Source organism: Notechis scutatus, chromosome 1 (genome assembly GCF_049901735.1).
Source record: "Notechis scutatus isolate UNSWTSFEM ecotype Mainland chromosome 1, rNotScu1.2, whole genome shotgun sequence".
Lineage (NCBI taxonomy): Eukaryota > Metazoa > Chordata > Lepidosauria > Squamata > Elapidae > Notechis > Notechis scutatus.
This window is the reverse complement of record NC_142009.1, coordinates 101,891,502-102,035,680: the sequence shown is the minus strand read 5'-3', so window position 1 is coordinate 102,035,680 and position 144,179 is coordinate 101,891,502.

Here is a 144,179-nt window from a genome sequence, read left to right as displayed (position 1 = left end):
CCATATCTCTAAAAATTCTTGATGGAAAAAAAATAAGATGGCCATCTATTTCTGGACTGTAGATTTATGTGAAAGATCTGATTGCTCAAGTTTCCAAATATCTCCATGGAATGACAGAAAAGATTTAAAACATACCTTATTTTAAAAAGACAACCTGAATCATAAAAGCAACTTCTGGTGAAGGAACCTGAGTGAATAATAGGATAGGAAAAATAATTGAGACACTGTAGTTAATTATTGATAATGTCCTATTAAGATGAAATGGGCTCAGGGGATTCTGGAATCAAATAGCATACACAACACCAAGTAGTTTATGGTCCATCCAGACAGCCAGTTTGAAGTAAGTCTTCCATGAGTCCATAAGGCAATTAAAAGTATGCAAGCGTATATCTGTTAATAATGCTACTGCTAGTTTGAACTTTTCCATGCAAGGATATTTACAGCATAATGAAGCAAGTTATGACAAGCCCCACCCTACAAAGATGTCACCACTCAGGTTCCTTCTTTACATTGCATGTGTGTGTGTGTGTGTGTGTGTGATGTGTTAGTGTGTGTGATGTATAGATAGATAGATAGATAGATTAGATATAGAAGATATAGATTTAGGTATAGATAGAAAGATAGAAAGAAAGAAAGATAGATAAATATAGATAGATAGATAGATAGATAGATAGATAGATAGATAGATAGATAGATAGGTATAGATAGATATTGCTATAATATTGCTTATATACATATAAGCAAAAGTAAAAATTAAAGCAAATCTAAACAAAGTAAGAAGGAAAAAAAGAAAAAGGAAAAATAAATGAGAAATTTAAGGTACGAAAAGAAATGAAAAGAAAAAGAATATAAAGAAGTGGGCTCCAATCTTCTTTAAATACAACTCTAGATTTATCTCTTTTTCTAAAGTTACACTGTGATTCTATTCTTTCTTCAATGCATTTTGTCTAATCATCAAAACCACGGATCACAAGTTCATTTGTTTTTCCTGAGGGGAAGAGTAAAAAAGTCATATTCTTCCTTAATGTACAACTGTTACCCACTATGACAGGGCAGTGGAGCAGATGGGACATGCCATGCCATGCCAATACCTGCTCCCTTAACCAATAGCAAATGGACAGAGTCCACCCTCTGTCATCCCATCAGCTGAATTGCTGCCGAACCACAATGTTGTGCAAATAACAATGCCTCTTGGGAGAAAAGACAAAATATTTACTTTGATTTGGAAAAAAAGAAGCAAGTTCATTCAGCCCTGGGGAGGTAGATAAAAGGAAGTCTACATCAAGCAGAGTTTATCTGAAATGGATAGCTTTAAAATAAAACTGAAAATAGTGTGATGGGCCAGAGTACCCTTAGAATACATTTTTATTCTATTTTAGTGACAAGTATCCTATTAAGATCCTATAGAACTGATATGATTCTGTCTACAGGTAGTCCATAACTTATGATCTCAATGCAGCCATAAGTCACAGTCATAAGTCATGATGGTCATAAAATGATTGACCCAAGTTTACACCCTTTTTTATGGTGGTCATTAAGCAAATCTGCAGTCATTAGATAAATATTTTGCTGTGGATATGCTTTCATGCCGAATTTTCACCAAACCATCATAAAATGTGACTGGGGGATGTTGCAAATGGCCGTAAGTGCGATCTGTTGCCAAGCATCTAAAATTCGGTCACATGACTGCAGGAGTGGTGACCATCAGAACTTCATATTTGGAGCCTAAGAAGCCCCAGGTAGGTCTGTCATAACTTTGAAACATTGCTAAGTGACTGGTCGTAAGTCAAGGACTACTTTCATGTTCATCAAAAGCTGAGATGGAAGGAAAGGTGTAATTGTCTCCTCATTTCCACCACCTGAGAGATACAACCATGAAGGATGCCCTTCCTCAATATTAGTCCAGAGATTTCTACAGATTTCCAGGACAAATTCCAATCAGATAGAAAGGAAGGTGTTATTTTTCATCTTCTTCTGCTGAATGTGTTCCAGGAGTGTAGCTCAGCACTGAGCCTTCTAGTGTGATCCTTATGAACTAAAATTCTATCTTTGGTAAAGATGGAAGGATTTGTTCTCTGTTCAGTTAGACTTCAGTCCTGTGTTCTTGGAATGCTAAAACCAAGACTACTTGACAGAAAGCTTTGGAAAATTATACATAAGAACCAGTGGTGGGATTCAAATTTTTTACTACCGGTTCTGTGGGCATGGAAGGGGAAGGATACTGTAAAATCTCCAGTCAGAGGTGGTATTTGCCAGTTCTCTGAACTACTCAAAATTTCCGCTAGCAGTTCTCCAGAACTGGTCAGAACCTGCTGAATACCACCTCTGATAAGAACAATATAACAAAAAGGAAAATATGAAATTATTAAGGCGTTAGCAATTGCACATATATTAGTATCTGCCATCTGAGGAAATCCTTTCAACTGATGAGAATTTTCCTCCTTTTTTTGTAACCACATACAGATTGTTCTTAATAAAAAAAAACATATTTTCCATTTCCACCCTTATAAAGGGCTTGACTAAAAATTCCTTTGTCTGCTCTTCTCACTAAAGCTGGGCAATGGATGTGACTATTTCTTTCTTTTTCTCCTTTCCCTTGTCACAACAATTTTGGCCACCTGTCAGACAACCCAAATTAAAAACAGATCCTGATTAAACAGCTCTCCGTGGTACAGTTCAGGCGGCTTCATTAGCACATCAGTTTAGGATTGCTGAGTGAGCTGGGTTGAAGTTCTTATGTTTTCTGGAAAGTTGATCTGGAGGCAAAAGATGTGGGGTCCACAGTTTTGCACAGTTGCAAACTTTTGATTGCATGAATTATGCATGAGGGCTGGCCCACTCCTGATACTCAGTGGGGACAGATCCAAACAAGCACTGAATAGCTCCCTCCCCACACACATGCTTCATTTCCTTTGAAAAGTGAGGTGGGGAAGGTGTGGGAAGGCAGCAGCTCATAATAATATGAATTTTTCCCAATCCCCCGGCTCAGATTATTATTTTTTTAAGGGAGTTTTCACTCGCTCCTTTCTAAGCTTGCCCTGATATTCAGGGAGCTGTGAGAAGAGAAAAAGGAGTTTCAGAGCTTCGGCTCCCCGATTGTTGCAAACATCAATGGCTCTTCTGTACCGTGAACACAGCAGGCATTTTTGAAAGCTCTCAATGTCACTTTGCTGATCCTTGTCTTCTCCAGTTGTCAGTGTGCTCTGTCACATGATATAACACTTTAATAAAGTGTTCAGGGGTTTTGCATCCCACCCACCTTTCCTCCTCTTTTCTTCCTTTTCATACCACAGCTTATGTACAGTGTGCATGTGAGCATATTCAAATGAGAAAAGAAGAACCACCAGTAACCAGAATATAATTTATTGAAAGGTAACCTTTTTAAAAAAACTGGTGCCTTTATTATACCACCCTGCTTATTATTCTGCGTGGATCTCACTGAACTAAAAGAAATAGCTTGGCTCCTTATACTGGTAGTAACTGCTGATATAGAGTTCTGAAATAAGCCTCTTCAGATGACTGTTCGAAAGATACTGGGTATTATAACACATAGAGATGCAAATCTATTTCAGAGCTGAGATATCTAATGTGCACGTCTTCTTTAACTTTTTCAGTCTTGCTTTAATGTCAGAGGAAGACCATCAAGCCTCCTTTGATGTCGGTACTTTAGTGCTTTTTATGTTCCAGAAAGATTGCACTACTGAATCTAGGATTTTTCATTTATTTGGTATAAGTGATTAAACTGAGAAACCTCTGTTAACATCAAGAGAAGCAATAATTCCTACTTATGTATCACATCAGCCTTTTCCAAACTCCAACCTTTGAGAAGTTTTGGACTGCTATTCAGATAGTAGATACTAACTGATAATCAGAGTTGGAAGGGATCTTGTAGGTCATCTAGTCCAACCCCCTGCCCAAGCGAGAGACCCAACACCATTTCTGACAAATGGCAGTCCAATCTCTTCTTGAAAGTCTCAAGTGATAACGCTCCCACAACTTCCGAGGGCAAGGTGTTCCATTGGTTGATTGTTCTCACTGTCAGAAAGTTTCTCCTTATTTCCAGGTTGAATCTCTCCTTGTTCAGTTTCCATCCTTTATTCCTTGTCTGCTTTAGAAAATAGCTCGACCCCTTCCTCTCTGTGGCAGACTGCTATCATGTCTCCCCTGGTCCTTCTCTTCACTAGACTAGCCATGCCCAGTTCCTGCGGTTTCTATCTTCCTTGAATATTTGCAGGAGGGCATTAATTGGAATTATTACAGAATGATAAATTAGTCTCCAATAACACGGTTTAGCAATTAAACCAGTCAGCCTTTTTTTTTTTTTTTTTTTTGAGAGCAGATGTGAATCACTTCAGCAGAAATGGCTGATATTTACTACTTCTACTGTCTTACCTCTTACATCCTTTGGGTAAATACATTTCCAAATAAAACATAGGACTGCTTTCTACTATTTGTTTTCTAAAAATTCTAACTATATGCCAAGTTCAGGAACTTGTTTGGAACATAATACAGCATACCAGGAAAGATGATGGTTGAGACTGAGGCTATGCTTTGTGACATGCTAGCTTTCCCATTTTTTTTTAATTAAAAGTATATCTGACAATAAAATCAAATGAGGCATGGAGTTTTGAGCAAGTCCAAGTGTGGCCACAACATTTAGGGAATAAGCCCATTAGTAAGACATTTGAAAACACCAGAATTATATTTAGACTGACTTGCCTCTTAGTTCACCTATACTTAAATAATTGGAGCCTGTAATCCTGTGCATATTTATTCAAAACTAAACCCACTGGAACTTACTATCAGATAAATATACATAGATTGCAGCCTAAACTACATTATATTGAATGCATCATTTGTTCAGTAAACATACACAGTATAAACAAGATGTAAATTTAAATTATTTAAATTATTAGCAGTACTAACATTATTTATTTAGCTTTTCAGGTATATTAATTTAATTTTTGCAATTGGTTTAACTGTGGGTAATTAATGGATTATAGCAATAGCAATAATACTTATATACCACTTCATAATGCTTTATTTACTCTCTAAGCAGTTTACAAAGTCACATATTTCTTTCAACAATCTGGGTCCTCATTTTACCAACCTTGGAAGGATACAAGGCCAAGTCAACCTTGAGCCAGTCAGGATCAAACTCCTAGCTGTGAGCAGAGTTAGCCTGCAATACTGCACTTTGACCACTTTTCATGGTATTGTGGTTAAAAAAATGATGTTCAGCTTATCTGTGGATGGTCTTATCCATGTATATATATGGGATATATTTTACAAAAGTATTATTGCATATACTTGTGTATAAACTCCTCTGTGGATAGGCTGAACTTAATTTTTAGATGCATTATGTCACCTAAACTTCTTAGGGGGTTTATTGTTGTTGTTGTTGTTGTTGATCCATAAAATGTGAACATTTGGTATACCTGAGCTGGAAGACTCCCCACAACCATTAAATGGCAGCAAAGAATCTGTGGGTTTGCATTCTAGGTGCAGCATGGCTATCAAACAATAAACTGTTGGAGGAATTCCCTAGTGCCAGAAGGCACAACTCCTGAAGACAAAGAAGATGAATGACTTGAAAAGGAACAAACTGTGTTTTGTCAAGAGTGACTGCCTGTTTTATGGGAACTCTGATCCTTTAAAGCAATTCTCATGCCATTTCCAGCATATAGGTCTACATAGAATAAGTTCAGTCACAGCAAATCAATTCCTCTATTATTGCATTTTAGCCATAGTCATATTTCTCCTAGAAATCTTGCCAGAATTTCAGTGGGTGGGAACATTGATTTCCCTTCGGTTCCTTCCTCTCACCCATCCCATGGGCCCCCTGAATTCTACATTAACACACATCAGAGGGAGTCATTTGTGCCAACCAGGTCTCTGTTGATATCTCTCTTTCATCCCTCATAAAAGAAGTCAGTGACCTGAATTTCGCTCACAGCAGTAAGAAAAGGCCATCACTCATGACAAGTACAAGAGGAAATGGGCGGAAAAGGAGCCTTTTTGAGAGGTGAAACGCAACTACTCCCCTTCTGGGTGATCTTTTTCATAAGTCTGGAAGAACAGGACCTCTATAATTTAGACTAGTATATTTTTTCCATGGCCAGCACACCTCGATGCTAGAAACATCAAACACTGGGATTTAGAGAACAACCAACACTTCATAGATGTTGGAAATTACTGGACTATCCCTTTGCTGTGGGGCAGCAAATAAATATTGACACAAATAATTGGTTGTGTTTGACTGAGTTCCTTGCCCAGTCTGAGATAGCAGGTTGTAGTGCCTTAGAGACCTTGAGATTTATGGTTATCACCAGTTTAGAGTTTTGTTGTTGTTTGTTTTGTTCTCTTTTTTTAGGGCAAGCCCGCATTCTTTTTCTAGGTTTTTGGTGCCCTGTAAGAACATAAAAACAACAAATGGTATCTAGAAGAAAACTACAAACTCAAAGCTAGTGCACAGGTCAATTCCATTACACCTGTATAACCACCGGGAGGGGTGGGTAAGGTACCTGGTGGAAAAGGCAGTAATAGGAAACAAGCAAAGTGACCTCATTGTTGTTAGACAGAAGGGTAATTAGGCTTTAAAGAATGAAAGTGTCATTTTCATTAAAGGACTGTAGGACATTCAGGACAAGCAGCTGCTAACAGCTACTAACCTAGCACTAAGTGTTCCAGAATAGATGTTTATTCTCTTCCTAAAAGGTAGGGATAGCCATCTTTTGAGGCTGGGGTCTTTTCTATGGATGTTAAGATCCACAGTGGGTAGAAATAAATGCAAGATTTGTATGCCAAAGTCATAGATAAGAACAGAGGCAGGGTATTTTTTCTCCCTTGATTGGCACCCTATCTCTTTTTTAAAAAATACATTCAGCATTCTTTAGGGCTTATCTTACAGTAGTTGTTGTCTATTTCCTTTCACAAAATGGCAGGAAACTGCACAGCCAATTTTCAGCAATCACAATCTGAGAATGCTGCAGAGCCTTTGGCACTTGGGGATAAAGAATCACTCAATTCATCAGAAGGGCTGGAAGAAATGTTATTGTAGATGCAAACTCCTACTAGACTGAATGTATTCTGATGACCTCAGACCTTTTCCAGTCAAGTCCAACTCAGGTCTAGAGCTTGCTCCCACCTTTACTATGTTCACATCATGTGGTGCCACTAGTTCCAGAGCTAAAATGTGGCGATTCGTGAAGCAAAGTGTAAATACTTCTCCACACTAATTGCATCTGCAGATAATCGCCCAATGACCCTCTTTAAGGTAAGCCATCTCCTCCTAGGGAAGGAGATTGAGATCCACCTGAAGGGGTGCACTGAGGAATTTGCAGATTTTCTGGAAGACAAAATTGCTCAACTTCATTCCCAGTTAGATGCCGGCGTGGTTGCTGATCCAGTGGAAGCTCCTGAGGCAGGTTCTTGTCCTGTTATCTGGGACTGGTTTGACCCTGTTGCTCCTGAGGAAGTGGACAGGATCCTAGAGAGTATGCATGTGAGCACCTGTATTTTAGACCCATGTCCCTCCTGGCTTGTGAAAGCTTCCCAGGAGGTGACAGGCAGGTGGACACTGGCGGTGATTAATGCTTCTCTACAGGAGGGGATAATGCCCCAGCCCTTTAAGGAGGCTTTGGTCTGCCCTCTTCTTAAGAAGCCATCACTGGACTCCACTTGTTGGATAATTACTGACCTGTCTCCAATCTTCCCTTTTTGGGGAAGTTTGTTGAGAAGGTGGTTGCACAGCAGCTCCAGAGGTTTCTGGATGAAACAGATTATCTTGACCCCTACCAGTCAGGATTCAGGACTGGATTTGGGACAGAAACAGCATTGATCACACTTTTGGATGATCTCTGGAGGGATTGGGATGGGGGTAGTGCATCCATCCTTGCTCTACTTGACCTCTCAGCGGCTTTTGATACCATTGACCATGGGATTCTCCTGGGGCAGCTTTAGGGGATGGGAATGGGAGGGCTTGTGCTGTCTGGGTTCACTTCCTTCCTCTGCAGCCACTCTCAGTCAGTGTTGATAGGAAGGGAGAGATCCAGCCCTTGCCCACTGCTTTACAGGGTTCTGCAGGGCTCAGTACTCTCTCTGCTCCTGTTCAACATTTATATGAAGCCGCTGGGTGAGATCATCCATCACCATGGACTGAGGTATCACCAATATGCTGATGATAGTCAGCTGTATGTCTCGGCCCGTGGTGAGTTAAGTGATGCTATGTCCTCCCTCTCACAGTGCCTGGAGGATGTTAGGGGCTGGATGGGTAGCAATGGGTTGAAATGAAGCCTTGCAAGATCAAGTGGCTCTGGGTTTGGGGTTCATTGGTTCAGGAAGAATTACCACCTTTAGTCTTGGATGGGGTGGCACTACCCTAAACAGACCCTGTGTATAATCTAGAGGTTTCCCTGGACTCATGACTCCTGTTTGAAGAGCAGGTGGTGGTCATGGCCAGGAGGGCCTTTGTGCAACTGTGGATTGTGCACCAGTTACTCCCTTTCCTGGATCAGCGGTCCCTACTCACAGTCACTCATGCCCTGGTCACTTCCCGTCTTGATTATTGCAATGCACTCTACATGGGGCTGCCCTTGAAGAGCATCTGGAAGCTCCAGTTGGTGCAAAATGCAGTGGCCCACATGGTTTTGTGCAGACCCCGGAGTGCATATGTGTCACCTCTCCTGCAGGAGTTGCATTGGTTGCCAATTTGCTTCTGGGTGCAATTCAAGATGCTGCTTGTCACCTTTAAAGCCCTTCATGGCTTGGGTTTGGGTTATTTGAGGAAACATCTCTTGCCAGTGACATCTACCTGACCCATTAGAGTGAGGAGGCAGGGAATGTTATGGGTCCCACCCCTGAGGGAGATACACCTGGTGGGACCCAGAAGAAGGGCCTTCTCCATGGTGGCTCCGTCTCTCTGGAACATCGTTCCCCCAGAGATTAGAATGGTCCCCTCACTAATACTGGCGGGGGGGGGGGGGGGGGGGGGGGGGGGGGGGGGGGGGGGGGGGGGGGGAAGGGGGGGGTGTTTTGTGGGGGGGGAGGAGGAGTTTTTTTTTTTTTTTTTTTCAATCTACTCAGGAATGAGCTCGACAGAAAGAGATTCCAACTCGATCAGTTAAACAAAGATCTCCTAATTCTACACCTGGAATTGAGCAACAAAATCCACCCTCTACTTTGGGACAAGATAAAACAACTTACAACTTGGAGAGCTGAAACTGAAACCACTTACAAAAATGACAAACTCCTGAAGAAACTAAAGAAATTAGAACATGACAAGAAAGCCCCCAACAACTCACAACAACACCTGAAACAGTATATAACGTTTCCAACAGAGAACTCACCAAAACAGAAACAGATGTCCTAACCAAATGATTCAATTATGCTATAACACCCCCAAAAATCCCCACAGAATCCATCATATGTGGAGTGGAATCCAGCTTAACTAAATTAAATACAGATGAAGCTGATAGAATAAGACACCAAGTCACTAACATCTTATGCACAAGCAAACCACCCAAAAGCAACTTGCACAAAGGGGAACTAAAAGCCCTGCAAGCTTTAAGGAACAACAGCAGCATAATCATACTTCCAGCAGATAAAGGTAATGCCACAGTAGTAATGGATAGAAAAGAATATGAAACAAAATTGACAGACCTACTCCAAGACTCCACATACAAACCCATAAACACAGACCCAACCACATATCTGGAAAAAATAACCAAGAAGAAAATTATAACCAGCCACATGAGCAAAGAGATCCAACAGATGATCATCCCAAGAGAAAAACCTTCCAGATGCCCCAAATTATATGGCCTCCCAAAAATACACAAAGAAGGCACACCTCTCAGTCCCATAGTCAGCTCCAGAGGAGCACCACTACAAAATTTAGCCAAATACCTAGCAAAGCAGCTACAGCCCCATGCTGAAACAGCAGCTTCACATGTACAAAACTCATACCACCTCTTGGAAATGATCAAAGATCTACACATGGAACAAGAAGATCTGCTTGTAAGTTTCGACGTGGTTTCACTATTCACTCAAGTCCCGATAAAAGAAACTCTCGAAATCATCAAAAATAAATACCAACCACCCAAACACCTCATGGAACTAACACAACACTGCTTAACCAACACATATTTCATATACAAAGGACAAAGATACAAGCAAATTGAAGGAGCCCCTATGGGATCACCACTGTCATTGCAAACCTGTTCATGGAAGAATTCGAATCCAGAGCCCTAGTCAATGCCACCCACAAACCCAAACTATGGTTAAGATACATCGATGACACATTTGTTATTTGGCCCCATGGAAAAGAAAACCTAAACAATTTCCTAACACACCTAAACAGCACACACCCCCAAATCAAATTCACCATGGAAACAGAAACAAACAAACAACTACCATTCCTAGATGTACTAATCTACAAAAAACACTAGGACACACCATATACCAGAAGAAAACGCACACCAACCACTACCTCAATGCCCAATCCCATCACCACCCAGCACAGATAAACTCCGTGGCCAAAACACTAATTGCCAGAACCAAACGCCTGGCAGACAAGACACACATAAAGACTGAACTATGCACCCTGATTAAAGTACTGACAGCCAACGGCTTCCACAAAAGCAAAATCACCGGCTTGATCCACAAAAATACACTGAGACATAATGGAGAGCTAAAATGAACAGACCTATGGAACAGCTGTCCTGCCCTACATAAGAGGTACTACAGAAAAAATCAGTAAGATACAACACAGGCATCACATCAAGACTGCCTTCAAAACAGCCAGAAAAATAGCAGCCATCCTAAGAAACCCCAAAGATAAAATTGACCTGGAAAACCAAGGCATATATGAAGTCCCCTGTGCATCATGTCCTGCCACATATATTGGACAGACCAAGAGAAGAATAAGTACCCGCCTAGATGAACACAAAAATGCAGTAAAAAAGCTGGAACACACTTCCTCACTAGTCTAACACATGAAAGCCACAGGTCATAGCATCGACTTCAATGGCATCAAAACCCTAGCCACTATAGAAAACCCCAGCTACAGAATTATCAGAGAAGCCATAGAGATTGAAAAAAGACCTGAAAGCATGAATAGAAGAGATGACTCCACCAGACTGTCAATTATCTGGAAGCCTGCACTCTCAAACAAAAAAATCTCCACATCACAAGCCAGGCAAACACCTGGGCACAAACAGACTCCCCCTGATACCTCCAGCTCAAACACACCCCAACCAGGCACCCAGATGAAACCTAGCTTCCTCATAAATGATAGCCATCTGTTTACCCGAAGCCAAGCTGCACTAAAAGCCTCCAATACAGGAAACACAATGTTGCCAGCCAATCAAGACAAAAAAAGCTACAAAACAGACAGAAGATATTAGAAACACCAATCAAGCAGAACACAGCAAACTCCAAGACCAATAAACACAGACCAAGACTCCCAACCAATCATGACGAAGAAAAAACCATTCGGGCACAGCAGTAGGCTAGCACCAAATTTAAAACAGAAATGGCTGTGAAAGTCTGACTCACAGACGAAGACTATACAGAAGCCTGATGATGGCAGATGAGATTCTGCCAAAACGTTGCTACAACTTTAAAAGCACAACTATAATGACGTGGGAAAATACCCAAACAAAGCTGAATACCATACATGTAAGTACCTGCAAAAACTTAAGAATATATATATATATATATATATATATATATATATATATATATATATATATATATATATATATATATATATGTGTGTGTGTGTGTGTGTGTGTGTGTGTGTGTGTGTGTGTGTGTGTGTGTGTAAAACTAAGCATGCCTATGAGCTAAATGCAAGATCATTGCAAGTGTCAATATTGACATTTCCAGGGGCATAATTAAATTAGCTATTATAGCTGATTTAATCATTTCTATTATAATTCTTTTATTTTGACACCAAGTTATGGGGTTTTATGTAAAATGTCATCATGGCATACAGCCTTCGTACATATAAAATACATTATTAAACAGTTGCAGCACAATTGGTGAAGAGATTTGATTATAACCATTTATGTTTATTGAGAAAGGAGATGTAGCAGCAGGACAGGAAAACTTTGAACCATTCAGTGGAATTAGAAATAAGCAGCTTTGGTAATATTGACATTTTTATGGCTGCTATTCTTCCTAATAATGACAGTTGCATTTTCGTCCATAATTCCAAATCTTTTTTTGTTTGTTGTAATAGCTTATTATAATTATTCTCCTTTATCGGCTTACAGTGTGCTGTCAGCCATATTCCCAAATATTTAATTTTTCTTGTTGTTTGGAGTCCGAGCACCCTTTCTAATTTTGTTATTTGTAGATCTGTTAAGTTTTTTACAAAAAGTTTCATTTTCTGTCTATTAATTTTCAATCCTGCCACCAGTCCATATCTTTCTAGTTCCTTAATTAATATTTGTCCTTTTTCTATCGGATCTTCCATAATAAAAGCCATATCGTCTGCAAAAGCTTGCAGTTTATATTCTTCATTTTTAATTTTCAATCCTTTTATTTCAGGATTTTGTCTTACTCTTTCTAATAGTATTTCGAATGATAATATGAAGAGCAGAGGGGACAACGGACAGCCTTGTCGGACTCCTTTTTCTATATTTATAGTTTGGGTATTCTCTCCTTTTATTATGATATTTGCTTTTTGTACTGAATAAATTGCTGTTATAATATTCTCAAATTTGGTGCCAAAATTCATATCATAAATTTGCTGAATCATAAATTGCCAATTAAGATTGTCGAAAGCCTTTTGAGCATCCAAAAAAACAAGAGCTACCTGTTTCCCCGGATGGGCTTCATAATATTCCAAACTATCCATTACTATTCTTAAATTGTTCCTAATTTGTCTATTTGGGAGAAATCCATTTTGGTCTGGATGTATGTAATCGTTCAGAATTTTCTTTAATCGAGTAGCAATAATAGTAGTAAATATTTTATAATCTACATTCAACAAAGAATGGCGCAGTGGTTAGAGTGCAGTACTGCAAGCTACTTCTGCAGCCAGCTGCCTGCAATTTGGCAGTTCAAGTCCCACCAGGCTCAAGGTTAACCTTCCGAGGTGGGTAAAATGAGGACCCAGATTGTTGGGAGCAATATGCTGACTCTGTAAACCTCTTATGTATAGTGCTGTAAAGCACTATAAAGCAATATATAAGTCTAAGTGCTATTGCTATAATGTTGATCCTGAAACCCAAATCTAAGCATTCAGTAAGTATATTCACCATTTTTAAAATTGCTTTGATTGTTTTTTGCCTCTTTGATTTCTTAATAACCTCATCATAGACCTTTCACTTTGGTTGTTTTCTTATATATGTTTCATTACCCAAACTAGATAATATCACCAAGCTTAGAGATCACAAAGGACCCCTCATTTCATCCCTGACCTACAAATATTCTCCTTTATTGGTACCATCATAAAAGGTAAAGGTTCCCCTCACACATATGTGCTCATAGTTTCTGGCTCGGGGTGGTGGTGTACTCATCTCTATTAGAAAGCCAAAGAGCCAGTGCTGTCCAAAGACATCTCTGTGGTCATGTGGCCAGCATGACTAAATGCCAAAGGCACACCAAATGCTGTTACCTTCCCACCAAAGTGATCCCTATTTTTCTACTTGCATTTTTACATGGTTTCAAACTGCTAGGTTGGCAGAAACTGGGACAAGTAATGGGAGCTCACCTGCCGAACTGTCAACCTTTCTCACTGACAAGCTCAGCATCTTAGCCACTGAGCCACTGTGTCCCTTGTACCATAATAGACCACTGAAATTGTTTAGCTTTCAAGCATAGATACTGATCATTAAAAACAATGTCTAGGACTCTAAAATGCATGCCATCCACATGGAGGGAGGAAAAGCTCATTATATTTCCTACAATATCTATACATCCCACTACAAATCCCACAAAATTTGGTAAGCATGCCAAGTATTGTATGCATAACCAGAGTTCTATAAACCTGAATAAATCCTGACTCATTCAGAATTAGGAAGACAATCTCCTTCTCCTTTTCTTTTTGTTTAAATTCAGCATAAGCACATTTATCAATGGAATTATTGCCACAGCCTTGGTCACTTTTTGGGAGGAAAAGGCAACTGTCAAAATAATGAAAAGCTCACTGGAAGTATAGAACAGAATACTTTATAGATGTGCATATGTCTTCCTTCCTTCCTTCCTTCCTTCCTTCCTTCCTTCCTTCCTTCCTCTCTCTGTCTCTCTCTCTGTCTCTCTCTCTCTCTCTCTCTCTCTTTCTCACACCCACACACCAGTGCCAACCCAGTGCTCCTTCTCATATGGTCTTTGAATAAATGGAAAGATTTATATAAGCTCCTCTAAAAAGGTACATCCCTATCTGCTGAAAGGACGGTAACAGAATTAGTGTCAGCAAGTAAGATCCAATGCAGTTTTAATGTATAAACTAAGCTCTAGGCTGCAACAAAGGTTTCTGTTCATATTTAAATTTAGTCTATATAGTTATAATCTAATATTTAGTCTATATAGTTTAGTCTATATAGTTATAATCCATTATTTTGAGTCTGGAGCCTGTTTGTCTTCAGAAAATTAACATTTCCTTTTCTAGCAACAATATTCATGACAGAGATTTTTCAGCTAATTAGAAAGTAGTAATTTGATTTTAGCTTTTTTTTCTTGCAGATCTTTCTGTTACTGTTTATTATAAGAATACTGGCACTCCTATGCAATAAAATACTTATAATTTAACAGCTAAATAAAACTGCTTAAAGTATATTAATAAGAAAACACGATTAAGAAGTGCCTTAATTTTCCCAAGAAGAATTTTGGTATTCTTGTTTCTTTAGTTTAATATAAATCATGTTTAATACAAGGAGAGTATAGTGGAGAATGTAGCAATTGCATTTAAAAAAAAGTTTAAATATATGTTGGCTTTTTGTTTTCAAAGAAAAAGCAACTTATTTTTAAAGGTGAAAGATAAAAATATATTCTGGTTTCGTGTAAACTTAAATACATTTTCCAATTAATTTTAGGCTACCATATGATAGGCTAATTTTACTAGCTACTCAGTAAATATAACAGGATCATACTGAAAATTATTCTGTTCTCTTAATACAATCTGCAATTAGCAGATAAGTGTGCCCAGTAATATTCATTAAACCTCATTCTTTTAAAAACCTCTAGCTTTGTTTAAAAGAATCTAGCAGCTTTTACAGCCACAGGAGTAATAAAAGCTTTCCAATAATTTATCAGACATAGTTAACAAGCAAAATCTCCTGATAGAAAGGATTTGCCATTGTAGTTATCAAATGGGTAATTCTCAAGCTGTCCTTGAAAAATTGTTTTTCTTTCCCTCATGGCCTAAGTTTCTTTCAATAAACCTGGAGAGAAAACTCACAAGAATACAAGTTATCCATTGCTATTCTTTTACCTATTCCTACTCTTATTCTGGATTAGGTGATTTTTTATTTTTTTTTGGTATTTGCCTTCTAATTTTAATTTCAGAACAAAGCATATATTTTACTGAGTACCTATTGGACAGGACTTGTGAAAACCCCACACTGCAATGAAGTGACATTGTTTCCCATCACTTAGCTATAAACATTTGAAAGAATGAGAAGAGAGTCACATATCAGCTTTAAGTGGGGTACAGAAATATAAAAAGGTGAAAGCTTCCATGTCAGTCATGTCCGACTCTAGGACAGAGTGATCATCTCCATTTCTTGCCCAAAGGACCCAGTGTCCTAAGATAATTTCCATAGTTATGTGACAGGCGTGGCTATATGCCAAAGGTGCACAGAATGCTGTTTCCTTCCCACCTAAATAGTACCTATAAATCTACTCTCACTTGCATGCTTTTAAACTGCTAGGTGGGCAGAAGTAATGGGAACTCCCCCCCTTGTGTGGAGTTTGGGTCTTGAGCCTGGGCTGTCAGCTTTCCAGCTGACAAACTCAGCATCTTTAATTTTATATCCATTAATATTTTTTTTAAAAAAAGCAATTTTGGTCCTATAGTCACAAAGCTCAAAACAAGGAGTCACTGCAATTACATTTTTACTTGTTAATCAACTGCTTTTATAAAATGTCAACTACTTCAAAGAACCAAAGAATAAGAGTTCTGATATTTTAATATAGTATATTTTTAAAAGTTAGCCAAAGATATAGAAAAAATGCCTAGTGAGTTGTGACCCATTGCCACATCTGTGTCTTGAAACTCAAGAGTGGATGTCTTTCTGGGGCTTGGACATCACATGCCTATCCAGTGGTGTCTTCTGTGTGGGTTACAAAGGGGTAGCACATCTGGAACACCAGGTCATTCTGGGAAACAACCACACCAAAAGCAGGAGCAACAACAACAACAAAAAGCAAGTCACCCTCCTTGACTAGATGACCTTGCTTGATGTCCTCCATGCTATTTGCCCTTCATAGATGACCAGCCAATTCCATTTATCATGATAATTAGGCAGCATCCTGCCAGTTCAATCAGACTCAATTACTTTAGGCCTCATTAGTGACTGACATTCTATAGCAAGTGTATCTTATGAGTGAGCAAGGTCAGATCAAGAAAGTAAAACATGCAGGCAGCCAGTACATTTACAAATCATGCTATGCTCAGGCTAATGGCTGTTTTGTTTTAGGTATGATGAACTGTCAATGTTTTTGAGTTTCTTTTCCCCTGATAATTTATTTCACTCTAACCCCCCCATGTGCAGAGAAAAATATATCTGTTGCATTCTCTTGGTAAATATGAAATAAAAGCAGTAGAGATATATTATCAATCAGAACAACATCTGACTATTTCTCTAAATATGACATTCTTTTTGAACTGATTCGCGCAGACGCAGGAGCCCATCCTAAGAATTGGACATCTTCCAAAACATACTGTAGGTGTACAATCAAAAATTGAGACAATGAGTATTCACTGCTTAATAATGATCATTCTTCATTCCGGGAAGTAAAGTTATATTTTCTTAGGTTATTCATTTAAATAGAAACACTCTCAAGTTCCAAATGGTAATAAGTTAATGGTTTCTTATTTGGAGGTCTACAGTTGATGATGAGTAATAATGAATTAGATGAAGAATTTACAAACATGCATACATTATGATTATTATTCCCTTTAATAGCAAATTCAAGTCCCGAAGACTGACAAAACTGGGCCACTAAAAATAGTGTTTGAGATTTATATGCAAGATTTTCACCTTTAATATATAAAACTGAAATCTTTCATCTATGCCCATATTTCATCACTCTGTCAACAGAATCAATTTCCCCATGTCTTCTGCTGGGTTTTTTGCATAATGTACTAAATAAAGTTTTGTACCAGACGTTAAATGAGATCTTAAATGATGACTTTAGTGCAGTTCCAAGCCAACAGTAGATTAAAAAAGCATATGCACTACTGTTGAGTTGATATAATTTTCTCCACTTCTGCTGGGGAAAAGAATTGGAGCATATCCAGTACTGACACGAAGTTGATTTGCACCTTTTAGATGTTGGCTGCTCATGCTAGATCCCAAATTTGTTGGCAGCTGATTTGGCAGTGTAGCAAAAATATCTGTGGAACTGTCTGTCATATGCCATAGGTATGTGAAAGAGAAAGAAGTAAGAGGGGCCAATAGGCACATTCAGAGAAGGACTATGAAGAGTCTGTAACCCAAGCCCTATGAAGAAGGATCTGGGTATTTTTAACCAGATCCTATTTTTGTGTACAAAAGATGAGTAAAGAGAGATACAATAACAGTTATCAGAGATTTTGACATTGTCAATCTACAAGATAGATAAGGTAAGAAATAGACAGCACAAGAAACATTAGAATTCAACTGATACAGGTATTATAATTTGTAATCATTCTCGCAAGCTTCATCATGTTTCTCCTTCTCTCCTGTTATTCCAAAGAGATGCAAGGGTGCTATTTTTCTAGGCAAGGAGCTACATGTTTCAAATAAATAAATAAATAAATAAATAAATAAATAAATAAATAAATAAATAAATAAATAAATAATACACTATTATATAGAAAACAAAATCCTTGGAAGAAGAAGGATGGTAGCATATAACTCAGAAGAACAAGATAATCTGGAGATGGTCCCTGTCAGTGAAGCTGAGCAATCGATTTTGAGCACTCCATCTAAAAGAAGACTCACAGTGTTCTGCAGAATTGATGTCACCCAGTGTCCCAATAACAAGAGGGACAGAAGGTTACACTGCCATGGAAACAATGAATCCAATGACTCCATCAAAGAGATAAAGTTGCATGTTGGTGATGGATGACTTGTTCAGAGGAACAGAGCTGGCAATCTACAAAGCAGACACAATATCAAGGTAAATATGTTGTCTCCCAGCCAGGGTGAGATAGTTTAGATGGGACAGAGGATGTCCCAACTAAACAAAATTTGCATCCTGTTCAAGTTGGAAAATCGCAATAGCACTTAGACTTATATACCTCTTTACAGCCATCTCTAAGCCCTCTCTAAGTGGTTTACAAAATCAGCATATTGCCCCCAACAATCTGGGTCTTCATTTTACTGACCTCGGAAGGATGGAAGGCTGAGTTAACCTTGAAAGAGCCTAGAAAGAATATTGAGAAATTACAAATGGCTAGTTAGGAAAACAAAATAACCAGGGCACAGGTGGCGTTTTCATTCATATTTTAGGCAAGATGGGCAACATATAAATTTAATAAACATATAAACTATTTCTGGTTGATGGTCACGGACCAAGGAAGAAACAGAGAATTCTGAAAGTGAATCATTGATTGAAGGGATGGAGTCATTATAAAATTTTGGATTCCTGTACCATGTCTTCACAGCCTAGAGGAAGGGCTTCTGGCAAGAAATGGGCTTTACCACACCAAAACTGATGTCTTTGGAAGACATCTTGCCAAAAACATTTGGAGGGCTTTAAATCGTAGTGAGTGAGAAATCTAGCTTCTGAAAATAGTGGATAATTTCAGCAGTGGTTGCAATCAAGGGCTTCTCAGAAAGACAATTGATCATATCTGCAAATTAATCTGGGACTCATGAGTTCATTGTGGGCAGATACATTCAGAACATTGTTGGAAATATACCTCTGGCACAGTATAAAGTGCTAAAATGTGTGCATTTTTATGGAAACTGCCTAAAACAATAAATTTCCCAGATTTAAAACAAAAACAAAAAGAGGAAGCCAGAAATTCATCTAAATTAGTAGTCTCATCCACCAGAAGTATATGTTTTTTGATCTTGATACCTACTTAGGTTATAAAATTTAGCTCACCAATTTAGCTTGAGTATGCAGTTTGTTCATTATTGCTTTAGGTTTACTGCAGATGAGAAGAAATAGATTTGGGTCTCTAATACTTTTCCCCTTTATATTGGAAGGGATATCCTTTTTTCACTTTTCCATTTAAAAGAAACTGTTGGCATAATTGAGCCTTCAACAGAATTACAGGCAGAAAGCAGAGCATAGTTTTGCATTATACGCAGCTGATACTTTCTTTTTTACATATAGAGCAGGGATCTCTATTCCGAATCCTATTTTGGTAATGTGTGCATCTGCTTACTCTATAAAAAGAGTAAATAGGATTTAATGCCACATGATCACAGTGACAATCTAGCAAAGTTTAAGAACTGGAAGTTAAGTAATGTTTCCCCTTGTTTCTACATATCTTAACTGGTATTTTTGAACATTCATTTGTTTTGATGAAGAAGTAAACCTAGTCTAGAATTTTTTTGAGGATCTTTCTATCTATCTATCTATCTATCTATCTATCTATCTATCTATCTATCTATCTATCTATCTATCTATCTATCTATCTATCTATCTATCTATCACATTGATATCATGCTGCATTCCCAAAAATCTTGGCAGCTTTCATAATATGAAAAGTATTGCGAGTATCCACAGTTAAAAATAAGTATCCAAGTTCAATCCACATAAAAGATTTTAAATGGACACCACTAAATTGTGACCCAATAAATCATCCACAACAATCACAAGGACAGAAAAGGCAAAAGACGATGGCACAAACAGGAACTCAACTGGAATGACCTTTGAAAGAGCTCAGATCTTAACATCCATCTAAAACTGACCAGGGAGAAAGATAATCTCATTTCCCCGGGGACACTATTCCAAAGTACCAGAGCTTTGTCCCCGAAGAGTCAAGAGTTTGTTGAAGTTAGTAAAGGAGAAGTGAGGATGCTTCACCTCTTTTTTTTAAACCATGATTTCTCCACAAGAAATGAGCCCATAGTTGCTAGAGAGCCATGAACTTACATGCTTTGCTAGAAAGAACTCCCAGGGCACAAAAGGCACACAATCCTCAATGCCACCAGTCCAAAAACCAGACCCAGCAACATGGAGGGACCTTGCCAGATGGCTGGGTAGACTGTGCACCAGCAGAATCCAAAGCATGCTTGAACCTAACATATCACAATGATACCCTAATATCTCAGGAGCAGAGTCCCTGATCAGAAGTAATGTGTTTCTCATGATCAAAGTGTCTCTTCCTCCCAGATTTGATGTCAAGGTTGCTGAAGAACTCAAACCAAGCTAGGAAGATATCAAACCAATGACTTTTGCCCAGCCAGGTTTCAGTAACAAGTGTCAAATCTTCTGCTTCACCCATACCATGGATGAAGGTGGTCTTATTACAAATAGACTTGGCAGTAACTCTCAGCATTTTGAGGCCAAATCATTCAGTAATCCAGCCACCTGCCTTCCAGGATGGAAGAAACTTCTTGGGAAACTTCTGCTTGGGAAAAATAAATTTGATTAAAATTAACATAACTCCAAGAATGGTTTAAGAGAATGGTTTGAGAGAACTTCCCTTATTGAGAGAACTTCCCTTATCATCATATTCTTTTAAATAAATTGATAGGATATCTTAGACTTTCCTTTAAGAAGAACATTTGGGATGATATTCACTAAATGAATTACAGTTACCATTTGAGGGAGATAAGATTTCATTTTTCAAACTTTGAACCATGTCACTGAGGATTTATCCTAATTTTGGTCAATGTCTGAAAATGAAGAATTTCAGAATTCCTTTCCTCCTTGGGTTCAACTTGAGAGATATCTCACCCCAATGAAACCATGGTAAATATTGAAATCCTTGTTTGTGTGGGAAGCAGGTTTGGTACCTGCACTTAGTGCTGCAAATCATGTATATAATGTTATTAAAATGCTGGCAAGATGGAAAAAATGATATTTAAAAATTTAATACGTCTAGGCAGTCGTATCTTCAAACTCATATCTCTTGTATCTCTGGGAAGTTGGAGATTGATGGAATTTCCATCACCCCATTGCTGTGCCCTGATCATGCCTTGATTTAGATGCAACTGGTAGTTCCTATTATCTCCTTGGAGTTAGGAGTCTATAGAGATAGTCTGACACCAGTGGTGGTATTCAGTTGGTTAGCACCGGTTCAACTGAACTGGTAGCAAGGATTTGGTGTGGGTCACTGATCCGGTACTAACTTCTGGCTGGCCATGCCCCCAACCTGGTTGCCTGGTCACTGCTCGCTCACTTGCCCCGCCTGCCTGAGATACCCAATGCTTGCTCACCCCATCCACCCAATGCTCGCCCACCCAGTCACTGCTTAAAGTATTTCTTTTTTTTAACCTCCTGACAATCAGCTGTTCCTACGAACAGCTGTGCCAGGATTCCCCTTGCTTCTTACTGCTCTGCCCAGGCAGCTTCCCTGAGGCCCAGGAAGGCAAAAAATGGAAGGAGGGGATGGAGCCTCCCCCCCTTCATTTTTTGCCTTCCTGGACCCCGGGAAGCTTCCTGGGAGCAAAAACACCTCCCCTAGAGGCTCCTCTGAGGCCAGGAAGGCCCAAAAATGGAGCGTTCAGGGGTGCTGCGTGCCCCTCCTATGCTCTATTTTTTTTTCTTCCTGAGCCCAGGGTAGCCTTCTGGGAGCAAAAATGCCCTCCCCCGAAGCTCCTCTAAGGCCAGGAAGGCCTCAAAATGGAGCATGGCGGGGTGCTGCATGCCCCTCCTATGCCCATTTTTTTTCTTCCTGGGCCCCAGGGGAGCCTTCTGGGAGCAAAAACACCCCTCCCCCCAAGGTTCTTCTGTGGCCAGGAAGGCCCCAAAATGGAGCATGGGGGGGTGCTGCAAAAAAAACAACCCAGCCCACCCAATCACATGGCCATGCCCATCTAGCCACACCCACCTAGCCATGCCTACAGAACCAGTAGTAAAAAAAATTGAATCTCACCACTGTCTGACACAATGTCTAATGGAGTCCATTTGCTTTAAATGAATAACCACTTCACTGGCTTTTCTAAAGACTTTAAAACGCTTTCTTAAAAGTAAGATTTTAATGAGATGGTTTCAATTCTGATGAATATATTTAATTTTAGTTTTGATTTTATGCTTTATTATAAACTGCTAAAAACTCTCTGATTTCACCAATACAGTAAGTTTAATTAATACCATATACTGTAGGCATTTTTGTTTAGAAAATGCATATAAACAATAATAGTCTATTATTGTTTGACTATTATAATTATTATAATAGTATGACTATTAAATGAGATTTTGTATGCTTGTATGTTTCTACACAATTTAGAAGCCTGAAAAATGGGCAGTTTAAACAGTGTGTTAAACAGCCTTGATACAAGAATCTCTCGGAAGAGCCAACCTTCATGGGGGGGGAAATCTTTGCACATCATTATGTTACTCTTGACTGATCTGTTATGAAACACAAAGCCCAGAAGGCAATAAGTTTGGTCTATAACAATCAGACATGAATATCAGATGAATTGGAACAACATCTTGACAGCAGCCAAACAGATTCAGGCATTAGCTAAGCCAGCTGTAGCTTAGGACCTCACAGTCTGAAGAGGCCTTTCAGAATTTAAGATTTTTTCCCCCATTGGTAAAATTGGATTATAATTTCAAGTATGAAAGCTACCATAAATTAAGTCTTCCTCTTTGGCTTACTGAACTCCCATTTAAGTGGTTAAGATATGTGTTTTTTTCTGCATGGATTCATATCTTCTGTTCAAAGAGAATTGTAATCCAACTTTACCAATGATGATGATGGCAGATGAGATTCTGCCGAAACGTAGCTACAACTTTAAAAGCACAACTATAATGACGTAATCTCATCTGCCATCATCAGGCTTCTGTATAGTGTTCGTCTGTGAGTCAGACTTTTACAGTGGTTTCAGATTTAAATTTGGGGCAGCCTATTGCTGTGCCAGAATGGTTTTTTCTTCATCCTGATTGGTTGGGAGTCTTGGTCTGTGTTTATTGGTCTCGGAGTTTGCTGTGTTCTGCTTGATTGGTGTCTCTAATATCTTCTGTCTGTTTTTTGGCTCTTTTTGTATCTTGATTGGCTGGCAGCATTGTGTTACTTTATTGGAGGCCTTTAGTGCAGCTTGGCTTCGGGTAAATGGATGGCTATCATTAGTTAGGAAGCTGGGTTTCATCTGGGTGCCTGGTTGGGGTGTGTTTGAGCTGGAGGTATCAGGGGGGATCTGTTTGTGCCCAGGTGTTTGCCTGGCTTGTGGTGTGGAGATTTTTTTGTTTGTGAGTGCAGGCTTCCAAATGATTGACAGCCTGGTGGAATCATCTCTTCTATTCATGCTTTCTGGTCTTTTTTCAATCTCTATGGCTTCTCTGATGATTCTGTGGCTAGGGTTTTCCATAGTGGCTAGGGTTTTGGTGCCATTGAAGTTGATGCTATGACCTGTGGCTTCCATGTGTTAGACTAGTGAGGAAGTGTGTTCCAGCTTTTTGACTGCATTTTTGTGTTCATCTAGGCGGGTACTTATTCTTCTATTGGTCTGTCTAATGTATGTGGCTGGGCATGATGCACAGGGGACTTCGTATATGCCTTGGTTTTCCAGGTCAATTTTATTTTTGGGGTTTCTAAGGATGGCTGCTATTTTTCTGTCTGTTTTGAAGGCAGTTTTGATGTGATGTCTGTGTAGTACCTTACTAATTTTGTCTGTAGTACCACTTATGTAGGGCAGGACAGCTGTTCCATAGGTCTGTTCATCTTCTGGGTCTCTATTATGTTTCAGTGTGTTTTTGTGGATCAAGCTGGTGATTTTGGTTTTGTGGAAGCCGTTGGCTGTCAGTACTTTAGTCAGGGTGCATAGTTCAGTCTTAATGTGTGTCTTGTCTACCAGGCGTTTGGTTCTGGTAATTAGTGTTTTAGCCACGGAGTTTATCTGTGCTGGGTGGTGGTGGGATTGGGCATTGAGGTAGCGGTTAGTGTGTGTTTTCTTCTGGTATACGGTGTATCCTAGTGTGCCATCTGTTTTTTTGTAGATTAGTACATCTAGGAATGGTAGTTGTTTGTTTGTTTCTGTTTCCATGGTGAACTTGATTTTGGGGTGTGCGCTGTTTAGGTGTGTTAGGAAATTGTTTAGGTTTTCTTGTCCATGGGGCCAAATCACGAATGTGTCATCGATGTATCTTAACCATAGTTTGGGTTTGAGGATGGCATTGGCCAGGGCTCTGGATTCGAATTCTTCCATGAACAGGTTAGCAATGACAGGTGACAGTGGTGATCCCATGAGGGGTCCTTCTATTTGTTTGTATCTTTGTCCTTTGTATATGAAATATGTGTTGGTTAAGCAGTGTTCTGTTAGTTCCATGAGGTGTTTGGCTGGTTGGTATTTATTTTTGATGATTTCAAGGGTCTCTTTTATCGGGACTTGAGTGAATAGGGAAACCACGTCAAAACTTACAAGCAGATCTTCTTGCTCCACGTGTAGATCTTTGATCATTTCCAAGAAGTGGTATGAGTTTTGTACATGTGAAGCTGCTGTTTCAGCATGGGGCTGTAGCTGCTTTGCTAGGTATTTGGCTAGGTTTTGTAGTGGTGCTCCTCTGGAGCTGACTATGGGTCTGAGAGGTATGCCTTCTTTGTGTATTTTTGGGAGGCCGTATAGTTTGGGGCATCTGGAAGATTTCTCTCTGGGTATGATCGTGTGTTGGATCTCTTTGCTTATGTGGCTGGTTATAATTTTCTTCTTGGTTAATTTTTCCAGATATGTGGTTGGGTCTGTGTTTATGGGTTTGTATGTGGAGTCTTGGAGTAGGTCTGTCAATTTTGTTTCGTAGTCTTTTCTGTCCATTACTACAGTGGCATTTCCTTTGTCTGCTGGGAGGATGATTATGCTGCTATCTCTTTTCAGGGTTTGTAGTGCTTTAATTTCATTTTTCTGTAAGTTGCTTTTGGGTGGCTTGCTTGTGCATAGGATATTGGTAACTTGGTGTCTTATTTTATCAGCTTCATCTGTATTTAATTTAGTTAGGCTGGATTCTACTGCACATATGATGGATTCTGTGGGGATTTTTGGGGTGCTATAGCATAATTGAATCCTTTGGTTAGAACATCTGTTTCTGTTTTGGTGAGTTCTCTGTTGGAAACGTTGTGCACTAAAACTTAAGAAAACAAATATATATATATATATATATATATATATATATATATATATATATATATATGTATATGTATATGTATATGTATATGTATATATATATATGTATATGGTATATATATATATACATACATACATATATATATATTTCATATATATATTTCATATATATATATTTCATATATATATATATATATATATGTTTTGTTTTCTGAGGTTCTCGCGGGTATTTGTATGTGGATCTTTGGTTATTCGGGTTTACTCTGAGAAGCACAGAGCAGAAGACACAAGCCTGAAGATGATGAAAGATACTTCCAATCTTACGCGGGAGAAAACCTGAATAACCAAAGATCCACATATGTTTAAACAATATGGTGATTGGCATTAGAAGAAGGTATTGGAATGCTGAATAATTAAACAATGAAGGATCATAAACTATTATAAATATGTGTATCAATATTAGAATTATATATACAAATGTGATGAATGTAAGGGATGTGATTAATGTTGTTATTTCTGTTTGCACCAAAATATATGATGATTATGTGCCACACTGTTTATGTATTGATGACTATAAGTAGAATAAATAAATAAAAACTTGGGGAGAAAAGGAAGACCAATCCAGCAAATAACCTGGTACAGTGCTATGTAGGCCTTTGAAGATGACAACCAGCATCTTGAATTTCACTCAGAAAGCAACTAAAAGCCAGTGCAACTTGTGCAGCAGTGGGTAAACTGTGGGGAAGCCAAAACTGTGTGGAAGCCAAAACTGTGTGGGCAGTTTATTTTGAATCAGTTTTAGCCCCATATTGCATTAATCCAAATGGAAGGTAACTAAGCATGGAAGACTGTGAGAAAAGCTTGATTGGTATTAAGGATAGAGGGTGAATTCTGCTTTTGAGAGGAAATCTTTTCTTCCAGTGAACCTTTATCCTTTGGGTGGGGAGGGGGACAAAAATAGAAACTGAAAGAATTAGCAAATTCTAAAGTCTGACCATAAGCATAATCAAAGCCAATGAGAAAGATTTTTTTATTTTTTAAAAACACATTTTTTTACAAATTATTCATTTTTTATTTATATTAATTTCAAACTGATTACCTTCCAATAATATACTCATAAAATATAATGTTTCTAATATGGTTTTATTCTAATATGGAGTATAAATAACCTGAGCTTTATGAGACAAGACTCATCCTTATTGAGTTTGGAGTCCTTGAAGTTTGGAGTGATAATTAATGCCTTTAGAAGTGTCTTTTTTCCTTACGTTATTCTATTGTGAACTTAGTTGCAATTTTGTCTCCTCCACTCAGTTGCAAATAAAGATAAACCAAAATAAAAAGAAAATGAAAGATTTGCACATTTCTTTCCAAAATCTTAGTATGTATTCACTAAGATTTTGAAAAATGTCTTTAGAGAAAGAAAATGTTTGTTTCTTTAGAGAAATACAATAGATAGAATATTCACAGCAGATGAATCTACTCAATTGTTAGCTATTCCTTTTTTTCTTTTTGTAATAAAGTATATGTATGTTTTAAATCTCTCCAATGCCAGATTGAGGTATTGTGAGATGAGGACGTGATGGCTACTAGCAAATGGTGGAAAAAAATCTTTCTATTATCTTTTAAGAGACAAGAACAAAATGCCTTATAAGAATAATATTTCAACTCCAATTTAAATATTCCCTCAACAGTCTGGATAAAATTCCTCTTTCGTCTGGATTTCTAAAGAAAATCTCCAGTGTAAAAGCTATCAGAATAAGAAATATACATAGGCTAATTGGCTTTGCACTCAAATCTTTCTCAAAAGGGGATAGAAGGACAATAAAGAAGACTCATTACAACTTGCTCCAAATCTGCAAGAAATATTTAGATGGTTTGATCCAACTGACCTTACTTGAATTGATAAGAAGGCTAAATAGCTTTTAAAAAATTAAACAGAAATGGGATGGAAATCAGGGATCTTTTTCTTTCAAACACCCATAATAAAAGAAGGGTTTTCAGCATCATTTGTAATGGAAAGGGGGAACTTGAAAATCCTGCCAAAATGATGACCAGAGGTTTAACAGCATTAACAGAGGGAGAGAATCAAGATCATGTGAAGTAGTAGTACAACTTTATAAATCCTTAGTAAGACTACACTTAGAATACTGCATCCAGATTTGGTCACCATATTATAAAAAAAGATGTAGAGTCTCTGGAAAGAGTGCAGAAAAGAGCAACAAAGATAATTAGAGGGCTGGAGACTGAATCATAGGAAGAACAGTTACAGGAAGTAGGTATGTTGGCAATCTCTATTCACTGGATGCAATACCGTTGAAGACCATTACAACATATTTTTACTTGAAGTCAAAAGAGTCATCAAACTATATGTACCAACAACAACTCCCAAAACAAAACAAAAAAGCAGATTACCCATAACAATAAGGAAACTTCAATCCAAAAAGAGATCACTCTGGCGGAAAAACAAATCTGGTCACGTTGCCAATTTCAAAACCGATACAAAAATTTATGCCACCAGATAAAGACCGAATGCACCAATTATCACATTAAACAAGAGGAAAACCTTCTAAGCACCAATTCCACCCGTGCTTTTTACAATTTTGTAAACAACAAACTAAAAGACTCAAGGTCCATCCCTCCCTTGATAGGACCTGATGGTAAAGACTGCAACGACGACACCATTAAAGCCAACATCTTTAACACATTCTTCGCTCAGTATTTGTAAACAGCAATGGATCATGCCCAGTATTTCCTAGCCGTACCACAGATAACAACAATGATCTAATACATATCGATTTCACAGAAGACAATGTTGAAAAATCACTACGCAATCTAAAACCATCTCTATCTATTGGACCGGATGGAATATGTGCCTACTTCTTAAGAAAGCTATCCACTGCCATAGCCAAACCTCTAAGCATAATCTTTGAAAAATCTTTCAGGACCAGCTCCTTGCCTAACCTATGGTCACAAGCCACAGTCATCCCCATCTTCAAAAAGGAGACCCAAGCCTAGTTGAAAATTACAGGCCAATCTCCTTATGCTGCGTCACCTGTAAAGTCATGGAATCAATTATTAACCAATCCATCATCCTCCACTTAGAGACAAACAACCTACTCTCCAATAAACAATTTGGTTTCAGAAAAAAACTATCCTGTAATCTGCAACTCTTACACTGCAAAAACATATGGACGACACAACTCGACCAGGGCAAAGCAATAGACGCAATCTACATAGACTTCTGTAAAGCCTTTGATTCAGTGGTACACGACAAACTACTCCTAAAAATAAAATCCTATGGTATCTCTGGACAACTGAATAACTGGATAGAAGCATTCCTGGCAAACAGACAACAAATGGTCAAAATTGGGAGCGTCCTATCAAATTCTGTACCTGTCAATAGTGGTGTCCCCCAAGGCAGTGTTCTAGGACCAACTCTCTTCATACTCTACATAAATGACCTCTGTGATCATATTAAGAGCAATTGCGTTCTTTAGCTGATGATGTAAAGCTGTTCAATACCACAGACAATACTGCTACCCTACAAAAAGATCTTGACTATGTATCAGAATGGTCAAACAAATGGCAACTTCAAATCTCAACAAATAAATGCTCTGTCTTACATATTGGCAAAAAAATCAGAAAATAAAATACAAGCTGAATAGTCAAGATCTTGTTGATGACCCAAGCTCTGTAAAGGACCTTGGAATACTCACCTCTAATGATCTAAGTGCTAGAGCCCACTGCAACTACATAGCCAAAAAGGCATTAAGAGTTGTTAACCTAATCCTACGTAGCTTTTCTCTGGTAATATCACACTACTAACCAGAGCATACAAAACATTTGCTAGACCAATACTCGAATACAGTTCATCAGTCTGGAACCCACATTACGTATCTGATATTAGCACAATTGAGAAAGTCCAGAAATATTTCACAAGAAGAGTTCTCCACTCCTCTACTCGTTGTAGAATACCTTATGCCACCAGACTTGAAATTCTAGAACTAGAAAACCTTGAATTACGCCGTCTTCGGTCTGACTTAAGCATGGTATATAAAATCATACATTGCAATGTCCTACCTGTCAATGAATACTTCAGCTTCAACCATAACAACACAAGAGCACACAATAGATAGAAACTCAAAGTTAACCGCACCAAACTTGATTGCAGGAAATACGACTTCAGCAATAGAGTGGTCAATGTCTGGAATACTCTACCCGACTCTGTAGTTTCTCCCCAAACCCCAAAAACTTTAACCTTAGACTGTCTACTATTGACCTCACCCCTTTCCTAAGAGGTCTGTAGGGGCGTGCATAAAGCGCACCAACGTGCCTACCGTCCCTGTCCTATTGTTTCTCTTATTCTTCTTTTATTTTTCTTATATGTACCCATTTCATGTATTCACAACTATGTATACACTTATACTTATTATCTTGTAAACAATTGGCAAATCAAATAAATAAATAAATAAATAAATAAGTAAAAATAAAAAAAATGTCTAATCTAGTGAAAAGAAGTACTAGGGATGACATGAGAGCAGTGTTTGAGGGTCTCCCACAAAGAGGGGGTCAACCTATTTTCCAAAGCATCAGAAGGCAAGGCAAGAATCAATGGATGGAAACTAATCAAGGAGAGAAATAACCTAGAACTAAGGAGAAATTTCCTGGCAGAATAATTAACCAGTGAAACGGTTTGCCTTCAGAAGTTGTGTGTGCTCCATCACTGGGGGCTTTTAAGAAGAGATTGGACAACCACTTGTCTGAAATAGTATAGTGTCTCCTGCTTGAGCTGGGGGTTGGACTAGAACAGTGGTTGCAACCGGTGGGCCGTGGCCCACTGGTGGGCCATGAAAAAATTTTGGTGGGCCGCAGAGAAATCTCACCCCCAGAGCACTCCCCCCAAAGCAATTAATCCAGGCTGTGCAGAAACACAAGGCTGCGCCACCCACATGGCCCACGGGAACCCTCCCCGCCCACTCACTCCTTACCCAAAAAACTTGCCTGCTAAATTGCTATTTTTCTTTTTTCCGACCATCAGCTGTTCTGCTCTGCTGGGAGATTTAGATTAGCTAGGAAGCAGGAAATGGTTGGATTTCTAGCTAGTATTTAGATCTTCTGCTCTGCTTTTAAGCACAGCCAAACCTCCCTTAGGACTGAAGGTTCTATTATTCAGTGCAGACTCACAGCAAGCAAATTTGAGAGACTGAGCTAGCCGATGGCAGATAGATAGATCACTGCATGATTCTGTGAGCAACTCAATCTGCTTGCCTGCTTTGCCAGATTTTGGGTAAAAGTTGCTCTTTTTTTAAATAAAAAATTCAATATTTACATACATGGTGTGTTGTGAGTTAATTTTGTGAGTTTGCTTGCAAGCAAATTTTATGTGACAGACTGAGCTAGCTGATGGCAGATAGATAGATCTCTGAATGAATCTGTGATTCTGTGAGCAACTCAATCTCCATGCCTGCTTTCCCTGATTTTGGGTAAAAGTTGCTCTTTTTTTATAAAAAATTCAATATTTATATAAATATTTATAATATTTACATACAAGCCATGCCCAGCGAGTCACATGACCACCAAGCCATGCCCACAGAACCGGTTAGTGGTCCCTGGGATTTAAAATTATGAGTTTGGTGGTCCCTGAGGTCCAAAAGGTTGGCGACCCCTGGACTAGAAGATTTCCAAGGTCCCTTCCAACTCTGTTATTCTGTTAGTTATTCTGTTATTCTGAGGTGAAAGAGCACAAATAGTATGTGAGAAAAGACTGCTAAACTGTCCTTATATCTGCAGTTTATTTCAATGTTTCTCAACAATTTGAAGATATGTGGACTTCAACTCCTAGAATTCTGGGGATTGAAAATCACACATCTTCCAGTTGGTGAGAGTGAACAACACTGGTTTATTTCACCAAAATGTCATTTTCTATCTGGGCAGCTAATTGTCAATACTATTTTAGTGAGCTTCCTGTAGAAAAAGAGCCAAAAGAAAATGCTTCAAACACACATATGATAGACAGGGATAGGTATTTTCAGTTTCCTAAACATGATGTATTAAAATGGCTATATTTTATTTACAATGTAATATTTGATTGTGATAGACCAGACCTGCATTTAAAAGCCTAGAGCTGATGCCATGCATTACCTGAGCTTTGTTATCAAGTCACAGTGGCTTCTTGGTTTAATAGTGCTAAACTACTCAGAAGAAAGATATATTTGTTATAAATTACTATTGTCAGCCTTGTGTTCAGTATTTTCCTAAATATATATAATAATTGGGGAAAAATATTCCAGAAGGGAATTTGATATCCTTGAGGTAAACAGTCCCTATTTCCCAAATCTTTACAAAATAATCAGCTCCTTTTAACATTCTTAACAAATTATTTTCTTTGATAACACCAGAAATGAACTTTTTCGGGGGGAGGGGGGAACTCTTCTAGCTATCCCTTGAAGAAAGAGAAACATAAAGGGTTGTAGGCAGGGTGAAAAACTTAAAATACTTGCACACATCTGAGATGGTCTGATTAATGGGGATATTATGTTGCTCTGTTTTAAAATTCCCCAGATTAATCTGCTTCATTTTAATTACACTGATTAGATTAAGCAGGTCTATGCTTGTCTGCTGCCTCCCACATGCATACAAACAGCAAAGAATGTATAAACAAAATTCAAACGATATTCTAAAAAATTACAATCATGCATGTTGCTCATATGGATTGTGTTCATAAAATACATAGATGAACAATTGCAAAGAGGCACAACAGAGGTTTACAACCCTAGATACATTTTCTTAGAAAGAAATAGATGGATAGATCTGAAAACATTGATAAATGAGACTTAATTTAGAAAGTAGCCAATGGTGGGAGAAGGAACAAGTCTGTTTTCTGTAAAATGAAATATTGAAACAGCTATAAGGATAATGAAACTCAAACTCACAAAACAGCAGATTAAAATAGTGGAGTCCACAAGATGATTTTTGACCACTTGATTGTTTCCAGATATGTCCTGATTACCCAATAGACAAAAGATTTTGTCTTGGTGCAAATGCTCTCAGTATACATAAAAGAAAAGATACATTCATCAAGAGTCAAGAATCATAAGGTACAACACTTAATAATAGACATAGGGTACAATAAGCAATCAAATCATACTAGGAAACAGTCAGTATAAATCGTAAGGATACAGCGACAAAGATACAGTCACAAGTGGGAGAGGATGGGTGATAAGGAGTGATGAGAAGATTAATAGTAATAGTAGTGCAGACTTTGTAAATAGTTGGACAGTGTTGAGGGAATTATTTGTTTAGCAGAGTGATGATATTCAGGAAAAAAAACTGTCCTTGTGTCTAGTTGTTCTGATGTGCAGTGCTCTATAGCGTCGCTTTGAGGGTAGGAGTTAAAACAGTTTATGTCCAGGATGTGAGGGGTCTGTAAATATTACAAAATAACTGTAAAAGTTATTTTGTGGTGATATTGCAAATCAGAAGCAGCTGCTTCATATCACTCCCTGAAAACATTTCAGGCCAGAAAGTCTATGAAGGTTCTCAGTCACCCAGGTCTTGGTTGCCCCAAAAATGCTTTTTCAAGAAGCAACTGGACTTTCTGGTTTTTCTTTGAAGACATTTTGCTTCTCATCCAAAAAGCTTTTTCAGCCCCATTCTCAATTCTTCAGGCCAGAAGAATTAGAGAAGAAAAGAAAAGCCATTCAGTCAGCACACGAAAAGACCTTTAGAAGCAACCAATGGCTGGATATTCCTGTAGCCTTTGATGGCAAAAAGAGAAGAAGTTGAGAAGAAGGAAAATTGGAGGACCTCAAATAGTGGTTTGAACAACTGGGAGTACATGAGGGGACATTGGTGGGAGTGGGGGACAGACTTTTAAAAATCTTGTCCAGCTTGTGTAAACAAAGTGGTAGCATTCTTCAAACTTACTGTGCTCTTTTCTCCTATTTTTACCTGTATAAGCCTGCAGTGGCTAGTTGCTGTATCAACAAAGTTTGAGAATCCCCATAATGCTGATATTAAAATTTAATTAAGGACTGAAATGAACATGCATGAAATAATTTGTTTTATTCAGGTGGAATAGCCCATAAACTATTTATTATTTTAGAGAATGGTTGTATGTCAGACTTGGAGAACCACTATGGTAACTTTCTTTTTACCAGATCCAGCATGATAAAGAAGTCCAGCATTCCCTCTCAATCTGGAAAGCAACAGTACTCAAATGTCAGTGGCATGGAAGCCATTAACCTAATGGCTCCTGTCTCCTTCCTTTTATTCAAGAGGATATTCTTATAAGATTGCTTAACTCAGGAGTTAAAAGGAAAAACATTTCAACAATGAAAAAAGTTACTTAGTAGAGTAGCTGCCTTTATATATGGAAATAAGTAATTTCCTCCTGGCAGAACTGATGTGGTTTCAGCCAAGCAAAAGCAACATCCACACTAATGATTTGTAGGACAGCCATGATCCAACCATTGTGCCAGACATTTCAGTGATGGTTGGGCGATGCTAGGAAGACACTTGATGTCTCTAATCCAGAAATTAACAGGTCCTGATGATGATCTTACACAATAGGACCAAATGTTGGTTCCTGTGGGCTTTCAAAGCTTGCAAGAGTTTGCACTTTGAGTGGATTAAAAGCAGAAAACAATTGCAGATTTATTGATCCCAAGCTGCAAATCCCAACCCCCTCAGGAATATGGATAGATCAGAAAATTTAAATTAGGGAAAACCTGAATAATTTATTACAGTACCAAGTTCTAATCACTCCAGAGCAATGCACCTCTGCTTTGTCTCCCACTGTGAAGAGCTTAAGGGACCATGAATTGCTATACCCATAAAAAAGTAAAGGAGGAATTTATATTGATTATTATACAAATACACGTGAACATGTTTTGAAGGATATTAATTTAAGTCAGCTTTCATGAAATATTAAGGACTAAAAAAGAGCAAAGTGTATTTTTGTGGAATTAATGAATTTCAAGTTCTCCATCTAGAGACCTGATCTTTAGAACTAATAGATTTAAACTATTTTTTTCTATTCATATCAAGTAGAAATTTGAGTTATTCATTCAAATATAGTAGTTGCCTCAGTTGTGCTTTATTTATATTTAATATCCCCAAACCTGAATGTCATTACTGAAAAAGCATAGAGCTCTTCTGCTGCTCTCCATTTTTAGTGTGTGTTTCCTTCAATTCACCATTAACTGATAGCTGACCCAATACAGCAGATGAAACTGAAGTGGTATTTAATATAATGAATTCCCAATCTTCAAGACCTTGTGATTTTTTAAAATCTGGACATTTTATTATCAGAAAGCACCTTTCTAATGATAATCTTACTAAATCTAACTAGTTTAATTTGGAGGTACCATTGTGTGTAATATTCTTGTATAAACAGATATTAAGTGATTAATAACTCTATACATTATATCTTAAATTATAACAGGTGATATTACTAAATGGTTATGGGTTGGGATGCCAATCAGATCTGGCTAAATTCCAAGATCACTTTGTAAAATTCTGAGGCTCTCGTAAGCAAACAGAGATTTTACATTTTCTGGAGCTTTGAGTACAATTCAACTGCAGAAATTCTGCATTCAAACCATAAGCACGTAGTATAAAGCACAATGACTAGAAATAGTAAAGTAATATTGCAGTCCAAACCCTGGCCTTCTATACTTGTTACGAATGAACATATCATTTTTAAAAATCCATTTAAACAACACAAGTGAGCAAAGGAAGTGATGAATGGCTAAAAGTTATTGAAATCTTCAACTTTCCCATATACAGGCCTCCTTTATTTAATTGTTTGATATTTATACCTCGCCTTTATTATTTTTACAAATAACTCAAGGCAGCAAGCATATCAAAAACACTTTCGTCCTTCTATTTTCCCCACAACAAAAACCCTGTGAGGTAGATTGGGCTGATAAAGGGTGACTGGACCAAAATCACCCAGCTGGTTTTCATCACTAAAGTGGGACTTGAACTCAAAGTCTCCTTTTTTTTTAGTCTGGTGCCTTAACCACTAGACCAAACTGACAGTCTGATGTGTGCTTTATGCAATGTTCCCAAGTATATTCATTTCTGTATACAACATCTGCAAATAAGTATATGCATGTCTGTATTACACTTTTGAGAGGAGAAGGGTTTTATGACAGATGCTTGCGAATTCTATTTTGGCAGATTACCCATTTCATATTTTTTTTAAAATGTATGATGGATTTATCTAATATCTCAACTAAAATGACTACTTTCCAATTAGAGGCAGTAGCATTCAGGGCCTCATCATTCGTGGAGTTTGCCAAAGAGAAATGTTGAGTCATACATAATTCTTTCCTGCTAACAGTTCTGTATTCTGCTAGTTATGTTTCAACTCAGCAAGTATATTTCAAGGCTTTGTCTAATCAATACACAGATGTTGTTCGTAATATAAATATACAAAGTATTCCTGATTCTTTTTCTTTCCCAACTTAAATTTCACCTATTGCTATTTGCCAGTTGTGTGGTTTGCCAGGACTTAATTGTACAAGTAATGCTGTGTCTCTACCCCTGAATTATGTATCTGTTAGTTCTTTTATAGCAACTGTGGCAATTATTGAATAATTGTTCTAATTCTATATTTCACTTGTATGTTTCACTGTGTTCTCTTTAGAGTGAATGGTTTCTTTGCATGGGATTTTTATTTTTCCCAGTGCTGTAGCTTGTGTCACACTGTGACTTATTTATATGTTTTTTTTTCCATACTGGATTTATTATTACAGAATCTGTTGATAAACAAGTGACTCTTCTTATATCCGAAGTTCTTAGAGCAACCAGGCTGGATGCAGTCTTCCTGTCTCATACATCAGGGATCTCTAACTCCTAGGCCATAAGCTGTTCAGAACTGAGCTATCCAAAGAGAGGGGCAAATCTGCACAGGCATCCCCACTTGCATGAGCAGTGGGTAAGCATGTTCCCATGTACTCCATTGGCATGAGTGGTGAGCGCACATGCCCGCTGCTTGCTCAAATGGAGTTGCATGAGAGCACGCACTTGCACACTACTCATGCGAACCATCCCCTCTCTGCCCCACCTCACTGGTCTGCGAAGCTAGAAAGGTTGGGGAACTACATATACATACATATTCATACATAGAATAGACCAATGGTACTCTCAAGGGAAAGCATAGTCTTTCCCCTTCCCTGGTGAGGGAACAATCCAGATGTTCATTAGATGATATACAGATAACCAAATCAGCAAGAGGTCCCAGCAAGATGACCCGGGGCACAGCACAGAGGTAACACAGGCAGTACAAACTGCTCCTTTATTGCTCCAAATTTCCACAAAAGCTCCCATGTTTCTGGCATGTCCCAGAACAAAGTGATGACACACACACATCAAGCAGCCTCTGGCTATGAATAGTCCAGCCCAATGCTGTGAGCACCACAGCTGCAAAGCAAGAAATTCAGCAGGGCAAGTCGAGGGGTCCAGGAATCAAAGGAGCAAGGGAAGTATCCAGATATCCAGAAATAATGCAAGGAACTCAGGAAAGTTCAAATGCTGGCACTCAACATTCCATGAATTCAGCATTTGTTCCTGACAAATGCTCCTCCCCACAGCATGTCCTTAAGTCTTAGTGCCCAGGCATGCCTTGTGAAGAGGGGCAGGGCATTCTCCTCCTGAGTAGCCAGGTCAGTCTGCACTGTTGTCTCCTTCTTTCCACTTCTGTGCTCAAGGATCAGGACACGGTCCCTGCTCATTGCCTGAGGTCTGTCTCTCATGTTCACTGCTTAGTCTCTCTTGGTCATCCTGCCCCCATTCCTCCCTGCCTACAAGCCATCCCAATCCTGAAAGGCCCTGGCCTGACTGGGCCTACTCCTCCCCATTTTCCTCCAAAGCCAACAAAGCTGACCCCCTCGATCTCTGTTGGCTCCAGTTCCAGCTCGTCTCCCCACACAGATTCAGGCTCCAATGGGGGCATGACAATTCCTGATTGTTATGTAATCAGTAATGGGGAAGAATATGTTCAAGGTACTAGCAAAGGTTGATATAAAAATTGGGCTTGGAAAAGTAAATTGCAAACCTTTTATAAAATTCTGTAAATCTTCCTCCATGCCTCGTTGTGGGAAAAGTGTTAGCAATGCTTTAATCTTTCAAGAAAAACCTCTGTTGGTGACATGAAGAAGGTGCAATAGTAATGATTTATTTTGGTGAGTTTATGCCATCAAGACAGTGTGGACTCCTAGCAATCACATATGTAGACTTACTTAATGTTGATCTGTTCCTAATCTGGTTCTTCAGTTCCTTCATTGATGCACTCATCACCTCTGTAACTGAATCTACTGCTGCATGTCCTCCTCTTTCTTTCTACTTTTCCCAGCCTTAGAGCTTTATCCAGAGCCTTTGCATAATTTATCTGAAATAGGGTCATTTGAACCAGTGAGAGCTCTCTGATTTGTTCAATGATAGACTTGCTTATTTTCTTGGCTATTCTCCAGAGGTGCTCTCTGGGCTTGCTCATTTTTTTGCAGATGTTTCATTACTTAACTAGGTAATCTCATCAGTGTTAGTACTGATGATGTTACCTAGTTAGGGTAATAAAATTGCTGCAAGAAAATGAGCATGCTCAGAAAGCACCAAGGACCCTCCATTTCAATCCTGAGCTACAAATATTCTCCTCTGTTGGTACTCTCCAGAGTTTTCCCCAATGGCAAAATGGAAAAAGATCAATACCCTTTCTAGTATTAGAAAGCTAATACTTCTTTGCTTTCAGAGAGAAGAACCTTAACAACAGCTTTAGCCTGTGTTCTGTCAAAGATTCTCTGCTAATATTTTTTTTCTATTAATAATGGGGACAAGAGTTCTATTTTGAGATGCTCTGGCAACACTAAAAGATATAAGGGCAAGGTAAGGAACCTTTTTGTTGGTAAAGAACTCTACAGCCAAAGGATCTGAACCAGCTTGACTAACCCCCAATATCATGATTTTTCTCTATGATAATGATAACATGAATACAGGTATCTGTGCCCAAAGGGTTATGATAGATTTCCAAGACACTTACTAATGTCACAATCATAAAGAAAGGGTCGGATGACAGCAGAGATGTTCAACCTTGGAACCCATGCAACCTTTCAGGTCCCACCTTCAGATATCTCCAAGTATTGCCAATGGCAGCACTCTGAAGGCAAGAGAAGAGCTAGCTATCAAAACAATCAACGTAACCATGTTCATGAATAATTGTTTTGCTTATTAAGATCTTCTTGCATTGTGATTAATATGATTAAATGAAAGTAAATCAGGTTTCTCTCCTGGCCATTCAAAAAGCAATCGGGAGCCCTGCAACCTAGATAAAGTTGCCCATCCCTGCTTTAAAAGATCCCTTTCATAACTCACTTGTAGGATTAATGACCTTTGCAATACTGGGGAAGAGAATAGAGATGGTAAAGATCAGTTAGATGCTTGACGAGTCACTTCTTTTGCATAAAAACTAGAAGAAAGTGTAGAAAGTCTGACTTTCAAATGTTCTAAGAATATCTGAGATCAATAGAGCCTATAGTCAAGCTTTCAAGGTAAGATTAATCTTTGCTTTAGAAAATCTTTTTTTTCCAAAGGTGTGCTCTTCTTTTATAATTCATTTATCTAGGTCAAAGTGTTTAAGCTTGAGCTAGTTCCTAAGCTTGTGGGACCTATATTTAGACACCTTAGTAAAAACAGGCTCTCCCCCCCCACCCCACCCGCCCACTCTTCCTGAGCTCAATATCTGTCTTACTGAAATCAATGGCAAATAGAATTGCTAAAACTAGGACATGTAAATGCCTGCAAGTGAAGTGGAGGAAATAAATGCTGCCATTGAATTGTTTTACTATATTCATAAGAAGAGTAAATTCACAGCCAGGTTGCATTAAACAAAACCACATATCTAGTGTTTCCCAGCAGTCATCTCAAAGTTCTTCCTTTTTTTTTTTTTCTTTTGAAAAGTTGAAAGAACAAAAATGAGGGAGGCTCGATATTTTTGGGCCCTCTGGTAACTCTGCTCTTCTGCTTGTTGTGCATGGGGGGAAATTAAAGCTCTCCGTAAAATGCCTGATTTAAGGCAGCCTCCAAAAGTGCTATTACAGGGAATTAGCTACAAAGTTCAAGGACTGTATTCTCTCCCTTTTTTCTTCATTAAAGAGGCAGGTGAGATGAGCAGAATCCATGGAGATATAAACGGAAAGTTACGCTCAAGTAATAGGACATTGTCCTTTCCTCCTGCAGCTCACTACATGCTTTGAAGTCTCGCTCCAGAGATTTGGGAAACCTTGACTTCTCTCGCCAATGTACTCCACATTGCTCCTTACACTCACAGCAACAGTTATATGACATTCCCCAAAGAAATGGAGCTGAACTTACAGACCTTTTGAATGTACCATTTCTGAAGATGTTCTCCTATATAGACTTAGAATAACTTTGTCACTTTAAATGTACACTAATTGGCATATATTAAAATGAAATTTTGTTGCATACAGCTCTCAAAGAGTCACCACCTCCAATATACACTACATAAACATGACAAATAAATATTATACATATAGCCACGTACCCACATGTATTATATGGCATAAATTCTATATGCAAATTTATACGTGTAGACTCAGCAGTTGATACTGTATCATAAATTTTGGGACACTGCTATATTTATCTTTGTTCTTATATGAACCTTACAGGGACATGGATACATAGGTGGGAGTGAGGAGTCAAGACAAGAGCAGAAGGCAGATGGTATGATTCAGGTTTCAACATGGTAGTAAAGGTCCTTCAGGCCCAAAGAAATTATAGAAATTGACCCTCATTCTTTCAAACCCAAGCTATGCTGAAAACTTAACTAGTTTAAAAGACGATAATACCAGAAGGTCCCCAGATCAACATTATCTGAAAAGTTTGGCATTTTAAGTTTTATTCCTAATGAGTGTGGACATTTCAGTTTTGGAAATGAGCCCTTAAAATGAATTTCATTAAACAATTGAATAAGTAAGTAGCAACATTACTATAGCCACAGGCACAGTTATCTAGCTTCAGTCTCCAATTCTGAGAAATACAGTGGCACAACCGTCAACTGCATTTTTTTAAAAAAATGAGGAGCCAGAAGAGAGCTTTAACATGAATATGGAGATGGCGTATTAACATTCACAAGAGGTTGTCAACAGAGTTGATGCAAACTCTCCTTGGCAGAAATACATAATGATACTGCAAGCTGGCAAAGAGAGAACCAGCTTGGGAAAGCTCTTTATGGCGCTATTTCATCCTTCCAAATGTTAAACAAGCTGTCTTTTACCAATTCAAAGCAACTTGAAAATGCAGCCACTTTAGACAGGCCTTGCCAAAGCTTTTGCAAAACACGAGGGACAACCTTTCATTCTACGGTTCCTCAACCCGACTCTGACAAAGATTTTAAATGGCAGGATAATCTCTAGCAAAGTTATGCTTTTTTGTTTGGAGATGTCTATTAAACAAGTGAGGCATTGTATGTGTTGTCTTTTAGTTTAACTCTCATCAAGAAAACTGGCTGATAATTTGCATAACTTTCTGTGCAGAGACATACAGAGAGGCTAGAATATAAGTAGTCCATTTAGTTAATGATGGATGTGTTCACTTTGGTTCATTTTGGGATTCAAAGAGATCCTGGTGAAAACTACATAAATACATAAAACATGTATTTCTCTTCTGTAATGTGGATACAAAACCCTACCCTCATTGTAAGTGGTTCAAAAGTATGTAAATAATCTTAAGGAGAAGAAAAATATTTTCTTCAAAATCAAAGTTTTAATAAGGAAATTTTTCCACATAACCAGATGCTCAGTTCTCCCAAGTAAATATTTGTCATATGGTTGCATTTGCCAATAAATTATGGTATAATCAATTTACATATTTACTAGGTTTTAATAACCTGTCTTTTATATTTGCTTTCAATAATATTGTGGCCTTGTGAGCTCAAGAATACAATATTATTCTCCTTTTTATGTCATTCTATATTACCAAAAACTATTTTCAACAATCCTGCTGATTGACAGACAGTATAAAGGGAAGACATTTTCCAGCATACTTCAGTGAAGTAATGTGCTTAAACACTATGATTACTAGATTAAAAGAGCAAGAGATGGAAAACGTGGATTATAGGGTGGATTGGAACACCACAAGGTTTAAGGAGAGAACTAAGCCATGGAGCAAATGTATTTTTGATTTGAATGTCTATCAAGCACATCTTTTTTGTAGTTTACTGATATTTGAAGCCTCTGCAGTTACTTGAACAACTGACTGACTTCCCTACAAAATCTCACACTTGCCCCTGCTCTCTCGCTTTCTCCGGCCCTTTCCCTCCTCTCTATTTCTTTCAGATTATCTCAAGATGAATATGATTTGTACTAAGCATGTCCATTTAGTTTTCTGGTAGTCACACAGAAGTATTACTTGCTTCTTTTTAGTCAGCTTTCTGATATAAGAAGTTGAGCTATAATAATTAGTTAGAAAGTAATTATATCCCCATTATCCTGTTGGATTGTATCCAAAATATATAACACAATTTAGTTGCAACTATTTTTGTCTCCTTGATTTCAAGTTATAAATTTACAGTAGCCATGACAGTAGGCAGAAATTCAACATTTAAAGCAAATTCTACACCCACCCACCCACACACACACCCCACACCCCACACAAACACAAATAAGCTTTCAGTGATAGTACAGTTCCCAGGATTTTCTTTTGTGGCTTTGAAAGTCTTCCTTTTAATTCTCATCCTGTGACTGCCTCAGTGGTTCCACTTTTCCCCATTCTCATATTTTACACCTTTCCCAAATTTTTAACAAAGGTTTAGGGAATTAAAATGAGTATATTTTATTTTTTAACTATTATTTTATTAGACAATGTTATCTTGCTTGTATAGATTTCAAGAATTCCTTACACAGACCACAATTTAATAGTGAGCTCAAGTTCTAGAATTATCTGACTCTGCAAATAAATGTTAACCTCAGAACACTAAAAATTAAGCAACAAAACCAGCCAAAGTACAGTTGTTCCTGTTTATCAAGTAATACAGAAAAAGCAACCAGTACAGAAAAAAATACCAAATCAAATTAAGAACATTTGCTAATTCTCAATTTTCCTTCCAGTGTTTAATAACATTAGGAACACATATCATGTACCTCTTCACTGATAATTTTGATCCTCCAATCCATCATTAAAATACTCTTAATCCACAGTTTTAATCCTTGGCAGTATATTTTTTAAACGCTACACTGAAGAATTTAGAATCAGTTTGCATTAGTTATTTACTTAGTCATCAAAGACCAGCTAATATTTTTGTTAATCCCTTTCAGCAAGTCAAATAGAAAAGTATCACTTCTTAGAGAACCTGGGAGGATCTTTTAAAAAACAAAACACAAATAACATGATAAAACTACCATTTAAAAATTCTTGGATTTCACTGCCCATTTTTGGATATTGTTTTTTAACTGAAAGTGCTGTAGTAGTTAACTTACTGGTCTGGGTTTTATGAGATTCCTTCTGAGTCATGAATAAAATTGGTATTCATTTTCTGCCTTACTTGTTGTATATTCAAATACTGAGCGAGTTGTCCATTGACTTAATAATGATGCCAGCTCATTTATTGCTATTCAACTCTTCACCTGCTTGGCAGTCAAATTCAGAGCTGATGTTTTAGTATCTAAGAGAACAGAAAGCAGAAAGGATCTGGGTAGTTATGCCATTTTTTGCACTCTTAAGGACAACCTGGTGTGAATTTGGTAGTTAAGAAAATTGATCCATTATTTCTCTGATTTCATACCTCACAGGTTCCATTCATTTCTTTTTATGCAATGAGCTCTAGTATATTGTGTAACCACAGGTTTGAGCACTGGAAGATGAAGGAATTAGCCATCATGCTTGCAACCATGGCAAAGCCTTTTAAAGGACACAAAACTAGCAAGCACCACTTTCTAATCACTTGCAGAAACTGCCTATTAACTATCTTAAAGTTATAGACCTTTAGAATGACAATTTTGAAAAGCTGCCAGGTGAGTCAAGCTTCAACTCAGAACAAAATAAAAACTAATTACAAGCTTAAGAACATAAAAAGACATTGAAATAAATAGATGTAATAAACAGCCTTGTGTTTCTGCAAGCCTGGATTAATTGCTTTGGGAGGGTGCTCCGGGGGTGAGATTTCTCTGCGGCCCACCAAAATTTTCTCAAGGCCCACCAGTGGCCGCAGCCCACTGGTTGGCAACCACTGCTATATAAGACTACAATGTTGGAAAAGATGGAAGAAGGAGAAGAAGAAGGTTGTCAGGAGGGTGGATGGCTTTGATTGCACCATTGGAAGACCTGGAGGGGAAAATGTTGGGGATAGAACATCCTGGAGAAGTTGTGTCTATGTGGTTGCGATGAGTTGACATCAATCTGATGACACATAATAAAAGAAAAAGAAAAAATTACATACTTATTCAGATAAATATAGAAACAACTGAAGCAACTTTGCCTTCATGCATTAAAAGCAGTCTGTGGTTTGATAACCATCTTTTCCCTAGTAGTACATATTAATAAAATATTAAAATGAGACCATACAAATCATGTATATAATTCTCAAATTCATTTAGGAATATGTGCAGAGTTGGATGACACATGACAATTCTGTGCAAAATACCAAAAAATATTATAGTTGTTGGCAGCTTTAAGCAAAAAAAAAACTTTGGGATGCTGGAAATATTTTTCATTTTCTTTGAGATTCAAGTGGATTTATGAAATATTTATTGTGCTGCTAAGGAAAGGATGTTTCCATTTATCATCAGGATAGCTGATAAGATATGCTGCTTCTCTGTAACCTTACTGATGAATAAGCACATCTTTCATATTAAAATAAATATTGAAAAAAATAGTTTCACATCTGAAAGAAAATATCTCTTTCAGTTTAGATGTGCTTGAGCTGTTTAAATAGAGATAAAATCAAGTAGGCATTCAGGCTTATTAACCCATGTATGTAATAATCAGTGGTTCAGTTTATATTATATGTTAAATTGTAGAAATTGGTGGGTAGTACAAGAGAGTATTGTAAGGTAATTTGGAAGGGGGGTGTTCACATGTTTGTGGAATACATACAATACTTTCCTAGATATGAGCCTCAGTGATGCAGTGGTTAGAGTGCAGTACTGCAGGCCACTTCTGCTGACTAGCAGCTGCCTGCAATTTGGCAGTTCAAATCCCACCGGGCTCAAAATTGACTCAGCCTTCTATCCTTCCATGGTGGGTAAAATGAGGACCCAGATTGTTGGGGGCAATATGCTGACTCTGTAAACAGCTTAGAGAGAGCTGTAAAGCACTATAAAGTGGTAATATAAATATAGCAATAAGATCACAATTTATTAGGCCACTCAAATATTTATTATACAGATATCTCGATTTCTCTCCATTCATTCAGGACTTCCGAGTTCCAAGTTAAGTATAGTAGTCTTTAGGCATTTAGTAATTATATTCTTAAAAACAATGTATACATGCTTCAGAAGGTGATTTAGAGAAGGATTGTACTCCTGTTTGGTTCTGGAGAGCATATCTCAGTAGCATATCTCATGAAGCCATCAACTTTTTTCCTGACTATATTGATCAGTGACTGGACCGTGATCACTCCTCCAGTCTATTCTCTCTAATCTCTAGTGTACTACAAGTAGGATCTTTGGATATCTGGGCTGGATTGAGTAGAACTCTTTTGCTTTGGTGTCTTGGATAGATTGATTCTCATTTCAAGCTCTTGTATCTCTAATTCGCTACATAGCACCCAGCTCATCACAATCTCCCATAACACACAGGTGATCCTGATCTCAATCTGTTTTGAGCTTGGAAGTTTAATCTTAATAGTTTTTTTTAATTAAATGAGTACTCTACAGCAGACTGTCCATTCCCCATCTGTTGCAAGTTTCTCCAGTTGTAAAAAATTTTTGTGTTAGCCTTAGTTCAGCAATGAAGTCCATTTCTCTGACATAGTTTGTCCACAGCTTCAGGCTGTCAGTGTGAAAATTAAAAGAAGATGAAATATAGTAGCATTCACCAGATGCACTGCTGTGATATTGCCTTGGTGCTGTTGCTACAAGTTCCCCATTAATCCCAATTCATTGTCATTTCTAGCTAGAGTTATTAATTTTTTTTTCCTCCTGAAAAATGTATAAATTCCTTTTTCTGAAGCTGCACTATTAAAGAAATAAAATAATAAATGCAGAGGATAACATTCTGGGAGCATGTTATCTCAGATTCTGATTGATAACAAACCATCGAGGGTTGTTCTTTTTCAATTCTTCAGATGTCATCAATAATGCAATCTAACAGTTGCTATTGACCATGCTGTGTACTGAGAAAAGGCAAAGGTACATAGTAGCAAAAGGAAGTTAGAAAAGGTAACAAAAAATCAGGAAGGATTTGAAGGGGAATGGATAGGATGAGTTTTGTATATTGGTTTTGCACTTGACTACTCTAAATAAAACAAAATAAAATGACAAATATATCTGGAAAGAGGACAATATGTAAATAATAAATTCTGAACTTCTTCTGGCCTTTCTCCCCTTGCTCTTAAGCATGGGAAGAACATGCTCTAGCTACCTCTTTATTTTGTCCCAACCTCTTGACATTGCCATCATTGCATGTCCAACTCATATGTAAAGTTGTCAGTTTTTTTCTTTAAGGAGGCAACAAGCTGTTGAGTGTAATCTCATATGCTTTACTGACAATTTGATTAGGGTTGTCATCAGTTAATCCCTTGAAGATGAGGGGTTGTTGAATCAACATGGGACAATAGGACAACTTAAAGAGTCCTCATCATTCCCTGGCTGCTCTTTTTTTTTCAGATCATCTCCTAGGCATAACAGAAGAATTATCTTTTATCAAAGCACCCTTTCCGCCTGTATTTGCCAGGTCACTGAGCTGATCCTTAACTCAGACACCTTCAGTCACTTGAACAACATGCAACCATTGGTGTCAGCAGGAAGGCTGCGGTGTGAAAATGGAGAGGAAAAGTGTTGCATCAGTGTACAATTCCTCCTGTGCCTGTCAGGTGCTGCTTGGCGCTGCTTAATCATTTTCCTTAAATAGTGATAAACCTGCAACAGAAGAGAATATATGTAGTTCAAGGTTGAACTATGGAGTCCTTAATGCTTTCTGAGTTTGGTTCTTTTCATCACCTAACTAAATAGCATCAGCAGTATAATGTGGATGGGGTTTGCTCCCTCTTTATATACAATGGCTTGCCCTGCTACTGTTGGTGAGAATATGGCTTTGTCTTTGGCAGTTCCTTAATTAGGTTATTGTCCTCTATTTGATTCTCCATCTGGTGTTAAGTTCTGCTTTTTTGAATGTTGGTTGCTGGAGGGGAAATGTTCTGGTCTTTTTGTTTCTTTCTTAGCTTTTTATTATTAGAGTCTCTTGAAAGGTGTGTAAATGTCATTTATCTCTATGTATCTATTGGTGGTGACTTTTCTGAATTGCAAACTTCTAGGAATTCCCCAATATTTTTTTATATTTGTGTATTAAACAAAAATAAATCAAGAAGCAATAATCAGACATCATCTAAGACAGGGTTGTCAAACTCATGGTGCCATAGTTTCAACACATGACATATTGGGACTTTTCCCCCTTTGCTAAACCGGGCATGGGTGTTGGCCAGCATGTGACGTGTCCAGCCCATGGACCAGGAGTTTGACAGCCCTGATCTAAGGATTTTAACAGCCAATATGTAGGATAGACAGAAGACATGAATGCTGATTAGCTGTCAGAAGACACAGTGAAAATTCTTTAATCCTCAATACATAGTCAGACTCAAGCAGTTTCAGCTGGGAAATTGTAAGCACCCATGACCAAGCTAAATCCAAAAATGCTAGGGAATTCCTGGAAGCTTTGTATTTTAATTGTTCTTTTTTTAATTCTAAGCTACTCGGCATTGTAACTGAGATGGGCAGTTATAGAAATTGAATAAATAAATAAATTCAGACAAATCGATCATCAGTAAAAATGAAAAATGGGGAAAACAAAATCTGGAGATCCACCAATCTCTTATGCCACGCAAAGTGAGCAATGGCAGCAACATCCATCAGCAGTATCCTGGAGTTTACCTGGTTGTTTACCTGGTTGTTCTCAGGAGAGTGCAGTTAGTCTGGCAAAATTCTTGTAAATAGATGATAGCAATAAATATACTACTCTGATCAGCTCACTGTGCTATTCATATCTCAAGAACTAAAATGGACATCTAACTTCAAACATGTCATCAAAAAAGCACAACAAAGAATGTTCTTTCTGTGCCAGCTCAGAAAGCTCAAACTGCCCAAGGAGCTGCTGATCCAGTTCTACAGAGGGATTATTAAGTCTGTCATCTGCACCTCTATAACTGTCTGGTTTGGTTCTGCAACCCAACAAGACAGACAAGGCTTCAAAGAGTAATTAGAATTGCAGAAAAAACAATTGCTACCAAAACCTGCCTTCCATTGAGGACCTGTATACTGCACAAGTCAAAAAGAGGGCTCTTCTGGGTTGAGCCCTCCTCACTGATGGACCATAGATTGTGATTGTCCGCAACTATGGTCCGTGTTCTTTTGTCGGAGAGCCCCGATCATTGCAATTAGGGGCTGAAGCTGCCTTGGAGGGGCAGTGGAGTAAGGGGAAGCTGCAAGCCAGGTTGAGGAGAGCCGCATCTCCCCTCCTGGGCTTGGTCTTTTTTCCCCCTGAAGACGACTGAAGCGGTGGTCTAAAATGGCACCCCATTTCAATTGTTTATTGTGCACAAGTAACAGATCTATCAAATCATTTCAAAGAGGCATATTCTTGTGGAACCATAACTTCCAACTATGTTGATAATAGCTCTTATAATCGAACAAGAAGGATCTAAGAATGCTATGTACATGCAACATTTTCTAATTCTCTGTTCTCTTTTTTCAAATTACCAGCAACAATTGTAACTAAATATCAACAGAACATCAAAGAGAGAGGTCTCCCTGGATCTCTTTGGCAGCTTTCTGGAAGGAACCCTATAACAATATGCATGCAGGAAAGGAAGCTCCATCAAACAGCCTCTGAAGTGAAAAAATAGTTTGATGGCAACCACATAAATATAATGCCTTCCATTATCTTTCATTCCATTTAATTTCCTTAAGAAGAAAAAGGGGAAAATTGGTAGTTTGTTATTATGAATCATGTTGGGCACATCTAAAATAATTGGCTAGTGCAATAAGAACTCTGCCCAGTAAGTCAGTTTGTTTTCACGAATCTATTTCCATCTTGTAAATGGAGTCAGTATTCCAGCAAACAATTTCATCTGCAGGAACCAAACTGGGTACTACTGAAATGGAGAGCATAGAATACTTATTTGTATTGTCTGCCAGGCACAAGTAAGCAGGAACAGAGGTAGAGTTCAAAGCACTGAACGTTTATTACATGCTACTTACAGTATAAGGACGCGGTAGCTCAGTGGCTAAGACACTGAGCTTGTCAATCAGAAAGGTTGGCAGTTCGGTGGTTTGAATCTCTAGCGCCGCATAATGGAGTGAGCTCCCGTTATTTGTCACAGTTTCTGTCAACCTAGAAGTTCGAAAGCATGTAAAAATGCAAGTAGAAAAATAGGGACCACTTTGGTGGGAAGGTAACAGCATTCCATGCACCTTCGGTGTTTAGTCATGCCAGCCACATGACCACAGAGACGGACAACGCTGGCTCTTTGGCTTTGTAATGGAGATGAGCACTACCCCCTAGAGCCAGAAACGTCTAGCACATATGTGTGAGGGGAACCTTTACCTTTATCTACAGTATACAGGAATCTGATCTACTAAATGTCAAGCCAAACTGACACCAGATAATGGTCAATGGAATTAGGTGTCTTGTGGGGATGCAGTGAATCCAAACTGATGACTCACTTATCCCTGCCCTCAGCTCAGCCTGCCTATCTCCTATATCATCTATTGAAATAAATGAGATGTCTCGTTATTATTAGAAATTATAAAATCTTGTAAATCATCATCATCATCATTCTAGCCATTTTTATCCACTGCAAAATGAAGAACTCTTCTGCATGTTTCCAACCAATACTGTCTTGAGCTTTCCTTTGCAGTGGGCCCACAATACTTACTGATGTTGTTGCTTCATCTTGTTTTAGGTTTCTTTTGTGGAATCCATTCTATAGCTATCTTAGCCCACCTGCCATCAGTTCTTCTTGCTATGCCCATTTCCATTTCATCTCTTTTACTCTTTTGATGGCATCATATATTTTCATTTGTTCTGTAATCCATGTGCCAGTCTTGTGATGATGAGCATGTATCTTTCCATGCCTCTTTACACCACTTGTAGCTTTTATATTAATTGTGAGGTTAGCGTCTATGTTTCACTGGCATATGTTAGAACAGGTAGCTTGTGAAAAAGCTCTGATAAATTCTTGCAAATATGATGGGACTACAATTCTGAGAATTCTGAACTAGCCTGGGAGCATTTCTATGATGAACACGATCAAAGGAGTTCAAGATATCTTCTTGGATTTTTAATTATACTTTTTTGGCATCCTCAAGATTCATAATTTGAAGCCTTGACTATGGGCATCTCTGGGAGTCAATATCTGCAGGATGGCAGGTGTAGCATTGCTCATCCAATGTTACCCCTTTTATAGTTGCATTGCAAAAGGTGGAGTGTTTGGGTTGCAATGCTGTGAACCTGTCATTTTGTAGATTGCTTCCCACAGTAGACCTCTTACTGTTGACTGTTTTATCATTTTTAATCTGGAAGAATCTCCAAGAAGCATAGGAGTTCTTCTGTTGAAATAGGTTGTACTTCCTTCAGAATGACAGGATATTGTTGCCAAATAGAACTGGAAGTTGCTTTAAGTTTGAATGTTGTTTGAAACCCTGATATCTGTAGAATAATTTGTAGTCATTGCTCTGGGGAGTACTTTTTAGAATTGAACTTTGCTTTAAATTTGTATTTTTATTGTCTTTTAGATTGGTGATTTTATTGTTGAGTCTTTTATTGTCCTTTAGGAAGAACAATGGTATAAAAATAAATTCAGTGAAACTAGCACTACTAGTTGCAAAAAACTTAACTGATTAAGATCTGAAATTTTGTTCATGGCACCATCTAATTAGAAAGAAAAAAATACCTAGGGCCTCAAGCATTGACTGTGGGCTTTTAGTGTTTAATGACAAAACCCACCTAATTATGGTATTTTCTTCCATTATCCATTTTTCACAAGACAAGAAACCAATTGTTACCTGAAATAAATTTTGCAATGACCTTTTAAAGAAATCTCATGAATATATCAGTGTGAAAAATTACATCACTGTCATTCCTAAGAAGTAAACTAACATGGGTAAAGTGTGATTTAAGATGAAAAAGTGTTCATAACTTTACCAGGAAACACCCCATGTGCAGAAGAAGCAGCAACTTCAGATTTTACCCAAAAGGTGGTTCTGTAGTGGAAGATAGCAATAGCAATAGTACTTAGACTTATCTACCATTTTATAGTGCTTTACAGCCCTCTTTAAGTGGTTTACAGAGTCAGTATATTGCCCACAACAATTTGTGACCTCATTTTATCCACCTCAGAAGGATGGAAGGCTGAATCAACCTTGAGTCTGGTGTGATTTGAACTGCCAAATTGCAGGCAGCTGGCAATCAGCAGAAGTTTACTGCAGTACTGCACTCTAACCACTCCACCATAATATGTCTGGTCAAAGAAGGTACCCCTTATATAGATATATGTATGGGCAAGGAAGGTATTAAATAACAATTATGCAATCATTTTATCATCACTCTATATTTAGTTGACTACAGCATTATTATATTAATATATATTATACCTTTAAGCAGGCTGAATCATACCAAAGACATACCAAAGTTTTGGTGGGCAAAGCAAAGGGTATTGTTGAGAGCAGGCAAAAGGCAAGGACATGGTGGGATCTGCAGATGAAGTGTGGAAGGAGTTAAAGGACTGGGTAGGTTGAAATCCCTTAAGAGGAGGAAGATATTACCCCCACCCTCAATTCCCTGGAGTGCTTACCTGATTTTTTTTTCAAGAGGATGCAGTTAGTATGGCAAAATTCTTGTAAATAGGTGAGTAACAATAAATATACTTCTCTGATCAGCTTGCTGTATTGTTCTGGTTCCTTGAACCTGATATTTATCATGACTTGAAGATTGAACCATCTTGAAAGTTCGGCATCACATTGCCTCAAGGACATTAAATTAAGACATTCTCAGACTACACTCCAGCAGAACTAGTACCATTTATCTGATGGTAATGATAATCTATTTCCAAGCAAGCTACATAGTCTTATCCAGAACTGCCCTGCCTCCATCCACCAGAATGCTCCTTTATCTTTCTGCCTTCTGGATGTCACGTGGTGGAGTTCAACTTTGATCGATGGAGTGTGCCTACCTTATCTGATCTGGTGATATTTTTAGGAAGAAGAGGTCCCACAAATAACCAGATAACACGCCATTTAGGGTTTTAAAGGTAATAATCACCCCAAACTTTATCCAGACAAAGAAATTTTATCTCTGATATAAATTGTATATATAATTGTTAAGATTTAATATTTTATTTGTACTCTGGCCAGATGGGCAGTTTCTAAAATTGGAGGGAGGGAGGGAGGGAGAGAGAGGGGGGAGAGGGAGAGGGAGAGGGAGAGAGAGAGAGAGAGAGAGAGTTGGTGCAGCTCATGTAATAAAGGTGCAACTTGGGTGAATTGATAGGCACACAGTACTTCATGCAATACAGTAATATAGCAACAAAAACATAGAACCATTGCAGTTTATATTCTCTTTCTTAGGGAAAGGCCCACTAAATTAAGTGAGACTTAATTTCTGAGTTAACAGATATAGTGTTGTGCTGCAAATGTTGACAGCTTAGGGTGTTGATATTTATCATTAACCAGGCTGCAAATGATATCCTAGATTAATAATAGCTTCCAATGCTGAGTTTGCAATTCACAAGTACAGACAAAAGTGCAGTGAATTGTTGGTTCTGGCACAAAAATGTGCCCAATAGAAGAACATCAATCCAGGAAGAAGAGACTTATTAAAACATTATTACTAAAAACAGTCTACTGCAGCAAAGTTTGAAATAATTCATAACTTATTACTATAATTGAAATAAAATTGTTTTTGAATGCAACATATTGATGCAACACAAAATAAACTATATGTGTCATTAAATCAAACCCAGTGTTTCTTAAAATGCTTGTTAATATGCAGAAAACAGACTCAGATCAGATCAGACTTCCCAGTTTGGTCAGATATAATGAATCATATTAGCCAAAGCTATTTTTCCCCCAAAAAATGCAAAGCCGACGAAATAGCAGGCAAGCTAAACAGAGCTAATTGTAAAATTGTCAAAACAAGTGAAGTACAGCAGAGAAGCAGCAATAAAATTAGGATACTTTAACAATTAAGCAAATTCACGTAGTACTTTTGTCCTCATTTATTATGAGGTGACAAAAAGTTTTCAAGCCCAAATGAGCACCTTTCTCTTCCCATTTCATTCCAACCACAAATGTCAATGATTAACTCTCTTTTTTCAGTCCTGATTGATGGGTAAAATCCTGCTTTAGACCCAGGTGGCAGCAACTAGTAGACTTTGGCAAATTGCAAGCATTCAGGAGACCAACAGGATAGCCAGGACTATAGGTTAAATTGGAATTTTGGAGGGTAGGAGAATCTTTTAAGAATCCTTCTGAATCCTTTAAGTCACCAGAATTTTATTTTTACCTAACCCTGATACATGTTATTTGTATTCTCTCCTCTGCAACATCTTTATGAAGTCCCAGCAACCAAATAATGAGAATTAACAGATCTTTTCCCCTATGCCTACAGTTCCCTAAGATGTGTTCTGTCTTCTAAACAGCTAAAAGCAGATCCATTGATTGCAGTACCATGGACAGCTCCAAATGAACCATATGCTCTAACAAAAATTTAGTAAAATGATTTAGTACTTTTCACTCTTAAATTTTCACTACTTTCTTGCCAAAGAAGCAGCTTAAAAGATTCTGGCTTTCAGCAAAAATCTCACATGTTTATTGAAAGTATTGGCACCATGGACTCTGTTTCTGACTTTTAGTTGCAGTTGGACCTGAAGATGATTGTTGGAAGAATTCTGACATTTGAGACTTGAAAGCCTTTAGTTCTATTGTGGTATTTGGACCTCTTACTTCTTCCATTAGTGCTGCAGATTCTAGCACAGAGGTGGAGAACTATGGTCCCTTTAAGATTTATGGACTTCAACTCCCAGAATTTCTGACTCAACCATGCTCAGAAATTCTGGGAGTTGAAGTCCACAAATCATAAAAAGGCCAGCATTCATCACCTCTGCTCTAGCAAAATCCCTGCTATTTATGAATGCTATACAATAAGGTACAAAAATGTCTGCTTTGTCTAACGTTATGGGTTTATTATATGCCATTTATGACAATATTTTAACTATCATTGGGACTAGTGACATATTTTTATCTCTGAATGAAAGACTTGTTAGCTTCCTCTATGAACATAAGGGTGACATACACATCACATGCAAATCACTTTTAGCTCAAGTGGAGGAATTTCATTTAACATGGTAAATTGTTTAATACACACTGCTAGATTTGAAGAAATCAATGAACATAAGAAATGTGTAATGTTAATGAATAGATAGTATTATTGAATTGCCAGTAGTTGCATTTCATTCAGTAACTGAGCTTTATTAACTGCCACTTTACAAGGGGACAATATTTCCTCTCCATTCATTGTGAAATAGATATTGTGTCCTTAAAACAATGTTACAAAAATAATACCAAAAGCTTGAGTTCATCCAACATGCACATTTAAAGCTGTTCCCAGTTTTTGAAGTGTCCTTATAGTAAGTCACAACAGACTTATAGCTGAAGGATCTATATTACCTTTGCAGCCTTATCTTAAGGTTCTTACCACAATATTTGAGAAGGACCAGGGGAGACATGATAGCAGTCTTCCAATATTTGAGGGGCTGCCACAGGACGAGGGGAGTAAAGCTATTTTTTAAAGCACCCGAAGGCCAGACAAGGAATAATGGATGGAAACTGAACAAGGAGAGATTTAACCTGGAAATAAGGAGAAACTTTCTGATAGTGAGAACAATCAACCAATGGAACAGTATGCTCTCGGAAGTTGTGGGAGCGCCATCACTTGAGACTTTCAAGAAAAGATTGGACTCCCATCTGTCAGAAATGGTGTAGGGTCTTCTGTTTGGGTAGGGGATTGAACTATATGACCTACAAGGTCCCTTCCAACTCTGATTATCTGTTATCTGTTATCTTTCAAGTAAAGAACACTGACTTTGGTTTTAAGCAATAGCAGGTGCTAGCTAGATGAAGTTTTTTCAGTTTTTATGTGCTTCACCTACTATCACACTGTGGCTCTTTTAAAAATAGATGAGATTTTTACACCTCTTTATAACAGGATGGTTCTGCTTTCTTTTTACTTTCCCTTATTATTGCAGTCTGTCTTCAGTTAAATTCCAAAATCTAGTAAAGTTGAAAGAACAGATGATGCTTTCATATGACTGCATCTAAATATCTCTTTGGTCTGACCCTGACCCTGATTTATCTTAGTCAAGGCAATCATCAAAAATTCCCAAATGGTCTCGTGTTCAGATTCTTGCTTCTCTTAGCATGAAATGAAGTATCTTAGTATAGCACTGTAGCAGGAATCATATATTCAACAATAGAAGTGAGATGCTTTATTTTTAGAATTATATTTTCTGCTTTTGAATTTCTTATTCCATTTCACAGTCTCAGATTCACATGGTTGTCAGAATAAAAAGACTAGATTTGAAAGTAAACACAGCCCCTGATCTTAGCTATCATCTCTATCTAGATACATAGACAGATAGACAGACGGACAGACAGACAGATAATGGACATGATAGATAGATGATAGACATGATAGACATGATGATAGATAGATAGATGGACAGACACAGACAGACAGACAGATAGATAGATACATAGATAGATACATAGATAGATACAAAATTATATATTATTCTGTGGATATTCTATAGATATTAATAGGCACATTAATTACATCCTGCCTTCAGAATCCACTGTACATACATTCCTATTTTTCATAGCTCACAAAAATCAAAGAAAATCATGGAAACTGCATTGAAAAATATTTCTAGTTTAGAGTGGAGGAAATAATGAATCTGTATTAATTTCTATGTCCCACTAGAACACAAGCACAGTAATGGATTTTGTGGAATAACTGTAGTTTAGTTTATAGTTTGAGAGAGTTTGTGATGAAACATTCTTATGAATAACAAAAGGCTGAATATTTGAAGTGGAAAACCTACAGCTTGATTGCTATAATCACTCTTTTTGAATATTAAAAACAATGCATTGGATTACATGGGTAGTCCATTTTCACTGTAGGGAATGAAGAGAATGACAGGTCTTAAGGATTTGGACTTAAATTAATACAGTTGCTTATTCAGAAAATGTGGGCAATCAGAAAGATATGAAATCTTCAGATATTAAATTGTTCAATTCACTTTACATCAAAGCAAGCCACAGGGAACTGAAAGATTAAATTTTGTTGGTGAAAACCACTTTGAGATATCTGAAGCAGTGCAATAGAATTTGAAAATGTTAATAATTAAAACAATTGTTTTCCTTTCTGTTCACAAAACAGAACTGCTGATCAAAAATAAAGCATATTGTATGAGACAGATTTATGAAGAGAGTAAAATTCATAGTCTTGTGTTTCATAAGCTTACCTTTTTTAGATATGTCATTATATAAGAAATAAAAATGCCACATTCCTTTATTATGTTATTCTTGATTCTTGCAGTGTTCTTTGTTCAGTGTTTAAGTATCATTTTGTTATTCAGGTGCAAATAAACATTTCAAAGAAACAGAAGTTTATGTTTCTCATTTAAATGAATCTGAAAATATGCACTACTATCCAAAAAAAAAAAAAAAAAAAAGAAAAGAAACTTAGTTGACAGGGTCCAATAGCTGACACTGCCCTTTTTCTCAAAATAAAAGGTAAGTTAAATTGGTTTTCTTAGTCATTTTTTTACATCCTTGTAATAGCTAATATATTGCAATTCAATTATTTTGACAATCCCTTTAAGTCAGGTTTAATTCTCTATACATTTACATATTTAGAAATATGTACTTACTACTCTATGAACTTACTACTCTAGTAATTTTTTCTCCATATATTCTGTACGTCGGCTTGTAGCATAAGTTAACTATATGGTACTTAGGAAGTATAATGAAAGAGTAAATTCATTTTTATTTGCCACAGAATAAGGCATACTTTAATTGTGTCTAAATTAATTCAACTTGGAAACTGTGGATTGAAGAAAGAGCTCCATGTCTAATTACTGTGTTCATATAGCACATTTGCTAAACATGTGATAATACAATAGAAAACAATAGAAGTATGAAGGGCTCTGCATTCAAAGCTAAAAACAAAAACCTTAGCTTTCTTTAAATGCAAATATTTTTGGAGGCTCATTTCCCTCCTTCAATATTGTTCCAATGACATTATCCTCCTGATTCTAAATCTTTTCACTATATCTTCAGCATATCTGTTTATTTGCCTTTTTTCTTTCCTATAAGATGCTTCTTGTGGAGGTATTTTGGCCATATTTTAGGTTTATATGTATTCCAAATTCTTAGGGTGTAACATCTAACAATATGATTTTGGAAATCTACACTAGCCTTAATCATATCCATAAGTAGGAATGCCAAACAGATAGTACTTGACTTACAACAGTTGTTTAGTGACCATTCTAAGTTACAATGGCACTAAAAAAGTGACTTATGATCATTTTTCACACTCATGACTGTTGCAGCATCCCCATCATCAAATGATCAAAATCCAAATGCTTGGCAACTCACATGTATGATGGTAGCAGTGTCCTGGGGTCATGTGATCCCCTTTTATGACCTTCTAATATGGAAAGTCAATTGGGAAGTCAGATTCTCTTCACAGCCATGTTACTAACTTAATAATGGCAATGATTCACTTAACAACTGGGCCAATAAAGGATGTCAAATGGGGCAAAATTCAGTTAACTGTCTCACTTAACAACATAAATTAGGCTCAATTGTGATCATAAGTTCAAGGACTACCTGTATTGTATCAATGGTTTCCATCTAAGCAATTCTCAGAAATTTTCTTTTAACTTGATAAAAGAGGGTATGGTTTTGAACTTGATGCAACTACAGTTTGAAACTGAGTTATGTGCCGCTGATGATCATCTTATTGTGAAAATGTACAAATTCTGGTTGAGACTGAAAACAGATTTGGAACAAGTTGAAGATTACATAAGATGGGCTAAAATTTTTGGATATAATATAGAAATACAGCAATGAAAAACATGTGAACAAAATGGTTGAAATTTACATTGTTACAATCTTAGGGAGAAGTTCTATAAAATGATGTATAGGTGGCATATATCACCAGAAAGATTGTGTAGGAACTTCAAACCTGTGCTTGAAAAACCAAGGTGTTTTTGCCACCTTTGGTGGACTTGTAAACAAAGTAAAAAATATTGGACTGAGATACATATGTTGATTCACAAAAGTTTGAAAGTCAATATACAATTCAAATCAGAGACGTTTCTGTTAGGGATAATGAATAAAAGTTTGGATAAATTACTACAAAATATTTTATTCTTGATATAACAACAACAAGACTTCTATATGTCCAATGTTGGAATGAGTGACTGTTAAAGCTAATAGAGCTGGCTGGGAAGGTGAAACTGATGGCTCTGGTTAGAGAAAAGATATTGGTCAAATTTAATGATTTCAGCTTATTTTGAAGTATGCTGATAAAACCATGGCCACAGAAGCCTGGTTTATGATTACAAACTTGCTCAGACAAAAAAGAATACAAATTATCACAAAACTTTATGCAAACCTTCAAGACAAGAAGATAGGTCAAAAAAGAGTATATTACTAATAAGTCAAATAAAAAAGATCTATTTAAACATACAAGAAACTGGTTAGGACAGTTGGACAACTGGATGACAACAAGTAAGGAAATTCTTTATAATATATGAATTTTCTTTACTTTAAAACATGAAGAAAAGAGATATCCACATTTCTGAACTTAAGATTTTCAGAAAGGTAACCTGAAAATGGAATCAAATAACATGCCAGGAAAAGACTAAGTAGATAGATGAAAAACAAATAAATTACCAAGTCTAGACAGTTTTATCTGAGTTTGTTCTTAAAGATTTTAGATGAAAAACTGTTCGGTGTCCTAGCACAAATTTTGAAACCATCCTTAAGGATTAAAAAGGGAAAAATTCTCCTTAAGGAAAAAAATAGAATTAAGGATGCCACATTATTACCGTGTGTTTAGCTTAATATCTGCTATAGGAAGGTTGATCTAAAGAATTGTTAGAGATAAAAGTATGAAGTATATAGAAGGAGAACAATTATTCTGCACAAATAAGTACTGTTATTCAAATGTTTTAAGCAAAGATGTCTTGTTCTCATTGGTATCTAGAGTCTGGTATACAGAATTATACAATGAATGAATGAATAAAACATCTGGGTGGCAACTCTGGAAACAAATGTTGAACAGAGCTTTGGTCTAACTCTAATTATATTCCCTAATTACATTTCTAATTCAAAAGGAATTTATACAATTCAAATTAATCTAATTGCATGAGCATTTTTGCAGTGGTGCAGATTTCTCTTTTAAATATCTGCAAATATATTTTCCTCTTCAAGGATGTACTTCTGTCTGATTTTGTCCTTGGGCAGTGAGAAAGGGGAAAATAATTTACACTTTTGTTGGAAACTTGATCAAAACTTTTCATCTCATCCATCAATTGTTTTAGATGTCTTATTTACTGTAAATTATAAATAAGTAAAATATGTTCTACTAATGAACCAGTACAAAATGGTGGTGTATAAAGTCAGGTTTATGATGAATTTTCTGCATTCATCATTTTATTTCTGAAGTTTACAAGATCATCCCAGATCACTTTTCTATATGCTCACTTGCTATTTAAAGCCTTCTGTAAGAGGTAAATGGATATCTCCAGAAAAAATGAAGAGGGATGACTACAAGGAAGAATTGTTACTGAAATGGGGCGACCACACAAATAAACACAGTATGTCATTCTACTTTACTGGTAACTTGTACAATCTCTAAATTCAGTGGATTAGGACTTAGTTCCAACAAGCAAAATAAATTAAAAAATGGCTTATTGATAAACATTTATCAACTTATCCTTTTTAGGGTTGGTTGGTCCCTTTGAAAGGTCTTTTCCATCCCCTCCCCCAAATTTCCTCCATTCTGTCATCTTTTCTTCAGGGATATATATCAAAGGTCATGCTGTCATCTTGCCATTCTGTGGCATGAGTTTATGGTTCAGCTTTATTTTAAGCTAAAAGCTATTACCATGGAGAGTCAGAGCTATTCTCATTTCAGAATCTTGGCACAATTCAAGATTATTTATAAGTAACTCCAGAGGCTCACTCATGTAGAAAAATAAGTCACTCGATGCTTTCTAAAATGCACATCGTTGCAATATATAAATAAAAACCAAGGGGAAAAAACATTATTCAAAGATTATGGAAAAATATTTGTTTTAATGAGACATCAGAATAATTTTTCTATTTGGCATTTTTGAAAAAATGTTCACAAATATCTTACATATTAAGTACATTGTTGACTTCAGACTAAAACATAAAAAGCAAATAATATTGACCATAAGCAAAATGGAGGAGAAATATATAGGAAAAACTAAGGTAAATATATAGGAAAAATGAGGTCCTTCAAAACCTCATTATTTCCTTGAGGTATTATCATTTTCCAAATCCTGAATATGATTCAGAACCTCTGAAGAATTTCCTTTTAATTGCCCTTTCTTGAGTTTCTTTGACCAGTCATGGGTGATGTGAGAACACCATATCAACAGGTATCTAAAAGAGTTGATATCTGGATCTGAATTAAACCCAAATCCTGAAGTAGCCTGGGTTAATCTTGTAGGAAGAATCATAAGACCCATCCTTTTATTTCTATGCCCCCAGAGAAGGCAAAGAAAAACCATCCACAGAAACTAAAGCAATCCCTGCCTCCCAGCCAGAATGACCTCAAGTAGCCCTCAGACTGAGGCAGGCTGCATTGACAGGAATAAGTCAGAAAACACAAAGCCACACAGAATTTACATTCCCCACCTTTCCCCAAGGCTAGCCTTGACCCTGACCACCACACAGGAAACCAAATAGGAAGAATTAGAATACAGAAAGGCACATTATTAGTCTAATCAAGTAACCCCACCAGGCATCTCAATCTCAAAGGTCCAAAAGGTTAAAAATCATTCTACTCCCCAGTCTGTCAGCTGTCTTAGAACCAATGCATAGATGAAATGATTGAATGAATGAATGAATGAATGAATGAATGAATGAATGAATGAATGAATGAATGAATGAATGAATGCTGAGACAATCAGAAATTCTGATTTGTGGCAATTTGATTTTCTCAAAGCCAATCTTGACCTTTATCTGACTGCACAAGTCAAAAAGAGGGCTGTAAAAATATATAAACATCCCTCACATCCAGGACATAAACTGTTTCAACTCCTACCCTCAAAATGATGCTATAAAACACTATAAAGCACCAGAACAACTAGACACAAGAACAGTTTTTCCCCAAACACCATCACTCTGCTAAACAAATAATTCCCTCAACACTGTCAAACTATTTACAAAGTCTGCATTACTATTAATCTTCTCATCAGTTCTTATCACCCATCCCCACCCATCCCCCCTCCTACAACTTTGTCGCTTGTAATCTTATGATTTATATTTACTGTTTCCTATGATTTGATTGTTTATTGTACCCTATGACTATTATTAAGTGTTATACCTTATGATTCTTGACTCTTGACAAATGTATCTTTTCTTTTATGTACACTGAGAACATATGCACCAAAGGCAAATTCCTTGTGTGTCCAATCACACTTGGCCAATAAAGAATTCTATCTATCTATTCTATCTATCTTTGGGAATTTAACCACTGTCATAAGATAGAACTATTAAACTGTTCTTTGGGTGGGATTACCTATGAAGTAATTTTCAAAACCTCAATTTGATTCAGAAGTATATCCTATGTGAACTTTAGCTCTGCAGATGGGCAGTTACATATGCATTAATTTCCAACAAGTAATATTTTTTCTGCAGATTGTTTAGAAAGAATTCCTCCTGGGATCAGCTTATAGCTCTAAGCAGATATATAGCAGCTCAAGGAGAACTGAACCATGACCCTTATCTCCCTCAGTCTGTAGGTTTTCAAAATTGTAAATTCTGTTAAAAGACAAAAGGCATAAACTCCCAGAGAATAGAAATTCCTTGATTGACAGCCACATCTGAGACAAGAATTTTCACTTACCAAGCACCAAAATTTTGATCTCATGACTTGTGGATATTGTGACAGTTATAAGAGCAAGACTTTTACACCTTCCACTAAAGCCCAGACTGTGTGACATTCTGGGACATTATGAGGAGTGGGGGAGATAATAGTATATGTAAAGCACAGAGAATACAGAAGAGGAAGAAGGAGGAGGAGGAGGAGGAGGAGAGGTTTGTTTGAAGGTTAGCTTTGATTCAACATCTCCCAAGACATTGTACAGTAGTTTAAAGTTGACCTTAGACAGATGCTAGTGAAATCAAGACATCACAAATTTCATCTAATTCTTGCAACGGGAAGCTTTTCAAGCTAAATAATTTCTTAAGACAAACTGGATCGAATTCTTTCAAATTTCTCCCATAGAAAGGGATTTTCCAATTATTTCTCACAATCCAGACTTGGTGATGAAACAGTACTATGAAACAAGAAAGAGGGCTGCAGATTTCTTTTCTGACCAGCATGACATTTAAGCAAACAGAAAAAGTGCAATGTTCCTATTCAAATCATGCACTTGTCATTTCTTTTCTCCAATTTTAATTAACTTTGTATTATGGTTTTCTATACATCATTTTATTCAGTTAAATGTAACAATTGCAACAATATGAGAGAGCATTGCTTTAAAAAAAACCACACACTAAAACAACGTTCATTGGAGTACAAGTCTGTGCATTTACTGATTAACTGGAAAAATGTTAGTACATAGTCCATTTTCCTGACCCTTTTAACCCCAATTTCTGCATAATTCTCTGTGCTTTTGTTAACTGAAATGTTGTAGATGATGTCCACCACCACCACCACCCCCCTTGTGATTTGTGCTTGAAGAATTCTAATTGTGACTCTGGGAAGAAGGATCTCTTTAACATTCTTTCTGTATAATGAAAAAGAAAATTACTCTTTAATCATTGCTTGATGGATTACAATCAGCATGTCTAGACAAATTGAGTTCATGGTTTTCTCTCAGGAAAATTAGCAACCAACAATTATGCAGCTTGTTTTGTTTTGTTTTGTTCTTCTCACAAAAGAAATATGTTCAAAGCTTTAAGGATGCTGAGATGGTCCAAGAAGACAAAGAGATTTCTGGAATGATGTCATTTAAAGTGAAATTTCTTTGCTCCTCCAAACATGAACACCTCACCAGCAAAATAGTACGTACAATTACTTATTAACTGTATTTGAATAAAAATGGAAGATTTGAGGGTTGGTAATCATATCATTTGCTCAAATACAAGAGATCTTTGGCAAATAAGGGCGGGGGGGGGGGGGGGGGGGGGGGGGGGGGGGGGGGGGGGGGGGGGGGGGGGGGGGGGGGGGGGGGGGGGGGGGGGGGGGGTATAAATTTTGGTTTTTTTTTTTTCCTTTCTTTTTTGGGGGGGGGGGGGGGGGGGGGGGGGGCGCGGGGGGGTTTCTTTTTTTTTTTTTTTTTTTTTTTTTTTTTTTTTTTTTTTTTTTTTTTTTTTTTTTTTTTTTTTTTTTTTTTTTTTTTTTTTTTTTTTTTTTTTTTTTTTTTAAATAAATAAAAAAATAAATCTGGAGAACATGATAAGTAGTGGATAGTAAAGTCTCCTTTCGGTCTAGCTTCACATCTACTGACTTCATGGACTTGCTTGTAGGTATGTATGACAGCAGGAAAATGATTGACTGTTGCACTTTTTTAGGATAGTGGTTTTTTAAAAAAAAAAAAATTGGCCAGACTAGTCTACAGCTGTAGTGTTTGTTGGAAGTCTCTTACCCACATGCTAACCAGATAGATTTCTGCTAAACCTTTCAATCCATATCTGGTTAGTCAGATGCTGACATATGAGTAGCAAGAGGGAGGAAGGAAGGAAGGAAGGAAGGAAGGAAGGAAGGAAGGAAGGAAGGAAGGAAGGAAGGAAGGAAGGAAGGAAGGAAGGAAGGAAGGAAGGAAGGAAGGAAGAAAGGAGGGGGAGAGGGAGGGAGGGAGGATGGATGGAAGGAAGGAAGGAAGGAAGGAAGGAAGGAAGGGAAGGAAGGAAGGAAAGGAAGGAGGAATGAAGGAAAGAAGAAACAGCTATAATGTATTCTGTTCTATACTTCCAATAAGCCTTTTATTATTTTGACAGTTGCCTTTTCCTCCCCCAAAAAATGGCCAAGGTGTTTAGAGCAGCATAACTGCACCACTGAATATATACCTTCTCTATTCTAACTTCTTGAATGGAAAAGTCTAAGCTCTTCCTTAGAGAGAAAGCAATCGGCCATATGCATGTTGTGGTATTTAACTAACATGCCTGACTCCATTTGAAGCCACTTTAGGTTAGGACAAAAGGATAGTGAGAGATAGAGAAGTCTCTGAAGGAGGTGTGCCCCTGACATCTCTTTGCCAGGTATTCAAATCATAAATAAAAGTTCTCCCCACAGCTTTATTTCAAATATAAAAAGTGATAAATAATGAAAGGCTTTTAAAATATATTTTTTTCAAAGAAGAAAGAACTTACTCTGCTGGCCTTGCCATCAGCAATGTACAATGAACTTGGAAAATAAGTGTAGAACTACAGCATAAAACCAGAAGGTAGCAAAGCTTAATTTAATTGTAAATTAAAATCTTCCCAAATCTCTTCTCTCTTTAATCTAGTACTGTATTTGGCCAGATGCAATATATAACCAATTGTTGTCTCCCAATGAGACAAGGATTCTCAACAGCAGCCTCCCAAAATTATGGAACATGTTCCTTAATAAGATAGCCTTCTTTCATTCAGAAAGGTCTTCAAAGCTATGTTTTAGGAGGAGTTTGGTATTTAGGATATTTAGGGATGTGCATTGTGGATGATGATCATGATCATCATGATGATGGTGACAATAACGGGTTACTTTCATGGGTGAGATATTTGTTTCATTTTGCTCATGTACACTTGCTTAAAATTGTCTGTAATTTTTGTTCAATAAATTAATGTTCCCATGTTTGAAGGGCTACAACATACACAAGGGACGAAAATTGTTCTTTAGACTGCATATCAAAAATCCCTCTTCCTGCCTCAGGACTGATACAGTGATTTATCTTTGCTTCAAATAATGATGCTTAATTTGATGAATTTAAAGGACACATAGAAAAAACAGGATTTCAGCAAAATGTGGGATAAGGTCAGATACTGAATAAAGGAAGAGCTTACATTAAAACGGGATGTGAGCTCTCTTTCAATTAGAGTTTTTTTTAATCAAAGTTTGAACAAGCCTCGTAAAGAATTCTGTGGACGATTCTTGAGCCGTTCTGTAAAGGGAAGGAGAGAGAGTCTGGCTTGATATTTCTATTTTTAAAATTCTAAAGTTCAGGTTCAGTTTTAACATTCTTTAAGAAAATTAAAATAAAATAAATGCTTCTCCCTTCTGAGACAGAGCATTCATAAACACTCATGTTTACTGTGACTTTTTTTTTTCTAACAGTTTCTCTGTTCTTTTTAATGACCTTAAATAAGTGATAAAATTCTTCCCAGGAAACTTGTACTTCATATTTGTTGTTCGCATGCCTCTTTTCTTTTAAAAGATGTGGATCACTTTATTTCTGTTTTTTGGCAAACTTCATTCACTTCATCTTCTTGGCATTTCATTATATTTTACGATCACAAAGTCAACTCTCCAGCAACAAAGCAAAACACGCCTTTTTGAAATAAATGTTGTCATTAACAAGCCATGCCAAGACCGGTGACAGATTTGCAGCTGTAATGAATAACATTTGCAGCAAACTTCTCCAGCCTGACAAAAAAAAAAAATCTGTGACATTTCTTCAGGCAATGGTGTTGGGAACTCAAAGATTGATTGATGCAAGTGGATAATTGAAACCTCAGTACTGTCACATGCAGCAACCTAACAACCAAACAAGTACTCTAAGATAACATTTATCACGGAATAGGTTTGCTCTGAATTTAAAAGGATATGTAGTTACATATCTCATGGAAACCTGGGAAATTTCTTTGTCAACACTGGGCTGAACATTGTGTTAAATTATTGACTGATACTGAGTCACATGTACATGATGAAAGTACATGATTAAAAGAAAGTAGTTTTGCCCTCAGCTCAAAAAAATTGCAAGGAAGTGAACCTTTGGCCTAATGTTATATAGTTTATTTTTTTAAAAAACCTTTGAAGGAGTTGGATAACCTTCAAATTACAAATATTAGAAACTGAAAGTCTCTCACTAGAAATGAGTGCTATATCTTTCATATAAGACAGGATAATAAGGGAAATATGCTTCACCTGCTATACTATTAGGTGTATGATGGATGTGATTGGAATGATTGGAATTGTTAATAGATGTGTATTTTTACCTGCTGTTGGCTAAGAATTCAAGTGTTCTGCATTGAATGTTAGACCACATGTTGCCACAAAGAACTGAAAATGAATGTACCAAAGGCCAATTAAATTGAATGAATTATTGAAAGACTGTAGATCATAACAAATTAAAGCAAGTAGATGAATTTGTGTAACCTGACAGAATATTTATTAAAAATGTGGAAATTGAGAAATTTTTAAATAGTGCAAATAACTGGAATAAAGACAATAGTGGTTCACTGTAAGGAGTGAATTTGTCAAAAATGCAATAAATGTATGTATTTATTTATGTATTTATGTATTTATATATTTATGTTATAAATGTATTTATACTCTCCAGGGTACATAGAAATGAGAATTGTCAATAGAAATATAAAAGGTGAATGACATGGGAATGGAGTACTTTAAAGTATGTGGGGCAACATTTTAAAGAATGAATGAATGCCAAATGAATGTTCATTGAATACAAAAATGAATGATTACCGTGAAAGAAATAGGATGAAGTGGTTTGGTTTCTCAGAGAGAATAAAATGAAAGTAGAATTCCAAAATATCTACATGAAGGAAGAGTGAATGAGTTGAGAGGAAGAAGTAATTAAATGACGCTGACAAGGTCTGAGGAAAAAAGATGGAAAAATCTAAAGATTAAAAGGCAATATGGGGTACAGAGATTGTGGAACCAAAGTGGGGTACAGAGATTGTGGAACCAAAGATGGTTTGCAACAGGAATCTATTATTATGGAGAAACATAGTGAATGGTTATAGATTATATGTGTCGTAATAGATTTGACTATACATTTGAAATGTGTTTGAATATTAGTAGCTTGGGTTGATGTCTCCTCAAATAATGACAAAACTTTTCCAACCAAATTGCCAAACTTCAAACCAAAAGCCTTGGCTATACGTTTTTCCCGTTATACCATACTTTGATTTCTTCAGGTTTCTATTTTTTATTTTTCAGTGCATCTTACATAACAATGATTGTCTCAAAGGGGAATAGCGTAATTGCTATTGGGTATAGGTAGATTATGGGTGCATTGGTATTATGGCAACAACTTTGGGACATAGCAGACAGAGTGGGGTAGGAACAAGTCATACTTATGGGACAGTTCTGTGAAAATGAAGACACACCCAAAGATGTTTATCCAGCTTACAGGAAATGTGTGAATTATTTATTTATGTATATGCATGCCACCTTTATTATTTTTAAAAAAATAACTCAAAGAGACAAACATATCCAATACGCTTTCCTCCTCCTCCTAGTTTCCTCACTATAACAACCCTGTGAGGTGTATTGAGCCGAGAGATGGTGTCTGGCTCAAGGTCACTAAGCTGGGCTACATAGCTAAGTTGGGACTAGAAGTCATGGTCGCCTACTTTCTAGCCTGATGACTTAAACAGTAGAGTAAACTAATTGTTGTAGAAAATGAAACAGATCTACTTCAGAATATTTAGAGACCCTCTGAAACAGAGAACTTTTAGTAAATCAATTTTATTCTTAGTATCTTAGCTTGGTGTCATCTTTGGAATCCAAGCATTCCCAAATTACATCATCAATCTTCATTTTGTCATCTCAGACTCTTTCCTGGTGGACAAAGGGTCAACAAGCATAGGTTTATTTAACTACCCTTCACATTCCTATGTCTTAAAAATAGATGAATTGAATCAGCATTGTTTTTGTAGGGATCTCATCAGTCCTCAGTCATTACTGAGTTGTGGTGGTGCAGTGGTTAGAATGCAGTACTGCAGGCTACTTCTGCTGCCTGCTGGCTGCCTGCAGTTCAGCAGTTTGAATCTTACCAGGCTCCAGGTTGAACCAGCCATCTATCATTTCAAGGTCAGTAAAATGAGAACCCAGATTGTTAGGAGCAATATGCTGACTATGTAAACCACCTAGAGAAGGCTTTAAAGCACTGTGAAGCAGTATATAAATTCAAGTGCTATTGCTATTGTTATTACAAGAATCAAGAACCTTCAATCAATACAAGAACTGGGACTGTATTTTACTACCCCATGCTTTTCCAAAGCTTCATTTAAAACTTTCCTGAAGATTTCCCTGATTCTCCTGGCAACCTGGCAACCTGAAAGGCAATTCTTAAGAGATTCAGTCTCTGACACTTTAGCAGGATGATGAGAAGCATTTTACAGAAATTTAATCCTTATGACACTGTGATATAAAGCTGTGATCAGAAGGGCAAAAATAGGCAGTAGGTGCAAGGAAGCTATGTGTGCTCTCAACATTTTAATAAAAGAAAAACTGTTATGAGGAATGTAGGGTAGAGTTTAATTTCCCACTTTCCCACTCAAAAATGTTTTATTGAAAAAAACACTTGCCAACTGTTTTTTCCTCCATGGGAAAAAAAATTTTCCCCACAAAGAAAAGGCCTGGAAAATTGAGAGGTTTAATGTCCATTTTATAGTTCACTAATGAAGCACCAAAGCTTTTGAACTTGCTTTCCATTGAAAACAAGAACATAAAGCATACATGATTTCTTCTAAAAGTTGAACGAAAGTGTGCAAAAAGTCCTTCTCAGTTCTGTGGTCCTTGGGTCTCCAAATTATGTTTGGCCCAATTTGGGGGATGGAATTAGAGAGGTCTTAAAGGGAAAAATGCTGACTGAAATTTGGGGATGCTTAAAGCACCCATTGGGCCCTTCATCATTTCTAAATCTGTCTCATGCAGGAGACTATTCCTGCTTACTTTAGAACTTCAATGAGCTTAAAGACACTCTGATGTAAAACATTATAACTGGAAATTCTGAGAGAGAATTATTGGCACCCCTGCCACCCGCACCCCCACTGCTGCCGCCACCCTCTTCATCAACATCATTATCATCTCAGTTTGAAGTGGAAAATACAAGTCATCAATGTGACTTCAGGACCAAATTACCTGCCACAAGTGGAAATTTCTTACCAATTAGGACTCCTCAACCCAATTCCTCCTGGTTTTCAATTTCAAGGGGCCTTTGCCCCTAATTTCTCCCCACCAAACACTCCTGTATTTGGATTTCCCCATCACCTTCCCCCACCGCTCCTTCTACCACCTGGCTTTGGTTTTGCTCAAAGCCCTCTCATGCCTTGCCCACCCACCCCGTACTTCACCTGCCAGATCAGCTACCTCACTTTGTTGGACCAGTTACACCAGCCCCTCCCATCACTCAGAAACCATTGAGATTCTCAGGGCCTGAACACTTTTACCAAAACAAAAACACTAGGAGACATGAAAGGCATCACAGTGATCCCTGGGCAGGCCAACAGGGTCCTCATGTGGAGACAGCCTTCAGTAGGAGGAAGAATGATCAACAGGCAAAGGTTTTATAGAGAATCTCACCACCCCAAAAAGGGCAGGCATGACTGAGACTTGGATCCTGAAAGAAGTCAACACCAAGACAGAAGTTCAGAGAAAGAGAGGGAAAGGAAAAACAGGGAGGAAGGGCATCGAGACAAAGAGAGGTTGATGCTTTCACATAGTGATAAGGACTCTGAAAGCAAATCCTCACTAGAAAGTAGAAATCCTGAAAAGAAGGATGTTCCTAGAATTGAAGAGTGCTTTCATGAAATAGAGAAAGAAAGAGAAAAGAGTAGGGAACGGCCAAAGGAGCAAGACAATGAAAAGAACTGAGAAAGGCATCACCAAGACAGAGACCAGAGTGATCGGAGTAAAAGCAAAAAGTGAAAGGAAAAAAATCAGAAAGAAGGCACAGTCTGTCTTCTAGTTCTAAACAAATAGAACACAATATGTTTTAAATATGTCCTAAAGCTGTCTGTATAATATATGATTGGGTATAATCGTGCCATCAATTCTTTCTTTTTTTTTTTTCAATGTTTAGTGTTTTGTAGGACTAAGTCTGTTCTGGTACCAGTCTGTGTACCACACATTCCTTTTCTTTTACAATCTCTTGACATAGGAGTAGAGTTTAATAGTTGGAAGATTTTACTCTGTTTGTATAGAAAAATGACTGAAAGGGGCTTCTTTTAATATGCAATAAAAGACACATTACAGAAAAAAAAGAACTTCAGCCAAATGCAGCATGCAAAAAAGAAGAAGAAGAACTTCAGCCGAATGCAGCATGCAAAGCAAAAATGTTTTCCTGTGATAAGTATATTCTTTCTTTGCTTATGAATTTTCTTTTAAGAATTCCTCCATTTTGTTACCAAGACTGTCCCTCTGGCTGACTGGCAAAGCCATCAGTAATAGAACCACCAAGGCAGTAGCAGATTTATTCCTCCGTGTGGCTTCGCAATGGAAATGGATATTCTCTCTAGAAGATATAGCACGTTTTCCAACACATCAAGCATTACTTTTTGTGTGCTTGGAATATGTGAGATAAGGTATCCTCTAGATCTTTCAATAGAGATATGATGCCTGCAAGCAACCCATAAATAACAAATCTTCTGTTAGATTGTACACATCTGCACACACACACCTGCGTACACCTGACCAGACAAAAAGTCTTGCAGAGCAAATGTGTATGAGGCTAAGATATAATTAATTAAAATAATTAAATTAGGAATAAGATGGATTGGAGTTTATAATCTTATGCTTGCTATTGTTTTTCAGTTATTTTACTTGTTTGTGATATTCATGCCAATTAGTTACTTAACAGTGGTATATAACTTCCAAGAATAAAAATCTAAATCAATAAGAGGCAGGGCTATGAATAATTTTATCCAATATTATAAATTTATACATACACATACCCGCTGACGTACTCAGACAAATAAATGAGGAGGAAAAATAATTGAAATGAATCAGAATATAGTACATTTTTCATGCCTACATCTAAAGACAATAAAAATGATAACTTTATTGTTTCACTGTTGAAGTGTTATAGTTTATTACGACAGCTGCTATACATAATCTAGGAAAAATCACCATCATTATAATTTCAATGTTTTGGAGACATCAATTTCTAAGACTTTAGAGAAAACATGATCCTCTAGATCAGGGGTGTCCAACTCATGGTCTGCAGGTCAGATACGTCATGCACTGGCCACGCCCACCCCCCAGTTGAGCGAAGGGGAAAGTCATGATATGTTACATGATGACAATGTGATGACACGAGTTTGACACCCCTGCTCTAGAGTATTATAACTGAAACATCCCTAAATAAATCTTGTACCATTTTTAAGGACATATGGGAAAAAGATACTCAGTGAACCTTGCAGCCAATTTCCTAATCCAGCAACTATTTATGGCTCTTCCATTTGCAAACATGTCACGCAAAGATGTTTTCATAGATGGATGAAGATTCTATGTCTGTCTGATGCCCATGTATATGCTCAGATCTTCATGTCAAAAATGCAAATGTTGAATATCTGTCTCTGCCTAGAAAACTGGAAGGTTGACTTAAAATATGTAAATCTGAACATCCAGGTGATTATGGAGTTGACTGAAAATTCCAGCTGAGCTCTCATGCAACAAATAATTAAAAAAACTTTCATCTAGTAAATCACTGTAATTGTAGATTTTAATCTTCCAAACTTGATAGCACGTGCAGGCCACCCTACAGAGGAATTTAAGCTTCATTAAATTAAATTCTGGATTCAAACAGCTACAAGTGGAAGTTACTATGGTTTCATACAGAACTGTTGCGGGACGCTGCTAATAATCTGAATACTGTCAGAAAACAGCCTGTTTCTTTCTCCCCACTCTTTAATTTTATGAAGGTAGTGAAAACAGTGTCTCCTGTTCAAAACAGTGTCTCCTGTTCAAAAGGAATGGGAAATGTGTGCCATTTGAATTTAAAACACTGAGACAAGCCAGCACAAAAGTACAATCCATTAACTTGGCATTATTATGATACTCTACAAATGTATCAGAACTAAAATGGGTAAGAAAGAATCAGATCCAAATAAATGTATTTGCACAAAGCTTTTGATGTTTCTACTTATTCCTTATTATATTATTATGGTTCATTGCCCAGTTGTCCAGATGTTCAGACTGGGTTTGTCATTTTTGTCTACCTATCAAGTCCTTTCCAAGGACCTAGGATAAGAAGATCTGGATGTTTGATAGTGCTACAGTATCATGGCAGGATGGAAGCTATTCCTAGTATAGCCGCCTTTTGTAATTGACTGGTGGTAAATTTGTCAATGCCAGTGGCATTCTTTTGGGATTGCTGTTGTTATTAATTAAATTTATATGCTGTCCATCTTCCCAATAAGGTGACTCTGGGCATATTTGATGGGTTATCAGCTATTCTTCCTATAAGAAAAAGATTTTTACCACTGTCATGTTTGGCTTGGATGCATAGATCCAGCCTGAATGTCTGTAGCATATTTATTAGATTCTAGTTCTAGTAAACATTTGGAAACACTAGTACCTGGTAAAGAATTATGGAAGCTGGCCTGAATTATGGATACTGTTTTCCTAGCTGTATTTCCCTAGTCCTGATCCAGCTGCACTGTATTTCCTTTCTTACAGCAATTAAACACTGTGAGTTTTAGCTAGTAAGACCTGTATTGTTTGGTCCAGCTGCCAGAAGATTCTTTCTCTGTAAAATTCTATCTCAAGAGTACTAAATTTTGGGAAATACCTTGTGTCTGGCCTTCTCCTTTCTAAACAACCATTAGTTGGCTTGTCAATGCCCCAGAAATCTTTTTCCTATAATATCCAAATTGAAGCATCTCTTTTCAGAGCACTTGGTTTAGCTGATTGGCAAGAAAATCACATTTTATCCAAGTGTGCTTTTAATAGGGGTTAATCCAATGTTTTCCTCTCTGCTTTTATGTGATTTTTTAATGGGATCTCGATTCTTTCATTGTTTGCATTTAATGATACTAACCATTTCCTATATGCTCTTTGAGTCCCTTACAAAAAGGAATTGGAAGTTTCATTGTTTCTGCTTTCTGTTTGTAAACTACCCACTTTCTGTTTTATGTGCCACCCATCTTGTCATCTCTGGACAATTTGGGTGGCACATAAAATGAATGAATGAACGAACAAAGAAGTATATTTTTAGGACAGAATGTTGGAGAAACAGTGAGGAATAGCAAATGGTGATCTGAAATATAAGCAGTTGTTAAACTGGAATCCACACTAACCCTGCAGGAAATTAGAAGGAGGAATTTGAATGTGTAACCTAAGCAGCAATTAACACAAAACAAGCCACCCCCCAAAATAATTGGCGGGTTGGGGAAAAGTACCTGTCTATTGACTGGCTGGCAGCTTTTCCTGCTAGCAGCTCTTTCCCATACTGAGTCAGCTACAGTATATTTGCTGTGATTGACTTGTCTCCTGGCTCCAATGCCCCTTCTAAATGATGGTTAATTAATCATTTTTCCATCAGGCTATAGTAGCAGATAACTTTCACCATTGTGTCCCTGACCATTGCTAACTATAGGGAACTCTATCACTATAGGCATTGAATGGTATGCCTAAGCTAGCTAATTGCTGACAAGTAAACAAACAGAATCTCTCAACAGGCCCATATTGGAAAAATACTTGAAGAGGCATCTTTGCTCCATGGTCCAAATAGAGTATTTTCAAAATTATGAATACTTTGGGATTCATTTGACTATATTCAAGTTTCATTATGTGAACAAATGTGAGCTGCAGTGGCCCTCTGAACCAAACTGTAGAGCCATTGAAATGCTGATGTGCATGGCAAGAGACAATATGGTAATTATGCAAACCTTGAATGTTTGGGCAAGGAGGGTATTTGCTATTGCAGAAAGATTCCCATAAACTAAAGTACAAAGAGTTTCATATTTAAATATGAAAGATTGCTGTCAGGGCCAAGATAACTTCTTCAAGTAGTTGCCAAATTAGGCCATTTGAAAGTTCAAGGTGAATTATTTTTTCTTTCCCTCACAATATAGATGATGCCAACTCCAAAGCTTTCTCAAGAATCCCAAATTCCCTGGGATCAGGCCTGCCATCTTCAGCTTCTTTGCTTTGCTTCGCTGGCATCCTGCCATAAGGTTGCAAGGGAGCGGGGAAACATTGGTGTAGGAAAGGTCAGGCATGGGAATAGATAGAAGAAGGGAGGGGAGACAGGCTGACAGGAACCAGAAGGGTCAAACCAGAATAAACCAGTCACCAAGGACATCTGGCCTGAGAATGGAATGCGAAATTACATCAAAAGGTGCCAAAATTCAAAGCCATTCCCAAAACATCAAACATGAATACTATTGGGCACTAATGGACTATTCATGAAGGGAGGGCCAGGAGAAAGGGAAAAGTGTAACATTTGTGGGGGAATACTCAGATCTAGCTTTAATTTTGCTGTAACCAGTTAACTTTAGTAAAACAGCCTTTAGCTTCAAAGCAATGGAGTTGAGTGTTTTTCTTTCCTAAATGCCTAAGTTGGAACAGGTCTGACACCTGGAGTTTGGGTTCAGTTTATAGAATTCAACCACACCTGAAGCTCAAGATATAACCAGTCACTTTGGCTTCAGCACCCAGTTTGAGATTACATTTCTTCAGTTGCCCAGCTGCATGCATACAAACTCAGGATTAAAAACCCTTTAGAAGCAAGCAGTGATCCAGATAATCACATCCAATGCATCTTCTGCATTAGAATCTTCTGTTGTTTATCTCATTAGGTGAGCTTGGCCAAGGTTTAATTTGTGCAATGGTGTTTCTTCCCCTAAATAACAGCTGTTAATCCCATGCCCTCCCCAGTTGGCTCTATTAATATTAAACGAAGCTCTAAAATAGAAACATGTTGTTTTCAAACCTTTCCTCAGTTAGAGCACTCTGTCATTTATCAAATTTCAATATTGACTTGGTAAGCACTTTTACCAGCTTCGCCATCATCTTTCTTCTCCACCTGCTTTCTGCTGAACTGCTGAGTTTTGCTGTATCCCAAATAGAGCATGTAAAAGCACAGCTCAAGGGGATTTTGAGAAGTGCTAATAAAGACACAGCCTTCTAGGAACTGTGAGGTCTGATCATCATGACATACTGTCAGATTTGCCACAAGTAATTTGGGGTGACAATGCAGCCACCTTAAAAATAGTTCATGTAAAAAGAAAAAAGAAAAGTGAACAGTTTTTCACAAGACTGAAAAATTAGGGCAAATAAATTAAGAGAGCAATGTGTGTAAAGCTGAGAAAGACTGTAGGCAACCTTTGCTAAATTACAACATATCCCCGGTCCCTACCACTGACAAACTTTGCTGAATACCTGCAATCTCCTTGTCATTCTTTAACAATGGTAATAAAGATATACAACTATCATTCGTTTTCCTGGCGTGTAAAACAGTATTTCTTTTTCAGTAGGTCATTTTTCCTTCCTGTCAGGAAATGTACTGTAGTATTCTGTGATTATCAAACTCTTTCATGGTATCACTGAAAGTGTCAATGCAGCATCAACATAAAGCATGTATTAGTTGATGTATTTGCCCGTTAGAACTCTTAATTCTGAATTCCATAATGCTCATTTGAGGTCAGGGCTGAATTTAGGCCAGCATACTAGGTTGGAGTAGAAGATTTCCAAGGTCCCTTCCAACTGTGTTATTCTCTTATTAAAGTAAGCCAGAAGCTTGGAGTCAGTATCCATAAGACGAATCGGTAGTGAAAACCAAAAGATCAGACAGGATTAAAGGTGAGCTGGGGTTAAGGCCCAAAGACACAGTAACATCTTGTTTTCACATTTTGCCGAATTGCAACAGGAATCTTTTATTCATGCCAGTTGTTCTGATGGCCAATTTCAGTGACAAGAATGTTCCACCAAACTGCAATTTGTGGCTTATCCCCGAAGGCAGCTGTCTGAAGCTCTTGGCCCACCGCTGAGATATTGCTCTTCTGTTCTTTACAGTAAAGGACTTTAAAGCTTAATGGTTTCTTACTGACATAGCAATCCATAGATATGGCTGGGACATAGGAGACATAAAGCCTAGAACAGGTAGTCCTTGACTTACAACAGTTCATTTAGTGGTGGTTCAAAGTTACAACAGAACTGAAGAAAAGCAACTTATGACCATTTTTCACACTTACAACCATTGCAGCCTCTCTATGATCATATGATCAACCTTCAAACTGCTTGGCAACTGACTCCTATTTATTGCAGTGTCCCAGGGTCATGTGTTTGTGACTTTTGCGACTTTCTGACTGTTGTGGTTCTCTGGCAGCCTGTGCCAGACGGCAGTGGAATCAGACAGTGGGGAAGAATGGAGACCAGTCTGGGAGTCTGGAGAGGACTCGGACAAGGGTCCTGCATCCGATGCAGAGATGGGGCCAAGACCATCTAAGAGTGGGGTGCTGACTCCAGAGCCTCCGGAGTCTGGAAGCAGCAAGGCCGAGGAACAAGGGGAGCCTGTTCCCAGTGTGTGTATGCGCAGAGCTGCTAGAAGGCAAGAGCAGCTGAGACAAAAGGGGTGACTCGGGAGTAAGGCTTGGAAGTGATTGCCCCTCCCATAAGGTATAAAGAACACTGACAAGCAAAGTCAATGGGAGAGTCAGATTCACTTCACAACCATGTGAACCATGATTCACTTAACAACTGTGGCAAGAAAAGTTGTAAAATGGGGCAAAATTCACTTCACAAATGTTCCACCTTAGCAACAGAAATTTGGAGGTCTATTGTGGTCATAAGTCTAGGACTGTTCTGACCTAAATCTGGTTCCAAGAGAGCAAACACAAGACAAACCTTTTTATGTTTCAGCTAAGAATCCTGTTTCTTCACAGATAAAAGGCTGCTTCCAACTAATTAGCTCCGACAAGAAAGAACCTTGCCAAGTTTTTGCAAGTCTGCCAAAACACAACAGATCAGAAATAGTTTACAGTACAAGAGTCTTCAAATACCAACTATAATGTCCACGAGGCTGAGTTTCAAAACGTCTTTGCCTTCTGCAAAGTACACTCTTTCACATCTGGCTTTTATCTTCTTGAAGGAGGGGCCATTACCTTGCAGCCTTTCTCCTGAGTCGCCTGTACTGTTGTAGCTTCTCTTTCTTGTGAGCAATCCTGTGCTCACGCGCACTTGGCACAGGCTCCTCAAGAACCTCTTCATCGCTGCTGCCAGCCCCCATATACAATCATCTCAACATTGCAATATTTGTAATATTCAAGCAAATAATGCTCCCCATCTGGGTCATCTGCAGATCCTGGAAAAATAATGTTTCCCTCATTCTAACCCATGTAAAAAGGACTTATATTCCTTACAAGCCACCATCCATGATATAAATTTATTTATCCAATTACATGCGAAAGAAAAACATGGCAGTTCCTAAGGGAAGGAGCCACAAAGGCATGAAGTAATCTTTCTCCTTGAAGATCTGTTAGGTTGTCTGATACGCGGAAGTCTAAAAGTAGCATGAGGCAAGGATACCAGCACAGATATTTAATATGACTGCAGCATTTTAAACAAAACACTTGGCTTTTGCCATCCTTTCAAATATTCCCTAGTTGAGGCAGAAATAAACTAAGCTGTCAAATGCTGTTGATGTAGGGAGGATTGTAGGCAACTGGAACCAGTTTTGAACTAATGCAGAGTATCTGTGTGGAAGTGCAATGCGGGTGTGCTAAGACTAATAGTCCTACTTTACCAGGGGAAGAAATGCTTTTCTAAGAATTCAAATTCATCCCCCAAACCTAGTTGTATTTCTGAAAACCTGTCAATCAGCAACCCTAAAGGCCAACCACACAGGATCGTTTTCCACGCAGAATGACAGCCTGCAAAAGATACCCAACCTAGAAGCGGTTTGATTTTAACATTTGCATGATGTCATGCACAGAAGAAAGCCCATTCTTAATTTATGCCATTGTAACATTCAGCATTTAGAAACAGTGATAACTCTGGCAAGATATTGCAGCAGATGGGATGTTATTAAAGTCACTATATCTCTTGGGTCATAATAACTCAATAGCACTGATTTTGTCTGCTGGCCTTATAATCCATGAATTAAATATGTTTGAAATACTATAGTCTTGGAAGGGGTGATATTCTGGAACATCAAGGGAGCTATTAGAATCTAATATACCAAAAGGATCAGTCAAATCCATCAGACAAAAATATAATGTACATATTAGCCATTTTTTTTCTGAACATTTTATTGAAGAGCATTATTTAACTTCTGAGTTTGACTGGCTTGGAAAGAATTTCTATACTGCATAAGAAGGCCTTAAATGTGTCTTTATTTCTTGAGAGATGATTGGAACACTGTTAATTAATAAAACATCTAAGTCCTTGATTTAATTGTGGAAAAAGTTATGAATTTAGTAAGCTCCATAAAACCAGTTAGGGAAGGTATCTAATGTTTGTGGGTAGGCCATATTGATTCATCATACTTTACAAAATGTCACTAAAAGGTGACAGTCATCAATATATGCCTTGCCTAAAGACATTATCAGTGATTGTCAGTTTGGAATCTATATTCCTTTCATGTGGTTAGAATATTGTGCTAGTTTATGATTAGATAGAATTATTCCCTGGGATAATATGATGAGGATGAAGACTGGCAAATAATTTTGGGACTTGTAGTTCAGAGCATCTGAAAAGCATCAAATTGCCTGCCTCTAAAATAGTTATGTATTATCGACAGAGAGGTCATGACCTCCCAATTTGAAAAGGAGACTAGTCAGGCTTCCAAAAGAAAACATGGGGTTAACTAGCTTCAGCTACCTTCACAATAACTTTACTGTCAGGTTAGAGGCTATCCAAGTCTGCTCCCAAAGATTTATCCTCAACAATAAGAAATTTCTACGATCTTTTTTGTCAGGCGACATAATAAACTAAGGGATAAACTCATTTCAAGCTGCCAATTATTCAGAACCTTCATTCTCTTCCTCATTCACAATGAAACTCAAGAATGACCATTTAAGGACACTGAGTCAATATAACATCCCTTCCCATTCCCCATTATGGCCCTCTATTCACTAGAAGACATGAAAAAAATGAAGCAGAACAAGGAACACCTAAAGTACATACACTGCTAATTTACCACACAGCCAACTATTTAGAAAATATATCTTCTTTTTTTTAGAACTTTGTGGTCTTTTCAGACAGGGATCATCAAAAATGTTTCATCCTTATCCATCAAGGATGATCTCTGTCTCTCAAAGATGCTTCGTGTATTAGCAAGATTCTTGAATCATCTAAAACTCTTTAGAGATGCAAACAAGAGAGGCTTTTTCTTGTCTTTTGAAAATATAGCAAAGTACAATTCAATTTGTTTTGATCCAGTTAAATGATACCTTAGTAAACATTGCTTTTCTTCATAAATTGAAAATAGACTCAAGATTTTGCAAATAGTTTATCCTATACTTTTTCTATTTATTAAAATTTAATTATGAAAACTCAAAAGTTCAGAATATTCACTACTTTTAAGGGAACCCAAATTGAAAGTCAAACAAAAAAAATCAATAATAATAGAGAAGATCATATTAGAGACACATCCAAATGTTCTTTTTACATTAACCCAGAGGCTGGAAAGTTTGTTTTGACAATATTTGACTTACATTAACTAATTTAGGTCATTATTTCATTGATTACATTTTACACTTTGCAAATTATTTTAAGTCTTCCATTTATATCAGATTATCATACGTATTTTCATCAGCTAAGAAATATTTTCAGATCCTACTGTGCGTACAAATTCATTAAACAGCATTTAATGACTGACTTGCAAGATGCATGCTAAAGCAAGCTGGATTCCACATCCTTATATTCTACTTACAACCAAAGACCTTGGTATCTGAAAAGGGATTTGAAAACCCTGCAATTACAATCAACTTTTAAAATGATATTCTCACTTAATTGCATGTCCTGATTACAGTGTAATCTCTTTCCTGATATTAAGGTTTAATAATGAGCATCATAAAAGCTACCTGGCATCATGATCTTATACTGAATTTTTAAAATTCCAGCCCAAAAGTGTACAATTTTAAAAAGCTTATCGTCTTTGAACATTTTGGATTACATGAATTCTGAAATAAGGACAGCCAGTGCCTGTGTTATTTCCCTTACCTAAATTTGGATTTAGGTTCCTTAGAAATGTGTGCACATTTTATTCACTTGCCTTATAAACTAAATCAAATGGGAGCAATCTGGATCTTGAGAACTGTGGGAATCCACAGCAATGGCTTCAAATAAGGAGGAACAACAGGGATGATCAAAGCCTTACTCCCCTCTCTTTTGCAACCCGTAAAACATGCATTGCACGCACATTAAAGAAGTAGGGTTTCATTTGTCTTGTCATGCCTGCCTTTTTGAAGCCAGAGATCTTTGTTGTGGATGCCCTTGACTGAGCATCCAGCCACAGTCCTATGTGCATGCCATAAGAATAGAGAGAACCTTACCCATAATTGGATATGCCTATAATTATTGAAGAAGTTGGTACTACACATACAATTGTGCAAATGGGTGGGTGAGTGACATTCCCTTGAGTATTCTCACCAACATAACCATCACATCCAACTTACTCTGAAGATGTTATGAAGGTTATGAAGATATTGACTTAGGTCTGTGCTTCCTATTGGCTGTACTTGCATAACCCACTTCCCCTTGCAGCATCAAACAGTGTGTTCCATTGGACCCTCTAGTAGTAAAAGAAAATGTAGTAGTACTTAGTTACTATCAAGCATCAGCAAACCTCCGATGGGTCCCTGTTCTATAAATTAAAGTAGCTCTTCCTTTTATACAATTGCAACTCAGGATCCACTCATGGGAGAGAGAGAAAGAGAAAATGAGAGACTGAAATTAAAATCTGATGGTTATTTTTTTCAATAATAAATCACATATAGTTGTAATAAAAATGTATTTTTCTTCTAAAATATTGTTTAGTCAATTCTTATTTATAGATGTCTTCACATGTCTGTAAATGATAAGATCTTTTTGTTATGATTCTAATAAAATCCGGCTGTAATTCATCTTCCCTAACCATTGTAACTTGCTTTTATAAGATTCTTCTTTAGCCTTTTGTCTGCATTACATTCAGATTACATTGTTCAGTCTGTGATTACAAAAAAGAAAAAAAAATGAAAAAAGAAAACAGTTTGTTGTTACCAGGCATTTCTGTGAATAATAACTAAATTGGATCTTGAACAATGTAAGATATTTGGGAGACAAATGCTCTAGCTAGGGTTTGCTTTGTTTCCTCTCATTCACTACTATCTCAATTTTCCAGCTACAATTTTATCATAATAGGAGATAATAAAAATAGTTTAAAAGAAACACTATGGAGAGGAGTGCTTATATTATATTAGAAAGTTGATCTTGACCAATTTTCTCCCCACCCACCTAGGAAGACATTGTCTCCTAAGGAACACAAATTTAAGGAAGAAGAAACATTGAAGATGATTTTATCTTGAAGTTGGACTTTGTAATTGCATCAAGTCTTCTCACATCATTGAATAAGATCCTTCCATTGCCTTAGTGTACTTTCCCCCTACAACTCTTGAAGGAGAATTTGTGGAAATATTCTTTCCTTCCTTCCTTCCTTCCTTCCTTCCTTCCTTCCTTCCTTCCTTCCTTCCTTCCTTCCTTCCTTTCCTCCTCCTCCTCCTCCTCCTCCTCCTCCTCCTCCTCCTCCTCCTCCTCCTCCTCCTCCTCCTCCTCCTCCTCCTCTTCCTCCTCCTCCTCCTGTCTCAAGCCATGCCTATACTCTGTTTTAGGCTGAATGAAAGTCTATAGTGGGTGGGATTATATTTCCCCTTTTTCCCAGCACCCCCAACAATTTCTGTCCTTCTTCTTTTAGCGCTATTCAAAAAGCATCAATATTTACCAAAGACCGCTTCCAGTAATTCATATCTATGGCAATGTTCAGCTTCCACTTCAGGACATGTACATATATTATTTTATATGTGTAAGGGGATAAAGCTTCACACTGATGATTGTGCAAACAAACCCCTTGCTTCTGTGGTTGCCAACATTTGCACAACTTCCTATGCAAAGTCTTTACTTCTGCACATATTACATTTTAATTGAGGTTATGACCCAGCAACACCATGGAAGTGATGTTAGTAAGGTAAGATTTATCAAGAATTCTTCTGCACCAAATATTTTGTTGTTGTTTTTAGTATATGAGTTGAGCTTTCCTCCTTTTGACTCTCTGTTTCGTGGAATACAGAAGTATGAACTTAATATGTTAAAATGTTGTTCAAGATGCACTCCCCACTTCTTCAATATAATTTAGAAATATATTGTATCTTGGAGTAAGAAGCTTTGATTTTATGTCCCGACTCAAACATAATGACATATTAAAAGCTCCTTGAAATGATTGCATTAATTAGGAATTTGAAAAGAAAACATATTGGTGAAGTATAACTAATTTGGCCTTGCTGTACAGCAAGGCTATCAAACTCGCAGCCCATGGGCCAGATGCATCACACCCATGCCCAGTTTAGCAAAGGGGGGAAAGTCACAATATATCATATGACACTGCCGTGATGACACAAGTTTGACATCCCTGCTATAAAGTATATCCATATGGAGCTGATGGATAGCACTCACTTTGATAGAACGTATTTTTGTAGGACATTCCTGCACAAAAGCTAAATAACATAATTATAGCTGTTGACATTTTATGCTTTAGGAATAAGAAGAACAAAATGAGCAGACAATTCCAAATGTGTAAAACAATACAATAAAGTTATTCCTATTTAATTGCACTTGCTAGTTTAATTTGGCTGATGCACCAAATCACAAATCAATATTCAGACATTCATTTATTTTTAAACCTATTCAAGAAAGCAATAGTAGATTCTACCATAACACTGTGATTTGTTCTGTACTGAAAAACACTGAAAACATGAGATGAACAATTCAAGTAAATTCTGTCAAACTGAAGGGAACTATTGGGAAATACATTTTGTTTTATTTCACTTATATCTATAACACGCAGGCGTTAACACGCATTAAGGTGCACCCCCCCCGCCCTTCCCGGCCCTCTGCGCCGCCGCCGCCGCCTGCTGGGTTGGGGCGCTGTGAGATTACTCGCCCTTTCTCAGGCTGTTCGTTCACCAAACCGGGCATTAACGAGGGAAGCTGTGCGGGGGGGGGGGGGGGGTGGGGGGGGGGGGGGGGGCGGGTGGGGGAGCGGCGCTGCGGCGGGCCCCCCCGTTCTTGAAGCGTTCTTCCTGCTGGTGGGGGGCGGGGCGCTGGCTGACCCAGAGAGAGGCGCGGGCTTCCTCCCTCCCTTCTTTCTTGGCCGTCCCGCCGCGCTTCCGGCCCTTCGGGTCCGCCCCCCTTTTTCGGGAAAAGTGTTGTATATCTCACTTTCCTTTAGGGCATTCAGTGCAACGTAGACAAGGCTCCTGAGGACCAAACTAATCTGCTGAGTTTAACAGTTTAGCAATATCTTTTAACTCTCTTCCATGCCTAAAAGTTTTATAGATCAAAGTTGATCAGAATGGATTAGGAACTAAATCCTCTAGGAAAACAAATCAGATTGTTACTATTTAAAATGGTTCAAATGACCCACATGTTTTGGGATTCATAATTGCAAGAACATTGTTTGACAACATATTCAGAAAGCAACAGTCCAGAGTATAAACCCATATTATTAAGTGCGAAGAACAAAGGGTTTCCAGAATGAGAAACTAGTTCAGAATATTGAAGGATAGAATATGAATTGTGGAATCGTTTGAATGGATGGTGTTGGAAGGAAATTGTGCAGTTCCTGAATCAATGGTACCCAAACTACAACTATCAACAGATCATAGGAGAAGTATTTCACTACATCTGGAACAGTCATGGGATTCAAAACATTTTACTACCAGTTCTGTGGGCGTGGCTTGGTGGGCATGGTGTGGCTTGGTGGGTGTGGCAGGGGAAGGATGCTGTAAAATATCCATTCCCTCCCCACTCCTGGGGAAGGTTACTACAAAATCCCATTCCCTCCCTACCCCACTAACCTGCTTTCCACCTCCATTCTCCTGTGCAGAGCAACAAAAGAAAACCCAGCCAATCAGCTGGGACTCAGGAGGCAGAGAATAGATGCGGGCGGGGCCACTCAGAGGTATTTGCTGGTTCTCCACACTACTCAAAATTTCTGCTACCAGTTCTCCAGAACTGGTCAGAACGTGCTGAATACCACCGCTGATCTGGAACCTGAAGTTGAGAATAGGTGCAAACCTTGTGTGCTGAAATGCACCGAGATATTTTTAATGAAACATACTGTTAGAAATGAGATGACAGGGACAGTGGGATGAGCACAGGGAATTTTTCTCTAATAAAATCCAGGTAAAAGATTAAAATGGCTGCTTTGCTGCAGTTATAGATCCATAGTTAATTCTGTTCTGAGTTATCTCACTTCACTCTTGTTGACAATAACAAAGGTTTTTCTGTGTTGCCCTAAGAGCAAGAATAGATTTCATGGCTTTATGTACAAGACAATAAATTGCAACTGAACATTGGGATAAATTTACTGACAGTAGTAAAGACATTTCAAAACTGAAACCAGTTACACTGTAGGGTAGAGTTTTCATATATCTCTTTAGAATACTCTAGTAGTAGATTTCCCACTAATAAGAGGACAAGAGCCTTTCTAACTAGGTGGCCAAATCTAAGCACAAAAAGCTAAGTTAAGCTATAAGTGGGCTAGCTAGTTTGGGTTAAGCAGGTCATGGTAACCTAGTTACAGTCTCAGTATGTTCTATGAATAGGGCCATCACCGTAAACTTTTAAAAGTTTATATATTTTGATAAAGTAAGCTATGTGAATGCACTACTAATATTTTGTTAGCCTAAGTTTAGTGCATTGTGTGAACCTCTTAAATATCCTATTCCACTCCAACATGGAAAACTCTTTGAGCTCCATCCCATGCCAAAGCATTCTAAGGTAGGGAATTTGCTATAAATCTGGATGCCAGAGGGGTTGATGGTTTGTTCAAAAGCTTCAAATGTTTCCTTTTTGGTTCTTTAATAAATACAAACCATTGATATATTTCACATATCATAGTCTAAAAACAGAAATGAGCACTTTATTTACCCTCTGAGGTATAGAGGTCACTCAGGACTCTGTATTTATCTTATCACATTAACTGATGTTGTGCCCAAAATATTGAGAAACTATCAAATGTAGCCTGCATTCTTTAGTGTAGTCATCTCTGTATTATTTTACTATGTACTGTATTTATTAAACTTAGGCATTTCACTATATAAGTGACTCTGGGTGGTTTACAGATGAAAAGTCATGAATTCGTGAAACAGTTAAAACAGTTAAAAGAAACAGTTAAAACAGAATTAAAAGCAATTAACAAACAATTAACAAACAATCCTAAAAGATTGCCAACTACCTTTCATTTCATAACCTGGAATACTATAACTAAAGTTATGATCACTGTGAAATCTGAATATCTAAAACATCTATTTCTCAACCTTGGCAATTTTAAGAGGGGTGGAGTTTAACTCCCAGAATCCCCCAGCCTCTTAAGGTTGCCATCATTGAGCAACATGATGTAGAAGTCCCGTCACAGCAATCCAACAGTAAAATCTGCTCTAATAGCAATAAACTGTAAAAAAAAAAAAAAACTCTGCCCAGTTGGATGCTCCATCTTTCTTTTAAACTGACTAAAATATTATTGGGGCTGAAAGCTATATAGCATGCTGACAATCACATTCCAACAAAGTGGATAAGCTAGGATAAAGAAGTTGGAGATAAAAACAAAGATCAATCCATTTAAAACAAATATTAGATGATGATGATGATGATGATGATAGATAGATAGATAGATAGATGGATGGATGGATGGATGGATGGATGGATGGATAATAGATAGATAGATAGATAGATAGATAGATAGATAGATAGATAGATAGATAGATAGATAGATAGATAGAAATTGAGACATAATAATTAACTTTAGTATAACTGCTTTGTTTGATCATATGGGAAGTTAGAATTCAGCATCAATTCTCAGATAGCTCTTGAAGTTGCACTAGGCTTTAAACTGCCTCAAGAATGTGCCTCTCTGGATTCAGTAATATCTAAAACTTTAATTGGTACAGAATGCTGGGTTCCAATCATATTGGACTTATCACCCCAAAAGTGAAGGAGGTTTTACTTCAGTAACACCTCAGTGTAATGGACCATATTTCCCTCCTCAACTGTCCATTAAATTAGAGATTGTATCATCCATGCAATGTAATTGTACAAATCTCAAATTACATCATTTCTCTCACTTGATATCATTTGTGTAATATCAATAAAAGGTCTGGGTTATCTTTGAATAACATTGGGGGGGGGGGGGTTTCCCTTATTTAATGTTCATTAAAATCAAAGAGAGAAGCAACCTGGAATTAAGGAGAAACTTCCTAACAGTGTGGACAATTAATCAGTGAAACAGTTTGCCTTCAGAAATCATGGGCGCTCCATCACTGGAGGTTTCTAAGAAGAGTCTAGACAGTTATGTATCTGAAATAGTATAGATTCTAGTCCAGGGGGTTGGACTAGAAGATCTTCAAGGTCCCTTCCAGCTCATTCTATTCTATTCTATTCTAAAATATATATTCCTTTATTAAATCTAATAAAAATATAATAATATTTTTGTTGTGCAGCATTCAGAATCACATGAAATGAATTGGGTAGCTATATAAATGTTATACATTTATTTATATAGATAATTTATATAGCTGCCCTTGTCAACAATTCCAGGTGGAAGACAATGGTAACAAGAAAACAAGTACATATACAAAAGGTAAAATTCACAGCAACCAAGAAAATCAATACACATAGACAGAAAATGCCTATTTACTCATGCATTCAGGGCTCCACGCTGAGCACAGAGGCAGACTTTTCATTGTTGCATAGTCACGGTTGTCTTTCAGGAACAAGTGAGTTTAAGTTTACACTGTGTGGCAGTATGTGAAATGAAGTCCCAGGAATCATAATGAATATCTATAGTATCAAGTTTTTAAATGATTAAAATTCATCAGGTTAAGTTACTCAGTTAATTAACTAATGACCTAACTATATAAGCTACTGCAGTACCAACAAACTATTTAGTTAATATAGGGACAGTGAAAAAGTCAAAGAACTCTGCTTCCAGTTTTCATTCAGTTATGAAACTTATCAAATATCAGTTAGAAAGTTAGGTCTTGATCCCATTTCAATTTAGCTGGGAAAAATCTCACTGGACTTTTGGGATTTACCTTTTAATATTCGAATATAGGATTCCCAGGCCAGGCAAGGTGATAAAAATAAGAACTGATAAAAGAGTAAATTTGTTGTTGAGGGTTGAACTGTGGGGTCCTTGGTGCTCCCAGACCTTGATTGTTTTCTTATAGGCATTTCATTATCCAAACTAGAAAACATCATCAATGTTAAAAGGGAATGGAGTTTGCTCTCATTTTATGTACTACATTTTATGTAGTGGCTTGTGTTAGGGATAACATTGTTTACCCTAACTGGTTTGGGTAAAAATAATAAATATGGTATCATGGTTTGTTGATTAAAGTGTGTGTAACTTTAACTGCAAGAATGTAATTAAGGGTGTGGTTGTAAAAGCACAATATAAGAAGCGAGGCAATTGCAGCTCTCTCTCTCTGGCTTACTCATCCCTAATTACTGGATGGATTGATGACTGCGTTCTTGCTGGAACGGGGAGAGAAAAAGGAGTGTTGATTTTTCTCAATGGAGAGAAGATAAAGATTGGACTGATTTATTGTAAGTGAACTGACATTGGCTATTCAACACGGACTTTGCAAATAGAGTATCCCCGACAAGACTTGACTGAAATTGATATATGACTAATGGACCGTTTATTTGACTATGCTATATTTCTTAAATGGAATAAACTATATTTTTGATAGCACAAGCATATCTGTATTTTTACTGCGTGTTAACTAGAAAACTTATCTCACACATTTACCTGTCTTCCTATCTGACTTCGCTGCACGTTCTGTTTAGTTTGTTTTCCTTAACACCCGTTGGGGAATCCAGGCTTAACAGCTTGCCCTTTCAGTATTGGTGGTACTGGTCTTGGTAGTTCCTTAATTGGGCTATTGCCAAGATGGCGAACCTATGGCACGCGTGCCACAGGTGGCGAACCTATGGCACGCGAGCCCTAGCCAAACTTACCTACAATACGCATATGCAAGCGCACGCCTCCCAGCTGATTTTCTGCCCGTTTGAGGCCATTTTCACCCACTCAGGCTTTAATTTTGTTTGCTTTGTCCAGTATCGGAAAACTTTTTCCAAATATAGGAAGAAAATGTGAAAAATTATTGGAAGAAAAACCAGTGTCTTCCATTCTCAGAACTCTAAGGTATATACTGACAAATGTATAACATGTATTATTGGCAAGGCACTAGACAAATGAGATATGCAGCAAAGTGTTTGCATTGAAATGAGAAATGCTCCTGTTTACAACTCCACGTGCACCCACATCTCTTTTAGTTTCATTGTTTGTTTTTTGATCCCAGCTGGCATTCACAATGCCAGCAAACATCCCTTAGTCTTAGAGATATTCAGTCCTAGAGGTGTTTAAATCCTGCAGACCTGCAGACACTTCTCACCGCATTGTTTTCAGTTTCTCATTTTCTACACAGTTTTATTAACTATACATCTGAATTCCCTCTTGCTATATATGATGATTGATTAAAAAGGGAATATTCTCCTCTAGACGAAATTGCTTTTGAAACTAAAAGTATGATGAGTTTTTTAATATCACTCCACCATGATGAGTGAGCTTCTTTTGTGTGTGTGTGTGAGAGAGAGAGTGTATGTGTGTGTGTGTGCGCGCGCGTGTGTGTGTGTGTGTATTAATAGCAAGTGGACATGAAAAATAGATATTTTAGCAAAAGTATAAGCTAGAGGAATAGGATCAGAACCTTAAAACAAACCAGATTTGATAGATGGGGCTTCTGGAATCTAAATACAGCTTTACTGGGCTTTTCAATCAGGGTTGTTTTTGCAGGCTAGAGTATTTTCACAAATAACATAGAAATCACCAAAATGAATAATGATGTTGTTTGGAAATGTCATTTGGAAATGTCTCTAGTGAACAAACTTCTGTTTAGATAGTAAAAGTAAAGAAAATAAATTTGTCTTTACATTAACCATGGGATATGAATGAGGTTTTAATTTTTTTGTCATGTTGTTAAAAGGAAAGAATACATTAAAGTGAATTTTTCATCAGTTACTGAATTTGCAAAGGGAAATAATGACCTGTGTGTCCCCTGTTTGTTCATTCCATTTGTTACCATTTAAATGATCATTTAATGATCATAGCTTAATACTGTGTGCTAGTAAAACCCATAAAGCACAGCTGTAGGAATTATATTAAAATTAATATCTGGACTACAATGTTCTTATCTTCTATGTGAAAAATTGCCCCAAATTAATCTAGTTCCACCAGCCACCATGAGACCCGTTTTAACTATATACAGTATATAGAAAACATTGGTAGACATTCACTTCCAGTACACCAATAAAAAGCATCAAAAAGTCAGGAATTCATAGACTTCTCACCTCTATTTTTCCCCAAAATAATTTGGTTGAGGAAATAGCGCTGTCTTAAATTGTTCCTAAATGTCTTTGGGATTTGATCGCCATCTTCTAGCTTGGCTTTGAGGGGGAAGGGGTGAAAATATTCGACTATTTCATTTAACAAGAGGTAACTGTCATCCATGCAATAGTCTGATATTTTTCTATGTTTAAATTCTTCACAGATCTGTGGCTATCACCTATGCAAATGAATGGAGAAATGTTCAGTTCCACATTGATTTTAATATCAATTAGTGCATTCACATATACGTTTTGTACCTCGTAACATCCAGATTGAAAGAGACTATACTGTATAGATACATACTGTGCATATATACATACATACACATACATACATACATATCTATTTTTAGTCAGATATAATTCTCCTTCACAAGCAAGATACATACTGCACGTTTCCAACATCTTCATTGTTACAACTGCTGAATGGCTATTATTTTCTGTTTTCTGAATTCTGCCTCTGAGCTTTTGAGGACTGGATGGAGATCAGCAAATCGCACAACTTAATGCATTGTGTCTCTGATAATGCCTCTGTCACCTGCTAGGAAACCAGCAAGAAAATAACTGATCAGCAAAATTCTGACATGCGTCAAAACAATGACGAGTAAAGTATTTGGGAAGACCATTTGAGAAGATAAATATTTTGATGAATGTATTGATCTTGGGCCTGCAGACTCTTGTTGAGAAGCTGCTTGAAACTGAACAAGAGGCTTGGAAAGAATCAAGAAGTAAGAAAATTGAAAAATAACATTCAAACTTTTCTTTTTCTTCAAGCGTATATGGTACACATGCACGCACAGGCATTCACAGATAAACATAAAAACAGTGGGTATACATTTATTTTATATACTATATTTATGTATTTGCATCTATATTCTGTCTAGATTTATAGTCCACTTTCAGCACAAACAATTAAAGTGTTTTGTGTGTGTGTGTGTGTATAGAAAATCTTAAAATATATAGTTTTCTGTATATTTATCAGAATAAATCACTTGCATTTGTGTATGCTTTATATGTTTATTTCAGGAGATGATTTTTATTTTATTTTAGTATTGTTTTTTGTGGCTACCCAAGACACAAATTATTATTCTGATGATTAATATAGGATTAAAGGTGGAAAACCAAACATATTTTTTTAAAAAACCAAAATCATATAACCAAGGCCAATCCATAATCTCTCAATTTTCACTTATTATGGTTGAGCTCAACCCTATCCTGATCAAACTCCCATGTGGGGGTGTAAGAACAGTTGGAGATTTTTTTTTCAAAGCCATTTTTCAAGGGGAAAAAGAAAGAAAGAAAGAAAGAAAGAGAGAGAGAGAGAGAGAGAGAGAGAGAGAGAAAGAAAGAAAGAAAGAAAGAAAGAAAGAAAGAAAGAAAGAAAGAAAGAAAGAAAGAAAGAAAGAAAGAAAGAAAGAAAGAAAGAAAGATTCAATCAAGATACAAAAAGAGCCACAAAATAGGCAGAAGATATTACAAACACCAATCAAGCAGAACACAGCAAACTCCAAAACCAATAAACACAGATCAAGACTCCCAACCAATCAGGATGAAGAAAAAACCATTCTGGCACAGCAATAGGCTGCCTCAAATTTAAATCTGAAACCACTGTAAAAGTCTGACTCATAGACTAGCACCAAATTTAAAACAGAAATGGCTGTGAAAGCCTGACACACAGACAAACACAATACAGAAGCCTGATGATGGCAGATGAGATTCTGCTGAAATGTTGCTACAACTTTAAAAGCACAACTACAATGACGTGGGAAAATACCCGAACAAAGCTGAATGCCATATTTATTTATTTATTTATTTATTTATTTATTTATTTATTTACACATTCCTAAGATATTTCCCAACAAGTTTTAAGCTAAACACCAATATATTTTCCATGTGGTATCCTCCTTATAGAATCCCTAACCCGCATCTCTAAATTTTTCGGCTTTATTATTTCTTTTAATTTTAGCCAACTTTCCCTTTTCTAAATTTCCCTGGTCTTCCTTCTTTCCTTCTAACATTTCACCCATTTTCTCTCCCCCCACCTTTCCTGTTTTCTTTTTTGAAGTTTCTTCTTGCATAGTTTCTTCTTCTTTTTTTTAATCCTGGGAGCGTTTTCTCTTTTATTTATTAACTCTGTCATCAATATCATAGTTTTAATTCCTTTAGTGTCTTTTGGCAGTGTCTCTTGTTCTCCATATCTATCTGAGCCTCTTTCTTCTTCCTTTAACTCTGCTTCACTGGAATTTCTTTGTTCTTCTGCCATTGCTATTATGTTCTTTTCCAATATTTCCAATAATTCCCTTTTTTCTTTCAACATTCCTTTTACCATTTGTAATTCCAACTTAAAGTCTTTGCTTATTTCTTCCATTTTTATAATCTGTTAAATTATTAATATTCAAAGTCTTTTATTGCAATCCTTGTCAAAAGTCTCCTTTTATCTTTTTTTTTTTTTTTTTTTTTGTTAATCCTTCTGTCTCTTTTTCACAATCAACACCCAACAGTCCCAGGGAATTGCATTTGTATATCCTCCTGGCAGAATTTCTCCCCCTTTTTCCTAAATTTCCAGGATTCTAATTATTTTATTTGTCTTTTATTTCATAACAGTTATAAGTCCAGTAAATTTCCATAAAATTTTGCAGGAAAAAAGAAATCTTTAACCATTAGATGGTGCTCTGTATCATTTTCCACTTTTCAAAGTTCTTTTCTTTTCTCTTTTAATTATATTAAACATTAATTTCCAACCATTTCCACAATTAATTTTCTTAATATTAATCAATTCCAGGCAAGTCCAGCATTTAATCCAATGCCTAATTAATCCCAATTTATATCATTCAAAGTTTAGTCTCTAATTTCATTGTAGCTTTTTATGCTCCAATTTTGTTTACCTTGTATTTTCCTTTTATTTTCTGCTCACCGCTGTGTTACTCTTATGTGAGGACACTTTCTTTCTATTTCTTGGGTTTGTTAAGAAAAGATCAAGTTCTTTTATCTGGTTACACGTCACTCACCACTTCACCACTCCAGCACAAAACTTAGGTCCCAGCAGCTTTCCATTTTCAGGGCAGCCATTTTAGACTGCCGTTTCTCCCTGTCTTCCAGGGGAGTAATACCTAGCCAGGGAGGGGAGATGCGGCTCCGCTTGACCCAACTGGTGGTTTCCCCCTCTTTTCCCACCCCTTTGAGGTGGGTCAGGATGACACCGGTCCCGTTAGGACCCTTCCGACAAGGGAAACACGGATTAGAGCCGCACACGATCGCGGTGTCTGAACCGTCGTCGATGGAAGGCCACCGAAAGTCCCATTTTCATCCACATTTTCTTAAGCACAGTAATTGATCAAGAAAAACAAATTAGAACTGAACTTAAGAAATCTCCCTCCCTGATATAACAGCTAACATGATGAAGTAAAAAATGGTGTTTCTTAGATCAGATAGAAATGCTGTTTAAACGCTGACAAGATGTTCTCCAATCTCAAAGCCATGAAACAAATAGCCAAATTTCTGTTGAATCAAAAACAGTGAAAGGAAGACAACCTAGCATGTGTGTTTTTTCTGGAAGTGCATTATCTATCCTCTGCACTAAAGCAACTAAGGGAGCAGTGTCTATGGAGATTCTCAGTCATCCGGGTCATGGTTGTCTATATGCATATACTCTTCAAATGGTGCAGGAGTATGAACGGATTTCCAGAAAAAAATGTGTACTACAGAAACCATTTGCACGTCAGTGTGAGATGCAGACAACTCAGACTCATCCACAACAGCCTGTGATCAACAGTAAAGGGACACAGGGCAGAAAACATCCTGTAGAAAGCACAGCTCCACAACACAGTCCTTTCAGCAGTTCCAAGATGGCTTCATATCCATTTGCGTTACTCAGGTGACCCTGAGGACACAGACAAACATCCAAGTGGCCTCAATGACTCTCTAAAGGAATGAAAATGACCAACTGTCTGCAAAGAATATAAATATTTCCATTCCCCACCATCTAGTCAGAGCTGAAGAAGCTTCTTGTATGAGAAGCAAAATGTTATCAAAGTAAAACAAGAAAATCCAGTTGCTTCTTGAAAAAGTACTTTTGGAATAATATACCAATGTTGTCTATGTCTGATTATGGAGTATTTGGAGAGTTTAAATGCACTGCTCAGCCTGGTATGAAGCTGACACATAAGTATATTGATGTTGTATATTTTAGAGGGAGAAAAGGGCAGAAGAAACAGTTTTATTTAACAATAAATACAATGGATTACAATTCTGAAACAAGTTAATATAGTTCTGTTGCTTTTTTGGGTGACTGTAGAGTGGAGAAGTTGACTCAATAAAATAGGACTTCTGAAGTATGCTATTGCCACAAGGCATGAGACATTGGGAGTGATGGATAAAAACGGTCTGGCTGTGCTTTTTGATGTTGGATGAAAATGTAGGAAAGGTTGAGTGAACAAGTATGTCTCCTCAAACACAACATGCATTATGCTTTTCAACTATTGATAGAGTTACATTTCCTTCTAGAGAACTTAGGATGGAATATCTCAGATTTACAGATAAATCACCAAGGGGACACCACATGGTATCTATGCCCTGACAAAATAGACGTGCTTAGCTTCCGCAAAATCATTCTTCATGGTTTCAGACTCTGTTGTAGTTCAAGAAGAGAGACTATGAACTATAATGCAAACCACCTAACCAAAAAGGGCGGTGTGTCATACTATAGCATCTTTACAATATGAGTCAGTATTGGAGTTAATGAAACTATTAAGCAAGATTTATTTAATATAAATGCATAATATAATGAAAGAAAATCATTCCAATGACAAATAAAGATAGAAAAAGGGACTGCTTGGGCTATTTGCAGGTACTTTTGTGATAAAGATATTAGCTTTGCATCTTTTCTGAACATCTTGAGTTCAGTTCCTTATTAATATACTGCTCAAAATGCAAGTGTCAACCCTGAAGCTAGCCTGACTTTTGAGACTGGGAGAGGGAAATAGAGATAGTTGGGGTGTTGTAGTCAAAACAAAATATTTTCTTGTGGGAGCCAAGGACATTCCTGCAGGTGCTCAGAAGGAGGGAACTGGAGTCACCTAGCAAATGGACAGCATCCTGATTGGATCATGTGACTGGTTGTTTTAAGAGAGTGACAACATTCACTTTTAATCAGGTGAAAACCATGGGAATATTCAGGGTTGGTTTTCCCCAGCTCATGCTCATGTCCAATAAACCTGTTCTTTGAGGAATTTGCCTGCCACAGAGTTTTGTTTGCTATGGGTGTGTTACTTGAACCCCTGACATTAAGCTTGATTCATACCATGCTGAAGTGGCTTCCTTTTGGACAGGGGTCCTTTCACATATTAATTTTGTTTTGAAAGGCTCAGTGGTTTTGTAGATGTTCATATCTTTTTGAATTATATACCAGCCATCTGGAAATTTATAGGGAAACATAGATTTTGTATGCTTTTGTGATTACAAAAAGGTGGTTTGCTATTCTGGTCATTCCCAAAACTTACTTATTTTTCTGTATTTGATCAAGTTTTTTTTGTTTTTTAAAAAAAAACCTACTAGCTAAAGTTCTCTATTACTGGGATATTTTATTGGAGGACTATTTGAAAATATGGATTGCAAACCCCAGTGCATGTTTAATTATCTCACTTTTTCTTAATGGCAAATGGATATAAACATTTTTATTTAATTATATAATTATGTAGGCAAAACCAGTTATATATATATATATATATATATATATATATATATATATATATATATATATATATATATATATATATATATATATAGGTGGGTTTTTGGGTTTTTTTTTTTTTGGGGGGGGGGGGGGTGGGGGGGGGGGGGTTTTTTTTTTTGTTGGGTTGGGTGTTGGGGGGGGGGGGTTTTTTGGGGGGGGTGGGTTTTTTTTTTGTGGGGGTTGGTGGGTTTTTTTTTTGTGTTTTGTGTTTTTTTGGTTGGGTTTTTTTTTTTTTTTTTTTTGGTGTTTTTTTTTTGTTGGGGTTTTTTGGGGGTTGTTTGTTTTTTTTTTTTGTGTTTTTGTTTTTTGTTGTGGTTTTTGTGTTTTTTTGGTTTTTTTGTTTGGGGGGGGGGGGGGGTTTTGGGTTGTTGTGGGGGGGGGGGGGGGGGTTGGGGGGGGGGGGGGGGGGGGGGGGGGGGGGGGGGGGGGGGGGGTTGGGGGGGGGGGGTGGGGGGGGTTTTTTTTTTTTTTTTTTTTGTGGTTTTTTTTTTTTTGTTGTGTATAAAACCATGAGAAAGGTAGGGGATTCCTTTTAATTTTCTATAAAGAAAAAAATATATTCTTTCCAAAGTGCAATTATACTATTATTTATTTATTTATTTATTTATTTGATTTGTCAATTGCTTACAAGATAATAGGTATAAGTATATACATAGTTATAAATACATGAAATGAATACATATAAGAAAAATAAAAGAAACAATAGAACAGGGACGGTAGGCACGTTGATGCGCTTATGCACGCCCCCTACAGACCTCTTAGGAAAGGGGTGAGGTCAATAGTAGACAGTCTAAGGTTAAAGTTTTTGGGGTTGGGGGAAGAAACTACGGAGTCAGGTAGAGTATTCCAGACATTGACCACTCTGTTGCTGAAGTCGTATTTCCTGCAATCAAGTTTGGTGCAATTAACCTTGAGTTTGTATCTATTGTGTGCTCTTGTGTTGTTATGGTTGAAGCTGAAGTATTCATTGACAGGTAGGACATTGCAATGTATGATTTTATATACCATACTTAGATCAGACCGAAGACGGCGTAATTCAAGGTTTTCTAGGTCTAGAATTTCGAGTCTGGTGGCATAAAGTATTCTACAACGAGTAGAGGAGTGGAGAACTCTTCTTGTGAAATATTTCTGGACTTTCTCAACTGTGCTAATATCAGATACGTAATGTGGGTTCCAGACTGATGAGCTGTATTCAAGTATTGGTCTAGCAAATGTTTTGCATGCTCTAGTTAGTAATGTGATATTACCAGAGAAAAGGCTACATAGGATTAGGTTAACAACTCTTAATGCCTTTTTGGCTATGTAGTTACAGTGGGCTCTAGCACTTAGATCATTAGAGATGAGTAGAGATGAGTAGAGATGAGACCTCTCTAAAGGTCCTTTAGAGAGTTTGGATCATCAACAAGATCTTGACTATTCAGCTTGTATTTTATTTTCTGATTTTTTTTTGCCAATATGTAAGACAGAGCATTTATTTGTTGAGATTTGAAGTTGCCATTTGTTTGACCATTCTGATGCATAGTCAAGATCTTTTTGAATGGTAGCAGTATTGTCTGTGGTATTGAACAGCTTTACATCATCAGCGAAGAGAACGCAGTTGCTCTTAATATGATCACAGAGGTCATTTATGTAGAGTATGAAGAGAGTTGGTCCTAGAACTCTGCCTTGGGGGGACACCACTATTGACAGGTACAGAATTTGATAGGACGCTCCCAATTTTGACCATTTGTTGTCTGTTTGACAGCAATGCTTCTATCCAGTTATGCAGTTGTCCAGAGATACTGTAAGATTTTAGTTTTAGGAGTAGTTTGTCGTGTACCATTGAATCAAAGGCTTTACAGAAGTCTATGTAGATTGCGTCTATTGCTTTGCCCTGATTGAGTTGTGTAGTCCATATGTTTTTGCAGTGTAAGAGTTGCAGATTACAGGATAGTTTTTTCCTGAAACCAAATTGTTTATTGAAGAGTAGGTTGTTTGTCTCTAAGTGGAGGATAATGGATTGGTTAATAATTGATTCCATGACTTTACAGGTGACACAGCATAAGGAGATTGGTCTGTAATTTTCAACTAGGCTGGGGTCTCCCTTTTTGAAGATGGGGATGACCGTGGCTTGTGACCATAGGTTAGGCAAGGAGCTGGTCCTGAAAGATTTTTCAAAGATTATGCTTAGAGGTTTGGCTATGGCAGTGGATAGCTTTTTTAAGAAGTAGGCACATATTCCATCTGGTCCAATAGATAGATATGGTTTTAGATTGCGTAGTGCTTTTTCAACATTGTCTTCTGTAAAATCAACATGTATTAGATCATTGTAGTTGTCTGTGGTTCGGCTAGGAAATACTGGGCATGAACCATTGCTGTTTACAAATACTGAGCCGAAGAATGTGTTAAAGATGTTGGCTTTAATGGTGTTGTCGTTGCAGTCTTTACCATTAGGTCCTATCAGGGGTGGGATGGACCTTGAGTTGTTTACAAAATTGTGGAATTGGTGCATAGAAGGTTTTCCTCTTGTTTAATGTGATAATTGGTGCATTCAGTCTTTATCTGGTGGCATAAATTTTTGTATTGGCTTTTGAAATTGGCAACGTGACCAGATTTGCTTTTCCGCCAGAGTGATCTCTTTTTGGATTGAAGTGTCCTTATTGTTATGGGTAATCTGTTGTTGTTTTTTGTTTTTTTGTTTTGTTTTGGGAGTTGTTGTTGGTACATATAGTTTGATGACTCTTTTGACTTCAAGTAAAAATATGTTGTAATGGTCTTCAACAGTATTGCATCCAGTGAATAGAGATTGCCAATCAAGGGATGAGAGATCGTTGTCTATAAGATCATAGTTGCCTTTTTTGAAGTTACAATTGGGGATTACGTCATTGTGATGATTTTTGTGTGGGCGTATGTTGAGACAAAAGTCAATCATATTGTGGTCACTGCTGGAAAAGGGTTCTTTAGTTTGTATTCCATAAATTAAATTCAAACTATTGCAGAAGATGAGATCGAGGCAGTTGTTAAGTCTACTATTGTTGGTTACTAGTTGTTCCAGTCCCAGATTTGTAACAGCATTGTAGAAGGTTGCATATATGGGCTCAGTTGTACATTCATTTAAGGTCCAGTTAATATGAGGTAGATTGAAGTCACCAAGAAAGATAAAAGCGTGTGGGCAGGATGCTGCCCATGTTAGTAGTGTATTTAGCTTGTTTACATGTTCGATGTCATAATCAGGTGCTCTGTAACACAGTAAGAATCGAAATGTGATATTTAAGGATAGTTCACAGATGATGGTCTCAGGAAGAGCAAGCTGCTGGGTAACTTGGATGTTTTATACCGTGTTTCTCATATAATAAGGCCGGGTCTTTTTTTTTTTTCATGCCTATAAAACATGCTGGGACTTCCTATTGGGGGAGGCCGTATTGTTGGAGAAACAGGGTAGATGTAAGGACTTTTTAATAGAGGATAGCAACACCACCTCCTCTACGAATTTCAAGATCTGATCGGTAAACATGATAGTCTCTTACTGTGGTAATGGAGTCAGGGAGAGATGCATTGAGCCATGTTTCACAGACAAATATGATGTCGAATTTAGCCATATTTAGTAAGAGGAGAAATTCAGGTATTTTATTCGCAAGGCTTCTTGCATTGAGTAGCTTGCATTTAAGACCAGCAGTAATTGGAATTGAGGTAGTTAGGGATGTGCATGCCTAGTCTTGGGTGATGGTGGATTGGTTGAGGTAGGGTTGTGGTTGAAGGTTAAAGCTGAGTTGCGGGTTGTGTGACTTACTTTTGATACAGTCAGCATGGTAGTCAATGTACAGGTCCTGCTCTCCATTGTCTAGACGTTTTTTGAGTTCAGTGCAGAGTACACAGGAGCAGGCACGTTGCTGTATGGTTAGGTGTTGGTTTTGGCGGTGTGAATTTATAGTGTAAATGAATTTACGTTTGCTTGATTCATTTTTGCAAATGACCCTGCAGAACTGTGGGGCCACAGAGCCGTCTCTGTTCTTGAGCTCTCGGCCAATGCGGGAACTGTCAAGTATTTCACCAGGGGAGATGGTTGATGCTTGATAATCACTGATGATGTTTCAGACAATTGTGATGTCATCATTATCACTGATGTCCTCTAGACCAAATAAGATGGCATTTGGATGTTTCCGTTCATGCTCAACAGCTTCTCTAATGAGGATTGGGATATCATTATTTGTCTGGCTTATGTTTTTTGTGGATTGGGTTGTGGATTGGGTTGTGGTTGTTGGGTAGACATGTGGTTTGTAGCTATTGGATGTTCAGATTTTTGCGTTGTGTCTTTTTTTTCAAGGTTGGATAATCTTTCTTTTAAAGCATCCAGGGATGCTACTATGGTGTCAAGGGATGTTATTCGTGTTTCAATGGTATCAACTCTTTCCAATAAATCCAGTTTGGGTCTGCATGATTTGCAGAGATATGGAAACTCATTGGATGATTCAAAACCAGTTATATATACCGTGTTTCTCATATAATAAGGCCGGGTCTTATTCTTTTTTTGAGCCCCGAAAAAATGGCTAGGCCGTCTTTTTGGGGGTGACTTAATTCCTCCCCCCTTGCATCTTTGGGCAGGCGGTGATGGCTTGGATGTTGACCTCTGCATTGGTGGGGCTTTTCGTATCGGGGTCAACGCAGGCAGCACCATATCTGGGTGTGCAACAAAAGTACTTCCTAACGGCAAGCCCCCCCACCATTCCCCCATTTTGCATGTTTTAATATAGGCCTTAATTGGGGGGGAGGGGCTTAATTTCATTTCATGCCTATAAAACATGCTGGGACTTCCTATTGGGGGAGGCTGTATTGTTGGAGAAACAGGGTATATATAAAACCATGAGAAAGGTAGGGGGATTCCTTTTAATTTTCTATAAAGAAAAAAAAATGACACATTTTTATATTAATAACCATCCTTCTTTCCAAAGTGCAATTATACTATTAGATCAAAGCAATATTCAAAAGGCAGGAGATTTGCTCAGTATTTCAAACCATCTGTTCCTCATTACTAGGGGAAAAAAAGATGATGCGTTGGATCACATCATCACCTGTTTAATTCAATTTCAGCAAACAAATATAAAAAAGGAAAGAAAAGAAGGGGAAACTAAAGGGAAAACAGAAAAGCATATACAGTACAGCACCTAGTTGTTTATTTATTTTTTCCTATATCTTTCAGAGAAGCCTGTTAATGCCCACTATTCCTCCTCCTTCTGATCTTTATGAAACTGATTAATTAATTATTGGTTTTTTATTGGCGAGGGCTGCAGTGGCCTGGGGCAATGATGGTGGGATGTCATTGAAGAGTTGGAATCAGAGGTGGTATTCAGCAGGTTCTGACCAGTTCTAGAGAACCGGTAGCGGAAATTTTGAGTAGCTTGGAGAACCTGCAAATACCACCTCTGACTGGAGATTTTGCAGTATCCTTCCCCTGCCTTGTCCACCAAGCCACGCCCACAGAACCGGTAGTAAAAAAAATTGAATCCCACTACTGCCCTGCCCCCATATATTCTCTGCCTCCCAAGTCCCAGCTGATTGGCTGGGTCTTCTTTTGTTGCCCTGTACAGGAGAATGGAGCTGGAAAGCAGGTTAGTGGGGTGGGGAGGGAATGGGATTTTGCAGGATCCTTCCCCTGGAGATGGGTGGGAATGGAGATTTTATAGTATCCTTCCCCTGCCACACTCACCAAGCCATGCCCACCAAGCCACACTGTTCTATATTAACATTCTCCAAATCCTAAATTCTGATTGGTCCGCACAGACCGCAACCTGATTGGCTGACTAAGCGACTGTGATTGGCGCGCTAAGAATCTACTGCGATTGGCCGAGATTCAAAGCGATGTCATTGGCCACCGAGCCGCGCGCTAGCTCTATATGAAGAGCCGGCGCGAAGCGCAGGTCTTGTACAGAGCTGTATATTCAATAAAGAGCTGACTGTTCACTTTGGTCTCACGTCTCAATGGGACCGATCTACCCGATCTAACACACACCATGCCCACCAAGCCACGCCCGCCATGCCCACAGAACCAGTAGTAAAAATGTTTGAATCCCACCACTGGTTGGAATGGAATTTTTGTCTTGCTTTTCCCCCCATTGGTACAAGTACAGGAGTTCATGTACCAATGTGTAGTCATGTCTCCAGGAAAATCAATTAAAATAGCAATTGAATTATCTTCAATGCAGTTTGGGATCTCTTGGATTTTCTACTCGGAGTCAGGATTCTGATCTAATGTAGGAACTTCTAAGGCAAGTTCATTTTTAACAATCTAAAATTGTCAAGGCAGCAAAGGACAAATGAATCCATTGAGTTCAACTTTCTTCCAGTCCCAACAATGAGAACAATTAACCAGTGGAACAACTTGCCTTCAGAAGTTGTAGCTGCTTCATCACTGGAAGTCTTTAAGAAGAGACTGGGCAGTCACTTGTCTGAAATGGTCTCCTTCTTGAGCAGGGGTTTGGACTAGAAGACCTCCAAAGTCCCTTCCAATTCTATTCTGATTGAATGCTAGTATTATGGCAAGGGATCTACGCCAGACCTGGAGCTGGAATAAAATACTATCTTCTCTTGGGAAGAAATTATAGGGATTGAAATGTGTCCCTTGCAATACAATGAGCTTTTTATTGAAGTATAGATGTTTCAAATACACTGATTTCTCAGCTGTCTGAGATAAAAGAAATGGTTGTTTTGCCCCCAATTTTTATTCATAAATAGAGAATGATGGGGGGGGGGAATCAAACAAAGAAGCACATTTGACTGTAGAGAGTAGAACTGCTGGTTGCTACAGCTACTGATAAGCTTATTTGCATTTGGCCATATCACAGTGGAAGTTGAGAAGGAAGACATCTGTGAAAATTTACTTTTGATGTTACTGTCGAAAAGTGGTACCAGCTTTTTACTTCAAAAGAGTTAGAAGCTAGGATAAAACTTGGTATTGCAACAGCAGAGCAAGCCTGACTAAATCAAGTTAGCTTTACTGACTATTTTTTTTCAGACTTCTGTTTAGGTTACTACTGCTACTACTGTTATTACTGCTATTATTACATATTTGGCTGGAGTAAAATATATTCCCATAGTAAAGTTCTTCCTATAAGAGGTTAACTTAATGACAATTATATTTGGACTATTTGAAAATGATGGCCTTCAACTATTGAGAATTTTAATTATGGTGAAGTCCTGGTGAATTAATCATCTAAAAAGTATCATTGCATTCAGACTGCGGGTTTCTGGATATATTTTTCTCTGTTATCTGCTCTTCTGAAGGTGATGTAGCTGGTCAATTACTTTTAAGTATTTCCAAATGATTTGTACCCAGTTATTGTTTGGTCTAAACCTTGGTTGAAAACAAAACTGGGAAGCACCTTGCCTGCAGTATTGTTTTGCCTCTCTGTGGACCATGATAGAAGGCAAACATCAGCTGAGCAAATAATCCTGTTCCAAAAGATGCTGAACAGTCAACAGCTGGGCAAATAGCCACCACCTTTCACTTTAGGCCAATAGGACTTTCCTTTCAATATCATTTTGCACTAAAATATTGGAATGCATAAAATATTCTTAATTAGTGGAGGTGACCCTTTAACGAACAATTCTTCTCTCTCTATCCTTTGGCTATCCAGAAGCATTAATTTTGGAAATTGCAGTGAGAATGCATTGTCAGTTTCTCTAAAATATTTTATAATTCAAACTTGATTTTGGTTTTCCTGACTCTGACTCTTTTTTCTCCAGCCTGGATTTACCTAACAATTTTACAGGAAGTTTTATAAAGCAAGAATGTCAAACTCACATAATCATGGCAGCATCACACAACGTATTGGGATGTTTTCCCCCTTCACTAAACTGGGCATGGGCATGGCCAGTGCATGATGCATCCAGGCTGCGGGCCGGGAATTTGACAGCCCTGGTATACAGGATCAATACAATACAAGCTTTACATTTACAGATAATCTATCCTGCTAAAGAAGATATCAAAGCCTTGTACAGAATAAAAGCAATCGTGTTCATCGTCATCATCACCATTTTATAATCAGTCAATAAATAATACAAATCAGCTGTAACCACCATTCCATACATGTCTACTGAAAAGGAAATTCCAGAGTGACTTATTCTCAGATACCTAAGAACTGGGTTGCAGCTTAAAAATGAGGATAAGCATAAAATCCTAAGTGTCTTTACCAGAATATAAACCTCACTAAGCACAAGAAATTAATGTCTAAGGAAATGTACTACTAGAAGAGCAGCTGACCACCTGTAGGATGCTGCCATCCTCTTTACAGTTGAGAAAATGAATGCTATTCAGTAGGGTGGCAAAAACGACTCCTTTTCTGATGATGGGGGGAGCAGAAGCAAGCCATTCAAAGGACAGAATGGAGAAAATACAGATTAATAGATCAGACTGAAAAGGAATCCAAGGAACTATAATAGCTTCAAAATAAGGACAACTCCACAGAGGAAGGGTAGAATACAATCAACTTTAACTTGCATAAGTTGGAAATATTGGCCCAGAGTTTGTCTGTACTATTTTCTAACGTTTGTTGTTTCAACGTGAGAAGCAATGGAACTAGTTGCTGAAAAGCAGATTTCACCCTTGAGTACCACATGGATATAAGGACACCTTCACTTGCCATCCTGTGTAGTTCTCATGTGACAAAATGTGACACCTGACATTAGCAAACACAGTTGCTAGACAGATTTGTGAGTATGCCTACTTATATAATTATTCACCCCAGATTTCTAAATAACAATAACCAGGCAAGGCAACAATACAGCACAAAATGCAGGCATGTAATCAAAATCAACAAAAGTGATATGTATATTATATGTATGTATATGCATTTTACTAATTACTATCAGTACAATGAATATTGTGACATTATACTCAATGGCATCGTAGGAACCTGGGTTTAACAGAAAATGAATTATTATAACGATCTATTCAAAATAAAGCTTCCACCATCCAACATGAGCATTTCTCCACTGATATGTATTTTTCTAAACTATTCAAACTGATCTGTAAGCTTGACATAAAAGATTTTTGTCAATTATTTTCATTGCACTTTTATATTGTGATTTCACCATATTGTGTGCACACTTGCATCACAAAATCCAGGGGAGGGGGAATCAAATATCAAAGGACAGTTTTGTTATAATCTGTGTATTGATTTGAACACATTTAAAGTCAGGAAATTCATACCTGGCTTGTAAACTAAACATATTTCTTCCCATCTCTATCACAGTATATGAAGTATAACTGGATTTCAAACTGCAGTAACAAACAATGCAGTAGACCTCAAATGAACTCTTGGAGTAAATAAGCAGTGAATATTATTTGGGAATGCCGTAAAATCACTTCCAAATGTGCACCTCCATGGGTTGGTTCAAACATGCCGTCTCTATAGACTTGTTCATAGAGGGCAATCTAATGGTGTTTGATTTTTTATTCATTTTATTACATTTAGAAGGCCACCCAAGTCTATAATGGTTCTGTGTATCATACAGCAAAAATATTAATAAACTGCAGATGGACTCCCCAAACATCTGGAAGAAAAAAGAACATCCATTCCTATCAGTAAAATTCGTATAATCAAATATTTATTCTAACACAAGACATGGGAGAAGAGCCAAGTCTTTAGGGCTCTTTTAAACACAAAGTTGGGACCAGATGCATAAGTATCAACCTTCTTAACCACTAGCATCCAATATCAGGAACTTCCACAAAGGGCTCAAATGATCAAAATGGTAGCTGTGAGTACATGACCAAAGACTTGCATTTAAAGGGGGAAAGTGCTTTAATCACATGGTTGTAGCCCCCATCTTGATTTTTGGACCCTGAATGCAAATGTTTATTCACGTTTAATGTATATCTCTATAAATACAACCTGTTTAGATCTGTCTTGCATTCAAAAGATGGGTTGTTGGGTGATCATTTATTAAGAAAGCAAATATATTGTTTCACAGGTAGATATGGATGGCCACATGGGGCTGGTCAACTTCTGCAAGATGGAAGGCATAACACCATGATAAAAGCTGCACCTCTTTTATGTGTGTCCTCACAAAGAGAAAACAATACTGCATTCTATACATTTCTCATTTTGCAGATTTCAGCAACCCCAACTTGCCCCACCATGGGATCTCCATTATACCGATGGCCTTGCTTTTAGAATTTGTTTGAAAAATGCTTCAAACCTAGTGAATGTAGCAAGGAATAAAAGAACATACAGCTTATTAGTTTCAATAATTCTAGAGTAAAAAATATGATACTTATTATGATAAACACGTTCCTTTAATTGAGCTGTCACTACTTGAAGCTTTCATGCTCAATTATTAAAGAAAAACAAATACTGTGATTAAAATTAAACAGTGACCAAAGGAAGAAACAAATTACTCAACACAGAACTGCTGGCATATGATGTCCATAACAGATAGATACCGTAACTTATGATTTAATCCATTTTCTTAAAAGAACATTGCCCACTGAATACTGAAATTATATTGCAAAGCACGCCATACCTTAGAGTGTCCTGTCTACCATCTGTCACTGTAGTGCACAGCAAGAGGGGTTTGAACACAATGTGTCACCTGTCACATCCTCATAATATCTCCAAAATCAATAAGATGCATTTCCACATAGGACTGGGGTGTCAGAAGATTAATGCATCCTGACAAGGGAACCAAAAATGTTTGAGCAGGGATTGAAATAATGCTGGACCACTAAGAAGTATATATAAAATAAAACTTATTCTAATTCCCAATTTACAGCCCTTTAAAACCTAGTCAAGAGAGAAGGTATGCACAGATACTTTTAAAAAAAATATTTTCATAACAAGACATTGATAAAGATGAAATGTTCATGACATGTTTAGGACTAAAATATTTATGGAACATCTTTTTACTCTAGAATTATTGAAACTAATAAGCTGTATGTTCTTTTATTCCTTGCTACATTCACTAGGTTTGAAGCATTTTTCAAACAAATTCTAAAAGCAAGGCCATTATGCTTGTGTGCATACACCCTGTAGCTATTTTATCCTGGGCACTAGAAAACGAAGGTGAAGGTGAAGGTGAAGGTGGAGGAGGAGGAGGAGGAGGAGGAGGAGGAGGAGGAGGAGGAGGAGGAGGAGGAGGAGAAGAAGAAGAAGAAGAAGAAGAAGAAGAAGAAGAAGAAGAAGAAGAAGAAGAAGAAGAAGAAGAAGAAGAAGAAGAAGAAGAAGAAGAAGAAGAAGAAGAAGAAGAAGAAGAAGAAGAAGAAGAAGAAGAAGAAGAAGAAGAAGAAGAAGAAGAAGAATTTTATAAGGAAATTACATGGTTTTCTAGCATTTTCTACCTGACCTTTATGTTCATTCATGAGCTATCCTCAATGCCTACTAAAAGCATTTTATTTCACAGAAATTTATCATTGCTAATTGCCTTGCTGTATTTGTTTGGACATTTGATGACTCATGCTAAAAGTTTTCTTTCTTCTTTTCTTACTTTTAATAAGGGTGTTTTTTTAATTATTAAAAGCTACGTTTTTGTTCTGATCTTCTCAAAAGGAATCGGAGCTGTTGTTCATATCTTTGATGCCAGTCATATGCCTCAAAACTACTAGGATCAAAAGGTGATGCTACAGAGTTCTCTCTCTCTCTCTCTCTCTCTCTCTCTCTCTTTCTCTCTCTGATGCTACAGAGCTTTTGTTGTTGTTGTTCTTTTGTCATCCTCAATATCACTATCATCCTTACTATCACCATCTTCAGTTTATGGGTGAGTAAATTGCTGAGATTAAGAAAGCCCCATCTTTCCTTCAAGCCACTCTGAAGGAGGAGGAGATTGACTGAGGCATGTCCTTCCTTCAGGAAAATGGGTGATAGCATAGTAGGCAAACAACTACATAACCTATAGCCAGAAACTTTACCCTGCATCTAGGCCAAGGATGAAGACCCTGTACCCTGCATCTAGGCCCTTTGGCTGGGTCCTGTCTAGCCAGTACCCACCCCCAACCATTCACTTTAGTCCTTTTTTGAACATTTCCTCCCCCACACTAAGTATGAGTCTCAGAAATCAAATTCTCAGAGCATTAAGGATTTCTCATCAGTAATCCTTCCTTTAGTCTAATGAGCTTAAGTAAAACAGAGGCTTCTAAAATGTCAACAGCTTTTCAAAGGGCATGAACTGAATAATATTTTAAAAATAATTAATTATGTGGAGACAGGTTTCTTGGGTTGAAATAAAACATTCAGAATCACAAAACAGAACAGCAGGGGGTGAGAAAGAATTTTCCCATCACATCCATATACTTAGCATGGGATCATGTTATACACATACATACATGCATACATACATACACACACACACACATACACACACACTTGCAGATAATCTTGGCAAAGGTGGACCCAGAGAGGCCTTTGAGGCCAAAGGTGAACCCTGAGAGGCCTTTGATCCTGAGAGGTCAATACAAACTAGAAGAAAAGAAAATGTTCAAAAATACCATGTAGTGCAACTTCCTGGCATAGTATCACTTTCAGAGAATGCACTTCATTTGGATGAACATATATACAATAATGTATCATATAGAGATGCATATGCAATGCAGATCCTTTTCTTCTGCCAAAAGCTTGATTATATTTAGAAGTGGAAAATCCAATTATGCAGGCTGCACTCATGCCTATCTGATCACCTCCACCTTTCTTAATTGTTAATATGAGTGTAGTCAAATGCTAATTGCCTCCAGTCAGAGTTTCCTTCTTCTTAACTAGCATTTAAGTTTTAAGGGGGAAAAATGGCTCTTCAAATTCATATCGACAGCATGTGTCCTTTGTGCTTTCCACAGCTTGTGTCCTGTTAGCAACAAATGAAGATAAATATTGAACGGCAGCGCCTGCCCTGCGTCATTCGCACACCGGAGGTCTTTTCAGTATTCTGTTCTTCGCCAGAACTAAGTAGTTGACTGGTTGTTTATTTATTTATTTCTCATCATTAAATCCCAATTTTCTAGCCTATTTCACCATTTGCCTCTAACTTCCCACATAGCAGCCGAAGGATAATGACCAGTAAATAGTAAATGTTATCTCAACAGTTTATATCAGTGGTAATTGCCCATGATTTGTGGGTGTGTGGTGACAGTAATGACAAAAGAGATGATGAAGAAGAATGCTTTTAAATTGGCACTAAAGGACACTTCTCAATGTTTTATAATATGCTGAGTGACCCAAGTAAGAGCTCCTCTTTTAAATCAGTTTTTGAATTATTCCCTTTTGACATGTTCACAATAATACAGCTAAGATTATGTACTTAAAAGGAATGGCCGCAAATACTATATCAGGGACGGTGACAGAAGTTGGAGATTTCACAAATCCCTAGATGACTTACAGACCAATCTTCAGAAACCGTTTCGACAGCGAGAGCCCTTTAAAAATGAACAACAGTCCTGCCAGCTTAAGTGCTTTAAGAATTAAAGAATGTTCCCATTTTCAGAAGAAACGTTACACAAAGTTCCCTAGTGCCTGTCAATGAGAGTTGCCATTAACTTAGAGGAGTCTCATAAGACTCATAGGATATATTTTACTGATAGTTTCCTAAAGGTCACTGCCTGTAATGGTAGATGGGAAAGACCTTGGGAGACAGGAGGAAGAACTGCAGTGAGAGCATTGATCAGATAAAAGGCAGCTTAGTCCTCAGAAGAAACGTGGATGTGGCAAATGTCTCAGAAGGGACTGTAATGGCTGTGGGAAAGAAATGTAGTTATAGATTTACATCATTCTGTTAATGTAACCCTATAATAAAGTGTAATTAGTTCATACAGACATGATTTCTGTCTGGACTACCTGGAGGATGATATGATTCAGACATGTCTGAAAGCACATTTCTCCACTGTCACCTTTACAGCCCAAGAATCCAAGAGGGTTTCTGTGCTTCTGAGGGCTAAGCTGCCTCTTAAGGCCATTCCCACAAATCATTATCTTGCCATAGGCTTTGTCAGCCCTTTGAGGTATTCCAGAAGGAAACCAAAACATAAGTACTAAGATTACCTTTATTGTACAGTAACAGATTCTTGCAAGTCTGAACGCATCCCTCCCTCTCCCCCTTCTGCCTTTACTTTCTAGATAAATATGGTAGGTCCCTTCTGAAAATGCGTACCCCGATACCCATTCTTCTTTTGGACTTCGATTTCATTGTCTAGGCTGCATCTTTTCCACCTATCTCCCAAGATTATTCTCAGATCACTACATCTTTATCCAAAATGCCATGTTGGGGTCTGGTCAAAAGGAGTGAGTGAATAATCATGACAGAGAAAGAGCCATATATAGAAAATGTAGGGTTATGAAAGGTTTCGGGGAAAATTCTGTTTCTCATCAGTATTCTGGTATCAGTTACTGAGATTTGCCTGTCTCATGTATCCTGCCCATAAAGGAGGAGAAAATGTTGTCTCTAGTGGAAAATTGGAGTACTGTACTGAACTGACTTTTCAAGGCTGCTTTTTTTTTGGTGAGGCCAGATCAGGGAAAAATCAAGCAAAAAGAATAAAGGTAAGACATAGGCCACCTTTCTTTGATCCAGAACCCTCCGATTGTTTTGAAATTACAACTCTCAGAATCCCTAACTCAACTTGTATTCAGAAGTTAATGCAGAATGTAGCTGATTGCACAGTTTTGCACAAGACTAGTCTTGTACATGTGCCATCTCTTTTGCAGGAGCTACATTTACTGTCAATATGTCTCTGGGTAGAATCCAAAGTGCTGGTTATCACCTTTAAAGGCCTATATGGATTAGGGCCAGACTATTTGAAGGATGCCTGCACCCCTTTACATCTACTTAGCCCACCTGGACAGGAAGGCAGGATGTGTTGCGGGTCCCATCTATAAGGAATATAGAGCTGGTGAGAAAAAAGGGGCCTTCTTAGCGATGGCATTTTTGATGTGGAACATCATTTACCCAGAGATACAATTGGGCCCTACCTTGTTGCTTTTCCAAAAAGCCCTGAAGACATGGGTTTATCAAAAGGCCTAAGGACTGGAAATGACGGTGCAGCTGATCAAGTGGTTGATTTAATTGTGTTATTGCTGCCATGTGTGTGTACATGTGTGGTTTTTATAGTATGTTTTTTTAATGTTGTAAATCACTTGGAATTATCTGTGCATAAATTTAATTAATAAATATTCATAATACAGTCTGGAGTTGTAATCCTAATTAATCTAGAGGACAATAGATTGGGAAATATTAAAGTGGGCACTGAAAAATATTCAAAAATACTACCAAGGCAAACAGCTCAATATCTTCCATAATGTCTGGATTTTAATTTAAAAGATTGGTATGTAAAGAATCTTTCATTAAGTACAGTGCCCCTTGGGAGTAGAAGACTTGAAAATGGCACCAATTTAGCCTTAATCTTAATGTATTTAAGTAGTTTAGAGAACTTGTCTTTCAAACTCCTCCTCCAGAAATGCTGTCTTCTATATAGCTTTTACCAGACTCAAATTGTCTTACTTTGGACACATTATGCAAAGATCCAGGTCTCTGGAGAAGGTTCTAATGCTGGAAAAGGTGGGAATAAAAGATGTCCCTTAGCAAGGTGGGCAGGCTCAGTTACAGTAGCAATAAGTGCACTGTTGAAAGAGCTGAAGGACAAATCATAATGGAGAACATCTGTCCATGTGGTCACTAGGAGTTGACAACAATTTAAAGGCATGTAGTCATCATTATCATCGTTATCGTCATCATCATCATCATCATATAGCTTTTATAGATGAAGGAGCTTTGTCCAACTTCTCCTAACCCCAACATGCTATTAAGCTGTCAATCTTATTTATGAACAGCAACAGACTAACCAGCATACTAGAACTAGAGTTAAAGCTGGAAGACTAATAAATTTGAATAAATATACATAGATAAATAACCTATTTTACAACCTTCTCCAGGTTGATCGGGTCACACCTCAAAGATCTGGTTTAGTTCTCCAGTGAAAAAAGTCAGTAGGGTGGAATATCTTAATGTTAAGAGGAAATGAAAACTCTGGTTGCTTTTAGAAACAGATAAAACAGGACTGAAGAACTTTTGGTTGCCTTTTCCTAGGCAGCTTTCTCCACCACTATCAAGCAGCAGGGAATAAAGAGAATTGTATATAATTCTTCTCTTGGATTTACCAGTAGATGTAATATCAAGAGGCTACACAGATTTAATTTTCCTTCAGTTTCACATAACACCACTAACTCTTGGAAATCCAGAAGAGCATCTTTTCTATTGTGGCGTACACCATTTTGGAATACCCTTGCCTAGAAATAAAACTTGTGCCAATTCAATTTCCATTTCAGCGCAAGGAGGAAAATTTGTTTTTTTTTAAAAAAAAAACAAACTGTTTAAGAAGTATTTGATTTATGATGCTTCTCTTGTACCTGTCATCTATATTTATACCATGCTGCTTTATTGTTTCTTACCACCTGGATAGCTACTACATGACAGGTAGAGAACTATTTCTAAATAAATAAATACATGCATGTATGCATGATTCACAACTTCAAACTCGATTTAAAGTAGCCTTCCCTTTTCCTAGCATCCTCCAGATGTGTGGACCAATGGCTGGCAAACGTCAGTAAAGTCACTCTCATGTGAAGGATGATTCTCAGTGGCTTTGAAACTGCATCCATCCAGATGTCTTCCAACAGTGTGGAAGTGATTTGACAGTGACTTCTTTCAGGGTAGCTTTTTGAATTTCCCAGATTGCTCTGCACCCAAGAATTTCCTGATGATCTCCCACTCAAGCATTCCCCAACCTTGGCCCTGCTTCATTTCCAAGCCCAGAGAAGGTATTCTTACCTGTCTTTTTCAAACATCTGTAGGGTTTGAATTCGGTTCAAATTGGATTAGGTCAGCCTTCTCAGTGGAGAGCTTTTGTGAACAGGAGTCCAAACTTTTCTGGAAAATATCAATTTGGGAACACTCAGCTATATTCTTCCTAATTCCTTTGGAATTAGCCTAAAATCAAATATTCTCAATTATTAAAATAAATTCAGATGTGTGGAACCGATAATCAAAAATTAAAGCTATGATTATAATTGGAGAAAAAAAGATTGCACTGATATTGAACCTATGTGGAGTCAGACATCAAACTTTTATTTCCCTCTGCTGTAATTGCTGGTTTTAATCCAGGAACACATGGACCCAAATATCAATTTATATAGTTCCAGTAGTTTGTTATTCTAATCTTGGCTTAAAGAGTTCTAGTCAGTATGCCATAATGTCATGTGGTATGTTTGGATTGCAGATATACTACACTCTAAGCCAGGGGTGTCGTCATGGCAGCATCACATGACATATTGGTACTTTTTTCCCCTTCGCTAAACCAGGCATGGGCATGGCCAGAGCGTGGCACATCCAGCCAGGGGGCTGGGAGTTTGATATCCCTGCTCTAAGCTCTTTCGATGCCTGCAAAGAGAATATTTGTAGACATGATCGACCACAGTATAAGCCAGTAGAGGAAATTGAAAGGTTCAGTTTACAATAGCTCTCTGCAGCTCTCTGACTGAAGGCCTTGATGTTTTTATTCAGGTCAGGCTTTACTGCAGTCTGGGAGAATAGAAGCTCTACCGAGTGGATACCAAGCATGAGAATTCTGCACAAATAATCGATTGCAGCTAAGCACAAGGGGACGGCAATAAGAATTGGAGGCTAAATTGTTTAAGCATTTTACTAACAAAGCAAACAGACTTTCCAAATTAATGCATGAGGTAGCATGTCAATAATATTATTTTCACTCTTCTCTGAACATTATAATACAGTTCACTGATTATTCAAATTATGCAAAAATGCGTAGATCTGCCGAACCTATATACATGCCTGCATACATTATGCCATATAAACCATGTGTGTTTTAGTTAAATTTTCTTATAAAACACATTTAAACATTGAGGATAATCACTTCTTTTCCCATAAATCTTGATAAACACTAAATGGAAAGGCCCAGGATCAGTAATTGAATATTAGCACTTCACAAACTTGCTTTTCTACTTGTGCAAATTCCCCACTTGCTTTCCACAACCTCTGGGTTTTTTCCTTTCTAGAGTTACTCAACTCAAGGTCTTCTCCAAGTTCTTCATTCTGCTTCTTAGGGAGATAGAGATAGAGAGATATACCCAATCCATGGGGTAGAGGATCTGAACTTAGACGCAAGAATGTCACAGCTAGTTTGAAGATATGAATTTCAGATAAATCCTCCCATTCTCTAAACATGTTGTCAATTTTCTTAATAGTCCCTTTTTAACACACAGGTTAACAATTGGATAAACAAGAGGGTGAGAGGGATAGCCCATGTCTAGACAACAAAGCCCTTTAAGTCTATTACATGTAGTGCTCAACTTAACAATCACAGTTGGGAGGCATCTTCCATCACTAAGCAATGCAGCCATTAAGTGAGTCATGCTTGGTTTGATTACCTTTTGGCTGCAGTTAGTTGTTAACCAACTTACTACAGTTGTTAAGTGAATCCAGCTTCCCCTATTGACTTATGATCTCTGGATGGCGCAACTATTGTAAATAAATGCTGGTTGCCAAATGCCTACATTTTGATCATATGACCTATGACAGTCTAAGTGGAGGACCAGTCATAAGTCACTTTTTCAATGCTGTCATAACTTTGAATAATTGTTAAATGAATTGCTGTAAGTAAATGATTATAAATATCTCTAATACTAAGCATAGCTGCTTTGTGATCTTAAATTTATTGGAGCATTCTGCTCCCTCACTGAGCATTCAGATGACAATGGTGTTCTTTTTCCCTTATATGGTAGATAAAAATAAATTTGGCTATCATTTCACTGGTATGAAAAAGATATTCAGAGCTATTCCTTGTTATATGGCTCCACTGGATAAGCCAATGTAGACAATTAGCTACCCTTTGGAAACCCATGGTGTGTATTTGTATGTGTAGCTAATCCATGATTCATAAGGTTCTGCCCTAAAATGAGCAAAATTAATTTCCTGACTTAAAATGTTAATGCCCATAGATTAAATTGGTTTAGTAAATTAATTATTAATGTATCAATAATTGTTATTAATAACAATCAACATATTAATATTTCTTACTGAAAGAATAAACCAGTTTTGAAATTTTAATCTCTTAAGAGCTCTCAATCAATTTCTACCATCAAGATGTAAAGGGAGGGGCAGGGAGAAGAGAAGAGGATATGTAGTAATATATAAATAAATTTTATCATGAAGCAAATTGTGCACCAAAGGAAGAAGCTACTTCAGTCCCAAGGTACTTAAAATGTTGCACTCAAACATCTGAAATCCACTTCAAATGCTTATTGGTGTGTAATGTTTGGGGGGAGATGTAGGTGCTGATCAGCTCTCTTTCTCATCCCTAAAGAATCATTTTTAGTACAAAACATCTGTTTTGCATTTAGCTTTCTCTCCCCATCCTACCTTCAGTGGCCTCCACTATCTCTCAAGATGAAGGTTAATATTAAACATGGTCTTAATGGTTGTCCAATCAATCATGATTTTTCTCTGAGTTAACGCCAGGCAGAGCAATACACTTTATAAGAAATCAGAGACAGAAGTGGATGAGATAATGTAAAATCACTTATGTCGGCACTCTAGAGACAGTGCCCGTTAAATATTTAATAAAGTCATTAACCTGATAGAGAGAGGAAGAGGGTAATGGATGGCCTTTGCTTATAGGGCAAGGCTCGAAAAGTGCACCATTTTCCCCAGGGCAAGTACTGCAAATGCCCCAAATCTATAAAGAGAGTCACAGATAAAAAGACTTAAAGCAGCCTTTAAAATACCCACTTTGGCTCATTTCAAAACTGCAGGAGTCTTTGGGATGACACAGTGAAGATGCTGTGTAGCATACACAGCCTTCCCAAAGCAATCCAAAGGCTCACTCAGGGTCTTCCTCCACCCAAACTTCACTGTGGCATAACACCTGTTTTCTGCCCTGTTTCCATGAAATTGTCTTTATTTTATTCTCACCCATAAATGGGATTGGCTTATGTCACCCTTTTAGCTGCATTGGTGTTAAATAACATTTGCCCCTTTAAGCCAATGGCATCTAAGGTCAGCCGCAAAGTGTGTCTAAGCTGTGAGGTTTTCTCACCCATTTCCTTAGAGTCAGGACTTGAAGAAGATGAGAGACAAGAGAAGAATCAGAAACTGGACAGGAAATTTCATGCTTGTACATAGTTTTCTACCTATTGAAAGATGGATTAAGAGAACTTCTGAAAGATCTTTAATGTTATAAGGCAACAGTACATGTGCACACAGTGAAACAATGCACATATTTGGAGAAACAACCCTAAATAAACCATTATTGGAGTGTGGGAAAACTTTCTCCAAAATAAATCTGAATCCTCTTACCCCTTCCCTATATTCAAGGATTTGTTTGTTTTCAGGTTGGCAAGAAAAAACCATTTTTAATTGTTACTGTATTGTTTATTTTTTTTTTTTCTTTATAGTGAATGACCAGTATATAACCACAGCAAAATAGAACACAACAAAATAAAGCATTACAACCAGTGGCGGATTAAGGCTCACTGGTGCCCTAAGCACTGACAAATCTTGGTGCCCTTCCCCTCCTTTGTGCATACTATACAAACAAAGCCAAGCTTATGCTACATAAAAGTATTTGTGGTGCCTCCTTTGGGTCTGGTGCTCTAAGCACGTGCTTAGTCTGCTTAATGGTTAATACACCACTGGTTCAGAGGTAGTATTCAGCAGGTTCTGACCAGTTTTGGAGAATTGGTAGCGGAAATTTTGAGTAGTTTGGAGAACTGGCAAATACCACCTCTGACTGGCCCTGCCCTCATCTATTCTCTGCCTCCTGAGTACCAGCTGATCAGCTGGGTCTTCTTTTGTTACCCTGCACAGGAGAACAGAGCTGGAAAGCAGGTTAGTGGGGTGGGGAGGGAAAGGGATTTTGCAGTAACCTTTCCCCAGGAGTGGGGTGGGAATGGAGATTTTATTTATTTATTTATTTATTTATTTGATTTGCCAATTGTTTACAAGATAATAAGTGTAAGTGTATACATAGTTGTGAATACATGAAATGGGTACATATAAGAAAAATAAAAGAAGAATAAGAGAAACAATAGGACAGGGACGGTAGGCACGTTGGTGCGCTTTATGCACGCCCCTACAGACCTCTTAGGAAAGGGGTGAGGTCAATAGTAGACAGTCTAAGGTTAAAGTTTTTGGGGTTTGGGGAAGAAACTACAGAGTCGGGTAGAGTATTCCAGACATTGACCACTCTATTGCTGAAGTCGTATTTCCAGCAATCAAGTTTGGTGCGGTTAACTTTTTTTTTTTTTTTTAAAACAAGTTTTATTAAAAGTTTCAACAACAAACAAATCATTACATATTAAATCTTTCCCTGTCTTTCTACAATATTTTCCCCAGTATTCTCATAAAACACAAACAAACACAAACAAACATAAAAAATCTTTTAGTAAAGTACCTTGGCCCCAGTTACCTCTCTTTTTGCATGGGCTAAAATAATAGCGCGTATCACTCTTCACAATTCTATCTTATTTAATCCATCTTAATTAAATCATTAAATTTGTATCTTTTGCCCATTCATTATCCCTCTATCTCTTCTTATAATAAAAAAATTTCTCCTGAAATCACTAATCAGAGTATGATGCCTTTCTATCCTCCCCCTAAGTTAGTAAAATTAACATTCAACATAACAAATACCCAATTTGGTTCTGCTTGGTACATTCTATCCACCAAAAATGTTTAAATACATTGTATCCTCCTTCCTTCGATATTTTATTACATTTTAAAAATCAATCATTATTAAAAACTTCAACATTTTAATTTCTTATTAAATCTTAAACCATTCTAATTTACTATTTCAAATATAAATGTTACAATACCATCTTCTGTACCTTAGCAGAATCTTTCTTACAGAAATTTATATTTCATCCTTTGTCTCTAAAAAAAATCCCTCTTCTCCCATCCAATTTTAAAGCTTTGAGGCCTTTCTCCGCCTTTCCCCTTTCTTTCTTCCCACCAAATCTTCCTACCCCCTTCTTCTTCTAACCTCTGCCTTGCTGGGATCCCTTCTCTGTAGTTCCCTTTTTCTCTTGTTTGTTATCATTATATTTACTTTGCATCATATTTTTCTCTTTCTCAAATGTTTTTTAGATCTTAAGTCCTTCATTTTCCTTGCTCTCTTCCTTCCTTCTTCCTTAGATAAGTTTTGGGATTCAATGAAGATGGCGTTTCGCTCTTCCTTGTTGTTCTTCTTCCCGTTTCCATCTGTTCCATTGTCTGTTGGTAATTGACCAGCGCCATTTCTAGAAATAGAAAAGCTTTTTCCATGCCATCTTTGCAGGCTGCTTTTGTTTGCTCATATTCATCCCTCAGGTCTTCAAAAGGAAAGCCATTATAAATAAATCTTTTCTTTTCTTTATTCCTCTTTCTTCTTACACCAACCAAATATTCCGAGAGAAAGGCAAAACAATCCCAAAATCCACAATCCTCAATAAATCCAAGCAAGCCAAAATTCCCCTTCCTCTTCCAGGGGTGGTATCAAACAAATAAAAAAAAAGTCCAAATCTATATTTTAAAGCCTTATTAAGATTATATTTCTGTCCTCAAGTCTTCAAGGCATCTCCTCCAACAAGATCCAAATTTATATATTTTTTTATCCTCTCCCTTCCGGCTTAATTCCGTCCGAGGGAGAGTAAACTTTCCTTTCAGCACTCAAAATAGCCGCTTTTTTTTTCTCTTGTGGAAAATCATCAAAAAACCATCTTTTCCAGGAATTAAATTAGATAAATCTCAAAGCCCTGGGTCGACCAAGAAGAACTTTCACTTTCAATAACTTTCTTCTTCCTCCTGCGCGCATACTTGCCCGGTTGTCAACTTCTTTGTGGCGCCATTGCGGACCGCCGCTGCACCCCTGGTAAAGGGTTCTGCCGCCAGGAGGGGGTCTAACACCCCCAAACCCTTCCTCCGGATCCCCTTACCTTCAGCTACCCTGCAGGGCAGCCTTGCTCCGCACCCGTCCGGCGGAGCCCCAAACGGCAGCGGCAGGGATCGCGCGTTGCGATCCCTACCGTCCTGGTGCGGTTAACTTTGAGTTTGATCTATTGTGTGCTCTTGTGTTGTTATGGTTGAAGCTGAAGTATTCATTGACAGGTAGGACATTGCAATGTATGATTTTATATACCATGCTTAAATCAGACCGAAGACGGCGTAATTCAAGGTTTTCTAGTTCTAGAATTTCAAGTCTGGTGGCATAAGGTATTCTACAACGAGTAGAGGAGTGGAGAACTCTTCTTGTGAAATATTTCTGGACTTTCTCAATTGTGCTTATATCAGATACGTAATGTGGGTTCCAGATTGATGAACTGTATTCGAGTATTGGTCTAGCAAATGTTTTGTATGCTCTGGTTAGTAGTGTGATATTATCAGAGAAAAAGCTACGTAGGATTAGGTTAACAACTCTTAATGCCTTTTTGGCTATGTAGTTGCAGTGGGCTCTAGCACTTAGATCATTAGAGGTGAGTATTCCAAGGTCCTTTACAGAGCTTGGGTCATCAACAAGATCTTGACTATTCAGCTTGTATTTTATTTTCTGATTTTTTTTGCCAATATGTAAGACAGAGCATTTATTTGTTGAGATTTGAAGTTGCCATTTGTTTGACCATTCTGATACATAGTCAAGATCTTTTTGTAGGGTAGCAGTATTGTCTGTGGTATTGAACAGCTTTACATCATCAGCGAAAAGAACGCAATTGCTCTTAATATGATCACAGAGGTCATTTATGTAGAGTATGAAGAGAGTTGGTCCTAGAACACTGCCTTGGGGGACACCACTATTGACAGGTACAGAATTTGATAGGACGCTCCCTATTTTGACCATTTGTTGTCTGTTTGCCAGGAATGCTTCTATCCAGTTATTCAGTTGTCCAGAGATACCATAGGATTTTATTTTTAGGAGTAGTTTGTCGTGTACCACTGAATCAAAGGCTTTACAGAAGTCTATGTAGATTGCGTGTCTATTGCTTTGCCCTGGTCGAGTTGTGTCGTCCATATGTTTTTGCAGTGTAAGAGTTGCAGATTACAGGATAGTTTTTTTCTGAAACCAAATTGTTTATTGGAGAGTAGGTTGTTTGTCTCTAAGTGGAGGATGATGGATTGGTTAATAATTGATTCCATGACTTTACAGGTGACGCAGCATAAGGAGATTGGTCTGTAATTTTCAACTAGGCTGGGGTCTCCCTTTTGAAGATGGGGATGACTGTGGCTTGTGACCATAGGTTAGGCAAGGAGCTGGTCCTGAAAGATTTTTCAAAGATTATGCTTAGAGGTTTGGCTATGGCAGTGGATAGCTTTTTTAAGAAGTAGGCACATATTCCATCCGGTCCAATAGATAGAGATGGTTTTAGATTGCGTAGTGCTTTTTCAACATTGTCTTCTGTAAAATCGATATGTATTAGATCATTGTTGTTATCTGTGGTACGGCTAGGAAATACTGGGCATGATCCATTGCTGTTTACAAATACTGAGCGAAGAATGTGTTAAAGATGTTGGCTTTAATGGTGTCATGTTGCAGTCTTTACCATCAGGTCCTATCAAGGGTGGGATAGACCTTGAGTCTTTTAGTTTGTTGTTTACAAAATTGTAAAACGCACGGGTAGAATTGGTGCTTAGAAGGTTTTCCTCTTGTTTAATGTGATAATTGATGCATTCGGTCTTTATCTGGTGGCATAAATTTTTGTATCGGTTTTTGAAATTGGCAACGTGACCAGATTTGTTTTTCCGCCAGAGTGATCTCTTTTTGGATTGAAGTTTCCTTATTGTTATGGGTAATCTGCTTTTTTGTTTTGTTTTGGGAGTTGTTGTTGGTACATATAGTTTGATGACTCTTTTGACTTCAAGTAAAAATATGTTGTAATGGTCTTCAACAGTATTGCATCCAGTGAATAGAGATTGCCAATCAAGGGATGAGAGATCGTTGTCTATAAGATCATAGTTGCCTTTTTGAAGTTACAATTGGGGATTACATCATTGTGGTGATTTTTGTGTGGGCGTATGTTGAGACAAAAGTCAATCATATTGTGGTCACTGCTGGAAAAGGGTTCTTTAGTTTGTATTCCGTAAATTAAATTCAAACTATTGCAGAAGATGAGATCGAGGCAGTTGTTTAGTCTAGTGTTGTTGGTTACTAGTTGTTCCAGTCCCAGATTTGTAATAGCATTGTAGAAGGTTGTGTGTATGATTTCAGTTGTACAATCATTTAGGGTCCAGTCAATATGAGGTAGATTGAAATCACCAAGAAAGATAAAAGGGTATGGGCAGGATGCAGCCCATGTTAGTAGTGTATTTAGCTTGTTTACATGTTCGATGTCATAATCAGGTGCTCTGTAACATAGTAAGAATCGAATTGTGATATTTAAGGATAGTTCACAGATGATGGTCTCAGGAAGAGCAAGCTCCTGGGTAACTTGGATATTTTTTAGATGTAAGGACTTTTATAGAAGATAGCAACACCACCTCCTCTACGAATTTCACGATCTGATCGGTAAACATGATAGTCTCTTACTGTGGTAATGGAGTCAGGGAGAGATGCATTGAGCCATGTTTCACAGACAAATATAATGTCGAATTTAGCCATATTTAGTAGGAGGAAAAATTCAGGTATTTTATTCACGAGGCTTCTTGCATTGAGTAGTTTGCATTTAAGGCCAGCAGTAGTTGGAATTGAGGTAGTTAGGGGCGTGCATGCCTAGTCTTGGGTGATGGTGGATCGGATGAGGTAGGGTTGTGGTTGAGGGTTAAAGCTGAGTTGCGGGTTGTGTGGCTTACTTTTGATACAGTCAGCATGGTAGTCAATGTACAGGTCCTTCTCTCCATTGTCTAGACGTTTTTTGAGTTCGGTGCGGAGTACACGGGAGCGGGCACGTTGCTGTATGGTTAGGTCAGAGCGACAACGGAGTCAGGGGCTTCCCCTGCCACATCCACCAAGCCACACCCAACAAGCCACGCCACACCCACCAAGTCCACCCACAGAGCCAGTAGTAAAAAAAATTGAATCCCACCACTGCACTGATTACAACATTTTACAATTCAGGGAATGGTAAATCACACACAGGATTCTTTCTTACTTCCCTCTAACCATGTCAGAAATACATTTTAAAAATTGTCCATTCTGAAAAAGTTATCTTTTCAAAGATTATGTTTCAGGTTTGGCTATGGCAGTGGATAGCTTTTTAAGAAGTAGGCACATATTCCATCCGGTCCAATAGATAGAGATGGTTTTAGATTGCGTAGTGCTTTTTCAACATTGTCTTCTGTAAAATCGATAAGTATTAGATCATTGTTGTTATCTGTGGTACGGCTAGGAAATACTGGGCATGATCCATTGCTGTTTACAAATACTGAGCCAAGAATGTGTTAAAGATGTTGGCTTTAATGGTGTCGTCGTTGCAGTCTTTACCATCAGGTCCTATCAAGGGTGGGATAGACCTTGAGTCTTTTAGTTTGTTGTTTACAAAATTGTAAAACGCACGGGTAGAATTGGTGCTTAGAAGGTTTTCCTCTTGTTTAATGTGATAATTGATGCATTCGGTCTTTATCTGGTGGCATAAATTTTTGTATCGGCTTTTGAAATTGGCAACGTGACCAGATTTGTTTTTCCGCCAGAGTGATCTCTTTTTGGATTGAAGTTTCCTTATTGTTATGGGTAATCTGCTTTTTTGTTTTGTTTTGGGAGTTGTTGTTGGTACATATAGTTTGATGACTCTTTTGACTTCAAGTAAAAATATGTTGTAATGGTCTTCAACAGTATTGCATCCAGTGAATAGAGATTGCCAATCAAGGGATGAGAGATCGTTGTCTATAAGATCATAGTTGCCTTTTTGAAGTTACAATTGGGGATTACATCATTGTGGTGATTTTTGTGTGGGCGTATGTTGAGACAAAAGTCAATCATATTGTGGTCACTGCTGAAAAGGGTTCTTTAGTTTGTATTCCGTAAATTAAATTCAAACTATTGCAGAAGATGAGATCGAGGCAGTTGTTTAGTCTAGTGTTGTTGGTTACTAGTTGTTCCAGTCCCAGATTTGTAATAGCATTGTAGAAGGTTGTGTGTATGATTTCAGTTGTACAATCATTTAGGGTCCAGTCAATATGAGGTAGATTGAAATCACCAAGAAAGATAAAAGGGTATGGGCAGGATGCAGCCCATGTTAGTAGTGTATTTAGCTTGTTTACATGTTCGATGTCATAATCAGGTGCTCTGTAACATAGTAAGAATCGAATTGTGATATTTAAGGATAGTTCACAGATGATGGTCTCAGGAAGAGCAAGCTCCTGGGTAACTTGGATATTTTTTAGATGTAAGGACTTTTTATAGAAGATAGCAACACCACCTCCTCTACGAATTTCACGATCTGATCGGTAAACATGATAGTCTCTTACTGTGGTAATGGAGTCAGGGAGAGATGCATTGAGCCATGTTTCACAGACAAATATAATGTCGAATTTAGCCATATTTAGTAGGAGGAAAAATTCAGGTATTTTATTCACGAGGCTTCTTGCATTGAGTAGTTTGCATTTAAGGCCAGCAGTAGTTGGAATTGAGGTAGTTAGGGGCGTGCATGCCTAGTCTTGGGTGATGGTGGATCGGTTGAGGTAGGGTTGTGGTTGAGGGTTAAAGCTGAGTTGCGGGTTGTGTGGCTTACTTTTGATACAGTCAGCATGGTAGTCAATGTACAGGTCCTTCTCTCCATTGTCTAGACGTTTTTGAGTTCGGTGCGGAGTACACGGGAGCGGGCACGTTGCTGTATGGTTAGGTCAGAGCGACAACGGAGTCAGGGGCTTCCCCTGCCACATCCACCAAGCCACACCCAACAAGCCACACCACACCCACCAAGCCCACCCACAGAGCCAGTAGTAAAAAAATTTGAATCCCACCACTGCACTGATTACAACATTTTACAATTCAGGGAATGGTAAATCACACACAGGATTCTTTCTTACTTCCCTCTAACCATGTCAGAAATACATTTTAAAAATTGCCTTTTTTGGGCACATTCTGAGGCAGCTTAAAGTTATCTGTAAGCGATCCAGTTTCAAAGTAGTAATTTCTCTTTCCCTCTCTTCTAGCACAAATTTTGTGATGGATATGATCTAGCACACTTCACAACAGGAGTATGTAAGAACATAATTCAGATGAGTGCAAATGCACCGCAGCAGCAATCCAGAACAAGTATCTATACAATAATTTCTAACAAAATGGATACCTACACAACTTTATCAAAAAAAAGCCCGACCACTTAACCCGCTACAGCATAAACAGCACAACCTATGAAAAAGATAACACTACCATACATCTAAACTATCTTAGAAACAACTAACAGACTATTACAGTATAACCACGTGACAACCTGCCCCAACTGGTCAGGCAGAGAGGGATGTTACAGACCACATGAGGTAAAGAATTCCAACTGGCAGGGTTTAAGAAGAAAGCCTTTTCTACCATTGCCACTGCCCTATGGAACTTCTTGTTCCCCAGTGGCAAGATTGGTACTCATTTTCCCAGCCTTTCAGCAGAACGTGAAGACCTGGTTCTGCCAAACTGCATGGGGGCCAAAGAGCAATGTACAGTCTTGATTGGGGTTAGTGGCTTGAGAGTACTTCCTCCATCTTTTAATTTCTCTTTTAGACTTGTTTTTATTAGTTTGTCATTTGGTTTTAATTTAATTTTAATTGCATTTGATTTTATCGTTGTTTTTTATCTCCAAACCACCCAGAATCAGTTAGATAGAGATGGGCAGTGCCTGAATCAGTAAAATGGGTAAATGGGTAAATATTTAATGTCATTAAAGACTGACAGCACTCGAGAGATTGTTCCAGGCAAGTTTAGCATTTCTCAGCCAATCTTATGGTAAGCATTGGAGGCATTAAAATGAAATACTAAACTCTCTAAAGAGGTTAGAAGGGGAGCAAGGGCGAAACAATATTTGTAAGCACAGCAAGTCCTGTGGTTTGTTTTATATGCTTTTCAAGTTATACTTGAAATTGATAGCAACTTCAGTGCTGATAAAGCAGCATTGCTTTTTAGCTTGCTATGCTTTTCCTGTCTTTCAGAAATTATGGCTAGCCAAAGTCTAAATGATGCTATGAGCCATTTATAAAATGCAATTCAGTGACAAGAAGTTTTATTATTGTTGCTTGTTTGTTTTGGAGATAACGGCATAAATACTCGGGAAGAAATTCAAAGTACTTCATTTTTAAGTTCAGTTCTCCCCAAGAATAACATCGCAAGATGTCTTTGGAAGTTATCATGCAGTGCATCTTCTGAATGTGGGGGGAATTGCCCTGTTAATTTCCTTATAAACAGATTGCATTAAATTTCAGCCAATGGCAGGGCTGCCAAAGAGCTTGGCTATTATAGATTTCAGACATGATTTCAAACTGTTGACTGTTATTTGTGTATCTTCAAAACAAATTATTTCCAGGGAAGCAGCTTTATCTTTGGGGTGTTATTTCTCTAATCTTCCCAGACAAGTTCAGAAATGATTTTTTTAAGAATGTGTGAGAATTTTATTTTTCATGAGAACTTCCTAAAGTTGCCAAGAACTTGGAAAGATTTTTTTTATTAAAAAAAAAAAATCCAAAGCCATTTTTCATTATTTTTCCTGTCATATTTCCCAGCTTTGCCTTCTTTCCTGTTCCATTAGTGATGCTTCTTCTAATATAGCTAAGCATAAGGCAGAATAGAGGCCAATTGTCGGTATACAATCAAGATAAATCAGAGCTGAAAATGGCATCAGGATGAAATGCGAGCAGGTGTTGATAGTCTGCTGAGTTAAAATTGTACAAAATTACATCAACATAAAAGAAACAACATAAAACAACAGGACATCAAGAACTAAAAATGACATAGAATATAACAACACAGATTCAAACCAATTTTGCATATGCACGAAGCCATTCAACTGTGCCAACAAGAGAGGGATGGATCTAAATTGATCCTATTTAGATTCTCCTGTTATTCCATGAAATCCTGTGTACCACACCAATGTTATGAGTTTTTTATTTATCCTATCTCAGGGTTGTCAGACTCGATCTCATTGAGGACCACATCAGGGTTGTGTTTGATCTCGGGAAGGGAGGCATTACTGGGGGGGGGCATGGCCAGGGTGGGGACCATGTGGTGGCCCAGGAGGGCCCAAGAGGGCTGGGGGATCCTCGTGCAGCCATCTGCCAGCAAAACTGGAACCTGGGAGCCTTCTGAGCTGTGTTTTCACTGGCAGAGGCACTACAGGCCAGTCCTTCGCTATTTCCAGGACGCCCCCATAGGCCAGATCTAAGCACCCCATGGGCCGGATTCGGCCCACGGGCCTTCAGTTTGACACCCCTGTCCTATCTGAATGTCCTTCAATTTATAAATTATTAGCATTGTGTCATTCTTTTCAGCATTGCATATTCTTCCAATCTTTGAAATACATTCACAACATACTTAAAATAGATCTAATTACAGATAGTCCTTGCCTTATGGATCACAAGTGGAATCAGAAATTCTATCATAAATCAATGCGGTCGTAAACCGAGTCAGATCCAATTTTATAACAAAGGTTTACAGCAGTCATTAAGCAAATTACATGGTTGTTAAGCAAATCCAGCTTTCCCTATGGGCATTTTTGGGTGGTAATTGGAAAAAAAGGGCGGTTGCAAATCGCAATTATATAACTGCAGGATGCTGCAGCTGGTTGCAAATGTTGCCAAGCACCCAGATCATTAGTATGTGAACACAAGGGGCTGCAACAGTCATAAGTATGAGTACAGGTCATAAGTTGCTAAATGAGATAGTATTCCAGGAACAATCTGCATGTGCAATCAAGTCAGTGCTGATTTTTAGTGATAATATACATTTTTTCCAGGGTGATGTATCTCCAAAATGGTATTTCAGGTTTTCCAACTATGCAACTATTCATCACTGTCTTTCAAACCCCGGGCCAGGGTTTGCCACACCTGGGGGGAGAGACCCCAGCATGCAAAGTGAGTGGTAAAAAGACACCGCAAGCAGTGTCCCGATTCCTGAGGCAGCAAGTAGCAGAGAGGTGAGCAATGCAGAGCTGCCAAACAGCTGGTTGTTGGCCAGCTGGATCCTGAGGTGGCAAACAGTGGTGCAGCGAGCAATGTAGAGCCGCTGAACAGCTAATTGTCGGCCTGGATCGTGGTTGCCTGCAAGCCAACTCTACTGACTCTACCGATGATCAGCTGATTGGGCCTACCAGATGGGGTGGCTGCTCTGGAGATGGAAGGATGTGGTTTCAGCCTTCAAGGGGTGCTGGGAAGAAGAGCACAAACTTTAGTCCTTATTTTTTGGGAACTCACTGTGTGCTGAGAATCTGGCCTGATAAACCACTTGAAGGTCACAGCGAGTGGCATCCTGATTGTAGGATAGGTCCAGAGCTCGGACTTTTGAGACTATGATCGAGTCTTGTGATTTCTTCTTCTCTTTCCTTCTACCTTTCCCAGTAATATAGACCTCTTCAGAGATCTAGGTATTTTCCTAATGTATGGTAATTTGACCCTGGTCCTTTGTGCCTCAAGTCAGAACATTGGATTGCTTTGTTCACTGATCCATCTGTTTGTTTTCTTAGTTATCAACTATTCTCACGAGTCTTCTCCAACAGCAAAGTTGAAAAAGTATGAAGTACTCAGAAACATCAGTACTCTTTCTATCCTGCTTCTTCAAACATTACCATAGAAGGTTGAAGAGAAAACCTGTCCCCAAATGTATTTGCTATATCATATGGTAATGGAGGCTGACTGGACCTTTGAATGTACGCTAACTATATCACTGAATGAATAGTTGCAGCAAATATCCTGTGACATAGATTACAAAGATCAGCTATGATGGTGAATCTTTAGGCCAGGCTGTTTATGTTACTATGTGGTTCAGCAACTTCAGCCCGACAGGACAGACAAACTTCCACTAACTCTTATGACACTTTCTCTAGCAGACCCTGCTTCATTTAACCCAATGTCACATCACATCACTTTCAGGGCATACGAATTTTAACTAACTCCAGTATGTTTGAATAGCCTATGTAGGAAATGCCCTTTCATTAAATGTTCCATTTTCTAGTATTTAAAGCAGCATCTTATCTCATCCCGACATATTTCAAAGGGGTTGTTTTAATTTTTTCCCCAGCCCTTTTATGGTTTAAATTGGTTGGTTACATTCTCAAATCTTAAATCATTTCTTGTTGCACTGCATTCCTATTCTCTTTCTAAAGACCACCCCATGTTAATAGCATTGACACAGGGAATAGGTTGATCTTGTTGTTATTAATTTTTTCTGCAAAGCACTCTTAGTTCGGTGATTTAAAAATAGAGAAGGAAATCTGCTTGCTTTGAATTTTTAATTTTTCATCCACATTGGAAGGGCCCAAGCAAGAGAGGAGCATGTGATGGCAAGTACCAAATATTAATGGATCGCCATAACATTTTCTCCTAAATGATATTCAGAGCAACTCTGTGGACCTTTAGATAAAACTTATGAAAGGGAGTTTCAGTGAGATTTCAGGAAGGAAGGGAGGGAGAGAGGGAGGGAGGGAAGGAGGAGAGGAAGGAGGGAGGGAAGGAAGGAAGAAGAGAAGGAGAGAAGTTAGCTCTATATATTCCAAGCCACAAAGTTTAATTTTAGACATAAGTGTAGTTAAAAACAAGTTAAAAACTGACAAAATAGGAAAACAAAAGTATTTATGCTTCCAGCAATAACCTTGACTTATACTCTTCAAACATGTGCTTTGTAGCTGAACATTAAACATAATCCCAAATCAATGGTATATAGCTCCTATGACTGCTATGCAATATATTCAAATTTTCTGTTTGTTTTTAATTACATAAAAAGGCTTACAAATTTCCATTTCATCTGGTATCATCTTTTGTCCTAGAAATTGATAAAAGCAGATAAAAATAAAGTAGTAGTCCAAAGAAATAATTACTCTTTTTAAAAAAAAAAAAAAACAAGTTTTATTAATTTTTAAAACACACAAATTATCATTATTCATTACATGTTTAAACCTTTTTCCATTGTAAATTTAACAAGTCAGATAAATTATGATTCTGTTTTAAACCATTTCCATATAACATACCAAAACCTCTTATTCAATTTCTCTTTACTTCTCTTTACTCTTATTCAATATCATTATTATTATTTCATCTGTTTCTTTCTGACTTAGTTACCATTATTCTCATTCTATATTTCTACAAGTTTTTACTAATTCTCCCCCAAAAAAGACATATACACACAACACACAAAACATAAAAAAATTTTTTTGGAAAGTAACTTGGACCCAGGTGTCTCTCTCTTCATGGACTTCAATTATATTCATGCTCATCTTACATATCATTACTTATTTTATTTACCATTCTAAGCCTTCTATATTAACTTCTCCACATATTTCATACTTCTTAATTCTACCTTAATTAATCATCTTAGTTTGAATCATTATATTTGTATCTTTTGTCCATTTTTATCATCCCTTTGTCTCATTCCTTATGAAAAAAAAGAAAATCAGTTTCTCCTGAAATCATTAATCAGAGTATGATGCCTTTCTATCTCCCCCTAAGTTAATCAAATTAATCTTTAAAATAATATCTAACACCCAATCAGATTTTGCTTGGTACATTCTATCTAACTAATACATCCAACACAATTAAGTGCATAATTAGACAATAAATCCAAATATTAAAAAAAATACTATAATAAAAATTTTATAATAACATCAATACCATAATTTTATTAAACTCTTCAATTAAAACAATATTCTAAACCTCTCCTATTATTAAGTTTTAAAGCCAATCATTTTTAAACATTTTAACATTTTAATCTCTTATCAACTCTTAAACCATTGTAATACTACCATCTCATCTTATGTACCTTGCAAAATCTTTTTTTTAAAAAAAAAAAAAATTATACTTTATCCATTATCCATAAAAATTCCTTTTTCCATTTAATTTCAAAACATTGTAGCTTTTCTCCACCTTTTCCCTTTCTTTCTTCTCCCAACAAACCTTTCTACCCCCCCTTCTTCTAGCCTCTGCCTTACCGGCTTCCCTTCTCTGTCGTATTCCTTTTCCCCTTTGTTTACTATCATCATATTGGTTTTGCACTTTATTTTTCCCTTTCTTAAATGTTTTTTTAGATCTTAAGTCCTTAAATCCTTTAGTTTTCTTCTTTTCTCTTCTTTTCTTTTCTTTCTCTCTTCCTTCTTTCTGGATCAAATTCTGAGATTCATTAAAGATGGCTCCTTCCTTTCTTTCTTGTTCCTCTGCTGTCTTCATCTGTTGTAATGTTTGTTGATAATTAGTAAGCGCCATTTCTAAGAAAAGGAAAGCTTCTTCCACACCATCTTTACCATTTTTTTTTGCTTGTTCATATTCTTTTCTTAGTTCCTCAACAGAAAGAGCCATTATAAATCTTTTCTTTTCTTTTCCCCTTCTTTCTTCTTACAACAACCAGAATATTCAAAAGAAAATAAAAAAAGATAAAACAGTCCCAAAGTTATCAATCAGTCCAAACCAAGGCAGAGTTCTCACTTTCTCCTTCTGGGGTAATATCAATCAAAGAGAAAGAAAGTCCAAATCTGTTTAAAATCTTATTACAATATATTCTAGTCTTCAAATCCTTAAGGCATCTGCTCCAACAAAGTCTTAGTATACAAATATTTTCTTTTTAATCCTCTCTCTTCCCACTCATCGCTTAAAACCAATTTCCACCTAAAAAATAGGTTTCTTAATATCCAGTTATTTATTCCGTAGGAAAGAGGGAAAGCTATCCTTTCAGCACCTTCAAACAGCCGCTTTTTCCTCTTCTGGCAGGTATTATTCAGAAAGTCATACTTTTCAGGAATTTTATTAAATATGTCTTAGAGTCCTAGGAGCCAAGAAAAACTTTCTCCTCTCAATCACTTTCTCCACTTCCTCCTGCGCATTCTTACCCGGCTGCCAGCTTCTTTGTGGCGGCCATTACGGTTCCGCCTGCTGCACTCCGTCCTGGGAAAAGGGGGTTCTGCCGGCCAGGGGGGTCTGCAACACCCCAGTCCCTTCTCCAGATCCCCCCTACCTTCAGCTACCCCTGCAGGGCAGCCTAGCTCCGTACCCGTATGGGTCGGAGCCCCAAAACTAGCTAGCGCGGCAGGGATCGCGCAACCCGCAAATCCTCTGCTCGCGGCCGACAAACCGGAAATCCCAAGAAATAATTACTCTTAATCCTCTGAAATAATATAATTAGTATGTTATAATAAAAGATAATATTATATGGAAGCAATTCAATTTTTGTGCATTAAATAACTCTTGGAACATAGAAGCTGATGTTTACTATCTTTTGAAAACTTTTATGCCATACTCAGTAGAGCAGACAAAAAAAATAGTATGCATTCCTGACCCATGAAACATATTTGTAAATGGATGGATGGAGGAATAAATATACCCTAGGAGCAAAATATTATAGTGAAGCATTTAAATAATTTAAGGTGTTTATTTATTTAGATTTTTGATTTGAATGAATAGCCCACTTCAAATTCAGTTAAAATAATAATGGCTATAAAAATTCAGCCAATGCTGATGTAACCCCATTCTACAAAACTCTTCAAATTGAAAAGCATAACTTGCTATTCACATTGCTTTGAATAGCACAATAATTATGTTAGTTGAATAAATAGGACATGAGAAATGCTTTTCTGTAATTCTTTCATGACAAGATTATTTAGCAACATTTTCACTTCTTTTAATCAATCAGTGGGGCATAAAAATGGGGCAAATTCGCTAAACAAAGGTTTTGCTTAGCAACAAAAATGTCAGGCTCAATTATAGTCAAAAGCCAAGGATTACCTGTATTCGCTCTTCTGTTTTCCAGCTCTCCTTTCTTTTTCCTATTGAAATTTAAGAATTTAAGAATGCATCACCTGAAGTGCATTGGGGGTTCTGGCATTGTGGAGAAATGTGAAGTTTCCACACAGTGTTCTCTCCGACAATGGATCAACCTAAGAGTTCTCCGAGGCATAGCTAGAGGGTCCACCTAGAGGAAGGTATATCTGATCACAAACTTCAGAGGTGGTGTTCAGCAGGTTCTGACCAGTTCTGGAGAACTGGTAGTAGAAATTTTGAGTAGTTTGGAGAACCAGCAAATACTACCTCTGACTGGCCTTGCCCCCATCTATTCTCTACGTGTGATGACCCAGAGTGTAACACAAATGTAACAAAATCCAAAATGTAAATAAATGTCCTTTAATCCCTCCAACTTGACCCAACTGTTCAATAATTCTCAGTTGGAGATAAAACTTACTCAAAATAGTCTTTAAAAGGAAGCAATACAGTCCGAACTTAATGAGCAGATAGAGGTGAAATAAAAAACCCAAAACAAACTACAATGAAGGAAATTCCACAATGGACCAGGATAAGTAATTACCAACTTCAAGGAGATAACAAGGCACAGTCTGTTGGAAAGATGCTAACTAAGATAACTTCAGCCCAAAATAAAACATGCTTTGCTTCTGGCAACGCTATGTTGTAACCGTCTCTCTCATATATTATTCTCCCCAGCTGCAATTAATGAGGGACATCATGGCTGCTTCCTCTCTCTTAAGCCAAATTGTTTCCTTCTCCATTCCTCCCTGCGTGTCCTAGGATGAAGAGGGGATGGGCCTGGTTCTTCCTCTGACTGCCCAACTGGCCTCTGCCCTTCCCCAGCCTCCTCCACAACCTCCAGAGCCACACCTCCACTCCCTGTCAGCTGTTCCTCCTCTCCCTCAGAGTCCGACTCTACCAAAGGCATGACACTACCTCCCAAGTCCCAGATGATTGGCTGGGTCTTCTTTTGTTGCTCAGCACAGGAGAACAGAGCTGGAAAGCAGGTTAGTGGGCTGGGGAGGGAATGTGATTTTGCAGTATCCTTCCCCTCCCACACCCACCAAGCCATGCCCACCAAGCCATGCCCACAGAACCAGTAGTAAAAAAATGTGAATCCCACCACTGACACACTTGAGCAGAAACAGGCAGGCAGACAACAGAAAAATCTATTCCAATAATGCCTTACCTAGGAAATTTGCTGTAGGTGGACAAAGTGAGACAATCTTAGCAGGCAGGATAATGCAAAATAGGAAGAGGAGACTACGGATACTTATGACAGTTCATTTAGTGACTGCTCAAAATTACAACACTAGAAAAAGTGACTTCTAATCATTTTTCACAGTTATGAGCATTACAGTCACATGATCAAAATTCAGATGCATCGCAACTGACTCATATTTATGACAGTTGCAATATCACAGAATCATGTGATCCCCTTTTGCGACTTTCTGACAAGCAAAGTCAATGGGGAAATTAGATTCAGTTAACAGCTGTGATACTAACTTAACAACTGTGACATGAAATGGGGCAAACCTCACTTAACAAATGCCTCTCTTAGCAACAGAAATTTTGGGCCCAATTGTGGTCATAAGTCAAGAACTACCTGTACTTGCCTCCAAGATCCCCATAGTCAGAGTCCATAGGGTTAGTTGAGAAAAAAATTAGAAGCAAGCTCCATCTTCCTCTCTGGGTCCTTTAAGAAGGATTTGCTCCCACCTACAAACTAATTTTCTTCTAATATGATGATTCTCATGCCACTCACGGAACATATTGAAAATGCTTTTAAAGTGCCTTGAAAACAGCTTTGTTCTTCTACCTATTGTGCAAAATGAAGCTATCTAGGTGAGGATTACCTCATTTCAAGGCACACATTTCCATCTTTTAAAATAGTTTCTCAGCTGTTCCTCCTTTGGGCCATAGCACTGCTAGCAGGAACAAAATCTCTTTTCTTTTAACACTAAACTTGGCAGGAGATTACAGATGGAGTGATAATTTCACCTTTTCAATTTGCAAAGTCAGGGCCACCCTCAAGGTGTCGAACATTGGTGTAAAGTTTCGGAGAGAGATATAAAGCACCTTCGTGGATTTTAGGCATTGCAATACACAATAACCACATTTGTTCACTGCTTGATAAGAACATCATGGACTACTGTATATACTTCACGATAGTCCCAATTTAATCATCCTTATTATCCTACATAATGGTCTTTGATATATTGCTAGTCCTTTGACCAATGACTTTGGAAAGTGGAATGGGGCTTCATGCTTGAAAAACATGCATTCCATGATGACCCGGGATGTGGCACAAAGGCAACACAGCCAGAATAATAAATAGGGTTCTCTTTGCCCCCAATGTCCCAGTTACCTTCCGGTCTGGAGAAAAACTCTCCCAGGAACCTGCAACAGCCTTTGACTACAGATATTCCAGTCCAAAATGTTATAAACAGAAAACTTTAAACTATGAATTCAGCAAGACAAGATAAGGTAATAAATCCAGCAGGGCAAGATAAGGAATTCCAGAAGTGAAGTAACATGGCAGTAAATCAAACCAGTTGGGAGGATGCCAGGAACTCACATAACAGCAGCCAACATGAGATAAATTCAATGTTTGTTTCCGACAAATGGCCTTTCCAAACTGTGTCTCTTTTAAACTCCCTTCCTAGGTGTGCCTTGTGAAGGGAATCAGGGCCCTTTCCTCTCTCGTAAGCCATGCAATCCACATTGCTTTCTTCTCCATTCTTTCCTGCATGCCCTAGGATGAAGGAGGGGTGGGCCTTGGTCTTCCTCTGAACTCCCTCTCCCTTGTTCTACCTCTTCCCTGTTCTGCCCAGCCTGACTTTGCCCTTTCCCAGTTTCCTCCATAGCCAATGGAGCCTCTCTCCCACTCTCTGTCAACTGTTCATCTTCCTCTTCAGATTCCAACAGGGGCATGACACATTCTGAAAAAATATCATAGATTGGGTTATCCTAGTTTCCTACAGTGGTGAGATCTCTAAATCCACTATTCACAACCCTTCTGTACCTTCCTGGGAAGAGACTTTTTTTTTATTCCAGAGAAAAATCTGATTCTGTACAATTTATTAGAAAAAAAGGGGAGGAAAATGCATGCCTTAAGCCAGGGGTCCCCAACCTCTGATCCATGGACTGGCACCAGGCCACAGCATGCTAGAAACCAGTCCACACAAGCAAGCAAAGCCCCACCCGCGGGATGCAGGTAGCACAAGAAACCACACCCCCTCCAGTCTGCGGAAAAAAAACTCTCTCCACAGAACCAGTCCCTGATGGCCAAAAGATTGAGAGTCTCTGCCTTGTTGTTGTTGTTAGTTGCAAAATCATGTCTGACCCATAGCGACCTCATGGACAATGTTTCTCCAGGCCTTCCTGTCCTCTACCATCCTCCGGAATCCATTTAAGGTCATGCCTACTGCTTCAATGACTCCATCCAGCCACCTCATTCTCTGTCATCTCCTTCTTCTATTGTCCTCAATCTTTCCCAGCATTAGGCTCTTCTCCAGTAGCCCTTTCTTTCTTTCTTTCTTTCTTTCTTTCTTTCTTTCTTTCTTTCTTTCTTTCTTTCTTTCTTTCTTTCTTTCTTTCTTTCTTTCTTTCTTTCTTTCTTTCTTTCTTTCTTTCTCTCTCTCTCTCTCTCTCTCTCTCTTTCTCTCTCTCTTTCTTTCTTTCCTCTACATTGAAAGAAAGGCATGTAGGCTAAAAAAAATAGGGCTTAGGATACAAATGCATAACCTAGGTCAATCTATAAAACAGATTCTAATCAACATGTAGCTCTGCTATATTGCCTATATTGGCTATTTTCTTCTGTGTCTTCACCTTTCCTCTGAGTTGGAGTGTTTTTTTTAATTGGCTGGTGCCAGCCCAAAAGGAGGAACTTTCTTGCCCTGTGATGAAAGACAAAAGAATAAAGATAAAATGGATCTGATCCCCTTTCCCTTTTAAAAAAAACTCACTAGAGAGAGAGAGAGAGGGAAATCTTCCCAATCAAAGATGAAAAGTTACAGTTTGAGTTTATCTGACTTTGGTCACCTCTACCCTCTCTCTAGACTGGCAGGTCTAGCTTAAGTTTCCTTTAGCTCTTTATTATTAATATTATAATTAGTATTTAGTTAGAGTATATTATAGTATATTACACTATATTAGTAGTATAATTTGTATTAATAATTAGTATTAATGGAGCTTGGGATTTCCCCCTTTGCTACATAGCATGGTCTATGTGTACAATTCTTGAGGAGCAAACTAATTACATTAGAATAGATATTTCCATAATTCTTCCCTCCCGTTGTTTTTAGTGAAATCAGTTCTTTTCTTCAATATTCTGTAAAGCTGAAAACAGTAACAGGGAACATTCTCAAATTATTGTTTAAGTGTACTTTTAAAACGAACCTTCAGTTTCTCTTGTTATTTTTTATTTTCCAAACTTCTTGTAGGGCAAGGAGGAAAGAGGAAATGGTAGGGATTAAACAGGACATCTACTGAATAGGAGTTATTTGCCTATTTGTTTCTTTTTTAAAAAAGTTGGCTGTATTGGATCAAATATTAATGCCCAGCTTTTTTGTAACTGTTCCCATATCTATCATTTTCTGAATGTTCATTTGGAGACACAGACACAAACAAACACACACATACACACTACTAGCAAGTTCCTAAATAAATAGCTGGACTATTGAGAGTTTTCCCCTTAAGCACAATAAGCCTGTGTGAAAAAGATTCACCTGGGGCTTATCACAATAGCCATCAATGAGGCTGACAGAACACAAGCTCATTACCATCAACACAAGAGGTTGTTCTTTGGAGATGTCATCCTGTTATGCTTTTGAGACACTGACATCTGTTGTGCAAAACTAAACAAATGTTTGGGAACTAGCTGGCTCCATCAAGTGATTGTTGATGAACATTGCAAAACAAAGACATTCTAAGGGTTTACTTTCAGAAAACCAACTTTAGACACAAGATGGATTTGTTAATGATTCTATTTTTAAAAGGATGAAACCCAATGTGAATTGATATCTATTCTATTCTATTCTATATACTCTAAACAGGAAATGTCCATTTTTAGGATTTGTTCATAAAGTGGTCACAGTATTGAAATCTGTGTCCTACTTATATTTAAAATCAAACTATTACAGGTAGTCCTTGACTTACAACAGTTCATTTAGTGACTACTCAAAGTTACAATGGCAATGAAAAAAGTGACTTATGACTGCTTTTCACAGTTATGACCTTTGCAGCATCCCCATGGTCACATGATCAAAATTCATATGCTTGGCAACTGGTTCATATTTATTATGGTTGCCGTGTCCCAAGGTCATGGGATCACCTTTTGCGACCTTCTGACAAAATTAATGGGAAAGACAGATTCACTTAACAACTGGGTTACTAAGTTATCAGTAGCAGTGATTCACTTAAAACTGAGAAGAACGGTCATAAAATGGGGCAAAAATTCACTTAACAAATGTCTCACTTAACAACAGAAATGTTGGACTCAGCTGTGATCGTAAGTTGAGGACTACCTATATTTTATTCCTACAGGAATTTCTTCTATTGTTTGCCCTCCTTATTCTTATTTACACTTATGGCAACATGCCATTCCCCAATTACAGAAGAGATCAGAAGACAGTCTATAATTGCTGTTATTGTAGCATTGTTTTGCACTTTTTCAACAAACTTCCTAAATGTTCATCTCTCAAAATATAAACACTATGTAAATAGGCATGGAAAAAATGTCATTGGCTTTGAGCCTGAGTTCTTATGGAAAACGTGTGATCCAGCCCCATAAATCAAATCTGGAGTGTGTAGAGTATGCAGTAATTGGAGCACTAAGTGATTTGAATGATAGTAATTGGCATGTCATGCTTAATGTGAGTTGAAAGGAATGCATAAATAGGAATAATCTGGTATTATGCTATATAAATTTTGCATAGGTAAGGCAATATGGCTACAATTACTTTTACTGTAATCCCACCTGCCCCAGTTATTTAACCGGTGCTCCAATTTCAAAGTTTAACTTCAGATTAGCTTTTGTGGGTGGAAATGTTCTGAGCTCTTAGCACTAGCTGGGCTTCCTCTTTCTCACAATGATCGAAGGGTAGAGGTCAATTGAGTTTTCAGGTTTTGTGGGTACATGAAAAGGTAGGATAGAAAAGACTGAAGATCTGAAAAAGCCTAAATCCTGATAACCCCTATGGTTATTTCTCAGACCCATGGGAAACCAACTAGTCCAAATAATTTCTCTCTCAGAAGATGCTTTTAAAGAAGAGCACTGGAAAAGATCAAGGAGATGCAATTGTTTATCTGAAGTTGACAGGGTTGTTGCTTTAAAGATCACCATGAGGTCAGGCAAAGAGACTACTATATTGGTTAGCCTGTGCTCATCAAGTTTATAAGTCTGTGATGTCAAGCAAGTTAGCTTAATTTTAATAAGGGAAAGATCCTATTGCTATTATTAAAATATTAATACAAATTTAATAATAATAATAATAATAATAATAATAATAATAATAATAATAATAATAATAATAATAATAATAACAATAATAACAATAATAACAATAATAACAATAATAATAATAGTACATCAAGAGAGTGAAGAAGGTCTTAAAGTCCAAACTCAGTAGAGGAAATGCTATTGAGGCAACTAATACCTGGACAATCCCAGTAGTTAGACACATAGGTGGAATAGTGGACTGGGCTCAAGATGAATGAAAGGCCCTGGATAGGAAGACCAGAAAAATAATGATAGTGAATCATGCCCAACATCACACAGTGATGTTGACAGAGATTATCTCTCAGGGAAAATGAGTATGCATGGAATGTCTCAAGTACATCAGACTGTTGAAGAAGAAAGAACATTGGAAAAATATCTGGACAGTGAATAATATGCACTGAAGCTAGTATACCAGGGAGACTTACACAGTACTGGAGAGACCAAACTGGCCTTTAAGGAAGACCAAGTGAAGAATAGAAAGGAGACATTAAAAATAGCAGGCAAAGCAGATAATAATAAGACCTGGCACCTGGCAGGGAAGTTGAAGAAAGAGACAGAGGGGCCAATTCTGGCTGCACAAGACAAAGCCTTAAGAAAAAAATGCATACAAAACCAGAATTAAGAAGACAGCAACAGATACCAAGCGCTGCCTCTGCAAAAAAAAAAGCTGAAGAAATAGTGGGTCATCTGCTTCAAGAAGATGGTACAGACTAACTACAATCACATGACAAAGTAGCAACAACAGTACATTAGAAGATCTGCAAGAAATACCATTTGCCTGCAAGCAAGAACTGGTAGGACCATGAAATAAAGAAAGAAGTAGAAAATGAAGAAGCTAAAGTGCTCTGGGACTATAGAATTCAAAATGCCAGGCATCTATCACATAATAACATTCCAGATTTAACAACTGTTGATAGGAAAGACAAAAAAGTATGAATAGTGGGTGTGGCAATACTTGGAGACCGCAGAATACAAGAGAAAGAACAGAAGAAGATAACAAAAGACTTACAAATTGAAATAGAATGGTTACAGCAAAAGAAAGCAAAGGTAGTGTAGGTGCCTTGAGTGCAATCCCAAAACAACTGGATATTTGAACACTATTGCCATTGACAAATTCATTACCAGTCAATTGCAAAAGAAAGCTTTATTTGGAACAGCTTACATCCCCCTGCAGTAATACCTCTAGTACCATCAAACATCAATGTCTACCTATCCCAGGTTCTTGGGAAGGACTCAAATGTAGATAAAAATGCCAAATCCAGTGTGAACATCTGGTTGACTGGGCAATGAATCATAATATAATATGTACCAAATTGCTATCATTTTCTGTTGACTAGTCACATTAAAAACTTTGTGATTTTTTAAAAGTATTAAACACTTACAGAAACATAGTTCTTTAAGGGGTCACTCCTATGGAAAATGTCACAGATTGGTTTTAGGAATCTATAGGGAAAACATGTTTTCTGTAACTGAACTATCATACTCCTCAGATTTGTTCAATACAACTTCCCATTGTAAAGTGAGGCACAGAATATCAATACTGAACATAATTTAGGCATATAACTTGGCAGATATCTGATAGCAGACTTCTGGTTGAATGGAATAAGCAGAGAAATAAAAGGCTTGTTCAACATAAGTGAGATGTTCCATTTATACAGTGAGAAAATTAAGCATATGATTAAATATTTCCCATTTAAATCAATGTAATGTTTAAGACACTAAACTTAATACACACAAAAAAAAATTAGGGAAATATATGTGAATAAAACAGAAAGAACAAATTATGATACCTGCATAATGGCTTGAAGCTAAAAAGAAATTTATTGTGCAGATCATATAGAACTATATTTGTAGGTGCGTATACTTCTCAGATAGAGAAGAGATCGAAAGTAAATTATGGCTATAATTAGTACTCTTCCTAGAAGCACATGGTATACCCTCACTCCCTTGCTTCTTCCATTCTCAACCCATTCAATGCTCTCTTCCTGCAAAATTGCTAGCAACATTGGTCCAGCAGCCAAATCAATGTAAAGACCAACTTAGCAACACCTCTTTAAATCTGTGGGAACCTCCATTCCTTTGCTCAATCTTTTTCTGAACACACTGTGTTCAGCACTGTGATCCATGTCACAATCATTTTGCCTGTGTGTCAATGTTGCATGAATGTAACAAAAGGGGAGGGACTAAGTTCATGTTGCCACTGTGCCATCTATCTTCCTCCTTAAAGGTGCCCATGATTGACTTCCATATTGCAAGCCTCCCAACTGAAGTTCAGTTCCTATAATTCCTGCCAGTTTGGAATTCCGATGGAGTCCCAATATATCTCAATGGTACCTAGTTAGAAAAATTTGATATAGTAGCATCCTGACAATTCTAAGCATGCCAAAGTCTTCCTCTGAACCATATAAAAGCAATTTCTGGCAATCTGGAAATTGCTGAACTACAGCTCTGGGACTTTCCATGAAAAATGGCTTCTGGCTTAGGTTTCTGCAGTTTTATTGAACTAGCAATCTGGAATGCTGCAGTATGTAGGGCTACCACATCTGGCTACAAACATGCAGATGGTGGCAAGGAGACACAGAAGCTCCAACTACCTCTAATAGTCTTCCAGTTCAATGGAAGTCTAATGGTCTCTAATAGTCTTCCAATAGTCTTCTTTCAGTTCATATCTTGTAACCCTGACATGTTGCTATTCTGGATCCAACAAAACCTTCTTCATCTGATGTGGCATCTAATGTGCAGCCCCAGGAAGAAGTACCCCTGACAGCTTCAGCATTGACAAGTGGGAAGACCAGTTTCCATATGATAGAAAGCCATAGGCTACTTGGTTCAATCTGTTTTTTAAAAAATGAGGCACAACCAAAGTGTAGGGAAAAAATGAAACATCAAGGTTTACTATGATTTATGTTGCAAACTTCTCAGCAATTACTCCTAAAAACAGCAAGCAGGAAAGCATCAAGAAGAAGGGGAAGATTTTCCCTTGAGGAAACACTGACCTTGAGAAGGCAAACTAAACTTATTTGGATAAATATATCGTCTTAGAAAACTAATATCTGCATTAGATGAAAAGTTATTTATGTGATGCAAAGACAAAACATCACTGGAGAAGATGAGAAAAGCAAGTCAAGAGGCAGCAATCTTTTTCAGCTTGACTTCTTTATGCAGTCACCTTTCAATAAAGTGCATTCAAATGCAACTTGGGGCAAAATATTGCATTATTCCAAGCTTCTGTTTCTGGATACAGTCACAGCATTTTCCTTTACACTGCATTCCACTACTCTCCATTTTTGTTTCTTCTCCCCTATGTACCGAGTGGCATCTACAGCAAGAAGGGGTGTTGCAAAATTTACAAGATGGTTCTACCTGGCGTATGCTGACCCCCTTCTTCAGATATCCCTGAATATACTGGAATTTATGGTCCTTAGCTGTCAACATTTCATGACCAATGAGCTGATCCAGAAAAGCCAATAGCAGAAGACAGAAATACAGTATATTGCCCAATGGAGGACTAATTGGAGGCAACCCTAGAGAGCAGTGGAAATCTCAAGAAATCATCACATATTACAGAAGTTCAGCTTTTTCACGTGAGGTTGATGGAGATTTTGAGGCTACTTCATCTGATGAGATATGATCACTTGTAAGATCTTGGATGATTCAGGGGACATTCATACAATAATATATTGCACTAGAAAAAACTGTTCTCCCATACGTCTTTCTCCCATCAGGCCTTCTCTAATACACATTCACAGATTTGCCCACACAAACATTGCTTTTCTTAGGCAGAAGTATAAGCTGATTATATTGGATTATATTGGAAATAGAAGTATGGAGAAAATAGTTCATTGACTGAACTGTAAGTTCCCAGTGTTTCTAAGGGTTTCAATTAATGCTGGTAGAAATCAGTCCAAGAATAATGCAGGTACAAACATCCCACTTAATTCTTCCAGTTACATATGAATTATAAATTAACAAATGCATATGAGGTTTGGCAATGCAGAAAATTCTATTGTCACTACATCAAATAGTTATAAGTACTTAGCTCTGCCAAAACACTGAAGCCAAGTTTTACCATGTCCTATATTCTATTTTAATAACTCTTCCCAATGTATATGAATAATTTATTTTTGTTTAAATCCATGAAAAAAAAAATAGTTGTAGTCTTCTAGTTCGCAGACAATAGAAACATACTTCCTCACAAGAAGTCCCAGACTCCTTTGTTTCCAATGATGGCAAAAATCCACTTTAAAACTTTTAATGGCAAGCAATTCATTGGGGAGCAAGTGCAAAGGAAAACTTGATCCTGGGTTTCACCATATGGAAGAAAAATGTTGGATAGTAATTTAGAGGCAGCTGTTAGTTTCTCATGTGTTTAATTGGCATCTATTATACCAATGGATGGTGCAAACCTAAGGTCAGAACTTAGCCCATTAGAAAGAAATGGCTATGGAAAGGAAGACATGTAATACGGGGTGGCATCCTGTTGGGTATCAAATAAGCCTTTGTTTATTCTGTCCTTATAGTTTCCAAGAGCTTCATTTCTTTTTAACAAGAGACCCCACCATTACGCTAATCGAAATGTGTGTCCTTCCAGATACTTCCCCCCACCCCCGACAACTTGCTTCCCCCAAGCATCCAAATAAGGTTTGGCAGGCAATTCCTGCCAAATCGGCCTGATTGGTAGCCATCTTCATGAGTCACAACACAGCAACTCCAGATGGAAGGCAAAGAAAACTGTTCCCTCCAGAGTTATTTCCAATTCAGTTCTATCAATCAACCAGCAGCTGGGAGTGAAGAACCATTCAGTGCTTTAGCCAGCTCACTCATGCCAACAATTCTGCACATTATGGGTTTCCTATGCTCATCTCTTCTGGGAAAGGAGAGGAGAAAAAGGCTTTATTTGCTCATGATTTCCCCAGGAGATGCTACTAGTATCAGGCTAATCTCAGGATGATGTCTGTTCGTGTCTGAATGTGAATATGCTCTGGTGAATCTAATCATGGTGGATTTCATCATGCATCTGTTGTAAGCCTTGATCTGTAAGATTTATGGTAAATCAAGAATGGGGATGTGTGTAGATATGTGCTATTTAAAAATAACTTGGCTCCTTCCAAAAAAAGAATATGTGTTTTTCAAAGTGGAAAGTAATGAAAACGAAGGCATCAGAACAGGTAACTATACTGGAGACAGTCATTCGCTGCATATATTTATTATGCTTATTATGTAATTGGCATTAATAGAGGAATTGGCTTGCCCTCTGCAACTTTGGTTGAAACCAGGTTGTTATCTCCGGAGACAGAAGACGTGGCAAGAAGTTAGTTCATCCATGAGCCAAGATTAAATGGAAAATAAACAATTACACTATCCAAGCAAAATTGTGAAGGCACATAGCTATAAAATAGCACAATGTGCAGCCAGAGAAATCCAGTGAGAGTGAAGGGATGGTCTTGCAGAAGTCAAGTATTAAGAAATGAGCCTTAGTTCACCAGTATTGCATTGTTTAGGGCACATCAATTTCACCACTGCACACTTTGATATATTCAGCTAAAGGATCACAGAAAGATCATCATCGTCATTGCCTCTTCAGACATTCAAACCAATTCCCATACATTATAAGTATTCGCTAACTTTACATTTTCTTTTTAAGAAAGGTCAGCGATTATTATTTGCCAGAGGGCTGATAGGGAACACAACAGTAGTGAATTCATGAAAGAGGCAATCGCAAAGGTGCTTTTTTCTTTCAACAGGAAACTAGTCTTTCTTGTTTTTCTTTGAAGGCATTTCATTTCTGATCCAAGAAGCTTCTTCAGCTTTGACTGGTTGTAGAGAATGGAAGGATTTATACTCCTTGCAGACAGCTGGTCATTTGCATTCTTTTAGCGAGTCATTAAGGCCATCTGGAGGTTTACCTGTATCATCAAGATCACCTAAGTGGTGAAAATGGGTGTGGAGCCTTCTTAGAACTGTTGAATGGACTGTGTTGTAGACTGGAGATAGATGGTGTCATATCTCCCCCTCTCTGTTGAAAGAGGGCTGTTCAATTTTGACATAGATGGATTCTTTGACCCCTCTTTCAAACCAGCAGTCCTCTCTGTTTAAAATGTGGAGTTTTGCTTCTTCAAAAGAGTGGCCTTTGTCTTTTAAATGCAGGTGGACTGCTGAATCTAGTCCTGGTGGTTTGTTCTCCTATGTTGTGCCATGAGTTTATGAAGTGGTTGTTTTGTTTCCCCAGATCTGCACATGGCTCGTTGCATTGTACTGCATATACCACATTGCTCAGTTTGTGTCTGGGTGTTTTATTCTTGAGGTGGACAAGCTTTTGCCTTAGTGTATTCTTGGTTTGAAATGTGCACATATGTTGTGTTGGCTGAAGATCCTTTTTAGCTTTTCCAATATTTCTGCTAAAAAAAAGCTTCTTGGATGAGAAGCGAAACATCTTCAAAGAAAAACAAGGAAGTCCAGTTGCCTCTTGAAAAAAAAAAGCATCTTTGGGACAACTATCAATGAATGACTGAGAATTTCCATAGACATGAAAGAGGCAAGTTTAAGATCAAGGAATTTGTGGGTTCATAGTTTTATTTTATTTTTTAGCTGCTAAGCTGAAGTAAAATTGAGA